Below are 144,179 nucleotides of genomic sequence, written 5' to 3'. Positions count from 1 at the left end.
ATGCCTCGTCCCAACTACTCCCTTCCTCTGCGCAGTATATCCTCTTCAAGCTCTTCAGCGTTCCATGGAAACGCTCCAACGCTCCCTGCGACTGAGGGTGATACGGTGACGAGTGCACTTGCTCTACCCTCCATCCTTTCACAGTTTCCCTAAACAACTTCGACTGGAAGACACTCCCCTGGTCCGTCTGGATAACCTTGGGCATTCCTACCCACGCAATGTAGTTCTGTAGTCTATCCAGAACGGCTCTCGACGTCACTCTTCTCAGGGGGATCGCTTCGGGGAAACGGGTGGCCGTGCACATTATGGTCAGTAAGTACTCGTGGCCTTTTCTGGTCCTTGGCAACGGACCTACACAGTCTATCAAGACTCTCTCAAAAGGCTCGCCAAATGCCGGTATGGGCTTTAAGGGGGCCTTTGGTATAGCCGGAGCTGGCTTACCTGCACGTTGGCACGCCAAACATGTCCTACAATATTTCTTTACCTCCTTCCACACGTTCGGCCAGTAGAAGTGCTCCTGCACCTTATTTAAGGTCTTCACCCCTAAGTGCCCTGCCATATCTACGGAGTGGGCTAGTTCTAACACAGCCGCCCTAAACTCCTCCGGCACTAACACTTGGTGCTTCTCCAACCATACCTTATCTGCGCCGGCTTTGTCCGGTCGCCACTTCCTCATTAGTACATCATCGTCCAAGTAGTAGTACACGGGGGACTCCGGACATGAGTTTCCCCCTTTTGCCTCCCTGATTAGATCCATAAACTCCTCTTTCTGAGCCCTAATCAGGTCCGCTCGGTTCACGCGGAACTTTTCAGGTAGGGTCATCTTCACTTCCTGTCTCCCCGAATCCTCATTCTTCTAAGCTGGATCTTCATCGAACAGCCTAGACATGTCCATGTTGACCTCCTCCCCTGGTGGAGTCGACACTGCTATATCATCTCCAATGTCTCCTTCGGCGGCTACGTCCGACTCTGTCACTACACAGGCCGGGTATACGATGACCTGACTGTCCTCTGCCTCATCTTCAAGGATGCTGGCTAGATCTATCTTGTCCGGCGTTCCACTTGTACCGCGGTCCTTCTGGTTCACCTCCGGCACAGCTTTCACTATCAGCTCTGGCAACACCTTGGACCCACACAAGTCGTTCCCCAGGATCACTTGGACTCCTGGAACAGGTATGTTGGGGCACACTCCCAACATCACCTCCGCCGACAAATAATCTGACTTCAACTGGACAGCACACACGGGCATGTCACTCTTAGACAACAACCCATGAACCTTTATCCTCCTACTGCCAGCTAACAGTCGATCATTTCTTATTAGGCCTCTCAGAATCAAGCTCTGATTGGCTCCAGTATCCCTGAGGATACTAACCTCCACCTCGGGTTGACCTTCTATGCCGACCCAACCTTTACTAATGAAAGGCCTATACCGCTCGTTCATCAAATCTACCTTCTGTGGTTTGTCTTGTTGTACATCAACGTACTTCTTCCGGGGATCACATGTCGTCAGGGTCACGACTCTCTTGCCCTGCCGACAATCTCGCATCATGTGACCTGATCTGTTGCACTTGTAGCATCTCATTTGGGAGAAATCTCTCCTATACGCCCCCGAGTGGCTCTGACTCTGCCCACTCGTATTGGAGTTCCTCGGGCCAGATGTACTACTCATACTCTGTGGAGCTTCATTGGACTCTTGTCTCCTCTGCACATTTTTATTTTCCTGCTTACCTCCAGCAGGCGGACTCGGCAACTTTCCTTCCTGGGGCTTAAAGCTAGCTGGTCTGCTTGTCTGCCCCCCAAAACTTCTTCCTCCCCAGACTCCACTGAGTCTGCTATTGCTGCGTCTCGCCTCGCTTCTCACTCTGTTCTCCCTTAAGCTCTTGTATGCTTCAGTAATCATATCCGCCCTATCTGCGGCATCTTTCACCTCCTTTATCCCTGCTTCTTGGATCTTGAACTTTGTTTCGGGATGCATCATCTCCAAGAACTTCTCCATGACCATCAGTTGCTTCAGGTCAGCGTAAGATCCAACTCCAGCAGCCTCAATCCACTTCTGGAATCGTCTTTCTAGATCTCTTGCTGTCTCAGCAAACGTATACGCTCCAACCTTCATCATCTCTCTGAAGCGCTTTCTATAAGCTTCTGGGGTTAACTGAAACGAGCGCAATATGCTGCTCTTTACCGTGGCATAATCCTGGCACTCTTCCAGTGACAATTGGGTGTATGCCTCCCTGGCTGCACCGGTCAATCTTAACTGGACCAGCTGGGCCCATTCCTCCTGTGGCCACTCCTTGATGCTGGCTACTTTTTCAAAGTGCTCGAAGAAGCTCTCTGCCTCTTCGGGAACAAACAGAGGAATGTTCTTCTCCCTAACCCTAACATCTGGTGGGTGTGATACCTGGGTTGTGCTCTCTGGCAACCCAAGTTCAATCCTTTGCTCAGCCAAGGTTCTATTCGCTTCTATCTGCATTTGTTTTGTTTTCTCTTTTTCTTTCTCCTGTTCCAACTCCAGTTCCCTTACTCTGGTTTTCTCTTTTTCTACTTCCAGTCTGGTTTTCTCTTTTTCTACTTCCAGCCTGGTTTTCTCTTTTTCTATTTCCTTTTTCATCTGGAGTTCTAACTTCATCTTTTCCAGCTGGAACTGTCTCTCCTTGTCCTCTCGTTGTTGCTGCATCTGGAGCTCTAACTGGAATCTCTCCAAGCTCCTATTCCGGCTACTCCTGCTACTGCGGCTACTCTTGCTGCTCCTACTTGATCTCTGGGATCTCACTTCATCCTGCCCATCATCCTCCTTTCCACTTTCAGCTCCTTTTTGGGCCCCTTGCTCTGCCGCTTCATTTTTGGCTCTAAACTGCCTCAGGATCTCATCCTTCATCCCAGCTACTTTAGATGCTCTCAACCTGATGCCACAATTTTCTGCTATTTGTTTCAATTGATGCCTCGTGCAACCTTCCAAGTCCTCAGGCTTGCCTGACTCCACAAACGCTTGCACCTTATCCATCTTTGTCCTGTGAGTCTTCCCAAGAGAGAGAATATACACCTGCAGTCACACAGTTTATCTATTTCAGCAAGGGTGTACAAATCCACTCTTGGACAGGGTGTGGGTGTGTCAGTTCACTTTCCCGGACACAGGCCCCCAATTTATTATAGTTTGTGGGTTGGTGGTGTTGTCGTCGTTGTTCCTCCTTTGCAGACAACCCAACCCACAACTCGGTAGAGTGCTTATACCTCGCTAGGAGATCACACTAGGCGCTTCTGGCCCTTGGAGAGGGGCTCAACGTCACACGTTTAGGGGATGCGGCTCCAACACTTAGCCTCGTTGTCACGTGCACACACCCACTCGAGCCGCTGTGACTCCCCACTCTCTCCTTAGGTGATATGATCTCCTCAATCCCCCTTTGACTTATTAGTATTACCTTCTACCCTGTCCACAGCAGTGGTTCTTGGTTCTTTCTCTCTCTCCTTCTTTACTACCTCCTGGGAAGCCTCACTAGGACAAGGGCAAACACCAGCAAATTGGGATACATTTACTGGACAAAGCACATACACACATATAATAATAATGAATCCTATACTCTATAATATTACAATCAGGTTGCACTCCAACACCATCAGAACTCTATCATCAGTTTATCAAGTGGTATCCTATCTCCTGGTTCACCACCTGATACTATCAACCTCCTCAAGTTGATCAAGTCTACATACACTGTTGTACCATCAGCAAGAGAATATATATATATATGTATCTATAAATGTGTACAAAGAAAATCAGCATTTGAATGCAATAACATATATCATTATAAACGTTCCTTGATATACAACAATGATCAATCGATCACCCTATCAGTCCTAGAACACATACATCTGTAGGTTATCCAGCCTACGCCTGCAACTCTAAACTTCAGTATAAAACACTCCTTGACATAAGAATGACAACAATCACTCACCTCTCACTGCGTCTTGCACGCTAATGACAACCAAACACTATCAACTCCCTACAAGTAATCCACCAGAACTTCCCTTCCACCTCTAGAAGTTCACTACCCTGATATCTTTAGGTTCTTCCGGGCTTCACTACCAGGATCCTCTGCAGCTCCTCCAGGCTGCTATCATGAAGTTTCCTTGAGCAACTACGGTGCTTCACCCTTCTGCTAGGGTCCTCCACTGCTCTCCTGGCTGCTACACCATGAAGTTTCCTCGAGCAACTATGGTGCTTCACCACCTCTACAGAAGCACGTGACACTCCTCTTCACTGCTTCTCCTCACAGCTCGAGGTCCTCTGCTCCACTACCTTGGAGTCTCATCAACTATTTCATCTGTGCTGGCTTCGAAGTTCTCAGCAACTTCTTCCCCAAAGACAAACCTGCAACGCATCGACACTCCAATAAAATGTTCCCCTTTAACACATAAACAAAAATAATCACACAATATGTTTGCCTCAAACCTCTATCTGTCCTCTACATACAGTGAGAGTGGACTTCCCCGTTTTGGGCGCGTCCATACTCCACCTCGCCCGGCGGGCCTCCTCACTCAGGGAGGGTCCTTCACCGTCAGGAGCCGGGCTCCCTCAGTTGCCCACCAGCACTCAGAGGGGACGGACGTCGCTCCGTGTTCCTCCCTCTCCACTCTCTTATTTCAGGCCTTCTGCCTTATTAAAACATGTCAAACTTATAAATAAACATCGCTACTGTCGCTGGGCACACGACCAACTACAAGCAATCACTATGAACTGGCTTAAATCGTGCTTACCACATATTGTCTAGTCGAGGGCGCTATCCCTCTGACAGAGCTTGGTCAGGGCGCTTCCACGGCCCACAATAATGCCTCTGGGCGATTTAATATCTGCTCGTCGACCAGGACTTGAGACCACAACGTTCCCAGCTCGATTCTACAGCTGGCACATCTGCATACTTCTCTTCTCTTCGAGATATATCACTAGGGGTTCCCTTCTGACGGGAGCTCAACGGAGCGCGGCTTTCCCCTGCGATGTCTGGCACTCAAGTGAGGTCAAAGCCCCTCCAGAAGCGAGCCTCACGCCTCCAGCAAAATGTCCACATCTTCTAACCAGTCATTTATCTGTTTTCTTCTTCACTGCCCATAATCTCAAATTGTTTATCATATCCAACCAGCTATTTTACATATGTGTTATCACCTCTATATTTCTTAGACCTTCTGGTTAGGTCAGGCTTGATCGAATAATTCTTAAAGGGGAGACTCGTTTTTCGGCTACCTGGGATCATAACAATATATATATATAAATATATATATATATAAATATACATATAAATATATATATATATATATATATATATATATATATATATATATATATATATATATATATATATATATATATATATATATATATATATATATATATATATATATATATACTTCCCCACCGGCAACTCGGATGGTAATCTTGGGCATAGCATTTTATCAAATCACCTCATTCTTTGGGGCACACATGAGGAACACAAATGCAAACAAGCCTGAATGGTCCCCAGGACTATATGCGACTGAAAACTCACACCCCAGAAGTGACTTGAACCCATACTCCCAGGAGCAACGCTACTGGTAACTACAGGGTGCCTTAATCCGCTTGACCATCACGGCCGGACAAAAGGAAGTGATAGCCGAAGCTATTTGAACCACTTCCCCGCCGGCAACTCGGATGGTAATCTTGGGCATAGCATTTTATCAAATCACCTCATTCTTTGAGGCACATGTGAGGAACACAAATGCAAACAAGCCTGAATGATCCCCAGGACTATATGCGACTGAAAACTCCCACCCCAGAAGTGACTCGAACCCATACTCCCAGGAGCAACGCTACTGGTAACAACAGGGCGCCTTAATCCGCTTGACCATCACGGCCGGACAAAAGGAAGTGATAGCCGAAGCTATTTGAACCACTTCCCCGCCGGCAACTCGGATGGTAATCTTGGGCATAGCATTTTATCAAATCACCTCATTCTTTGGGGCACACGTGAGGAACACAAATGCAAACAAGCCTGAATGGTCCCCAGGACTATATGCGACTGAAAACTCACACCCTAGAAGTGACTCGAACCCATACTCCCAGGAGCAACGCTACTGGTAACTACAGCGCGCCTTAATCCGCTTGACCATCACGGCCGGACAAAAGGAAGTGATAGCCGAAGCTGTTTGAACCACTTCCCCGCCGGCAACTCGGATGGTAATCTTGGGCATAGCATTTTATCAAATCACCTCATTCTTTGGGGCACACGTGAGGAACACAAATGCAAACAAGCCTGAATGGTCCCCAGGACTATATGCGACTGAAAACTCACACCCCAGAAGTGACTCGAACCCATACTCCCAGGAGCAACGCTACTGCATCGTTTAGTGCTTTTTTTGGGTCTGAAGCCATATTGGCAAGGGCTAAGTATATTGAGTTTGGCTTGATATGAGTAAAGCTGCTTATAGATTAGTTTTTCAAAAATTTTTGACAAGTTTGGCAGGATAGATATAGGTCTGTAGTTGTTAACATCTGTGAGATCACCACATTTGTGGACAGGCGTTACTCTCGCTTTTTTTTAGAATATCTGGGAGGGTTTGGAGTTCAAGTGACTTGTTGAAGAGCAAAGCAATAGCAGGGGCTAAAGATCTGGAGGCTTTTTTGTAAATTAAAGTTGGTATCTCCTCAAGGGCACCAGACTTGGTTTTAAGGGAAAGGATTATCTCATTGACGTCAGTGGAATTAATAGGCTTTAGGTACAGAGACTGTGGATAGTTACCTGTAAGATAGTCCTTAATGTCAGTACCGGAAGATGGAATATCATTTGCAAGGGATGAACCAATGGAAGAGAAGAACCTATTGAACTCAATAGCAGAATCAGAGGCTGAAAGCTGACCATCGTTATTAGACAGGAGAGTCGGTTTGTTATTTAAAGACTTCTTTGATCCCAAAATTTGTGAAATTGTTCTCCAAGTTTGTTTAATGTTGCTCTTTATTTGGGTAAATTTATCTTCGTAGTATTTAGTTTTGGCTCGTCTAATTATCTTAGACAGCAATAATGAGTAATTCTTTGAGAATACTTTGGAGACAATTCCTAACCTATACTTCTTCTCAAGGTCATGTTTTTTATAATTAGATTTAAGTATTCCCTTTGTAAGCCAGGGATTGTTAAGCCTTTTGGTTGAGACTTGTTTTGTAAGCATAGGACAGTGGGCATTATAAAGGCTAAGAGTTTTTTGAAGAAAAGATTGCACTGCTAGGTTGATGTCCACTATGTTACCTAACTCAGACTCCCAGTTAACATTATCAGCAGCAGTTATAAAATTGTCTATAGCAGTTTCATTGTGTAGTCTAAAACGTATCTCTCTTGACTCAAGAGGTGGTTTGCTAATGTTAGTTAAGAGAAATGTGGGGTAATGGTCTGTAGTGCTATCGGTGATTATACCTGAAGTAAGCGGAGAGGTTATGTTTGTCCAGATGTGATCTAGCGTCGTGGCAGTGCTATCAGTGATTCTAGTAGGTCTAGTGATTAAGGGTATGAGGAAGCAGGAATTCATACAGTTGAGGAAGCTAACAGCAGTAGGGTGTTCAGGCTCGCAGAGGTCAATGTTAAAGTCCCCTGCGATAATTAGGTGGTTTTTGTTCAGTCTGTTATCAAGTATTAGATTTCTAAGGTTTGAGTTGAATTCGGACACATCAGTGTTAGGAATTCTATAAACTGCACCCACAGACAGGACAGACTCGGCACCCTTGACTCTGAAGCTGGCAAAGATATACTCCCCATAGCAGTCTCTGGTTCTAATTTCTTTTAAGCATGTTAGTTCTTGGTGGTAGTAAAGAGCAGTGCCACCACCTCTCTGAAGTTGACGACAGTTGTGAATTGCTGAGTAGTTAGGCATGTTAAAGAGTTGAGTAGTATCCTCTTTCAACCATGTTTCAGTAAGTATAATAAAAGAGAATTTGTTGTCAGTAGCTTCAATCAAGGCACTAACATCATCGAAGTGTTTACCTAGGGATCTAACGTTCAAATTGATTACAGAGATATTGTGATTATGAATTAATACATTGTTTACATCATGTGCTGCAAAATATCTGCAATTTAGATCATTAAAGTGATAATTGTCATAGATAGTGGATAAGAGGATAGGTTCTGGGTCTATACTTGTCTGCATAAAAAAAGCTGATTGCAGGAAAAACAAAGAAAGAAAGGCAAATTACAAGGTAGAAATAAGCTATAAAATAGGGAAAAAAATGTACACAATACTGTACAAAACAAACACAAAAGGGGCTTACAGGGGTACAATGGAGTAAGGGAGTATGGCTAGGCTAGGCAACCTAGGTAATAAATGAGATTAAAGAAAAAACATATAAACATGGACTATACAAAACACAAGATATAGAAATACAAAACAAAAATATAAACGAGACTAAGCAATACAAAAACAAATTGAGCAAAAATGAAAAATGAGGTAGATTGCTTACAAGTACTCTCAGGTACACTGTAAGTAACAATTTGCAATTTGAGATGCAGGCAAAGCCAGGGGTACAATGGAGTAAGGGAGCATGGCGAGGCTGGGCAACCTAGGTAATAAATGAAATCAAAGAAAAGTTGAATAATAAGCATAGGCAAATTTAAGCTAATGATTATTAGCTATAAATAGTTCAGTTATGACTGTATAATTAATAAGACCTGAAGAACTATTAATGCACTCAATTAAATAATTTCAGTAAATGACTAGTTAAGAGTAAGTTAAAAATTAAGTCAGAAAATGAAACAATGAGACTTGGGAAACCTAGCCCCACTAGTTGACAGGGGGTTAATTAAGTTAATTCACTGGGAGTGATAATGAGCTGAGACAGACCACATTGGGAGAGGAAAGTGTTGAGGTTCTCTTCTTTAGTAATTGTGAACATTTTGCCCTCTGCGGTTTTTCTCACCTTTATCAGTCCATCTCTAACGAAGCACTGATGAATCGCATCTGGGTTTTTTTGACGGATTTGACGAAGGCGGTAGAGGAGTTGCTGTCTGTTCCTAGTCAAGCACTCGTTGATGTATAATCCCTTCCGTTGGGTTGCAGCTGTCTGGACTAGATTGGATTTCGTGAACTGGGAAGACAGCTTCAGGCGAATTTTCCGTTGGTTTTGACCTGATGGATTCTTTTTGCCTACTCTGTAGGCAGCAATAACGTCAGATTTGTTTAGAATGAGCTGCAATTTGTCTTTTAAGAGTCGCTGAGTCGCAAGTATAGTATAGTATAGGGAGTAGTATAGTATAGTATAGTATAGGTCGAAACACAGTATATAGTCGAATAGTATAGGGAGCTGTTGGCACAGCTCCATTTTCTGTAATGGTCAGAGGTGAGCGGAGAGAACGGGGCGCGAATTTTTGACCAATCAGGTGCCGAGTAAAAAAATTCTCTTTCCGTCCCGGGTCATGGGCCAATCAGGTGAAATTTTCCTTATTTGTCGCGGGGGTGTCACGTAACATGACGTCGACAATAGGGACCCCCTACCTATGATTACCCCAGTGGGGTCAAGCATACAAGGGGGGGATCAAGATTCCTTACAAAGACCAAGTTGGATATTTAGGTGTAGTAAACCTTATCTTGAATTTGCATGATACTGTGGGGTACATTGACATGAAGGGCGAATCATAGAACAGGATCTATGAAGGTTTTAAATGAAGCGTAGGTGCGTAGATGGTTTTAAAGAAGTTAGGATAGCTTTAAAGAGTCCTGTGTGCTTGATGGTGGGTAAATGTTCAGTCAATAATTTTCGTGTTTTTAATCTGAATGAGGGGTTCTAGTTTGCGTTCTAGTCGTAAGATGAGTTCCTTAGTATATTTGCTATGGAAAATGAGCTTTCAGTACTCTATATAATTTGAAATGAGGTCAAGAAAGACATGTTTATGTGCGAGAAGAGTCAGGTTGGAAACTGTTTATTCCAGTCATCCCCCTCGGCTTTGCTCCGTTTTCTGTAGAACAAAGTAAAGATTCCATTTTCTGTGAAATTCAGTTAAGTACTGGTGATTAAGGCATGCTTGCATTTGTATGGTTCTAACCTGTTTATAGATTTTATAGATAAATTTGTCAGGCCTCAAATTAGATTTTAATATGAAAAATAGCATCAAATGTATGTCAATCTTTTGTAATAAACGTTACAAACTTTAACATTATCTGTGATATTTAATAGAATACAAAAAGAATGCTAAATAGTTGGGACTCACCATATTGTGTTGGGTTTGACGCCCCACAGTACAGTTTTAGCACTTGTAACTCTGAAGGAAAATAGTTTAGTGTTTTAAGTAATTTAATATAAACTTGGAATTTGTTCATATTCTGTAATAAATTAATATTTTTTAACACCTTAATAGCTCACAGCTATTGTGGTGGGGGGCTCCAATAACTCATGTAATGCGATTACTGTTGTTATGCAATACTTTTTGGTATCATGTGTAAAAATTTAAAAGTCGAATCCATCAGTTGCCTTTTTTGTCAGTGGTGGTATATCAAGCGCAAAGGTTTTCAGAAAATGTTAGACCTCCACCTTTTGAAAAGTGTGAAGATGAATTCATGCAAGTAAGAAGGGCCAGCAAGAGTTGGTAAGCAGGGGCATTAGTTAGTAAGCCGGGCTAGCATGAGTTAGTAAGCCGGGCTAGCATGAGTTAGTAAGCCGGGCTAGCATGAGTTAGTAAGCCGGGCTAGCATGAGTTAGTATAAGCCGGGCTAGCATGAGTTAGTAAGCCGGGCTAGCATGAGTTAGTAAGCCGGGCTGGCATGAGTTAGTAATCCGGGCTGGCATGAGTTAGTAAGCCGGGCTGGCATGAGTTAGTAAGCCGGGCTGGCATGAGTTAGTAAGTCGGGCTGGCATGAGTTAGTAAGCCGGGCTGGCATGAGTTAGTAAGCCGGGCTGGCATGAGTTAGTAAGCCGGGCTGGCATGAGTTAGTATGCCGGGCTGGCATGAGTTAGTAAGCCGGGCTGGCATGAGTTAGTAAGCCGGGCTGGCATGAGTTAGTAAGCCGGGCTGGCATGAGTTAGTAAGCCGGGCTGGCATGAGTTAGTAAGCCGGGCTGGCATGAGTTAGTAAGCCGGGCTGGCATGAGTTAGTATGCCGGGCTGGCATGAGTTAGTAAGCCGGGCTGGCATGAGTTAGTAAGCCGGGCTGGCATGAGTTAGTAAGCCGGGCTGGCATGAGTTAGTAAGCCGGGCTGGCATGAGTTAGTAAGCCGGGCTGGCATGAGTTAGTAAGCCGAGCTGGCATGAGTTAGTAAGCAGGGCTGGCATGAGTTAGTAAGCAGGGCTGGCATGAGTTAGTAAGCAGCGCTGGCATGAGTTAGTAAGCAGGGCTGGCATGAGTTAGTAAGCAGGGCTGGCATGAGTTAGTAAGCAGGGCTGGCATGAGTTAGTAAGCAGGGCTGGCATGAGTTAGTAAGCAGGGCTGGCATGAGTTAGTAAGCAGGGCTGGCATGAGTTAGTAAGCAGGGCTGGCATGAGTTAGTAAGCAGGGCTGGCATGAGTTCGTAAGCAGGGCTGGCATGAGTTAGTAAGCAGGGCTGGCATGAGTTAGTAAGCAAGGCTGGCATGAGTTAGTAAGCAAGGCTGGCATGAGTTAGTAAGCAAGGCTGGCATGAGTTAGTAAGCAGGGCTGGCATGAGTTAGTAAGCAGGGCTGGCATGAGTTAGTAAACAGGGCTGGCATGAGTTAGTAAGCAGGGCTAGCATGAGGGCTGGCATGAGTTAGTAAGCAGGGCTAGCATGAGGGCTGGCATGAGTTAGTAAGCAGGGCTAGCATGAGTTAGTAAGCAGGGCTAGCATGAGTTAGTAAGCAGGCCTAGCATGAGTTAGTAAGCAGGCCTAGCATGAGTTAGTAAGCAGGGCTAGCATGAGTTAGTAAGCAGGGCTAGCATGAGTTAGTAAGCATGGCTAGCATGAGGGCTGGCATGAGTTAGTAAGAAGGGCTAGCATGAGTTAGTAAGCAAGGCTTACTAACTTTCGCCAACTGTATTTATTTAAAATAATACGTCAAATAGAAATTGTTTCTCATTGGTATTATATTTACTTTATAAATTTCATCTATAAAAATGAAATGCCATTGCGCATTATGATCGTTTTATATTGAATATTGCATAAATACTTATGAGATTTCATAAAAAAAAATATTTTAATGAGCCAGGTTTGGAAGGCTTTGTTTTTAAATTATTTACTTTTTTTAATAATAATAAAATTATTAACATTGACAAAAATTTACTCCTGGAAAATATTGTCTTTTAAGACTTTTGTGCTATAAAGTTGTTGAGATTTTCAATACTTAGAGTACCAATCTTTAAAGTTTTCTTTTTCCATCACAAAGAAAATCTTTCTTTCTCCCACATGTTTCATCATTTGCACTGGATGCAGAGCTACCTTCGTGCAAGTCCTGGCTCAGTACCCCAACGTCCAAACTATTGGATATTGCAAATTTCACTAAATGATGCGGTATCTTAGTTGCCCCCCCTCTAATTATAGAGATTTTAATCTCTAAACATTTGAGTGCCAAGAACGATATTAAATTATGGATATTAAAGAATTAAAGTAGGAATATATTTTCACATTAGCTTAATATAACCCAAATTTAACAGAAATTTGTCCCAATTGGAGGGGGGGGGGGTTATAGGCTAGGTTAAGGAAAATTTGATTATTTAATGATAGAGATATGGCGAATCTTATCATGTTTCCTAAGAACATGTGAACAAATGGAGTTCAAATCCATTTATATGAGGTTGGGTTGTGTTTGAACTGATGTAGAGAAAAATGGCCATTAAACCCATAGTTAATAGAGGTTAGGTTGGGATGGGTTGGCTGTGTCCCAAGAATAAGATACCATATATGGAATCAAGATCTTGGTATCAGAGGTATGGGCAAGGGCGGTTGGGTTGATGCAAAAACATCACTTTCGGCGACCAGATATTGAAGATGCACATTAAATTTAATTGGGATAGGTGAAACTTGGTCAAATTGGGGCTTTGGTTGTGCTATGAAATGGTAAACTCGGGTAAATTTGGTGGGAATTGGATTAAATTAGAATTGAATCAAATTAGGTGGAAATTGGATTAAATTGGGATAAATTTGGCCTTAGCTGTGTGTTAGGTTAGGTTTGGTTTCGTAGGATTGAAGATATATAAACACATCTGGATATTTGGAAATAGCTGGATGGACACTGTGCTATTACTATATAATGGTCTTGGGAATAGGGCGTGACATAGGACACCTGGATATTAGATATTGAAAAGGCACATTAAATTTATATGGGATAGGTGAAACTTGGTCAAATTAGGCTTTGATTACGCTATGAAACGGACAAACTCTGGTAAATTTAGTGGAAATTGGACTAAATTAGGATAAAATGGGGCAAAAATAGGTGGAATTTGGATTAAATTGGGATAAATTGTCATAAATTAGGTGGAAATTCTCGTAAATTGGGATACATTTGGCTAAATTTGGCCTTGGCTGCATTAGGATAGGACTGGTTTCCTAGGAGTGATGATATATAAGCACATCTGGATATTTGGAAATAGCTGGAAGGACAATGCACTATTACTATGAAATAGTCTTGGGAATAGGGCGTGACATGGGGCAACTGGATATTGGATATTGAAAATGCACACTAAATTTCTATGGGATAGGTGAAACTTGGGTGAAATGGGCTTTGGCTGTGATATGATTTGACATTTTTCTCTATATTTAATAGGGAATTGTCATTAATTGGGATGAAACTAGGTAGATGGCCACAGTACTAACACTATGAAATGGTCTTGGGAATGGGGAATATGTGGTGGCTGGATACTGGGCACTGGAAATGAATGTTATTACTAGATGAGATAGAGAAAACTCGGGTGAATTGGCCTTTGGCTTGAACAAATCAGGCCTATTCCTGGGGTGGGGTAGGGGTTTGGTTGGGGGGGGGGGGGAGGAGGGACAGTGAAATTTACCTTTGGTTCTTATATGATTACCTTGAGGTGATTCTGGGGCTTAGCGTTGCCGGTTGTCGACCAGGCCTCCTGGTTGCCGGACTGATCAACCAGGCTGTTGGACGCGGCTGCTCGCAGCCTGACGTATGAGTCACAGCCTGGTTGATCAGGTATCCTTTGAAGGTGCTTATCCAGTTCTCTCTTGAACACTGAGGGGATTGCCAGTTATGCCCCTTATGTGTAGCCCCTGATTAGTTACATTTAAATTCAGTTTTAGTTTTTTGTTTATAATTGGAGATAACTTTTTGGTGGACTTGTCTTTAAACTGGAGTAAATTTAAATAAATTTAGCTTGGGCTGTTTTTTTTAAGCTTTGGGAAATTGGGCTTTTGGTTGTGCCATACACAACAAAATTTAGGTAAAATTGGTAGAAATTGTCTTTAATTTGATGAAATTACCTGGAGAGGTGCAGCACTAACTTATGAAATGGTCTTGGGGATGTTGTATAAAAGGGATCTCCCACATGTAGCGGGGGAAAAGGGTTCGAGAGCCGCATAATTGTTTTGGAAACTGAACCCTACATATTGTTTAGCTATGCAAGTGACAATCTCTTGAAAGCTCGTTACGCGACTGTCACTGCTACATACACACACACACACATATATGCACCCTAAGTGATTCAACAAGAGGCTTGCAACGGTCTCTATGCAAGGCACTTTTACATCTATGGCCAGTCCGCAGTTGCAGGTCTCACTCCACAACCGCCTAACCGGAGAGTCATGTGCATCCTTCACCTACAGTAAGCAAATGTTTTGGTTACTTTGCTAAGATTCCTGGCAGCGCATCATTATGAATGAAGCACTTGGGTATTTCTTGGACTCCATTGATGGTGTTACCTCTAAATTCTGCGAATTTTCTTTTCATATTCCATTATATAATGACGCAAAGTATGCGAATAGTTAAACTTGCTCGATGAATTTGTGTTAGCTTGCTAATGTAATTGTATGGTGTTATGGTTTTGGTCAGACAAACAATCTTCGTCCACATGGTTTTTATTCTCCGCCAGTAACAACAACAAAACATTATCAGGTACATGAAATATTATTAACAAGATCATAAACAAAAGAGCATCTGCTCCAAACATGCTACCTCCAACATCTGTAGTACTCAATTCCAACATTCCTCCCCTTTTAAATAAACTATATCCCTACAGGTTAAGTCTATCAGGCGGTCGTATGACTCTTCCTGATTTTCTCAACTGGAAGTCCTGACCTGTTACTTCTGGGAAACATTCTTCTGAATTACTCCTTGTAGAGTCCATAGGGTTAACTGTATCCCCATTACCCTCTACTGCCCCTTGCTCTGCCTCCCGGTTTCCTGCAGGTGCTGCTATCCCTTCATTATAAGGATGGATATCACTAGTTGCTTTAACCCTTCATCACTAAACCGCTTTAACCCTTCTTTCAAGGATCTCACTGCTCTCTCTGCTAGACCATCTGAAGAAGGATTATAGGGGGCAGGTGTTACATGTTTAATACCATTTTTCCTAAAAAAATCCTCCATTTCCACAGAAACAAAATAAGGAGCATTGTCTGAGACAATTATGTCTGGCAATCCAAAATTACAAAATGTTTTCCTTAGTAATTCACAAGTTACAGATGATGTGGTGGAATTACACACATGCACATCCAGAAATTTGGTGTATGAATCCAGCACCACTAGGTAATATTTATTATCCATAGGTCCCGCATAATCTACATGAAGTCTAGACCAGGGTTTTCCAGTGCATGGCCAAGAAAATACTGGGGCCTGGGGTTTCTGATAATTCTTAAAGCAAATATGACAATTTTGTGTTACCTCAGCAATATCCTGGTCTATTTTTGGCCACCAAACCCAACTTCTAGCTTCTGCTTTCATAGCATTTATGCCATTATGGCCTACATGCAGCTGTTCCAAAATCTTACATCTCAGTTCCCCAGGCACCACCACTCTATTCCTATACAAGAGTACATCCTGGTGAATACTAAGGTCAGCCTTCACTGCAGCATACTCTGACAATAACAAATTATCATTCCAATCATATTTGACATTTTTCAACAACAGACTTAATTTAGGATCTCTACCAGTTGCCTTCCTAATAGTCTGGAATGAAATATCCTCAAAAGACAGATTCCACCAGGTTAACATACTCCACTGGAATACTGGAATTTAATTCTTCTGTCACAGGCAATCTACTTAATGTATCAGCTACTACATTATCCTTGCCTGGCTTAAACTCTAAATCATACTCAAACTGAGAGAGTAGTAATGCCCATCTTTGAATTCTAGCATTGGCATTAACTGGAATCTGCTTACCTCTGCCAAACAATCCTAGCAGGGGTTTATGATCTGTTCTAGCAAGACATTTCCTCCCCAGCAGAAAATACCTCAGTTTTCTTACAGCATATACCAAAGCTAAGGCTTCTTTATCTAACTGAGAATAATTCTGTTCCGCAGGAGATAATTTCTTGCTAGCAAAATATACTACTTTATCCTGACCATCTACTTCCTGTAATAATACACACCCCACTCCTACTGGGGAAGCATCTGCCTCCAGTTTTAACGGGAGTCTACCTGTAAAATTTGTGAGCACTGGAGAATTGATCAATTCCTGCTTAATATTCCTGAATGCATTTTCCTCTCTTGCTGCCCACTTAAATCTAGCCCCTTTTTTCAACAATTCATACAAGGGTGCTAATTTTGTTGAAAAGTTCTTCATGAACTTACAAAAATATGTAACCATCCCAACAAAAGACTGTACTTCCCCAACTGATGTTGGGGCTGGGGCATCTATTATAGCAGCTACATTTTTGTGAGAAGGAGTAAAGCCCTTACCTGAAATATGGTACCCCAGATATTCAATGGCCTTGGTCTTCAACGTTGTTTTTTCCTTATTAATCTTCACATTGTGCTTTTGCAAAAGATTCAAAACTTGTTCTAATCTAGCATCGTGCACTTCCTCATTCTCCCCACATACAATAATGTCATCTAAAAAACTAGCCACACCTTCAATGTTTACTAACAACTGGGACATGAATCTCTGAAAAATTGCTGGAGACGAGGAGAGTCCAAAAGGAAGTCTTTTATACTTAAATAACCCCTTGTGGGTATTAATCACTAACAATTTCTGGCTCTCCTCCTCTATAGGAATTTGCAAGTAAGCATCTTTCAGGTCAATCTTAGAAAAAATTGCTCCCTTGCAGACCACTGACAACAACTCATCTATCTTAGGTAAAGGGTACTTCTCACAGTGTATGCGGTTGTTCAGTTCCTTGAAGTCTGCACAGATTCTCAAGGATTAACGATCTGCCTTCAACACTGGTAAAATTGGGGCTGCCCACTCACTATGTGTAATTGGCTCTAAGATGCCTTCTGCCACATGCTTTTCCAGGGCTGATTCTACCAATTGCTTGTAATGAAACGGCACTGCTCTTGCCTTGAAAAATTTAGGCGAAGCCCCACTTTTCAGGTGAATTTTGCCACCATGCTATTAATTGGCTTATCTGCCTCCACTGAATATTTGTCTAACATTTGTTCGGCACTTTTAATTGTTTTAACTATTGACAATTCATCTAGGCCCGCCAAGAAAATTCCCACTTTTTCCATGAGATCTTTACCACATAGGCTAGGATTATGTGAATCCACTACATAAAAATCCTGGTTAATTTCTTTTCCATTATAACCTACTTTTGCTGACACCTTGCCATAGACCTTAATCGGTACATTATCATAAGCACTTAGATTTTTTACCTGGTTTTACATTCAATTGCAAGGTATCTGCCCAATCTCTAGACAACGTTGACACTGCAGCACCAGTGTCCAGTTCCAAGGGAACTAACTTCCCATTAATTACAAAATTCACCACTTGCGACTTCACTGAACATACCTTTTCTTTCACCGAATATAGTCGGTTTTCCTCACCTGCAGCTTCTTCAGACTGGTTACCTTCCTCTACTGCCTTGACCACAGTACCACTACCTCTTCTTCCTGCATTCCCTGGTCGTCTCCTCTCCCAGGCCTTGTTGTTCCTGTTCAGATATTCCCTACACACTCTCTGCAAGTGTCCCTCCTTGTTACAAAAGTTGCATATATATGCACGAAACTTGCACTTGCTACTTATGTGCTTGTATCCACAGTGTGTACATCTGGTCTGGCTCTGTACGACCATAATTTCCTGAGTAGAAGTCTTACTTCCAAAAGCCCTTTCCAGGTTCAATATCTTCTCGAGCACCGTCCATGAAGTCATCGATTGTAGATCCAAATTTTCTGCCACCAGGTTAGGGAAATAATTCTCCTTTTCCACTGCCATGAACATCTGGTCCCTAACCCTGCCGTCCAACTGTGCTCCGAAGTTGCAGTGGTTAGCCAAAGCCTTCAATTCCTCAAATAAATCCTGTACGGATTCCTGCTGCTTTTTCGTCCTCTTCTGGAAATCCATCAAATTCCTGTGATATGATGGTTTCACCACATACTGACGTTTAAGCAAAGCAATCAAGTCTACATAGGTCTTCGTGTGCGGTAGCTCAGGTGCACACAAATTTCCGAGAACACTATATGCTTCAGAACCCAGTGAAACTAAGAGTACCGCTTTCTTGGTGGCGTCCTCCTTAATCTCCCGGTACTGAAAGTTTGCTTCCAGCAGGCTGAGCCACAGGTCCAACGAGATCTTGGCAGTGTTTAACGGCTCGATTGACATGGTAGCCATGGCCACGGTGTAGCACACTCCACTGTTATATGCGAAGCGTCCACTCGTCCACACGACGTACCCAGCACTGTCTTGATCCTCACACCACGTCTCGTACCCAGGCTCTCTGCCAGCGATGTTTAATTCTCGTCGCCACTGTTATGGTTTTGGTCAGACAAACAATCTTCGTCCACATGGTTTTTATTCTCCGCCAGTAACAACAACAAAACATTATCAGGTACATGAAATATTATTAACAAGATCATAAACAAAAGAGCATCTGCTCCAAACATGCTACCTCCAACATCTGTAGTACTCAATCCCAACATATGGGGTTTGCATAAGTTTATTGAGAATATAATTGAATGCTAGTTCAGTTCATTTATTATGAATCCCATACCCATCTTGTGGGGCGGGTAGTGGGAAGGGTTACCACGGCGGGTAATGGACTCTGGCAATGAGCCCAACAATTCATTTTGGCTCAAGCAAGAAAACAAACAAAAAAATGGGTAAACGAAATTGCCAAAATTAATTTGTGCAAGTTTGCAAATGTGATAAGTTTTTTTTTTTTTTTTTGCATAAGTTTGAGAATATATAATTGAATGTTAGTTTTAATTCATTTATTAATGCAGCCCCTACTACCATCTTGCGGGCAATAGCGGAAAGGGCTGCAGCGATGCATAATGGGCCTCAGAGTCAGAACCTACACAATTTATTTAGCTAAAGCAAGTTTTCGCAATCTTAATGAACTAGTTTTGAAAAATCCAATGGTCAGTCACACATTAACAATGGGGCACGAGAAAGACCGCAAGTGCAGTTTCTAAATGAAAACCAAGACTGGGATATGTGGAGAGCTAGTGTCATAATTTATGTTTTTCCTGCGCACCGCTGCCCATCCAATGGGGGGGCCTAAGCTGAGCAGTAGTAACATCTAGAAGTCTGCTGCTTTTATTGGTTGATCCATAGATGTGTACTGGCTCCTCTTGCATCATCGCATTAGTAGCAGTTTCTAAATTGAACAACTAGCATATGTAAAGAGCTAGTCTAACAATTTATATGTTTTTTTTTTTTATCAGGCCCACTGCCCCTCTATCCAGCGGACTGCGGCTGGATGGGTTACAATTGAGCCAAAAACAGTTGGTCAGGGCGAGATACGGCTTCATTTAGAGGCTGATCTAACAATTTATGTTTATATTTTTATCAGGCCCACTGTCCTTCTATCCAGCAGACTGCGGCTGGATGAGTTACAATTGAGCCAAAAACAGTTGGTCAGGGCGAGATACGAAAAAACAGGGCAAAAACAGTTGGTCAGGGCATTTAGAGAAATTTACTATAGCCAAAAAGCTTGAACGTCGGGAACTGAACACGAGCCTGCACGAGTCATTCTTGGCGCTCAAATGTTTAGAGATTAAAAGCTCTCTAATTAGAGGGGGGGCAACTAAGATACCGCATCATTTAGTGAAATTTGCAATATCCAATAGTTTGGACGTTGGGGAACTGAGCCAGGACTTGCACGAAGGTTGCTCAGAATCCAGTGCAAATGATGAAACATGTGGGAGAAAGAAAGATTTTCTTTGTGATGGAAAAAGAAAACTTTAACGATTGGTACTCTAAGTATTGAAAATCTCAACAACTTTATAGCACATAAAAGTCTTAAAAGACAATATTTTTCAAGAGCAAATCTTTGTCAATGTTAATAATTTTATTATTATTAAAAAAAAGGGAATAATAATTTTAAAAACAAAGCCTTCCAAACCTGGCTCATTAAAATATTTTTTTATGAAATCTCATAAGTATTTATGCAATATTCAATATAAAGCGATCATAATGCGCAATGGCATTTCATTTTTATAGAGGAAATTTATAAAGTAAATATAATACCAATGCGAAACAATTTCTATCTGACGTATTATTTTAAATACAGTTGGCGAAAGTTAGTAAGCCCTGCTTACTAACTCATACTAGCCCTGCTTACTAACTCATGCTAGCCCAGCTTACTAACTCATGCTAGCCCTTCTTACTAACTCATGCTAGCCCTTCTTACTAACTCATGCTAGCCCTGCTTACTAACTCATGCTAGCCCTGCTTACTAACTCATGCTAGCCCTGCTTACTAACTCATGCTAGCCCGGCTTACTAACTCATGCTAGCCCGGCTTACTAACTCATGCTAGCCCTGCTTACTAATTCTTGCTAGCCCTGCTTACTAACTCATGCCAGCCCTCATGCTAGCCCTGCTTACTAACTCATGCCAGCCCTGCTTACTAACTCATGCTAGCCCTGCTTACTAACTCATGCTAGCCCTGCTTACTAACTCATGCTAGCTGCCTTCTTACTAACTCTTGCTAGCCCTTCTTACTAGCATGAATTTATCTTCACACTTTTCAAAAGGTGGAGGTCTAACATTTTCTGAAAACCTTTGCGCTTGATATACCACCACTGACAAAAAAGGCAACTGATGGATTCGACTTTTAAATTTTTACCCATGATATCAAAAAGTATTGCATAACAACAGTAGTTGCATTCCATGAGTTATTGGGGCCTCCCACCACAATAGCTGTGAGCTATTAAGGTGTTAAAAAAAAAATGCAATTTCATACGGAATATGAACAGCGAACAGATTCCAAGTATTATATTAAATTATTTTCCTTCAGAGTCACAAGTGTTAATGATGTACAATGGGGCGTCATACCCAACACAATATGGCTGAGGCCCACCTATTTAGCATTCTTTTTGTATTCTATTAAATATCACAGATAATGTTAATGTTTGTAACGTTTATTACAAAAGATAGACATACATTTGATGCCATTTTTCATATTAAAATCTAATTTGAGGCTCGACAAATTTATCTATAAAATCTATAAACAGGTTAGAACCATACAAATGCAAGCATGCCTTAATCACCAGTACTTAACTGAATTTCACACAAAATGGAATCTTTACTTTGGCTACAGAAAACGGAGCAAAGCCGAGGGGGGATGACTGAAATAAACAGTTTCCAACCTGACTCTTCTCGCACATAAACATGTCTTTCTTGACCTCATTTCATATTATATAGAGTACTGAAAGCTCATCTTCCATAGCAAATATACTAAGGAACTCATCTTACGACTAGAACGCAAACTAGAACCCCTCATTCAGATTAAAAACACGAAAATTATTGATTGAACATTTACCCACCATCAAGCACATAGGACTCTTTAAAGCTATCTTAACTTCATTAAAACCCTAATATGACCCATCTCACATGCAGATCCTGTTCTATGATTCGCCCTTCATGTCAATGTACCCCACAGTATCATGCAAATTCAAGATAAGGTTTACTACACCTAAATATCCAACTTGGTCTTTGTAAGGAATCTTGATCCCCCCCTTGTATGCTTGACCCCACTGGGGTAATCATAGGTAGGGGGTCCCTATTGCCGACGTCATGTCACGTGACACTCCGCGACAAATAAGGAAAATTTCACCTGATTGGCCCATGACCCAGGATGGAAAGAATTTTTCTACTCGGCTCCTGATTGGTCAAAAAATCGCACCCCGTTCTCTCCGCTCACCTCTGACCATTACAGAAAATGGAGCTGTGCCAAGGGCTCCCTATACTATTCAGTCATAGCATCATTAAAGTACTCCAAAAACTTCTATATTCGCTTTCAACTGTGTTTTTTGGTTTTAATCTATTGAACATTCACCCTCTGATCCATTCATAAGTAGGGACCCCCAAATTGATACTGTAGTTCTCTGGTTACACCCCGGGCCAAATCGTGAATTTTGCTCATGCTATTAAATACTCCAAAAACGTTTATATGCCTTTCACCCAGTGTATTTTTTGGTTTGAATCTATTGAACATTCATCCTCTGTACCTTTCATAAGTAGGGACCCCCTTCTTGATGCCTTAGACTCATCTTAAAAGCACGCGACCTATCGAGAAAAAACAGATTAGGATAGGGCACGAGTTGCTCAGGTACACCCTGGGTGGTGGGCCCTGGGGACCCCTGGGGGGAACAGACCACCACCCCACCCCGCCAGCAAGCCAGGTGCGCGCCGACCGTGCCCTAACCTAACCGCTTAAAATCAGTTGTTGGTCGAATCCGCCCCCGGGACCCAAGTCGGCATGGAAGTGCCCAACCGTTTCTGAAAATTTTTATTCCCCATGTGTCTCCTTTTACACTACTTTCCGCCACCAAGATGATGTTATTAAAACAAGGGTAAAACTAGTGCACTAAAACAGAAGCGAAAGAAAAAAACAGGGAAAAAGGAGGAAACCTCACCTACATTTGAAACTTTGACCCAAATATCACAGTAACAAGGTTATCGCAGATAACCGAACTCAGTTATGGGCTCATCATATCCCGTGCTACAGAGACATTTCGTTCTGAGTAGCTAAATATAAAAACAACAACATGGCTCAGACAAAACAATTCTACTTTACGGGCTGAAGAGTAAAGTAAAGTAAAGGGTAAAACGACTAAGGTCCTACGAAACGGTCTGTTGTACCCGTTGTACCATTTTGCCCTAACGATACTTCCTCTCCTTTAACCAGGGGGGGGGGGACATCGAAAGGTGAAATACCAGGACACAAAAGGCTTTTCCCCTCAGTTTTCTGGTAGAAGGACTCCCCCCCCCCCCCAGGGGGCAAGGGAGAGTGACTCCATTACAGAGAGAAATACTGTTTATGCTTTTTTCGAGACTTTTTCTCACATACACGAACCAAAGAGAGAAGAAAAAACCTATAACTTTTTTTTCCATTCTTGAGTGTTAAAAGTGTTGGAAGTTTCGTTGCATTGTAGAGCCAGAATAGAGATTGACGCAGTATGAACGAAGAGAACACGAGAAGCCTCACTAAACCAACCCTCGACATCGAAAGCGAGGAGGCCAGTGGGGGCCGAGTTAACTATTTCCGAGTCCCTACCAGGAATAATTACGGAAGCTCTCAAGGATTCTCTCCCTAGCACCTCCGAACATGAGTGGGAGTATGGAATACTTGAGATCTTGACACAAATACAAACGGAGACCTCAACTTCCTGAAGACACCCTCCAGGGAATCTTGAGAGACAGGAGAGTAACGGGACCAGGGTCGACGGCACTTGAACACCCCACCCACCACCCCAAATCTGGAGGAGCTCCTCCAGGAGAGTGATATAGCAGTCCAAGTGCACAAGACTATGGAAAGACCTGACCTCTATGAGGTTAACAGTTTTTTCCAACAGGAGGACTTAGAAATTATAGCCCTGGTAAAACCAATTTTTACAACTATAGAATATCTAAAAGACAGGTTGACGTTTGCCCAATGACAGTGAGGCTAAACACGGTCTCCGAATACCTTGCCCTACAGGTTTGTTTCCCATTTTTATTCAGCAGGTCTCCCAATTCTACCAGGTCTAGCCAGCTGTCTAAACAGAGTGAACATGGAACAGGCCTGGACTTAGATTCAGGAAGCTCTGTGTATTTCTTCGTAAGTGGGTTTGCTACGAAGGTTTCTAAATGTGCCCTAAGAAGATGCTTAGGTGCAATTCAATAACGTCCACTTAGGAAGAAATTTGTTGGTTCACCTGCGTGCCGTTAGAGGTCACTACTGTGTTTCGTTTGGCCAATCAGAGAGCAGCAACATTCTTCATATTGAAGATTTAGCGCTGGCTTATCGGAGCTCTACTGCCTCCTATTTACGTCGAATTTTCTTATAAAATTAGTATATTTCGAAGTAAAACAATGTTTTTTAAACTTCTACAGCCAGCACCGACATTGTAGTAAACAAATATGTTACATTTGTTGTTTACCTACGTAATTCTAAGAGATACTGTGTATCTGTCCTTGTTGCTCGGAAGATGCGCTGACAATTATTGTATATATTTACTGAATTTACCCAAGGGCCACTAACTATCTAGTGGCCTCGAAGAGGACAGAAAGCCGGCGGCTTGTTAAAGGGCCCGCCAATTGTCTTAATGATATTTTTTAGCTGGAATTTGGAATTTACGGCTTCAGCGGGTAGGCAGTTCCATGGGTTTATAGCCCTCTTGGTGGAAAAAAAACATCTGTTTTCAGTCCTACTTGAGAGAACATACTCTCCAACACTATATCTGTGACTGCCCTGTTATCAGTGACTTCATACCAAATGGTATGAGGTATTTTGAGCTCTGTAATTACTTCATACACTCAGGAATATTGGAAGATATTCTTGTGATACACCCAGATTTTGCCAGTGGAGGCTAATAGATCAGCATTAAGTATTTTGTTCTCTCCTAATTCCATGTATGACTGGCCATCCTGTGAGGTGAGGATGTTGGATGAGCTTGTAGCTGGTTTCTGATCTACACTCTGTGGTCCTTTATACAGAATAGGGAAGCAGCACATTGCTGTGTATACCTAAACATGTTTAAAAATACATTGTTTGAGAGGAGTCTTGTAGAAACTGGTAAAAGTAATTATTATATAATGTTTCCATGATTCAGTGCTTACCTCTTGTGAAAATCGCGAAGAGTTGTTTAGTCAGAGTTGATTTGTTTTTTGTATTGAGGCTGGTATTTTCTAAATTGATTCCATGTACAGTATGTCTAACCATCCTGTGAGATGGGAGTATTAGATAAACTTATAGCTAGTTTTTATCTAGTAGTAGGCATCCTTCAGTCTCGGGAGACTATGGAGTTGCGCCCTAGTTGTCAATCCTGGTGCAGCGTCTGGTGTGACTGATGAGGCCAATCCGAGAGTGGCAGTCCATCCCACACCAAGCACAAACGAAGTCCGATTCTGGTCTGTCTTCCCGGCTACCGGCTTTCCTTCTCTGTCATCCCGGCTACCGGCTTTCCTTCTCTGTCTCTTTGCCTCCGATTCCTTGGCAAGTGACTCCTCGAACTTGGAGAGACCTCTTTGAACAGACTGCCTCCAGGCTGAACGGTCTGCAGCCAGTGTCTCCCATATAGCAAGATCGACGTCCATGGCTTTCAGGTCCCTTTTGCATACGTCTTTGTACCGTAGCTGGGGCTTGCCTATTGGACGCTTTCCCTGCCTCAGCTCTCCATACAGGAGATACTTGGGGATCCTGCCGTCGCCCATTCGCACAACGTGCCCGAGCCAGCGCATTCGTCTCTGTTTCAGCATTGTGTACATGCTGGTGATTCTTGCTCTCCCCAAGACGTTGTTGTTTGTCACCTTGTCCTGCCAGGTGATGTCCAAGATGTGTCTAAGGCAGCGCATGTGGTAGGCATTCAGCTGTCTTTCCTGACGGGCGCGGAGTGTCCAAGACTCACTGCCATAAAGGAGAGTGCTCAGGACACAGGATCTGTAAACCTGAATCTTAGTATGCTCAGTTAGCCTATTGTTGGCCCACACACTCTGTCAGTCTGGACATGGTAGTAGATGCCTTACCGATGCGTTTGTTTAGCTCCGTATCAAGAGAGAGGGAGTCAGAGAATGTGGAGCCCAGGTACACGAAGTCGTGAACGACTTCCAGTTTGGAATCAGAGATGTCGATGTCATGTGGGGAGTCCACTCCTTGTCCCATGACTTGCGTTTTCTTCAGACTGATGGTGAGTCCAAAAGCCTGAGAGGCCTCGCTGAAGCGGATTATGAGCCGTTGGAGGTCTTCAGCTGAGTGGGCAGTGACTGCTGCGTCGTCGGCAAAAAGGAAGTCGCGCAGACACCTCAGCCGAACCTTCGTCTTGGCTCTCAGCCTGACGAGGTTAAAGAGCTTTCCATCCGACCTGGTCCGGAGGTAAATGCCTTCCGTGACAGATCCGAAGGCGTGCCGCAGCATAACTGCGAAGAAAATCCCGAATAGGGTTGGAGCCAGTACGCAGCCCTGCTTTACTCCACTTCGTATGTCAAAGGCGTTTGATGTTAGGCCATCAAAGACCACGGTGCCCCTCATGTTCTCATGGAGAGATCTGATGAAGCTGAGGAGCCTGGGTGGGCATCCGATCTTGGGGAGGATCTTGAACAGGCCATCCCTGCTGACGAGATTGAAGGCCTTCGTCAGATCTATGAAGGCTACGAAGAGTGGCTGCTGCTGTTCCCTGCATTTCTCCTGCAGTTGTCTGAGGGAAAAGACCATGTCGATGGTGGACCTGCCAGCTCTGAATCCGCATTGTGATTCTGGATAGACTCTCTCTGCAAGTACTTGGAGCCTCTTCAATGCAACTCGAGCAAACAGCTTTCCGACAATACTGAGGAGGGAGATTCCACAGTAGTTGTTGCAGTCGCCCCTGTCACCTTTATTCTTATACAGTGTGACGATGTTGGCATCCCTCATGTCCTGTGGCACCTCTCCTTCCCAGCAGAGGCAGAGAATTTCATGCAGCTCCATGAGCAGGCTACCTCTGCAGTACTTCAAGGTCTCAGCAGGAATGCCATCTTTGCCAGGAGCTTTACCAGAAGCAAGGGAGTCTAGGGCATCGCTGAGTTCTTCCAGGGTCGGTTCACTGTCGAGCTCCATTAACACAGGCAAACACTCAATGGCGCTCAGGGCATCTTCGGTGACCACATTGTCCCTGGCGTATAGCTCAGAGTAGTGCTCGACCCAGCGCTTCAGCTGCAGTGTCTGGTCCTGAATCACCTCGCCAGTGGCAGATTTCAGAGGAGCGGTCTTCCTCTGGATTGGGCCGAGGGCCTGCTTGATGCCGTCATACATTCCCCTTACATTCCCTGTATCCGCTGCAGTCTGTATCTGGGAGCAGAGCTAGAGCCAATAGTTGTTGGCACATCGCCTGGCGCTCTGCTGCACTTTGCAGCGGACGGTCCGAAGGATCTGTAAGTTGCGCTGACTTGGGCAGGCTTTGTAGGCTGCCAAGGCGTTTCTCTTCTCTTCGATTACAGGTGTCATCTCTTCCGAGTGAGCCTCGAACCAGTCTGCCGACCTGCTGGTCTTCTTGCCAAAGGTGGAAATGGCAGCGTTGAACACAGCGTCTCTGAAGTGCTCCCATCTTTTACAGGCAGTGACCCCAGCTGGGCCAGGGAGAGCTTCCTCGAGCACGTGAGCAAAATCTTCCACCTTGTCCTGGTTGCGGGTCTTGGTGGTGTCGATGCGAGGTCTGCCCGCCTTTTTCGAGTGATGAATCTTCTTTGTTTAAAAAAGGGATAGATTGATTTGTTTTTTGTATTGAGGCTGGTATTTTCTAAATTGATTCCATGTACAGTATGTCTAATCATCCTGTGAGATGGGAGTATTAGATAAACTTATAGCTAGTTTTTTATCTACACTGTGTAATATTCCATATAGAATAGGGTAGCAGCACATTGCTGTGTATACCTAATCTTCTTAATATCTTAAAAAAAATCAGTAATAAAGATTTTAAATTATAGTTTGTATTATTACAAATACAGTACTTTATTTTCCTTATTAAATCATGTTGACCATGGATCATTAAGATCTCATGTTGATATGTAAGTCATATTTCTTTTGAACTGCTATTCCATGCTAATCATTCATTAAATTGTGCATTATGTCTCAATTTTTCACTTCCTTGGATATACTGTACAGTACAAAAAGATGAGATAAAAATAAACCAGTAATATTTCTTTCATTATATTTTTCATTTAAATAACTGCATCAATATTTTTACAGCTGACAGGATTTGTTTTACCATACAGGTGCATTATTTGTTAAAAAAAAATTTGGTGTATTGTTACACACAATGGTGCTACATAGCCTTCCCAGCTTAGTGCCTTCTTTTAATACTTACTGATTAAAAAATAAATAATACATACATTTTATTCAGGAAAAGTACATACAGTTGATTTACAAACATAATGTTGGATTTATAGACAGAGCTAGTACATACAATATCTAAGCCACTAATACTCATAGCATTTCGGGCAAGGTGTGGGGGAAAAAACACAGACTAAAACTTAATAGTAATCGGGATTAGGTATAAATTGTGTTGAAAGAAGGAATAAAAAATACAAAAAGGGGGGTTAACATAGCATAAATCAGCAATTGCACATGTTGGTGAACAGCGTTGTTTAAAAAATAGCAAGACATGGGTTGACATTTAGGAGGCAAGTTAGGTTACATGGAGTTAATTAGGCAGTACTTGGTTTAACTCTTAAACTGCTTGAGAAAGGTACAGCCTTTGACATGATTCGGGAGGTCATTCCACATTCTGGGTCCCTTGATTTGTAGAGCACTTCTAGTTTGGTTACACACAGCCAAATTGTATAACAGGAAGAGGTCTTGGACCCCTACTTCCCTCTCTCTTTTTTAATAGTCTATATAGTCATAATTATAGCTTTAAGTATTCAATGAATAAAGTTTTTGACATTTTACCCTTCTCCTTACCTAACATCATTTGTGCAGCATATTTTTAGTTTATGTCTCACCCAGATTTAATTTCAAAATAAAACCAAACTAAATAAATTAGAAATGGGTATGTATAGCTAAGGTACACCCTTACTACTAGGTGAACAGAGGCATTTGGTGATAGTAAATGATCCCATCAGGCAGGGCTCATCACCTTCTCTCATATTTCATGTTCAGCAGTGTTTATTTACTTAATAACTATGGGTATAATATCTTGCTATTATAAAACTAATTCTACTATCATAAAAGACATATTTACTTTAAGTTTCAAGCAGAGAATGCATATATAAGTAACACGAAGGACTCCTCTTCACTAGATTCAATTTTTATAATCTTTTGTTTATGTTCCAAAATCTTAAAATCGATCCCAGTGTTATGTAGTAGAAAAAAATTGAGTTATATCCAGTTTATGTAAAGCTACGAGTGGTCGAAACCACACTTAGATCCTGGAATGAACTTACGAAGGTTTTTCCACTTAGTGTAGCTACTTGAATACCGCTGTAGCCGCCACGAAGGCGCTAAGAAGGAAAACATTCGTAGCTAAGAAGAAAAACCTTCGTAAGTACCTTCCTGAATCCGGCCCCAGAGCATCTATGGCGACATACACACTCCTCCTCAAAGCCTCACATACGAGAGAAATGGCCAAAATCGAGCTCATCATAGCCCGCCTCCTAATACGAGGTTGGGACCAGGTAAGAATAGGTACAACCTAATGAAAAGGTTTCAGACGAAAGACAACTCCGAAACCAAGGACCCTCGAAAGACCATACGACGAAAGTCTGATGATGCGCTCAGGACAGACGTCACACAAGTTTTTTTCTCAAACCCTCAGAAAGGTACACTGTTTGCCTGACTACAGCAGTGGACAAAGCCCTAGAACAGGTGCAGCCACAGCCACAACAAAAACAAGTGGCCCAAAAACCCCTTACGTTCAGTGCTCCTGATGAACAATGACGACAATATCCCTCTATCCCCTATTCTAAAGCAGGCCTGTCCTACAACAACCTCCCTTCCCACCCAGAAGAGACCCGAACAGATGGAGCCACCCGCACCATCCGCCGAGGTGTTCCAATGGGACACCTTGGCGAACAACAACAGGCAAGGTAGGAATAACAGACAGATCACGAATCGGATGGAGAGATTCATCATGAGAAACCATGTGGCAACCAAGCGAGAAACAACAGAGACAGATCTGGAGAAAACCGAAGTTAGGGTAACAGGAACGGGACAGGCGACAACAGATGCCAGAACAGGATCACCCCAGGCGACAACAGAGGCAATAACATCATAGACTACTCCTCCTGGAACAATAACAATAACACAACAGACAGGGAGGTAATAATAATAATAGGGGCTAAACAAAATTCAGAAACAGGGGCAGAGGCAACAATCTGGGAGAACAACAACAGACCCAGGCGCTGGAACAGCATGAACCGAGACTAACAGGGAGGAGACAGAGACAGAGGGTATAATGGTGTAGATCGGAGAAACTCATGAAACGACACAAATTAAGGCATAGAAGAGGACAACTAAAACAGACAGTTGTCTCTGAGGTACCCTTAACTGAACAGGAGAGGAAACTGTTGGAAAGGGGACTCGTGTTCGTGATACTCCCTCCGGCCCATAAGAAGAAGAGATACGATAGAAGATCTTTGCAACAACTTGATAACTAGTATCAACCAAATTTGGAGCAACCTCTGGCTGGAGCAAGGTAAGTCACAGGGAGCAATTAAAAGAATTAAACTCTCCCTCTCTTTCAGGTACCTCCTCCACAACAAACCAGTCCAGTGCCCAAACTACAACCTAGTAGGCCTTAAACCGGTAATCCAGCATGTGATAGTGGACCTCAAGTGCGGTGCGGAACATCAACGCAACTGCAATCTCGCAAGGGATGAGAGGGACGCCCTATCAACGCTGAAGGGACGTTCGGATATTGTGATAAAGCCGATGGACAAGGGAGGTGCTGTCGTCGTCTGGAGAAGGAACAACTACAGGCACGAGATGCAGTGGCACCTAACAGACACTGCAGCCTACAAACTGATACACAACCAGGATGCGGCGCTTTGAAACCCCCCAAACGAGGAGTAAAAGGATAGTCCTCAAGCTGTTTGAAGACAAAACTAGGGACGGGAAAAGAGGATTCATGCAGGCAGGGGCGAGAGATTTCTTCCTAGCTTTTGAATCTATCATTCCCCACCTCTACCTTTTACCAAAGTTCCATAAATCACTAGAAGAAACAGGAACGTGGCAATGGAGACCGGTTCTAAGCGGCTGCCAGGCCCCAACAAGGCCGGTAGACTGGATCTGCACAGCCCTCCTGAATCCCTTGTTACGTCTACTGCCGGAAAGAATCCAAGATACAACAGATTTCCTCAACAAAAGTGCAGAAATTAGAGGCCCCGTCCTGAGGGGCTCGCCTTTTCTCCATGGATGTATTCGTTACCTTTTTGATGTATGGTTCTTGCTGGATTGTAGAGAATACACAGTAGATCACTTCAACAGTTTGAGTAAGGTAACAGTGTATAGTTATAGACTGCCGAGGTCCTACCTACTCTGGGCTTGTGAGAATACTGACCTTGCCTCCAGAGCGGACACTTCCAGCTCTGTAGGGAAGGACGTCAGAGACCTACTCGATTGTGATTGGCTGTATCCCAACCGTCATACAATTTGAGTACTAACAGATGTGGTATCGCTCTACCCGAGCATACCACAGAGAAGCTGCAAAGGTAGTAGCATCATTTTTACAGATAACAGAGCCAAAATCAGACAGGAACTGATTTTGTTCCTGTCTTTTTTTTTATTTTTGATGCCTCTCACGTCGAGGCATCTGTTGGATCTGGACGTGAGAAAGGCCGATGGCACGGACGAAAACTCACCATGGGTATTGAAAGTGTGCAGCAGCACTCTGCCACTCTCCATAGTGTATAGTAGGTCACTGGAGACGGAAGACCTACCAGAAATATGGAAAACACCTTAATTGTTGCGTCTGTCAGTGGTCGAGACTACCACTGAAGTCTCTTCCTCTGCCTGCTTCCCACTACAGGAATTGTCAAGCTGAGTTCCCATGCTGTCACCTATGTGGAGACGCCCATATTGCCCTTCCACCGGACTGCACTGCTAGGAAAGCCGAAATACAGAGCATGATCAAAGCCAGACAAGCCACTGTAACAGCCTAACTTCATAATCATGTATTCTTAATAAACTGGATTGTATAAACACGCCCGCACGTTTGTTACTGCAGGACTGAACTTCCAGCTTGGCCAGGACATAACACCTCAGTGCTAGGGTAGAGATTAAAAATGTGTCACGTGTAGTTTTGCATGTAAAATTCCATCTTGAGGTAGCCCTTTCAAAGAATAGATTGTGTACTCCTTAATTGTATGTTGAAGGAGTTAAGTAGTATATAGTCAGGTAGGTTTTCAGCCGGGAATTTAGTACATAGCAGAGCTGCTTGACTTTTGAGGCGGCAACACTGACTTTAGCCAGGTCACCAGGGACGCAGCCTCACCCCCACCCTCTCCTCAAAACCTTTCTACTCCGAGACTCCATCTTAGTTAATTTGCTATATGAAAGGGCATTACTTAATTTTGAGAGTATTGTATATTGGAGACTTGATCCAAGCTATTCACAAAGAAAGGAACTATGTAGTAGTTCTTTCTACAGTGACGAGGATTCTGGGACAAGTGCAGATGACTCATTTAGAATAAGAGAACTAGTTTCTGGTAGGCGCATGACACTTTCGCGGCTCAGTAGCAGCCTCAGTGGTGCTAAATGACTACCGATCAACTTGTTTGTCAGTTCATTTACATTTGGGAAGTTCATGTTATTACTCAGTAGGATAATTGACAGTACCCTTGGTTATTTACAGAGATAATTGAACCTCAATTGGGAAAATGGATTCAGTCACCTTTAGTGACCCAGGGCAGGAGAGTCTAGCTTAGATAATTATCGTTGAAAATTAGTTTGTCAACCAGCCATGGGTCAGCTTGCTTGCTGGAGGTCAAGGAGGTTGAGATCAATGTAGCTGGCACGATCCTGGTGGTCAACACTACCTCCAGACGCAAGGGCTTAACATCTGGCCTGGGCTTGTGATTAAGGTAATGTCTGTTGAATTAAGTACATTATATAGTAAACCACAGGAAATAACCATTGCCTCAAGCTAGGGATACTTCAGTTTAGGGGGTGTTCAGGTACTATTTTGTGTACAAAATAATAGTGATTTGAATTGTTTAGTAAATATTCTCTATTTTATAAATTTCTTTATTGTTGAATTCGCAATCGTGTGTACTTTTGTGTTGTAAGAACTCTTGTGAGCTCTATAAATACCCCTTAGTCTATTTAATATTTATTCTCTTTCTGTTTAAATTGAACCGCACTTAAAGCAAACTCTATCCCCCTTCAACATATTACAGATGTCCTTTCTGCAACTCTATACCAATTGGCTGTTTCCTGCTTTACAGTCAGTTGGGGTAATTGCATTCAGTGGGTTTTGAAGTCAGGCAGTGGCAGCTATTAAAGTCTCTAGTGAGTTTACTTGCAGATGAAAGGTACAGTGTCCTCGTTTTGTGGCGCCTTTGTGATCAACCACCAAGGTTACAAGGAATCATTGAGCTAGAGGTTACAGTAAGAATAAAACAACGAACAACAGATCGGTTAAATAACGGCCAGCGTTCACCAGAATTGAAGGTTGAGGGCGGTACCCGTTACAATAGTGCACATCTGTGTTTAATCTTTGGTGTTCACGCATCTTGTCCATTCGGTCAACAAGTGTATAGGTTAGTGAAATAAGCGAAGAGTAAGTAATTATCAAAAGAAGGGACCAAACCGGGAAGGCTATGTAGCACCATCAAAGTGCAAAATAATCAGAGGGCGCTAAATATCACCAAGAATGCCAATACGAGAACAGAAAAGCATTAGGTGAACGAAATCAAAAGTATTCGATTCACCAAGAATTCTAGCGAGGGACAAGTGACCCACAAGGGACTGTCGGAAAGCAAGGCACACGCACGTCCTGGAAGTCAGGATATTCAACAAGGAAATACACAACTGCAAGAGGGACAACTCAATGGAGTTGTCCCTCCATTAGGCCCTGCTCCTAATTGTGCAAACTAAGTGACCGTGAGTTAAGCGAGTATGGCCAATGCGCAACCTTGCTAGAGCCGTTTCCCACCGCCGGTTACAGTGGCAGGAAGGCAGACCACGGGGATACACTATGTTTGGGAGTACGCACCTTGTTACCAACTACAGAAGACCAACAACGCTGCCAACAGGCAAAGATGGAGGAATGAATAACTGGATAAAAGTCGGAATAAGGAATACCTTTACAGGAGATGGGACAAGAATGGATAGCTTCTCTAGTGGCAGCATCCGCACTCATTTAAAGAAACACCAATATGGCTGGGAACCCCGGTCGGCCGAGCGGACATCACACTGGACTTGTGATCCCGTGGTCCCGGGTTCGATCCCGGGCGCCGGCGAGTAACAATGGGCAGAGTTTCTTTCACCCTATGCCCCTGTTACCTAGCAGTAAAATAGGTACCTGGGCGTTAGTCAGCTGTCACGGGCTGCTTCCTGGGGGGTGGAGGCCTGGTCGAGGACCTGGCCGCTGGGACACTAAAGCCCCGAAATCATCTCAAGATAACTTCAAGATAACCCAGCAAAACTCTACAGATTTAAATTTACTAGAGATAAGAAGCAGCCAATGTTGAATCTCTATGACCACCGGATGGACAGGATTAAAGGACCCCTTGAGCCATGAGGCCACTACGAGAGTCAACTACAACCACAAAGAAGGATTGACAATGAGAAAGCAAGAAACGGAGAGCAGAGAGAATAGAATAAAATTCTGCTGTGAAGACGCTAGCCTCCAAAGGGAGGCGACACATAAGTGCGGTTAGGAAAAACAGCAGAATAGCCCACACCGTTCGCAGACTTAGACCCATCGGTGAAGATGGAAACAGAGTGGGAGTACAAAGAAAAGTGCTCAAGGAAAAGGCGTTTCAGAACCGTAGGAAGTGTAAAAGCTTTAGTGATATGGGTCAAAGACGTACAGAACATTGGAAAGGGGACTCTCCACAGGGGAGCCAAGGAAGGAACAATACGAGGAGAAACATTAGAAATACGAACGGAAAGAGAATCCTGTAGACGAGAGAGTCGGACAAAGTGGGAGGCGATGAGGAGGAACAGGAACCACAGAAGGGGTAAAAGAGCACGACAGAGGCGAGAGGAAGGATGTTGTAAGGACCTCGCAAGATAGCGAAGACAGTAGCGATCACGGCGGTCCTGGTGAGATAGGAAGCCAGTGTCAACATACAAGCTGAGGGCGGGAGTCGAACGAAAGGCACCAGAGCCGAGACGCAACTCAATATGGTGCAAAGCATCAAGACGGCGATGAGGAGGAGGAGAAGCTGAAGAGTATGCAGTGCAACCATAATCGAGTTTAGACAGGACGAGAGGAGTGCAAATAGAAGAGCGTGCTCCTATCCGCTTTCCAAGAAGTATGGGACAAAACCTTTAGTAGGTTAAGGGCCTTAGAGCATTCAACTCTGAGGAAAGAGATATGGGGCGACCATGACAAACGAGTGTCAAAGATTAACCCCAAACACTTAGCGGAATCCCTGTACACAAGGGGATGACCATAAAGCGAAAAAGAGGGACGAAGAACGACATTCTTCCGAATAAAAGTCATAGCACAAGTCTTAGACGCAGAGAACTTGAAGCCATGATCGGTGGCCCAAGATGACACGGCATTTAATCGCAAGTTGAAGCCGCTGTTGAAGGAGAGGCGAATCATCACCCTGACAGCAAAGGGTAAGATCGTCAACAAAGAGAGTGGAGAAGACGCCAGAAGGAAGAGAGGATAGAAGACTATTGAGGTCAACTAGAAAAGAGTAGTGCTCAGAACACTACCCTGGGGTACACCCTCATACTGCCTAAAAGGGGCAGAGTGGGGTACCAAGACTCACTCGAAAGGAACGATGAGAGAGGAAACTTTGGAGGAATTGAGGGAGATTCCCACGAAGGCCAAAAGAATAAAGTTGGGACCGAATATGATACCGCCAGGTACTGACGTAAGCTTTTTCCAGGTAAAAAAAGACGGCAACAACGGAGGTTTTTGCAGCAAAACCAGTACGAATATAGACCTCCAAGCTCACTGGGACATCCGTTGTGCTGCAGCACTTGCGAAAACCAAATTGAGAAGGGGAGAGATGGTGATAGTGCTCTAAGAACCACATCAAACGAACGTTAACCATACGTTCAAAGAGCTTGCAGACAACTCATGAGGGCAACAGGGCGGAAGTCCTTGGGGGATGACCCAAGAAACTCTGGTTTCCGAACAGGGAGGACAACAGCATCGAGCCAGTCCTCAGGAACTGACGACGACTCCCAGATCCGACTGTACAGACTCAGATGGCGAAGCATCTCATAATGAATGCCATCGGAACCTGCCGCCGTAGAACCGCAGAGGGCTAGGGCAGACTGAAGTTCAGAGAGAAGGGATCGTTATAGGGAAGGCGAAGATGGGTACAGAAATCTAAAGGATGAGATTCAAGAATAGGTTTACGAAGGAAGGAAAGAAGGAAGGTTTGGGCAAGATGAGAACCAGAGCTAACAGATAAAAGTGGAAACCCAGTTCGATCGCGACTGCAACGGGTCCGCCACAAGAGCACCACGGAGGTAAAGGACCGGCGAGGTATTAGGAACGAAATTACCCACTATCATGAGGATACGCTTCCATACCAGTGGCAGACGAGTTTCGGACGTAACGGTGAAGAAATAAGACATCCAGCATGCACGTTTAGCCATACTGATGGTCCTACGGGCCACCGCACTCACCTTCGGAAGCAAAGGAAAAGACTCAACCATCTGCCAGTGGCGGTGTGTCTTCCAGGCTGCACGTTTACAGCGGACACCCCGAGCACAGTCCATATTCCACGCGGGGAACGCACTTCCTCGTTCCCCGAAACGAAGAGCGAGGAATAGAGCCGAGGGCAGCGTCAAAGACAGTGTCATGTAAAAGAAAGAGGGCGCGAGGGAGTGGCAGAACAGAGAGGTAGGAAATAGTAGCACGGAGGGTAAAGAGGCGCCAGTCAGCCTCGGCAAACCGCCACCTAGGGAAGGAGAGAGGAGAGTGAAAAGAGAAAAAGGTAACAAGGATGGGAAAATGGTCACTGCCATGGAGGTCATCAAGGACCCGCCACGCGAAATCAAAGTAAAAGGATAACGAGCACAGAGAAAGATCGAGGCAGGGAAGGGAGCGAGTCAGAGCCCAAATGAGTGGGCTCACCAGAATTCAGAAGAGACAGGGAAGAAGAGAGGATGAACGACTTAAGAAGGCGTCCCCGAGTGTTTGTCAGCACATCACCCCAAAGTGCACGTCGGCAACTGAAATCACCCAGCAGGAGCACAGGCTCCGGCAAGGAGTCCAGGTGGTGTTTAAAATCGAGAAGAGACTGTGGGACAGTGGGGGGGGGGGGAGATAAATAGAACAAACCGTGTACCATTTACGCGCAAAGACGGGCAGCAGAACAGTGGAGAGGCAATGAAAAAAGTAAGGGGACGAAGGGAACATCGGAGCGAATCAAGAGAGCAGAAGAGTTATGGGCCCCAGCAACAGCTGGGGGGGGGGGGGAAAGAATAGCCTCGGAAGTGACCAGGACGAGCACCAAGCATCGGCTCCTGGAGACAGACACAAAGGGGCAAAAACTGAAATTTGGAGTTGGACGTCATGAAAATTGGCGTAGTATCCACGGATGTTCCACTGAAGAATAGACATCGACAAAAAAAAAGAGGACAGCAACAGAGAACAAAGAAGAAATAAAGGTGAAAAAGAAACACAACACGTTAAAGAAGCACAGGGTCAGGGTCAGGGTCAGCGAAGTCAGGGATAGGGGGGGGATGGGTAAACCGAGTAAAGAAGAAGGGAAAGGAGTAGGAGGACAGGCCAGAGGTGGATTAGCAGGGGTCCGGAGGAGGAGGAGACAACCGAGAGGGGCGGGAAAGAAGAGCAGGAGGAGGAGTGGCAGAAAGAGGGGAGCGCATCTCAGCAAGGGCAGTAACCAAGACGGAACCGGGGGCCAAAGAAACCTCTACAGTAGGAACATGGGGCTCTACCACCAAAGCAGGAGGGGAAGGAACGATAGAATCAGAGGTAGGGAGCGAATAAGAAAGCGAAGCCTTCTTACCTGCCAGGGAGGAGGAATGAGAGGAGCCAGGTTTCCGCTTGTGACTCAGAAACACAGGTGTCCCAGCAGCAATGTACTGGGCAACAGAGACTAGCGTCTCAATAGAAGAAGAACGAGAGCGAACAACACGATCACCAGGAAAGCGATGGATATCGGCCCGCACAGTCAGGTGGGGTGGCTACCCAAGAGACGGAAGAGAATGATGGGAAGGAGGACTAGAGGGAGAGGAGAAAGAAGACACAAAAGACATGACAGACTGGGTAGAAAGAAGGGGAACCATAGACAGAGAACCAGGAGGGGGACCCTCCGGGACAGAATGGAAAGGAACAGGGGAGGTGGTGGTGGGCGTGTCCGGGTCTAAGGCTTGTGAACGGTTGTGAGATTGAGGAAGATGGGAAGGACGAGGAGAGGAAGAGTGTACCAAGCGAGCATAAGACGCGCCAACGAAAGGAGGGAGACAATGAACTTTGCGCCGAGCCTCAGGAAAAGACAAACTGTCCCGGTGCTTCAAGTTGAGGACGGCTGCCTCAAGTTTGTAACGTATACACGTGCGGGAGAAGGTAGGGTGGGCCTCACCGCAATTGAGGCAGCGAGCCTGGGGAGAAGTGAACTCCAACTTAGAGTGACCCTCGCCCCCACACATGGGACAGAGAGAGAGAGACAGGACTAGAGCATTTGAGGGCACCATGCCCAAACCTCCAGCACTTATTGCAGTGCCGAGGAGATTGAATATATCCCTGAACGGAGCATCTGGCACCAGCAAGAATGAAGGAGGGCAGAAGGGTCCTACCATCAAAGGTAATCTTCACAACCCGAAGGGGCAGACGGCGACGACCTCGAGGGGGACGAGTGAACGTATCCACCTGAAGGACAGAATGACCTTGGGCCTCGAGGGTATGCTTGATATCCTCGTGGCAGTCTTTTAGATTCCTAACACCGGTTGCAACATGGTGTGGGAGGAGAACAGTGCCAACACTGGCATTTAACCGAGCGTTCATGGAGACCTGAACAGGGGTCTCGCCAATGCAGGATAAGGCGGCCAAGCAGGAGGCTGCATCCTGAGGAGCAGCAGCAATGACAAGTGTACCAAAACGGGTGGGGTTGAAGGATACAGAGGCATCTACTGAATCAACAAGGTGCCTATGAAGAGAAATCGTCAGGAGGCGTAGAATCAAGTGGGAGGAGATCAAAGTATTTGGCCCCCAAAGCGGGACCAAACAAGGCTTGAAACGCATCAGTACAGGAAGGAATCATGCAAGCGTGGCCCGTGGTTCCGTGGTGAGGACGGCGTTGAGAACCCCCAGAGAGAGGAGTTAAAAGGCCCAGTAGTCACTACTAGAGACTGAGCTGTGCCATGGGACGAGGTGGTCACCACTGGGGGCTTGAGGCTCGATCCAAACACAGAGGGGGGAGAGGAGCCGAGGGGAGTAGTCAGGAGGGTCGGGAGGAGGAGGGTCGGGAGGAGGAGGGTCGGGAGGAGGAGGAGGGTCGGGAGGAGGAGCAAGGTCGGGAGGAGGAGCAAGGTCGGGGCCCAACACAGCCGGGGCTACAGAGCCCAGTCTTCCAACATGGACCGACTCGGGGGCTTGGTCACCCACCCCACGAGCCTGAGAAGGGATAAGAACAACAGAATTTGACATGAAACTGGAGTCAGACATTCATTCACGAATGTGCCCCTACACCCACCATGGAGCCACAATTAGAGGCAGGACACCCAACAAGAAGCTATCGCCGATCATGTCGGGGTCCCCTAGGGGTGCGTCGTGAGTATACGCCCCACACACGCCACCTTAAGAACCGTGAGTCCGTCGAGATCGCGTTCAGCGACGAAAGGAGGATTGACAATAAAAGAAAATTCCCTCGCTCTCGACGTTAGGTACTACAGTTCTACAGGCGCAAGAGCACCTGGATGTCAAAATAGAAGAAGTCCAAAAGAATAATCAAAACTAGGAAAAGATCGGCAGGAAACGACAAGTAGATAGGAGAAGAGGGGGGGGGAGAAAAACGAAACATAAGGAAAAGGAAAAGCGATCCGGTATAATTGGAGAAGACAGCAGCAGGAGCATAAGGCTCCTGCCTTATCAAAGGACAGAAGATCGTCCCGTGGAGCATCACACTCCAGCAGCCGGCCACCAAGCCCCCTCATGGCGTCAACGGGCTGGATGGGGAGGGGGAGATGTGACAGGTTATTAATTCCTCACCATCTAATTGTAGTGCTTGATAAAGATGCACTTATTCCAGTCAACATCTTTCACAAAACCTATTGCTTCAGAGCAGGTAATAGAATATCTCTGGAATCTCTGGTGAACACTTCAGAAATTTTGCACCATGAGTCATCTGAAATGCGAACTATCAAAGCACAATGTAGTGCATTAAATGTTACCGAGAGTAAGAGACCATTGAAGAACATAAACGAGTAAAGGTTAAAATATTATACAAGATGTAGAGAAATTATTATCAGCACTAGATTTGCAGCATGTTCCACAGACATAAAAGTGTTAAGAGGGATTTCATGGAAATTTCTAAAATTGTTTGCAACCGAGGATGACCAGATTGGTCTCCTTGATATAACTGATCACACCATCCCAACAGATGACTATGCACCTGTTTTCACCCGGCAATGGGCTCACGGAACAGGAAAAGAATGTTATCCAGCATGAGTGCCAGAAAATGTTAAGACAGGACATGATAGAGCCTAGTATGTCACTATGGTGGGAGCCGGTGGCTGAGAGGACAGAACACTGGACGCATGATCCTGTGGTCCCGGGTTCGATCCCGGGCACCGGCGAGAAACAATAGGCAGAGTTTCTTTCACCCTGATGTCCCTGTCACCTAGCAGTAAATAGATACCTGCGAGTTAGTCAACTGTCACGGGCTGCTTCCTCGGGGTGGAGGCCTGGTCGAGGACCGGGCCGCGGGAACACTAAGCCTCGAAATCATCAAGATATGGTTGTCTCTTATTGTGTTAGTTCGTAAACCAGATGGTAGTTACCATTTTTGTGTGAACTACTGGAAGGTGAACAAAATTACTAAGGGTGATATTTATAATTAATCTCTAATTCAGGATATAATAGAACAATTCCGGGCAGTAAAATACTTTTCCACTCTTTATGCTAATTCTGCATATTGGGCAATACCAGTGGCTGAGAAAAAGGGAAAAGACAGCATTTCCTGAGGGCAGGCACCCTTATCAATTTTGTAGGATGCCTTTTGACCAAAAGACACCCCCTTCATTTCAGAGGGCCATTAATTACATACTCAGTCCAGTCTTGGGAAGGTACTCGCTACATACCTGGATGATGCAATATATGCCTGGACGTTTGGTGAACACTTTTGAGACTCCACTGAGACTTCCTTTGTTAGATCGAGCAGGAATTAAATTAAATGTTCAGAAGTGCACTTTGGCAGCTCAAAAATTAAAGTTTCTGGAGTTCCAGGTGAGCTTAGACGGTAACAAGCCAGATCCAAACTCTTGCAGTGCCATTGTTGAAATTCCACTTCCAAGAACACCTAGGACGTGTGCAGATTTCTGGGGGCGGTCGAATATTTCCGTCCCCACTATGAAAGTTTTGCCAATATAAAAGTACCCTTGACTGATTTAACAAAGAAAAATGTAAAGTTTGTTGGGAAACCAGAGCATGATGTTGCCTATGCTAAAATGAATCATCAGCTCATTACAGTCCCTGTATTGGCCTTACCTGATTTTGATAGAATCGGAGGTTCACACTGACCCCATTGTCATAGGTATTGGCAGATGTTTAATACAACGTGATTAAGAAAATCTCCCCTATGCAAAGGCTTATTTCACTAGGAAGGTCAAGGGACCAGAGGTTAGTTATTCGGCCACGGATAGGGAGGCGCTATCAGTTGTAGAGGCAGTTAGATATTTTGAACTATATCTATTCCAACGTCATTTTGTCAGGTGTCATTTTGTCAAAAGAACCAAGTGCCCCCAAATGCCACGCTGGTTCCATGAACCCTCATTCCAGATACTTTACAAACCTGGAACGTCACCTGTAGTGCTAGACACCTTGAGCAGAAGCATTGCTGTTATTAATGTAAATGTCAATATTTAAGGTATTTCTAGTGACAAGATTGAGTCAGTCAGGTGCTGTCACAGTGAGAGGTTGTGTTAGCTGGAGCTCTGGAGTAACATTACTATTGCAATAATGGAAGGATTAGTGAAGGATTTGGTGAGTCTGGTTGGAGCTCTGAGAGCAGAGATGGATTCCCTGCAGGAGGAGGTACGACGGCTGAGACTTCGGGAGGAAACGAAGGAGACCAGTGTTGATGAGACCTCATCGTGGAGAGTCGTGAAGGACAGGGGTCTTGAGAAGACCTTGACAAGGCCGCCTACAGACGCCCTAAGGACAGCAAATTCATTTGCCGTCTTGGAGGACGAGTGCTGTGGTGCGCCTGCAGCGAGGAAATCAGCGAGAAGCGGTGGAGCGCAGGCCCCTCAGGCTGCTCAAAAAATTAAGGCGGTACCGAAGAGAATTTTGGTTTTGGGAGATTCCCAGGTGAGTTATTTAGACAGAACGTTTTGTGCCAGACATAGGGGGAACAGATTAAGGGTTTGCTATCCGGGAGCTGGAATTGGTGATATTGTTGGAAACATGAATGATATTATGACGGGAAATGGGAACAAACCCATTATTTGTATTAGTGCAGGGGGTAATGATGTTGGGCGAGTTAGGAGTGAGGAACTAATACAGAGATTCAGGACAGCCATTGAATTAGTTAGGAGCAAGGGAGGAATCCCGATCATATGTGGCATTCTTCCAAGAAAGGGAGTGGGAAATGAATGGATGTCGAGGGCACTTGGTGTCAATTGCTGGCTGGAAAGATAATACAAATCACATGCAATATCTTTCATAGACAACTGGGAACACTTCTATGGAAGAAATGAAATGTATGCTCGTGATGGGGTGCATCTATCGAGGGCTGGGGTTGTTGCTGTTGCGAACTCGTTGGAACCAGTGGTTAGAGGTGTTTGTTTGGGTTTAAACTGTTAGTAGATAGTGGTATGGGAATTGATTTGGAGGAAGGAGGTAATAAAAGTATGTGTTCGTGGGAGAAAAAAATTGGCAATATGATCAGGGAAAGAAAAGGGCCTCAAAATAACAATTCACTTAGGATATATTACACTAACAGTAGAAGTCTAAGAAATAAAATTAATGAATTATATTCTCTTGTCTGCACAGAAAAAAATAGATATTATTGCACTTACCGAAACGTGGATGGATGTAGAAAATAGAGAACTATTAGCTGAATATCAGATAAATGGATTTAAACTATTTCACACAGATAGATATATTAGACGAGGAGGGGGAGTAGCCATATATGTTAGGGACAATTTGAAATGTAGTCTCAAAGAGGGAATCAAAACTGAGCCACACACAGAAATTATTTGGATAGAATTAAACGTAAAAGCAAATAATATTATAATAGGAGTTATATATAGGCCACCAAATTTAGACATAATGGAAGCAAAGCATCTATGGAATGAAATATCTAGAGCATCTAGATCTAACAGTATTTATGTCATGGGTGACAGACATTAACACTAAATCTAAAATATTATTTTCCCGCATTGGTTCCTTAATGTGTTGCGCAGTGGGGGGTGGTCGCTCCTACTGACGTGGATGGTGAGAGTTCTGGTGCGCGCCGAGGCATCAAGCTGGTACTGAAGAAGGATACCAAGCGTGGGGGGTCCCGGCAGGAACAACGTCCGGTGGTTGACGCGGAGCGCTGTGGGGCGGCCGAGGAGGCTCCCAGTGCGCTGCCCATTGCCCGGCCTCGTGGGAGGAGCCTCTCCCTCTCGTCTTGGCCTCCGGAGTGGCGCATGATGCGCAGCATCCTCTGCGGTTTGACATTATTGACCGCGTGCATTCTATTCTGTGGTGCCCTTCTTCCATCTGGGTACAGCGGGCTCGGTGTTTTGTTGTGGGTGTGCCGGAGTTGATGCCTGATCCTCGTACTGTTAATACTGTGCCTGTTCCGGATGACGTCATGTTACTGTGGGAGGCGTATTGTGTTCGGTTCCCGGCGGCAGAGTGGCCGGATAAGTATGAACAATTTGAGTAGTCTGTGTGCTTGCTGTGACCTGTGGTTTGTTTGCAATGTATTGTACCTATTGTGCGCCCTTCAGGCCGGTGTTGTGTTTTTCATGACCGTTGTTTTGTTGTATTTATTGTGTTTCCGTTACCCTCCTGTCCAGTATTGTTGTTTCTTTTTCCTGTGTTTCATTGTGTTTATGTTCATTGTTGTGATTTTGTTGTCGGCCCTTCAGGCCGGTATTTAGTGTATTTGTGTTACTTTGTGTTAATTTGCTTTGTGCTTTTGTATTTTTTTGTTGTCTGATTGTTTTGTTATTGGTTTCTTATTTTATTATATTTATTGTATTGTATTTATTCGCATGTTCGCATGTAAAAAAAAAAAAAAAAAAAAAAAGTTATTTTAAGTACTAATACTATAATTTATTTACAGATATTACTCGACTTATTGATCACCCGCACGTTGTGGAGTGGAAAGAGAGACTTGATGGTGAACATGTGATTATAAGTGTAGCATCACATTGATCACCTCAAGAGTTAGTGTGTGTTAAATATGTAACATGTTTAGTTATGAGCATGCTATATTTACTGTCAACTTTGACAGTTCATTGATGTTGCTAACTGTGTATGTCATTAATGTTGCAGAGTATCTAGAAAGAACTCACATATGTCCTTTGCAATGATATATAAGCTGTATCTTGTGATTGGTTGTCCAGAGAAAGTGTTACGATTATCGACGTGTTTACAGGGTGATCGGTCAATCAGGCGTCCAAGTGTCTGTCTGACACAATTAACATTGAAAGAAACCAATCTGAAAATAATGAATGTTCCCTGAGTATTAATAAGCGCTGTAAATGTTTTATTGGTTTATAGAGTAAACAGGCGTTTACATTAACATGGCCTGTTATACTCTCACAATAAACGTTTGAGGTGCCATCAACACACGGCACAAGTTCCAAAGCTGCCACTACTAAGCCGCTACTCTAAATTCAGTGTGTAAAGAACCACTCCCCTCAGCTTGACACCTCACTCGATATCGTGCACCCTTAAACATGAGCATTGTGTCCAGGATAAGTCCGAACTTGCGTGGTTTAAGCTGTTCTACTATTGCAAAGTGGTGTTGAATGCAATTGGAGCCAGGACGAAGTCAAAATACTGTAGTGTAAGGTCGAAGGCTCCCAAAATGTGTGCATTACCTTTTCTTTTCAATACAATGTTTGTGTAAATCATTATTTATGTTATTACAAGTGCCAATGACTGAAAGAGCCAGCTGTACTAGAATCTCATAAGTTGGTCAGGAAAAAAGCTGATCAAATTTTAGATCAGCCACCTTACAACTCTTTTAGAGATGGCAAAAGGAGAATGAAATTAAATGACTACTATACTATGGTCTCTGATCTTATTGACGAGACGTCTACACCACTCCTTGAGTCGTCTACACGGAACTGGGCCACAACATCAATTTCCTCGCACAACAGCTCTCGGGACACACATGTTTCCTGGCCCCAATGCAAAAAAAAATCGAAGAAGTAGAAGAGATTAAAAAAATGAAAAAGCGCAAGATAAATTGAATCTAATGTGGTACGGTAATGACTGGTCCAACGATGAGACCAGCCACCAACTTTGACTGGTCCAACGATGAGACCAGCCACCAACTTTGACTGGTCCAACGATGAGACCAGCCACCAACTTTGACTGGTCCAACGATGAGACCAGCCACCAACTTTGATTCGTCTAAAGAACATAATCGAAAAAATATCTTTATCAGCGAAACAACCAATACAAAAATAAGGTGCGATCCGATTTTTGTTTCTAAATATGCATTTAATGGTGGAAAATAAATTTGTTTCAACTGGTATTGTACCAAACATTGATTGTAATGAAGAAAAATTTGAAGACTAATTTATGAAGCGTAACTTGCAATTTTAAGAATACTAGTAGTAACATAATTTTGGATGTAAATGCAAATAGGTAATGTCTAATATCTTCACTGTGATATTAGATTCAGTGCATCGTTTCCAGCACTGAAAAATTTGTGTGTGTTTTTAAGCTTACACTAATCTTGTATGATTATTGCAAGATTCATTTTTTAATCATACTTTTTTGTATTTGCAGTTTAGTATGGGCTTTTAATCGTTTATCCAGTTTTTTCTTCTCTCCAAACTATACATATTGCAAAGAAAAGCCTTGACAATGAAGGTATTTTTCGTTCACTTTTTCGCTCAAGCAGCAGTAGCTAGAAATGGATAGATGCAACCAGAATGTAATCACTGACAGTATTTTACTCAGTATATATAATAAATCTTGGTTATTTTAATAGATTAAGGTTTGTTTAACACTTAAAATGTGGCTATGGATATTCATTATTATCTGCCCATGCAAAAAAATTAAAAAGTAAATTATTTTCTTATAGAATGATTAATTTGTATGGAGAATGTTTAGCAAAGAATGTCTAATCTTCATTGTGGCTCGTTTCGAGCCCTGAGAAAGTTCCGTGTCTCTCACCCCTTCACATCTGTGTCAGGAGAGGAATTTTTCCAGTTCCCTTTTGCACTGGAATGAGTGCATAGGATGTGCACCGGAGCAGAAGTTTAAGAAATACAACTCTTACACAGTCGTGCTGGGTGTCTACGGACAGCCCTTGGCGAGTGCTAGTCATTAAAGCTATTGTGGTTGCTGTAGCAAGTCTGCAGAGAAAGTTATAGCAAGGCGTTGATTTCAGGTGAATTTTAGTACAAGTTCAAGTGGAGAAGAGGGGTTGGGGGGTTAACGGTTGTAGGCTAAACCCCCCCCCCCCCCCACCCTTGAGCCTTGTGCCAAACCCAACCTACTGTGCCTCTCCCCCTCCCTCCCTCTATCTCCCCCCACTCCCCCTCCCCCTCCTCTCCCCCCTCCCTCTCCAGAGCGCCAGAGAGAAAAAAGGGAAATATGTAGTGGTGTTGAAATAGTGTGTGTAGTGTTCAAAGATAAATATTTTATTGGATAATGTGCAAAGAAATACAGGTAATAATTGTAATAGGACCCATTTGTTAAACAAGAAATGTTTTTTGTTGCCTTGTTTGCTACTCCACTCCTCAGTGTGGAGCAACCTACCTTAAGGCTACCTTGAGGTGCTTCCGGGGCTTAGTGTCCCCGCGGCCCGGTCGTCGACCAGGCCTCCTGGTTGCTGGACTGATCAACCAGGCTGTTAGACGCGGCTGCTTGCAGCCTGACGTATGAGTCACAGCCTGGTTGATCAGGTATCCTTTGGAGGTGCTTATCCAGTTCTCTCTTGAACACTGTGAGGGGTTTGCCAGTTATGCCCCTTATGTGTAGTGGAAGCGTGTTGAACAGTCTCGGGCCTCTGATGTTGATAGAGTTCTCTCTCAGAGTACCTGTTGCACCTCTGCTTTTCAACGGAGGTATTCTGCACATCCTGCCATGTCTTCTGGTCTCATGTGGTGTTATTTCTGTGTGTAGGTTTGGGACCAGCCCCTCAATTATTTTCCACGTGTAAATTATTATGCATCTCTCCCGCCTGCGCTCAAGGGAGTACAGATTTAGGCTCTTTAGTCGGTCCCAGTAATTTAGATGTTTTACTGAGTGGATTATAGCAGTAAAGGATCTCTGCACGCTCTCTAGGTCAGCAATTTCTCCAGCTTTGAAAGGGGCTGTCATTGTGCAGCAGTACTCCACTCTAGAGAGCACAAGCGTTTTGAAAAGTATCATCATCGGTATAGCATCTCTAGAGTGAAAAGTTCTTGTTATCCAACCTGTCATTTTTCTTGCAGTTGTGACGGCTACTTAATTGTGTTCTTTAAAGGTAAGGTCTTCCGACATGAGTACACCCAGATCCTTTACATTGCCTTTTCGTTTTATGTTATGATTTGCCTGAGTTTTGTACGTGGTTTCTGTTTTTATATTTTCAATTTTTCCGTAGCGCATGAGCTGGAACTTATCCTCGTTAAACACCATATTATTTTCTGTAGCCCATAGAAAGACCTGATCTACATCTGATTGGAGGTTTGCCGTGTCCTCTATGTTGCCAACTCTCATGAAAATCCTAGTGTCATCTGCAAAGGATGATACAGTGATGGTTAAGGTTATTTTCCAAAGGACATATTATGTATAGTGGAACATGATCCCTCTGATATATCAATTGTTTTATAAGGACGGGGGAAATGTGGAGGGAACCACATTCAAAGAGCCCGGCAAAGGTGACATTTCGGATCATAGGCAGGACTGTGCGCCGATTGGTGGATGGCGGCCGCGTGCAGCGCCCCCTGCGCAGGCCTGGAGAGGGCCAAGAGGGACAGAGATGAACGGCACGTGACCCAGCATTGACGAAGCCCACCCGGCAACCACTTGTACTTAACATATGAACTAACTGGCTGACTGACGAGGCTTTGCCACCCCTCTACCCTACCTCCCCTGAGAAGCCTAGAATTGCTTCACCTACCTTCCTTCCTTCCCCGACGACTAAAGTACAAGGTGAATTATTATAATTAGTATTATATCACCCCATTATCTCACCACGTGGCGGCTCCCTCCACATTAACATTAGCAATAAAAATGATGGAAAGTTCCTTGGCCAATACCTAGACAAGAGAGAACTTCAGCACCCACATACAACCAAGAAAGTCTCATAAACGGCTGTATGCTCTAAAAAATCATTATGTTCGAAACTCTGCTCTCCTCTTCCTATATTACACGTTAATCTATCCCTGTTAATCTATATGGTATCTCTGCATGGGGTTCAACCAATGCAAACTACCTCAAGCCCATCACCCAGCAGAAATCGGATTTCAGACATTTACATAATCCTGTTCTTAAATACTCTTCTGAAACTCGTCCTGGACAGATGTAACAGAACCCATAATCACCATACCAGAAATAAATATCTCTGATATCCCCAGTCAAACATAATCTGTGCAAACACTGCAAATAAAGGGACCTATTCTATGGAACTCACTCCCTAAGGAATTGAAAAGCTGTCCTACATTTGCCTTATTCAAAAACAGAACCAAAACATACCTAATTTAATCTTCACAGTTTCCTACCTAATGCTTAAAACTCGCACTGTATCTTTTGCTACCCAATCTCCCAATGTATGTACCCAAGCCATACAACTTTGCCACTGCAATCATTGCTATAAATTTTTATCATGGCTGTTATATTAAACGCATATTTTACTGCATTATACCTTAAAATAACCCTCAAATTAGGCTACAATATTGTAGCATAATTGTATGTAGCAGTTGTATGGTACAACTGTTGATAATCTTCAAATTTTACTTTTAAGTAACTACTAGTCGTTACCAAATTCTTCCAATTAACCAGTTCAGATTTTTTAAATTTTGCTAGAAATTACCTTCTTAAAATTATCTGTTCGATTAAGTACCTGCCCGAAACGCTACGCATGTTAGTAGCTTTACAAGAATGTATAAACAACAATGCTTTGTACTCTCACAAGCCCACTGTACCTTGTACATATAAATAAATAAAATGTTATGTTGTTGCCTTGTAATCACATGGTAGTTTGTACTTCATGTCTAGTATCTTTGCAAAACTGTCCTATTTGCAGACAATAAATTTTATATAATTATGCCAATTATTTCTTGAAATACACATCACACACACACACACACACACACACACACACACACACACACACACACACACACACACACACACACACACACACACACACACACACACACACACACACACACACACACACACACACACACACACAGGAAGGATCCAACAGGCAAGAATGGAATGGCAAGGATAGAGAGGCAGTACATGGGCTACTGAAGGGGTTACAGATGGAAGGGGCTGTACATAACAGAGAAGGTTTTCAGGTTGGGCTGGTACAACAAGGACAGAAACCGACTTGTAAAGGTGGTGTTTACAAACGAAACCACGAAGGAGGACATTCTCGAAAGGAAGAGTCGTCTGCAGCATATGGAGGGATACAAAAAAGTATTCCTGCAGAGGGACAGGACGAAGGAGGAGAGAGCCAGGGCAGCAGAGGCAAGGAGGAAGCGCAGGGAGAGAGGAGCAAACCAGGAAAACACAGCCCTCAACACAACAGTTCCAGAGACAAGAGGAGAACCCAAAACCAGCATCCCAGCAACACCAGAGGGGGGGGGGGGAACACCACCACCCCCTCTGCATAGAAACCCTCCCTTCCCCTCACTCTACCTGCCTCCACCCAACCCTCCCTCCCACCCCACCCCATTCTGACCCCTGACACCCCTTCCCCATTCCCATCATGTCCCCCCTCCCACCTTTTTCCCCCTGTCCCCCTCCCCCTTCATCCCATACCCTCCCTATCCCTCCTCCCCCCTCACTGCGTATCCTCCATGTCCCCTCTACCTCCTTAACCCACACCCTACCTGTCCCCCCTTTCCTTAAACCCCCACCCCCCACCCCAAAATCCTCTGAGACCCTGCAAACCACCTTACAGATCCTCTCACCCATGGAACAGCTTCCCACACCAGCAGAATGCTTGCCAAGAAAGGGACATGAAAATGAACAGAAGAAAGTGAGCTTCAAGGCGATGTACACTAACATAGATGGGATTTCAAATAAAACAAGTGAACTTGGAGAATAAGCACTAGAAGAAAACCCAGACATAATAGCACTCACAGAAACAAAGTTAACGAAAATCATAACAAACGCAGTGTTTCCACAGGGCTACTATGTAGTGAGGAAAGAGAGAGAAGGGAGAGGAGGAGGTGGTGTAGCTCTGCTACTAAGAGAAGGTTGGAGTTTCGAAGAGATGGTAATTCAGAACTGTGAAGGTTTCAGTGACTACATTTCAGGCACCATAGCAACTGGAGGACAGAAAATTATAATAGTAGTCATATATAACCCCCCACCAAATGACAGAAGACCCAGACAGGAATATGATAGAAACAACTTGGCCACCATCAACATAATAGAGAGAGCAGCTTCTGTGGCTAGCAGGAACGAATCCAGACTTCTAATCATGGGAGACTTCAACCATGGGAAGATAGATTGGAGGAACAGAGACCCACATGGAGGCCCAGAGACATGGAGAGCTAAGCTGCTGGATGTGGTAACAAGAAACTTTGTAAGTCAACACGTCAAGGGACCGACAAGAATGAGAGGAGGGGATGAACCAGCCTTGCTTGATCTGATATTTACCCTAAATGAGTCGGATATAAGGGAAGTTGGAAGCCCCCTTGGGAATGAGTGATCATAGTGTATTAAGCTTTGAGTACCTGGTTGAGCTGGGAATTATCACCCCCAAAAAAGAACTGGGAACCAAAGGGCTGGCGTACCGAAAGGGAAACTATGAGGAAATGAATAAATTCCTATGGGATATACATTGGGACACAGAACTCGGAACCAAGTCCGTACAAGACATGATGGACTATGTCACCCAAAAATGTCAGGAGGCTGTAAGCAGGTTTGTCCCAGCCCGACAGGAAAAAACAGAGAAGCAAAGGGAGAATCCGTGGTTTAATAAGGAATGTATGAAAGCAAAAGAGCAGAACAAAAGGGCATGGAGGAACTTCCGTAATAACAGAACACCAGAAAGTAGAGTGAGATACCAGAGAACCAGGAACGAGTATGTTAGTGTGAGAAGAGCAGCTGAGAAAAGGTATGAAAATGATATAGCTAATAAAGCCAAGACCTAACCCAAGCTACTACACAGTCACATCAGGAGGAAGAGCAACAGTGAAGGAACAGGTGATGAAACTTAGGGTGGGCGAGGACAAGTACACACAGAATGACAAAGAGGTGTGTGAAGAACTCAACAAAAGGTTCCAGGAGGTCTTTACAATAGAACAGGGAGATGTCGCGGCGCTTGAAGAGGTGGCAGCAAACCAGGTGACCTTGGATAGGTTCGAAATTACAAGAGATGAGGTAAAGAAGCACCTATTGGAGCTGAATGTGAGAAAAGCTGTTGGGCCGGATGAAATCTCGCCATGGGTATTGAAAGAGTGTGCAGGAGCACTTTGCCTACCACTCTCCATAGTGTATAGTAGGTCACTGGAAACGGGGGACCTGCCAGAAATATGGAAGACTGCTAATGTAGTACCAATATACAAAAAGGGTGACAGACAAGAGGCACTGAACTACAGGCCAGTGTCCTTAACTTGTATACCATGCAAGGTGATGGAGAAGATTGTGAGAAAAAACCTGGTAACCCATCTGGAGAGAAGAGACTTCGTGACAACCCATCAACATGGGTTCAGGGAGGGTAAATCTTGCCTTACAGGATTGATAGAATTCTACGATCAGGTGACATAGATTAAACAAGAAAGAGAAGGGTGGGCGGACTGCATTGTTTTGGACTGTCGGAAAGCCTTTGACACAGTACCCCATAAAAGGTTGATGCATAAGCTGGAGAAACAGGCAGGAGTAACTGGTTGGGCGCTCCAGTGGATAAGGGAGTACCTAAACAATAGGAAGCAGAGAGTTACAGTGAGGGGTGAGACCTCAGACTGGCGTAAAGTCAAGAGTGGAGTCCCACAGGGCTCTGTACTTGGACCTATCCTGTTTCTGATATACGTAAATGATCTCCCAGAGGGTATAGACTCATTCCTCTCAATGTTTGCTGACGACGCCAAAATTATGAGAAGGATTAAGACAGAGGAGGACAGCTTGAGGCTTCAAGAAGACCTGGACAAGCTGCAGGAATGGTCGAACAAATGGCTGTTAGAGTTTAATCCAAGCAAATGTAATGTAATGAAGATAGGGGTAGGAAGCAGGAGACCAGATACAAGGTACCACTTGGGAGATGAAATACTTCAAGAGTCCGAGAGAAAGACCTGGGGGTTGATATCACGCCAGACCTGTCCCCTGATGCTCATATGAAGAGGATAACAGCAGCAGCATATGCCAGGTTGACTAACATAAGAACGGCCTTTAGAAACTTGTGTAAGGAATCTTTCAGAACATTATATACCACATATGTCAGGCCAATCCTGAAGTATGCAGCCCCAGCATGGAGTCCATATCTAGTCAAGCATAAGACTAAACTGGAAAAGGTTCAAAGGTTTGCCACCAGACTAGTACCCGAGCTGAGAGGTATGAGCTACGAGGAGAGACTACGGGAATTGAACCTCACTTCGTTGGAAGACAGAAGAGTTAGGGGGACATGATCACCACATTCAAGATTCTCAAGGGAATCGACAGGGTAGATAAAGACAGGCTATTTAACACAAGGGGCACACGCACTAGGGGGCACAGGTGGAAACTGAGTGCCCAAATGAGCCACAGAGATATTAGAAAGAACTTTTTTTGTGTCAGAGTGGTTGACAAATGGAATGCATTAGGAAGCAATGTGGTGGAGGCTGACTCCATACACAGTTTCAAGTGTAGATATGATAGAGCCCAATAGGCTCAGGATCCTGTACACCTGTTGATTGACGGTTGAGAGGCGGGACCAAAGAGCCAGAGCTCAACCCCTGCAAGCACAACTAGGTGAGTACACACACACAACACACCCCACACACACACCCACACAACACACACCCACACACACACAATACACCCACACACACTCAATACACCCACACACACTCAATACATCCACACACACACACACACCCCACACGCATAACACACCCCACACACACAACCCCCTCCCCACACACACAACACCCCCCCACACCCACACAACACACCCCCACACACACACAATACACCCACACACACACAATACACCCACACACACACACACACACACACACACACACACACACACACACACACACACACACACCCCACACTCACAACACACACCCCACACACACACAACACACACCCCACACACACACAACACACACCCCACATACACACAACACACACCCCACATACACACAACACACACCCCACACACACACACACACAACACACACCCCACACACACACAACACACCTCTCACACCCCCCCACACACACCCCACACGCATAACACTCACCCCCCCACACATCCTCCCCCACACACACACAGCACACCCCCACACACACACAACACACACCCCACACACACAACACACGCCCCACATACACAACACACACCCCCACACACACAACACACGCCCCACACACACACAACACACACAACACACGCCCCACATACACAACACACCCCTCACACACACAACACCCCCCCCCACGCACACAGCACACCCCTTACACTCACACAACACCCCCCCACACACGCAACACCCCCCCACACACACACAACACCCCCCCACACACAACACCCCCCCCCCACACACAACACACCCCCTACACTCACACAACCCCCCCCCACACACACGCAACACCCCCCCACACAAACAACACACCCCCTACACTCACACAACACCCCCCCCCCCCCACACACACAACACCCCCCCACACACACACCCCCCACACAACACACCCAACACACACAACACACCCCCACACACACCACACCCCCCCCCACACACACCACACCCACACACTCCCAGCACACACACACACACACACACACACACACACACACACACACACACACACACACACACACACACACACACACACCACACACACACACACCCCTCACAACACACCCCTTACAACACCCCCACACACACACGCACACAACACCCAGCACACAACACCCCACACACAACACACCCCACACACACACACAACACAACACCCCCCCACACACACACAACACCCCCCCACACACCCAACACCCCCCCACACACAACACACCCCCTACACACACAACTCCCCCCCACCACACACAACACCCCCCACACACCCCCCCCCACACACACACAACACCCCCCCCACACACACACAACACCCCCCCTTACACAAAACACCCCCCTACACACACACACACAACACCACCCCTACACACACACACACACACACACACTGACTCCAGGCTGACTCCATACACAGTTTCAAGTGTAGATATGATAGAGCCCAATAGGCTCAGGAACCTGTACACCTGTTGATTAACAGTTGAGAGGCGGGACCAAAGAGCCAGAGCTCAACCCCCGCAAGCACAACTAGGTGAGTACACACACAACACCACCCCTACACACACACACACACACACAACACCCCCCTACACACACACACACAACACCCCCCCTACACACACACACACACAACACCCCCCTACACACACACAACACCCCCCTACACACACACAACGCCCCCTTACACACACACACACAACACACCCCACACACACACGCAACACACACACGCCCCACGCACACGCCACACGCACACGCCCCACGCACACGCCCAAGGCACACGCCCAAGCCCAACGCACACGCCCAATGCACAATTAGTGTATACCGGGCCAAGTCATGACCGTTTTGCTTTTTCCGACGGTCACGACTTGGCCCCATGTTTTTTCGTTACCCCAGTGTGATTTGATGGTCACGACTTGGCCCCATGTTTTTTTGTTACCCCAGTGAGATTTGACGGTCACGACTTGGCCCCATGTTTTTTCGTTACCCCGCTGACCCATGTACGGGCATTGCTAATGGTCAATGACGTCATCAACTTACCTGGGGATTAAAAGGCCGGCTCCTGGCCCCATCATATTTCGCACAGGCATTGCTAATAGTCACCCCGTATTCTTCTTCCCTGAATGAGTCCGTTTTCTGTTATAGTATATTTATTCCCATTTTTAATGTTTATAGCAAAGGGGTATACAAATGCTGCCTTCTGTCAAGCCTAATGTGCAATGGCGTTAATCATTATAAGCTCGTTTTTCTCAATAAGGTATTGCCGTACTGTTTCCCAATGTCTAAGATCATTTTATAGCTAAGATTACATAATAATAACATAAGAAATGAGTTCAAACCCTGTTTACAGAACCAGTATTTACCCAAGTCTTTTTCCTAAATCTAAAACTTATTCCAATTTATGTCCATTGTTTCATGTTCTGTCTAGTGTTGATAATTTTAATAGTCTATTAATATTCCCCCTTTATCATGGCCATTCATTCACAGCTCTATCATGTCCGAAACGCTTTGCGTAATAGTGGCTTTAGGCATTGTATGTACTAGCTCCTATCTATAAAGCCAACAAACTTTGTAAAATCTCTTTATGTATGTACCTTTGCCTAAATAAAAATTATTATTATTATTATTATATATTATGTCACCTCTATTTCTTTGTCTTTCTAGAGAATGTAATTTAAGCTTTGTCAATCTTTCTTCAGAAATTGCTTATTGAGCATAGGGCAAAATAAAAATGAAAACTTACTATCTTTCATTTGTATGAAAACAGTCCCCTGCCAGGCATGGTGACTTCAATGCAATTTTCAGTAGTAATCCAATATTACTGCATAAACGCATAAATATATATATATATATATGCGCATCTCACATTCTTTCAAAACATACCTCCCACACCTTACTGTAGCATATAACAGATCAAAAATACTCATTCAGTAAAAGCAAAGGCCTTCTGCAGTTACCTGCTTTTCTGACGTCATCATCCCTAATGTGGCGCGAGGCGTCAACGGGCTAAATGCGGATCCCAGGAGGTTCACACATAAGTGTGAACTCTTAATCTGGCTTAATACCTCAACTGTACTCTGTGCTTCATCAAAGTTGATATTCAGCTACAATAGCTCGTATTTTCGCTCATTGCTTATATTTTCTGTTATTCGTAAACCCGATCAAACCATCCTAACCTAACTTATTATATATAGCAAACAAATACATTCTACAGACCAGTTATTGTTGTTGTTTAGTGACATCGTGAAAAGGGACCTCAGGTATAGGGATAAGGTATTGCTGGCTATTAGCACATAGGTGTGAAGGTATTACAGCACCTGACTGGTCAACTATGTATGACGTCACCAGACAACCAATGCGGCCTTTGGCGTCCTACTGGCATGTGTATTTGATGTTATTATTCAAAAATGGCTAGACTAACCATCCCCACCTAACCTAATCAGAGGTTTAAGAATATACATTTTAATTATCCACAACTATAATCATTATTCAGTGATAAGTGCAAAAGTATAACAGCAACCCAAATGTCATACCGCAATTTTTGTAGAATCGTACATCTGGCAGCATTGTAGGTGAGCTGAACATAAGAATAAAGGTAACTGCAGAGGTCCTATTGGCCCATACTAGGTAGCTCCTATATATTTCCACCCAATCTCATTCATGTCCACCCTATGCTTAAAAACAACCAAGGGATCCCACTTAAAGTATTAGTTTGCGATAATAGTTTTAATAAATAGCTCTTATTCTAGTTTTATACACAACAGCAATTATGAAACCCTATAGCTAGATATCGTACTGTAATCCACAAGTAGCTACCACACATCTGGCAGTACAGCAGATTAGTGGCTGTGTTCAAAGACTAGTCAACTGTCCTCACATCCATCAAATAGATATCCAAATGTCGCACCTCAATTCATCCATCTAGCAACTCAGCTGGATGCTAGCCACTATATTCATAGGCTAATCATTTCTACACCTCAAAAAATCCTAGTCTTGCTACGCAAATCAGGTAACTTGTTTCAAAACCAACAGTCGAAAATACAAGCATACATACCTTCTCATACTCCACAACCTATACATTCATAGAGAATAGCCTAGTTTTTTGCCACCATTTCCCCATTAATCAGATGCAATTTATGCCATGCACACAGAAAATACAGCATCTACACACCAAATATGCCATTTATGCACAAAATATATTATTTACACTCAAAATATGCCATCACACAAAAATATGTCATTTATAGACAAAAATATAACATTTACATGCAAAAATGTGTCAGTTGGACATTAAAATGTAGCATTTACACAATATTGCATGAACACTCAGAGTATGACATTAACACAAAGTACGGTATTTTGCACAAATATATCAAAATGCTTATGCATTTAGACAATCAAAAATGCGCTTTCACTAAAATTACACAATTTCACAAACATAATTTTCACAAAATACCCACACATTGTCTCATAAACCCAAATACACTTACACCATGAAGATCTGTTTTATCAGATTACAGAGCTTACACAAAATACACAATTTTCACACACAAATACAGTTGCACCAGTTCCACTTCAACAAATTAAAAACACAACTTGCATAAATGCACTATTATCACAAAAATTATTATAAAACATGGACAATTATTACACAGTTTGTGTAATTATTTTACATCTTTGCACAATTAATACATGAAAACTTGCTATATAATTACTCAACTTGCACAATGACAATCAATACACAAAGGTATAAATAAACAATTCGTCCATATGCAATTACACAACATGCGCAATTAATACACAACTTATACAAATATTACAGATCTCTCATAATTATTACACAACTTGTACAAATGCATATCTAGCACAAATACGTACAATACATAACTACCCCAAATATGAAAATACACAACTAGCATAAATACACGATTTACACAAATACAATTGCGACATTTACACAACTTGCTCAAAAATATAATCAATACACAACTTACCAAAATATGAACAATACATAACTAGCACATATTCATTAAATACACAATTAAGCAATTTCCGCAAATACACATACAAAAACATATACAATTAATACATACAACTTGCACAAAACAATACACAATTTATAGAAATATAATCAATACATAATTGCAATAATCATACAACTTATGCAAAATACATAATCTGCACAATTAATACACAAGTATATTAATTGTGCTATATATGTACAAACACAACCAACTAGGTCAAACAATACACAATTTGCATGATACTTTTCTGGGTATATTTAGGACATTAATTATAATATGCTGAGTTTAACCAACTCCCCAAAAGTCAGAATTTCACATATAAAAATGGTGCATATGACTTCCGATGAGCTCAATATATAACACATTCTTTTTCCATTAAGATATCAACATTATTAGTGCTAAACTATTCATCTAACATATGTCCACTGTTTTTATGTCTTATTAATACCTTCCTTGTTACATCCTCTCCAATCAGACCACCCATATTTATGTATTTATTCAAACCATCTAACAGACTTATTTGTTCTAGCCTTAGTTATGTTAGGGCAGGTGGGGTTAGGTGAAGTCAGTATTTTCTATGATAATTTTAGACAAATTTGCTATATCTTATCAAAATGCATCTTGTTAAAACTTAAATTCATCTAAATCTATCAAAAATATACTTATACTATGCAAATTTGACTAAATTCAACCTAGCTAAACTAACTAAATATAAGCATCCCATATCCTCACATACAATCCTATGTCGCCTCTGTCCATACATTATATGAGTCTGCCATATAGCTCGAACCCCAAATAGGAAAATTTACACTATTTCATAAACATGCTAGTTCATTACCCTAAGATATTATATATGTCCTTCCCTACACCACCTCACCTAACCAGACCTAGCATAATCAAACCTAGATTTAGTTCAAGTTGGTGAAATTTAAGCTATGCCACTTTAATTCGACATAATTTATGGCAATTTCCACCAAATATACCCAAATGTTGCGTAGCATACATAGCACTGCCAAAGCCCATTTTCTCCTATTCCATACTACCCTACACAACCTCACCTAACCTGACCTAGCATATCCAAACCTGGATTTGGTTAAAGTTGGAGAAATTTATGCTATGCCACCAAAATTTGACCTAATTTAAGGCAATTTCCACCAAATATACCCAAATGTTGTGTATCATAGCATCACCAAAGCCCATTTTTACCTACATTTTCTCCTATTCCATCCTACCCTACACAACCTCACCTAACCTATCCTAGCATATCCAAACCTGGATTTGGTTAAAGTCTGCAAAATTTAAGCTATCCCACATAAATTCGACCTAATTTAAGGCAATTCCCACCTAATATCCGCAAATGTTGCGTATCACAGCAATGCCAAAACCCATTTTTACCTACATTTTCTCCTATTCCATCCTACCCTACGCAACCTTACCTAACCTATCCTAGCATATCCAAACCTAGATTTGGTTAAAGTCTGCGAATTTTAAGTTATCCCATATAAATTTGACCTAATTTAAGACAATTTCCACCAAATATACCCAAAAATGTTTTGGAACATAGCACGGCCAAAGCTCATTTTAGCTGAGTTTTCACCTATTCCAACCTGCCCTAGACAACCCTACCCAGCCTCACCTGGCATATCCAAAGTCAGATTTGATTATAGTTGGCAAAATTTATGCCTTTCCCACCTAAATTTTACCTAATTTAAGCCAATTTCCACCGAATATACCCAAATGTTTTGTATCTTAGCATAGCCAAAGTTCATTTCACCCAAGTTTTTCACCTATTCCATCTTACCTTACACAGCCTTGCCTAACCTAACCTAGCATATCCAAAGCTAGATTTGACTAAAGTTCGTGAAATTTATGCGTACTCAAATAAATTCAACCTAATTTAAGACAATTTCTACCCAATATACCCAAAATGTTTTGTTACATAGCTCAGCCAAAGACCATTTTAGCCAAGTTTCCACATATTCCAACCTACCCTACATAGCCTTACCTATCCCTGACCTAGCAGATTTGATTAAAGTTGGGGAAATTTAAGCTATCGCCACCAAATTGGAGACAATTTCCACCAAATATACCCAAATGTTGTGTATCATAGCACAGCCAAAACCCATTTTACCCACATTTTCACCCATTCCATCTAAACTTGGACCCAACCTCTGATGCGACATATACTCAGAGAAGTGATGTTTTTTGGATATGAACCTAAATGCCCGTGCCTAACCTGCAAGAGTCTTGGAGCTTTGTTGAATATTTTATCTATTTTTCTTCGAAAACTGAAGTTTTGGATATGAACCTATCCGCACTGTGCCTAACCTGCTAGGTTCTTTGTTGAACATTGTAACCATATTCATAGAAAAGTGATGTTTTGGATATGGACCTAACAGCCCCTCGCCTTTAAAACTTGGAACTGTGTTCAATATTGTAGATATAGTGTTAGGTATGTGTTTTGTTTTTACACATCAACCCAACTGTCCTGGACCTAACCTCCCTTCATCTAACTTCAAATTTATCGTAAATATGGAAGGAACGTGTTGTTTGTGCATCAACCCAACCGTCCTTGACCTAACCTCCATTTATCAAACTTCAAAATTATCATAAATATGGGAGGACCGTGTTATTTGTGCATCAACCCAGCCGTCCTGGGCCTAACCTCTCTTTATCTAACTTCAAATTTATTGTATTTATGGGAAGAAGGTGTTGTTTATGCATCAACCCAACCTCCCTGGACCTAACCTCTGATACACGAATCTTGGTTCAATTTCGCATCATACTCGTAGCATATTTTTTTTCACATAATTCAACCATCCTCAACCTAACTTCTATTACCTGGGGGAGGGAGGTTAATGGAAAATATGATAAAAATGGGAATTTTCTCTACATCAGTTCAACTTAACCATGCTCAACCTAACCTTAGTTAGAAAGGGATATAACTCACCAAAACTATTTAATTACCATTTACCCAATTTTCCTTATCCTAACCCATAACCAGAGGGTTTATACCCCCCTTTACCTCGAAATTATAGTATATATTTAAGGTATGAATATATTTTCACATATAAACCTAACATTTCCTAATTTAACCCTATACTATAATTTCGAGGTAAAGGGGGGTATAAACCCTCTGGTTATGGGTTAGGATAAGGAAAATTGGGTAAATGGTAATTAAATAGTTTTGGTGAGTTATATCCCTTTCTAACTAAGGTTAGGTTGAGCATGGTTAAGTTGAACTGATGTAGAGAAAATTCCCATTTTTATCATATTTTCCATTAACCTCCCTCCCCCAGGTAATAGAAGTTAGGTTGAGGATGGTTGAATTATGTGAAAAAAAATATGCTACGAGTATGATGCGAAATTGAACCAAGATTCGTGTATCAGAGGTTAGGTCCAGGGAGGTTGGGTTGATGCATAAACAACACCTTCTTCCCATAAATACAATAAATTTGAAGTTAGATAAAGGGAGGTTAGGCCCAGGACGGCTGGGTTGATGCACAAATAACACGGTCCTCCCATATTTATGATAATTTTGAAGTTTGATAAATGGAGGTTAGGTCAAGGACGGTTGGGTTGATGCACAAACAACACGTTCCTTCCATATTTACGATTAATTTGAAGTTAGATGAAGGGAGGTTAGGTCCAGGACAGTTGGGTTGATGTGTAAAAACAAAATACAATACAATACAATACAATTTTATTTAGGTAAGGTACATACATACAATAAATATTTACAAGGAATGTTTCACTTATAGGTATAGCTAGTACATACAATGCCTAAAGCCACTATTACGCAAAGCGTTTCGGGCATAATAATCGGGCATTTCGGGTTCGAAAATAAAACACATACCTAACACTATATCTACAATATTGAACACAGTTCCAAGTTTTAAAGGCGAGGGGCTGTTAGGTCCATATCCAAAACATCACTTTTCTATGAATATGGTTACAATGTTCAACAAAGAACCTAGCAGGTTAGGCACAGTGCGGATAGGTTCATATCCAAAACTTCAGTTTTCGAAGAAAAATAGATAAAATATTCAACAAAGCTCCAAGACTCTTGCAGGTTAGGCACGGGCATTTAGGTTCATATCCAAAAAACATCACTTCTCTGAGTATATGTCGCATCAGATGTTGGGTCCAAGTTTAGATGGAATGGATGAAAATGTGGGTAAAATGGGTTTTGGCTGTGCTATGATACACAACATTTGGGTATATTTGGTGGAAATTGTCTCCAATTTGGTGGCGATAGCTTAAATTTCCCCAACTTTAATCAAATCTGCTAGGTCAGGGATAGGTAAGGCTATGTAGAGTAGGTTGGAATATGTGAAAACTTGGCTAAAATGGTCTTTGGCTGAGCTATGTAACAAAACATTTTGGGTATATTGGGTAGAAATTGTCTTAAATTAGGTTGAATTTATTTGAGTACGCATAAATTTCACGAACTTTAGTCAAATCTAACTTTGGATATGCTAGGTTAGGTTAGGCAAGGCTGTGTAAGGTAAGATGGAATAGGTGAAAAACTTGGGTGAAATGAACTTTGGCTATGCTAAGATACAAAACATTTGGGTATATTCGGTGGAAATTGGCTTAAATTAGGTAAAATTTAGGTGGGAAAGGCATAAATTTTGCCAACTATAATCAAATCTGACTTTGGATATGCCAGGTGAGGCTGGGTAGGGTTGTCTAGGGCAGGTTGGAATAGGTGAAAACTCAGCTAAAATGAGCTTTGGCCGTGCTATGTTCCAAAACATTTTTGGGTATATTTGGTGGAAATTGTCTTAAATTAGGTCAAATTTATATGGGATAACTTAAAATTCGCCGACTTTAACCAAATCTAGGTTTGGATATGCTAGGATAGGTTAGGTAAGGTTGCGTAGGGTAGGATGGAATAGGAGAAAATGTAGGTAAAAATGGGTTTTGGCATTGCTGTGATACGCAACATTTGGGGATATTTGGTGGGAATTGCCTTAAATTAGGTCGAATTTATGTGGGATAGCTTAAATTTCGCAGACTTTAACCAAATCTAGGTTTGGGAATGGTGGGATAGGTTAGGTAAGGTTGCGTAGGGTAGGATGGAATAGGAGAAAATGTAGGTAAAAATGGGTTTTGGCATTGCTGTGATACGCAACATTTGGGGATATTTGGTGGGAATTGCTTTAAATTAGGTCAAATTTTGGTGGCATAGCATAAATTTCGCCAACTTTAACCAAATCCAGGTTTGGATATGCTAGGTCAGATTAGGTGAGGTTGTGTAGGGTAGTATGGAATAGGAGAAAATGGGCTTTGGCAGTGCTATGTATGCTACGCAACATTTGGGTATATTTGGTGGAAATTGCCATAAATTATGTCGAATTAAAGTGGCATAGCTTAAATTTCACCAACTTGAACTAAATCTAGGTTTGATTATGCTAGGTCTGGTTAGGTGAGGTGGTGTAGGGAAGGACATATATAATATCTTAGGGTAATGAACTAGCATGTTTATGAAATAGTGTAAATTTTCCTATTTGGGGTTCGAGCTATATGGCAGACTCATATAATGTATGGACAGAGGCGACATAGGATTGTATGTGAGGATATGGGATGCTTATATTTAGTTAGTTTAGCTAGGTTGAATTTAGTCAAATTTGCATAGTATAAGTATATTTTTGATAGATTTAGATGAATTTAAGTTTTAACAAGAAGCATTTTGATAAGATATAGCAAATTTGTCTAAAATTATCATAGAAAATACTGACTTCACCTAACCCCACCTGCCCTAACATAACTAAGGCTAGGACAAATAAGTCTGTTAGATGGTTTGAATAAATACATAAATATGGGTGGTCTGATTGGAGAGGATGTAACAAGGAAGGTATTAATAAGACATAAAAACAGTGGACGTATGTTAGATGAATAGTTTAGCACTAATAATGTTGATATATTAATGGAAAAAGAATGTGTTATATATTGAGCTCATCGGAAGTCATATGCACCATTTTTATATGTGAAATTCTGACTTTTGGGGAGTTGGTTAAACTCAGCATATTATAATTAATGTCCTAAATATACCCAGAAAAATATCATGCAAATTGTGTATTGTTTGACCTAGTTGGTTGTGTTTGTACATATATAGCACAATTAATATACTTGAGTATTAATTGTGCAGATTATGTATTTTGCATAAGTTGTATGATTATTGCAATTATGTATTGATTATATTTCTATAAATTGTGTATTGTTTTGTGCAAGTTGTATGTATTAATTGTATATGTTTTTGTATGTGTATTTGCGGAAATTGCTTAGTTGTGTATTTAATGAATATGTGCTAGTTATGTATTGTTCATATTTTGGTAAGTTGTGTATTGATTATATTTTTGAGCAAGTTGTGTAAATGTCGCAATTGTATTTGTGTAAATCGTGTATTTATGCTAGTTGTGTATTTTCATATTTGGGGTAGTTATGTATTGCACGTATTTGTGCTAGATATGCATTTGTACAAGTTGTGTAATAATTATGAGAGATCTGTAATATTTGTATAAGTTGTGTATTAATTGCGCATGTTGTGTAATTGCATATGGACGAATTGTTTATTTATACCTTTGTGTATTGATTGTCATTGTGCAAGTTGAGTAATTATATAGCAAGTTTTCATGTATTAATTGTGCAAAGATGTAAAATAATTACACAAACTGTGTAATAATTGTCCATGTTTTATAATAATTTTTGTGATAATAGTGCATTTATGCAAGTTGTGTTTTTAATTTGTTGAAGTGGAACTGGTGCAACTGTATTTGTGTGTGAAAATTGTGTATTTTGTGTAAGCTCTGTAATCTGATAAAACAGATCTTCATGGTGTAAGTGTATTTGGGTTTATGAGACAATGTGTGGGTATTTTGTGAAAATTATGTTTGTGAAATTGTGTAATTTTAGTGAAAGCGCATTTTTGATTGTCTAAATGCATAAGCATTTTGATATATTTGTGCAAAATACCGTAATTTGTGCTAATGTCATACTCTGAGTGTCCATGCAATATTGTGTAAATGCTACATTTTAATGTCCAACTGACATATTTTTGCATGTAAATGTTATATTTTTGTCTATAAATGACATATTTTTGTGTGATGGCATATTTTGAGTGTAAATAATATATTTTGTGCATAAATGGCATATTTGGTGTGTAGATGCTGTATTTTCTGTGTGCATGGCATAAATTGCATCTGATTAATGGGGAAATGGTGGCAAAAAACTAGGCTATTCTCTATGAATGTATAGGTTGTGGAGTATGAGAAGGTATGTATGCTTGTATTTTCGACTGTTGGTTTAGAAACAAGTTACCTGATTTGCGTAGCAAGACTAGGATTTTTTGAGGTGTAGAAATGATTAGCATATGAATATAGTGGCTAGCATCCAGCTGAGTTGCTAGATGGATGAATTGAGGTGCGACATTTGGATATCTATTTGATGGATGTGAGGACAGTTGACTAGTCTTTGAACACAGCCACTAATCTGCTGTACTGCCAGATGTGTGGTAGCTACTTGTGGATTACAGTACGATATCTAGCTATAGGGTTTCATAATTGCTGTTGTGTATAAAACTAGAATAAGAGCTATTTATTAAAACTATTATTGCAAACTAATACTTTAAGTGGGATCCCTTGGTTGTTTTTAAGCATGGGGTGGACATGAATGAGATTGGGTGGAAATATATAGGAGCTGCCTCGTATGGGCCAATAGGACCTCTGCAGTTACCTTTATTCTTATGCCCCCTCCCCGCTCAGCTCGTTGTCGCCGTGTGGGGGCTTCGTGGGCGGCTGCTGGAGTGTGATGCTCCTTGGGACAGTCCTCTGTCCTTTTCTAGCCTTGTGCTCCTGCTGCCGTCCTCTCCAATTCTGCTGGGCACCTTTTCCTTTTCCTTCTGTTTCGTTTTTCTCCCCCCTCTTCTCCTATCTGCTTGCCGTTTCCTGCCGACCTTTTGCTCGTTCTGGTTCTTCCCTTGGACTTCTTCTATTTTGACGCCCGGGTGCTTGAGGAGGCATACTCATGCACCCGTAGAACTGCAGTACCCGACGTCGAGAGCGAGGGGAACCTTTTATTGTCAATCCCCACTTCGTCACTGAACCCGATCTCGACGGACTGTTGGTTTCTTAAGGTGGCGTTTGTGGGGCGTATACTCACGACGCACCCCTAGGAGGCCCTGACAAGATCGGCGATAGCTTCTTGTTGGGTGTCTTGCCTCTAATTGTGGCTCCATGGTGGGTGTGGGGGCACATTCGTGAATGAATTCTTCTTTTCGTCAAGATGATAACCCCTGTTTCGGCTGCTTCTGGCTTACCTTCTCAGGCTCGTGGGGTGGGCGACCAAGCCCCCGAGTCGGTCCGTATTGGAAGACCGGGCTCTGTAGCCTCCGCTGCATTGGGCCCCGACCTTGCTCCTCCTTTGGCCTCTCTGACTCCTTCCCCTGGCTCCCCTCCCTCCTCTGTGGTTGGGTCGAGCCCCAAGCCCCCAGTGGTGACTACCTCGTCCCCTGGCGCGGCTCCTTCTCTAGTTGTAACTACTGCGCCTTTTAACCCCTCTCTCTCTGGGGGTTCTCACCGCCGTCCTCGTCACGGCCGCCCTCGCTCGATTCCTTCCAGTTCTGCTACCTATCAAGCCTTGTTTGGTCCCGCCTCGTGGGCCAAATATTTTTATCTTCTCCCTCTTGATTCTGCGCCTCCTGACGATTTCTCCCTCCATCGGCATCTCATTGATTCCGTGGATGCCTCCATTACTTTCAACCCCACTCGTCTCGGTACACGTGTCGTTGCTGCTCCTTCTCAGGATGCTGCTTCTCGCTTGGCTGCCTTATCCTGCCTTGGCGAGACCCCCGTTCGGGTCTCGAAGAACGCTCAGTTGAATGCCAGTGTTGGCACTATTTTGCTCCCGCCCCATGTTGCGACCGGTGTTCGGGACCTGCGCGACTGCCACGACGATATTCGACATATCCTCGCTGCCCAGGGCCATTCTATTCTCCAGGTGGACACGTTTACTCGTCCCCCTCGTGGTAGTCGCCGTCAACCCCTCCGGGTTGTGAAGATTACCTTTGATGGTAGGACCCTTCCACCCTCTGTCATTCTTGCTGGTGCCAGGTGCTCTGTCCAGGAGTACATTCCTTCTCCTCGGCTCTGCAACAAGTGCTGGAGGTTTGGGCATGGTGCCCTCCGCTGCTCCGGGACTGTCTCTCTCTGTCCTTTGTGTGGTGGCGAAGGTCACTCTTAAGTCGGAGTGCACTTCTCCCCAGGCTCGTTGCCTCAACTGCGGTGAGGCCCATCCTACCTTCTCCCGTGCGTGTGTCCATTACAAGCTTGAGGCAGCCGTCCTCAACCTGAAGCACCGGGAGCGTTTATCTTTTCCTGAGGCGAGTTGCCAGGTTCGCCTGCTCCCGCCTTATGCTAATATCTCTTATGCACGCGTGTTGCGCTCTTCCTCTCCTCGTCCTTCCCGCCTTCCTCAGACTCACAACCGTTTCCGGGCCTTGGACCCTGATGCGCCCACTGCCCCCTCCTCTGTTCCTTTGGGTTCTCTCCCGAAGGATCCTCCTCCTGGTCCTCTGTCTGGGGTTCCCCTTCCTTCTACCCGGTCTGTCGTGTCTTCTGTGTCTTCTTCCTCGTCCCCCTCCGATCCTCCTTCCCATCCTCTTCCTCCATCTATCGGCTCTCCCCACCGCCTGTCGGTGCGGGCGGATGTCCATCGCTCTCCTACCGGCCGTCGTGTGTGCTCTCGTTCGGCTTCTCCTGTTGAGACACTGGAATCCGTTGCCCGGTACGTAGTTGCTGGGACACCGGTCTCTTTAAGTCAGAGGCATAAGCCTGGCTCCTCTCCTTCCTCTTCCCTGGCAGGTAAGAAGGCTTCGCTTTCTTCCTCAGCTCCTTCTGGCTCTGTTGCTCCTTCCCCTCCCGTTTCAGTGCTTGCGCCCCCTGTTCCTGCTATGGAGGTTTCTTTGGCCCCTGCTTCCCTTTCGGTTGCTGCTCTTGCTGGGGTGCGCTCCCCTCTTTCTACTCCCCCTCCTCCTGCTGCTGTCCTTGACTGCTCCTCTCCGTTGTCTCCTTCTCTTCCTCCTCCTCCTCCTCCTCCTCCTCCGGACCCTGCCCGCCCACCTCTGATCTGTTCTCCCGTTTCCTTCCCTCCGTCTTTGCTCAGTTTACCCATGCCCCCTAACCCTGACTTTGCTGACCCTGATCCCGACCCTGATATTCTTTAACGTGCTCTGTTGCTCTTTCGCCTTTGTTTCTTCCTTGTTCTCTGTTTTTGTCCTTTCTCTTCTCGTCGTTGTCCATTCTTCAATGGAACGTTCGAGGTTATTACGCCAATTTCCTCGAACTCCAACTTCTGATTTCGCGGTTTTCGCCCTTTTGTGTCTGTCTCCAGGAGCCAATGCTTGGTGCTCGTCCTGGTCATTTTCGTGGCTATTCCTTTCTCTCCCCCCCCCCCCCCAGCCATTGCTGGGGCTTCTAATTCTTCTGCTCTCTTGATTCGGGCTGATGTTCCCTTTGTTCCTTTACTTTTTCCTTCGCCTCTCCATTGTTCTGCTGCTCGTATCTTTGTGGGGAAATGGTACACAGTTTGTTCCATTTATCTCCCCCCGAGTGTCCCGCTCTCTCTTCCTGATTTGAAACACCTCCTAGACTCCTTGCCGGAGCCTGTGCTCCTGCTGGGTGACTTCAATTGTCGTCATTCTCTTTGGGGTGACGTTCTGACGAATACCCGGGGTCGCCTCCTTGAGCCGTTTCTCCTCTCTTCTTCCCTGTCTCTTCTGAATTCTGGTGAGCCCACTCATTTGGACTCTCGGACTCGCACCCTTTCTTGTCTTGATCTTTCTCTCTGCTCTTCTTCTCTTTACTTAGATTTCACGTGGCAGGTTCTTGATGACCTCCATGGAAGTGATCATTTCCCCATCCTTGTTTCCTTTTTCTCTTTTCGCCCTTCCCTCTCTTTCCCTAGGTGGCAGTTTGCTAAGGCAGACTGGACCCTATTTACCCTCAGTGCTGCTCTCTCTGACCTCTCCCTTCTGCCTCTCTCTCGCGCTCTCCTCCTTTTTCATGACACTGTCTTCAACGCTGCCCTCCGCTCTATTCCTCGCTCTTCCTCTCGGGGTCCACGGAAGTGCGTTCCCTGCTGGAATGCGGACTGTGCTCGGGCTGTCCGCTGTAAGCGTGCAGCCTGGAAGAGGCACCGCCGTAGGCAGACGACCAATTCTTTTCTTTTCTTTCGGAAAGCGAGTGCGGTGGCCCGTAGGGCCATCCGTACGGCTAAACGTGAATGTTGGGCATCTTATGTCTCAACAATTACGTCCGAGACCCCTGTGGCCCAGATCTGGAAGCGTATCCACATGATAGCGGGTAAGTTCGTTCCCGATGTTTCACCGGTCCTTCACCTCCATGATACTCTTGTTGCGGACCCGTTGCAGGTCGCTTCCGAACTGGGTTCCCACTTTTCTTCTGTTAGCTCTGGTCTTCATCTTCCCCAATCTTTCCTTCTTCGTAAACCTGTCCTTGAGTCTCGTCCTTTAGATTTCTGCACTCATCTTCAGCTTCCCTATAATGATCCCTTCTCTCTCTCTGAACTTCGTTCTGCCCTGGCCCTCTGCGGTTCTACGGCGGCGGGCTCCAATGGTATTCATTATGAGATGCTTCGCCATCTCCCTCCGAGCACGTCTCAGTATTTACTGAGTCTGTATAATAGGATCTGGGAGTCGTCGTCAGTCCCTGAGGACTGGCTCGATGCCGTTGTCCTCCCTGTTCGCAAACCTGGGTCTCTGGGTACTTCCCCTAAGGACTTTCGCCCTATTGCTCTCACAAGTTGTGTCTGCAAACTCTTTGAACGTATGGTTAACGTTCGTCTGATGTGGTTCCTGGAACACCATCACCTCCTCTCCCCTTCTCAATTTGGTTTCCGCAAGTGCCGCAGCACGACAGATGTCCTGGTGAACTTGGAGGTCTATATTCGTACTGCTTTTGCTGCGAAGACCTCCGTTGTTGCCGTCCTTTTTGACCTAGAAAAGGCTTACGACACCACTTGGCGTTATCATATCCTATCTCAACTTCATTCTTTTGGCCTTCGTGGTCATCTCCCTCTCTTTCTCCGCAGCTTCCTCTCTCGTCGTTCCTTTCGGGTGCGCCTTGGTACCGCTCTCTCTCCCTCTTTTCAGCAATACGAAGGTGTGCCCCAGGGTAGTGTTCTGAGCACTACTCTTTTTCTGGTTGCCCTCAATGGTCTTCTTTCCTCTCTTCCTTCTGGTGTCTTCTCCGCTCTCTATGTCGATGATCTTACCCTTTGTTGTCAGGGTGATGATTCGCCTCTCCTTCAACGCCGGCTTCAACTTGCAATTGATGCCGTGTCGTCTTGGGCCACAGGTCATGGCTTCAAGTTCTCTACTTCTAAGACTTGTGCCATGACTTTTACGCGGAAACGGGTTGTTCTTCGTCCCTCTTTGTCACTTTATGGTCATCCCCTTGAATACAAAGATTCCACGAAGCTTTTGGGGTTATTCCTTGACACTCGTTTGTCTTGGTCTCCCCATATCTCTTACCTCCGTGTTGAGTGCTCTAAGGCCCTTACCCTCCTTCGGGTCTTGTCCCATACTTCTTGGGGGGCAGATAGGCGCACTCTCCTTGCTTCACATTCCACTCTCGTCCTGTCTAAGCTCGATTATGGTTGCCCTGCTTACTCGTCTGCTTCTCCTTCTACTCTTCGCCGTCTTGATGCTTTGCACCATACTGGGTTGCGCCTCAGTTCTGGTGCCTTTCGTTCGACTCCCATCCTTAGCTTGTATGTTGACACTGGCTTCCTGTCTCTCCAGGACCGCCGTGATCGCTACTGTCTTCACTATCTTGCGCGGTCCTTGCAACATCCTTCCTCTCGCCTCTGTTGTGCTTTAACTTTTACCCCTCCTGCGGTTCCTGTTCCTCTTCACCACCTCCCTCTTTCTGTCCGGTTATCTCGCCTACAGGATTCTCTCTCCGTTCGTATTTCTGATGTTTCTCCTCGTGTTGTTCCTTCTTTGCCCCCGTGGAGGGTCCCTCTTCCGCAGTTTTGTACTTCCTTGACCCGTATCACTAAAGCTTTTACCCCTCCTACGGTTCTAAAACGCCTTTTCCTCGAGCACTTTTCTTCTCACTCCCGCTCCGTTTCTGTCTTCACCGATGGGTCTAAGTCAGCGGACGGTGTTGGCTACTCTGTTGTTTTTCCTGATCGCACTTATATGTGTCGCTTGCCTCCAGAGACTAGCATCTTTACAGCGGAACTTTATGCTATTCTCTATGCTCTTCGTCTCCTGCTTTCTCGTTGTCAGTCTTCCTTTGTGGTTGTTGTTGACTCTCGTAGTGCCCTCATGGCTCTCGGGTCCTTTAATCCGGTTCATCCAGTAGTTGTCGAGATCCAGCATTGGCTGTTTCTCGTTCACAGTAAATTTAAGTCGGTTGAGTTTTGTTGGGTTCCCAGCCATATTGGTGTGTCTTTAAATGAGCGTGGGGATGCTGCCGCTAAGGAAGCTGTCCGCTCTTGTCCCATCTCTCGTAAAGGCATTCCGTATTCCGACTTTTACCCGGTTATCCATTCCTCAGTCCTTACCCGTTGGCAGGCTTCTTGGTTGTCTGTTACTGGTAACAAGCTACATACTCTTAAATGTTGTGTTTCCTCGTGGCCGTCCTCCTTCCACCGAAACCGGCGGTGGGAAACAGCTCTGGCGAGGTTGCGTATTGGCCATACTCGCTTAACCCATGGTCACTTGATGGAGCGCCGCCCTGCTCCTTATTGTCCTAGTTGCATTGTCCCTCTTACGGTCGTGCATGTCCTTCTTGAATGTCCTGACTTCCAGGACGAGCGTGTGTCTTGCTTTCCGACCGCCCCTCGCGGTCACCTGTCCCTCGATAGAATTCTTGGTGACTCGGATACTTTTGATATCGTTCGCTTCATGCGTTTTTGTTCTCGTATTGGCATCCTTGGTGATATTTAGCGCCCTCTGATTATTTTGCGTATTTGATGGTGCTACATAGCCTTCCCGGTTTGGTGCCTTCTTTTGATAATTACTTACTTACTTACTTTATTCTTATGTTCAGCTCACCTACAATGCTGCCAGATGTACGATTCTACAAAAATTGCGGTATGACATTTGGGTTGCTGTTATACTTTTGCACTTATCACTGAATAATGATTATAGTTGTGGATAATTAAAATGTATATTCTTAAACCTCTGATTAGGTTAGGTGGGGATGGTTAGTCTAGCCATTTTTGAATAATAACATCAAATACACATGCCAGTAGGACGCCAAAGGTCGCATTGGTTGTCTGGTGACGTCATACATAGTTGACCAGTCAGGTGCTGTAATACCTTCACACCTATGTGCTAATGGCCAGCAATACCTTATTCCTTTACCTGAGGTCCCTTTCACGATGTCACTAAACAACAACAATAACTGGTCTGTAGGATGTATTTGTTTGCTATATATAATAAGTTAGGTTAGGATGGTTTGAACGGGTTTACGAATAACAGAAAATATAAGCAATGAGCGAAAATACGAGCTATTGTAGCTGAATATCAACTTTGATGAAGCACAGAGTACAGTTGAGGTATTAAGCCAGATTAAGAGTTCACACTTATGTGTGAACCTCCTGGGATCCGCATTTAGCCCGTTGACGCCTCGCGCCACATTAGGGATGATGACGTCAGAAAAGCAGGTAACTGCAGAAGGCCTTTGCTTTTACTGAATGAGTATTTTTGATCTGTTATATGCTACAGTAAGGTGTGGGAGGTAAGTTTTGAGAGAATGTGAGATGCGCATATATATATATATATATATATATATATATATATATATATATATATATATATATATATATATATATATATATATATATATATATATATATATATATATATATATATATATTTATATATATATATATATATATATATATATATATATATATATATATATATATATATTATTAAATATGACCGAAAAATTAAGATTAATAATTCTAACACGAATTTTCTCAATCTTTCGTACATTACGCTTCACTGTTGGAGGTAAATCAAAAATCACTTCTCCAAAATTCATTTTTATTTCTAGTCTGACGCGACACGGGCGCGTTTCGTAAAACTTATTACATTTTCAAAGACTTCACAAATACACAACTGATTAGAACTTACGTATCTCTGCTATTATATCTACATTTGAGTGAGGTGGGAGGGATGACGTGGCATATAGTGATGTGGCATTAACACAAGACAGAACATGAGGGGATATTAATAGGGTATTAAAAGTATCAACACAAGACAGAACAGAAACAATGGGTATTGAATAGAAGTGTTTGTAGAAAGCCTATTGGTCCGTATTTCTTGATGCTTCTATATTGGAGCGGAGTCTTGAGGTGGGTAGAATATAGTTGTGCAATAATTGGCTGTTGATTGCTGGTGTTGACTTCTTGATGTGTAGTGCCTCGCAAACGTCAAGCCGCCTGCTATCGCTGTATCTATCGATGATTTCTGTGTTGTTTACTAGGATTTCTCTGGCGATGGTTTGGTTATGGGAAGAGATTATATGTTCCTTAATGGAGCCCTGTTGCTTATGCATCGTTAAACGCCTAGAAAGAGATGTTGTTGTCTTGCCTATATACTGGGTTTTTTGGAGCTTACAGTCCCCAAGTGGGCATTTGAAGGCATAGACGACGTTAGTCTCTTTTAAAGCGTTCTGTTTTATGTCTGGAGAGTTTCTCATGAGTAGGCTGGCCGTTTTTCTGGTTTTATAGTAAATCGTCAGTTGTATCCTCTGATTTTTGTCTGTAGGGATAACGTTCCTATTAACAATATCTTTCAGGACCCTTTCCTCCGTTTTATGAGCTGTGGAAAAGAAGTTCCTGTAAAATAGGATAAGAGCCTCGTTGGACGTAGAATCGCTGTTTACCAACGTACCTGTGGACGAGACAATCGGAATGATAGCCGACAGAGTGTATCGTGATCCAGCCTGTACTCCTCTTGACATGCCAGAAAGTATTCTGAGGAAACTACTCCAAGCTTGTACTAAAGAGGCACCCTTCTTGAGCCCGGATGGGCACATGTATAAGCAAGTAGATGGGGTCGCCATGGGTTCTCCCCTAGGTGTCCTGTTTGCAAACTTCTACATGGGTACCATCGAGCAAAAAGTCTTAGTCGACATGAACTTGAAACCGGCCATATACTGCAGGTATGTTGACGACATTTTTACACAGGTACCTGATGTCAGACATCTGCAGGAGCTGAAGGAGGCATTTGAGCAGAGTTCCGTGCTGCGTTTCACTTACGAGACGGAAAAGGATGGGAAGCTGCCTTTTCTAGATGTAACAGTCATGGAAAAGGGCGGAGGTTTCCACACTGCAGTCTACACTAAGGAAACAAACTTAGGAATGTGCCTAAATGCCAACAGCGACTGCCCTGACAGGTACAAGAGGAGTGTTGTTAACGCATACGTCGACCGTGCTCTCAGCCACAGCTCAGAATGGAAGCAAGTCGACGAAGAACTCTGTAGGGTAAGGCAGGTTCTAGTCAATAACGGCTTCTCCAATGGTTTCATCGAAGACATCATAAGAAGGAAAGTGAAAAGCCAAGCAACCTCTGAAGAGACAACTAACACAACACCTATACCCCCTATTAGACTATTTTACAGGAACTTCTTTTCCACAGCTCATAAAACGGAGGAAAGGGTCCTGAAAGATATTGTTAATAGTAACGTTATCCCTACAGACAAAAATCAGAGGATATAACTGACGATTTACTATAAAACCAGAAAAACGGCCAGCCTACTCATGAGAAACTCTCCAGACACAAAACAGAACGCTTTAAAAGAGACTAACGTCGTCTATGCCTTCAAATGCCCACTTGGGGACTGTAAGCTCCAAAAAACCCAGTATATAGGCAAGACAACAACATCTCTTTCTAGGCGTTTAACGATGCATAAGCAACAGGGCTCCATTAAGGAACATATAATCTCTTCCCATAACCAAACCATCGCCAGAGAAATCCTAGTAAACAACACAGAAATCATCGATAGATACAGCGATAGCAGGCGGCTTGACGTTTGCGAGGCACTACACATCAAGAAGTCAACACCAGCAATCAACAGCCAATTATTGCACAACTATATTCTACCCACCTCAAGACTCCGCTCCAATATAGAAGCATCAAGAAATACGGACCAATAGGCTTTCTACAAACACTTCTATTCAATACCCATTGTTTCTGTTCTGTCTTGTGTTGATACTTTTAATACCCTATTAATATCCCCTCATGTTCTGTCTTGTGTTAATGCCACATCACTATATGCCACGTCATCCCTCCCACCTCACTCAAATGTAGATATAATAGCAGAGATACGTAAGTTCTAATCAGTTGTGTATTTGTGAAGTCTTTGAAAATGTAATAAGTTTTACGAAACGCGCCCGTGTCGCGTCAGACTAGAAATAAAAATGAATTTTGGAGAAGTGATTTTTGATTTACCTCCAACAGTGAAGCGTAATGTACGAAAGATTGAGAAAATTCGTGTTAGAATTATTAATCTTACTTTTTCGGTCATATTTAATAATATATGTCTACAAGAAAGACTGCTACCAAAATATACTAATATATATATATATATATATATATATATATATATATATATATATATATATATATATATATATATATATATATATATATATATATATATATATATATATATATATATATATATTTATGCGTTTATGCAGTAATATTGGATTACTACTGAAAATTGCATTGAAGTCACCATGCCTGGCAGGGGACTGATAGTTTATACAGTAATATTGGATTAGTACTGAAATCGCATTGAAGTCACCACGCCTGGCAGGGGACTGTTTTCATACAAATGAAAGATAGTAAGTTTTCATTTTTATTTTGCCCTATGCTCAATAAGCAATTTCTGAAGAAAGATTGACAAAGCTTAAATTACATTCTCTAGAAAGGCAAAGAAATAGAGGTGACATGATAGAGCTGTGAATGAATGGCCATGATAAAGGGGGAATATTAATAGACTATTAAAATTATCAACACTAGACAGAACATGAAACAATGGACATAAATTGGAATAAGTTTTAGATTTAGATTTAGGAAAAAGACCTGGGTAAATACTGGTTCTGTAAACAGGGTTTGAACTCATTTCTTATGTTATTATTATGTAATCTTAGCTATAAAATGATCTTAGACATTGGGAAACAGTACGGTAATACCTTATTGAGAAAAACGAGCTTATAATGATTAACGCCATTGCACATTAGGCTTGACAGAAGGCAGCATTTGTATCCCCCTTTGCTATAAACATTAAAAATGGGAATAAACATACTATAACAGAAAATGGACTTTTTCAGGGAAAAAGAATACGGGGTGACTATTAGCAATGCCTGCGCGAAATATGATGGGGCCAGGAGCCGGCCTTTTAATCCCCAGGTAACTCGCACACTCCCCACGCACACACCCAACACACACACCCAACGCACACACCCAACGCACACACCCAACGCACACACCCAACGCACACACCCAACACACACACCCAACACACACACCCAACACACACCTCCAACACTCCCCAACACACACAAACACACCCACAACACACCCCACACACACTCACAATACACCCCACACACAACACACCCCACACACACACACACACAACACATCCCACACACACAACACATCCCACACACACAGGGGCCTCGTAGCCTGGTGGATAGCACGCAGGACTCGTAATTCTGTGGTGCGGGTTCGATTCCCGCGCGAGGCAGAAACAAATGGGCAAAGTTTCTTTCACCCTAAGTGCCCCTGTTACCTAGCAGTAAATAGGTACCTGGGAGTTAGTCAGCTGTCACGGGCTGCTTCCTGGGGTGTGTGTGTGTGGTGTGGGGAAAAAAAAAAAGTAGTTAGTAAACAGTTGATTGAGAGTTGAGAGGCGGGCCGAAAGAGCAAATCTCAACCCCCGCAAAAACACAACTAGTAAACACAACTAGTAAACACACAACACATCCCACACACACAGTGTGCAGGAGCACTTTGCTTGCCACTCTCCATAGTGTATAGTAGGTCACTGGAAACGGGAGACCTACCAGAAGTATGGAAGACTGCTAATGTAGTACGAATATTTAAAAAGGGTGACAGACAAGAGGCACTGAGCTACAGGCCAGTGTCCATAACTTGTATACCATGCAAGGTGATGGAGAAGATTGTGAGAAAAAACCTAGTAACACATCTGGAGAGAAGAGACTTCGTGACAACCCATCAACATGGGTTCAGGGAGGGTGAATCTTGCCTTACAGGCTTGATAGAATTCTATGATCAGGTGACAAAGATTAAGCAAGAAAGAGAAGGATGGGCGGACTGCATTTTTTTTTGGACTGTCGGAAAGCCTTTGACACAGTACCCCATAAAAGGTTGATGCATAAGCTGGAGAAACAGGCAGGAGTAACTGGTAGGGCGCTCCAATGGATAAGGGAGTACCTAAGCAATAGGAAGCACAGAGTTATAGTGAGGGGTGAGACCTCAGAATGGCGTGAAGTCACCAGTGGAGTCCCACAGGGCTCTGTGCTTGGACCTATCCTGTTTCTGATATACGTAAATGATCTCCCAAAGGGTATAGACTCATTCCTCTCAATGTTTGCTGACGACGCCAAAATTATGAGAAGGATTAAGACAGAGGAGGACAGCTTGAGTCTTCAAGAAGACCTGGACAAGCTGCAGGAATGGTCGAACAAATGGATGTTAGAGTTTAACCCAAGCAAATGTAATGTAATGAAGATAGGGGTAGGAAGCAGGAGACCAGATACAAGGTATCACTTGGGAGATGAAATACTTCAAGAGTCAGAGAGAGAGAAAGACCTGGCGGGTTGATATCACGCCAGACCTGTCCCCTGAAGCTCATATCAAGAGGATAACATCAGCAGCATATGCCAGGTTGGCTAACATAAGAACGGCCTTTAGAAACTTGTGTAAGGAATCTTTCAGAACATTATATACCACATCTGTCAGACTATTCCTGGAGTATGCGGCTCCAGCATGGAGTCCATATCTAGTCAAGCATAAGACTAAAATGGAAAAGGTTCAAAGGTTTGCCACCAGACTAGTACCCGAGCTGAGAGGTATGAGCTACGAGGAGAGACTACCGGAATTGAACCTCACTTCGTTGGAAGACAGAAGAGTTAGGGGGACATGATCACCACATTCAAGATTCTCAAGGGAATCGACAGGGTTGATAAAGACAGGCTATTTAACACAAGGGGCACACGCACTAGGGGACACAGGTGGAAACTGGATGCCCAAATGAGCCACAGAGATATTAGAAAGAACTTTTTTAGTGTCAGAGTGGTTGACAAATGGAATGCATTAGGAAGCAATGTGGTGGAGGTTGACTCCATACACAATTTCAAGTGTAGATATGATAGAGCCCAATAGGCTCAGGAACCTGTACACCTGTTGATTGACGGTTGAGAGGCGGGACCAAAGAGCCAGAGCTTAACCCCCGCAAGCACAACTAGGTGAATACACACACACAACACACCCCACACATACACGCAACACATCCCACACACTCACAAAACACACCCCACACACACACACAACACACCCCACACACACACACACACACACACACACACACACACACAACACACCCCACACACACACACACACACAACACACCCCACACACACACACACACACACACACACACACACACACACACACACACACACACACACACACACACACACACACACACCCCACACACACACAACACACCCCACACACACATGTGAGAAAATGTGATGGATGTGAAAATGTGAAAATGTGAGGATGTGAGAAAAGCTGTTGGGCTGGACGGAATCTCACCATGGGTATTAAAAATGTGTGCAGGAGCACTTTGCTTGCCACTCTCCATAGTGTATAGTAGGTCACTGGAAACGGGAGACCTACCAGAAATATGGAAGACTGCTAATGTAGTACCAATATAGAAAAAAGGTGACAGACAAGAGGCACTGAACTACAGGCCAGTGTCCGTAACTTGTATACCATGCAAGGTGATGGAGAAGATTGTGAGAAAAAAACCTAGTAACACATCTGAAGAGAAGAGACTTCGTGACAACCCATCAACATGGGTTCAGGGAGGGTAAATCTTGCCTTACAGGCTTGATAGAATTCTACGATCAGGTGACAAAGATTAAGCAAGAAAGAGAAGGATGGGCGGACTGCATTTTTTTGGACTGTCGGAAAGCCTTTGACACAGTACCCCATAAAAGGTTGATGCATAAGCTGGAGAAGCAGGCAGGAGTAACAGTGGAGTCCCATGGGGCTCTGTGCTTGGACCTATCCTGGTTCTGATATACGTAAGTGATCTCCCAGAGGGTATAGACTCACTCATCTCAATGTTTGCTGACGACGCCAAAATTATGAGAAGGATTAAGAGAGTGGAGGACAGCTTGAGGCTTCAAGAAGACCTGGACAAGCTGCAGGAATGTCGAACAAATGGCTGTTAGAGTTTAACCCAAGCAAATGTAATGTAATGAAGATAGGGGTAGGAAGCAGGAGACCAGATACAAGATATCATTTGGGAGATGAGGTACTTAAAGAGTCAGAGAGAGAGAGAGAAAGACCTGGGGGTTGATATCACACCAAACCTGTCCCTTGAAGCTCATATCAAGAGGACAACATCAGCAGCATATGCCAGGTTGTCTAACATAAGAACGGTCTTAAGAAACTTGTGTAAGGAATCTTTCAGAATATTATATACCACATATGTCAGACCAATCCTGGAGTATGCGGCTTCAACATGGAGTCCATATCTAGTCAACCATAAGACTAAACTGGAAAAGGTTCAAAGGTTTGCCACCAGACTAGTACTCGAGCTGAGAGGTATGAGCTACGAGGAGAGACTACGGGAATTAAACCTCACTTCGTTGGAAGACAGAAGAGTTAGGGGGGACATGATCACCACATTCAAGATTCTCAAGGGAATCGACAGGGTTGATAAATACAGGCTATTTAACACAAGGGGCACACGCACTAGGGGACACAGGTGGAAACTGAATGCCCAAATGAACCACAGAGATATTAGAAAGAACTTTTTTAGTGTTTGTGGTTGACAAATGGAATGCATTGGGAAGTGATGTGGTGGAGGCTGACTCCATACACAGTTTCAAGTGTAGATATGATAGAGCCCAATAGGCTCAGGAACCTGACCACCTGTTGATTGACGGTTGAGAGGCGAGACCAAAGAGCCAGAGCTCAACCCCCCGCAAGCACAATTAGGTGAGTACACACACACCCCCAACACACACCCTTCCACCCACCCGGTCCACACCAGCAAACCTGACTGACTTCACAAGACATCCATCGCCACTAGGACCCGTTGAGGTGTTTTAACAACAACGAGGCACGACAAACGCCTGAAAGTCAGGACTCGCCCCATGGACTACCATGCTTTCACCAAAGGCGACGTCTTTATGATCCTAAAAGAAGCCATCGGATTACACTCATCGATCTTGATCAAGAAGGTGAGAAAATTGCTCTATTTCTTGTGTGGAGGATCTCTAAAAACTCCCAAAATTCGATTGCACACTTCGCAACGTGCATCACTTCTTTCCTCTTCCCAAGTCAATACACCACCGACCGAACAGTCTTTATCAGCGGGACCAGCCACTGGATCACAGACCGAGAATAAACGGAGATCATTACCAACATCGAGGAAGAAAACCCGAACCTGGGGGTATTCGATGTTATATTCTGCAGCAACGATACCGACGATGACAAGCACACCACCATGAAGATATCCTTCACCACCTTAGCCTCGGCAAACCACTTCTTCCAAGTGAAGAAGGAACGATTCCACGATCTCCAACAGTGCTTTCGGTGCAACCATTACTCCCGCCCCACCAACAAGTGTCGGCACCCCATCCAGAAGTGTTGCCTTTGTGCCCAGGACCATCATTACCCCCATCTGTAAATCAACAACCCATCGCTGCCTTCTCTGCAACGGCAACCAAACTGCAATTTCACACCGCTGCCCACGCAGACAGGAAAAGTTAAGGCCCAGGTTGAAGCTAAGAAAGCCAACCCTCCTATCCCCGTCACCAGAGCCCCTGACGTTATACCCATCACCACAGCTCTCACAACCAACCAGATTCCAAGTCTTACCAAACAGTGGCTCCTCCCACCAGTCAACCCAGCCTTCACAATGGGGGACCCAAGGCCAAACTAGCACCCTGACCACCTCTTGAATCATGTGCCGGCATTTCCCCTGTTCTTGTACGATTAGCGGAGAGGCTTACCGGACCCGACAACCACTGATTCATCAGGGAACTGAATGTGCTGTACCTAGACAATGGCCTGGACCCCATCACAACCCCTGACGCAAGTCTCATTACCTCCCCTACCACACCGGGAACTTTCACAAGGTCGACTGCTATGTCGATCTCAACTCAGACGTCAGCTCCACTAAAGACCCAGGCTGCACAAACAGCAGCATCCTCCAATCCAGCCCCAAAAGCTACCACCATCACTGTCTCAGCAGAGGCACTCGTAGACGTGCTCTCTCCGACCACAACCACCACTACCGACGTGACCGAACCAGCTTCTACCATAACTCATCGACTCTAGAGCCAACCTCATGCTGAGAGACCAAAACCACCAACAACGAACTACGTCACGATCTCCTCAGACTAGAAAATTTCAGTAAGAGCTCCATTGTCACGACACTTCCCCGACTCCATACAAGATGATCTCATGGAGGGCACTTCACCAAACTCAAATGACAACACAGCTATGTCAACTAGCTGCAAGACTAAGAAAAAAATGAAGACCTAAAGGCCTGTATTAACTCACCAGCACTATAATTGTTATAGCTTGCCCTCTGTGACCACCCCCTCCCCCCCCCCCCCCAAAAAAAAAATCCACCCATTTACAGATCTCCAGTATCAGCTATTGGTAATGACTCCAAAAGGACCTCAACTTACGGGTGTATAATGCCCGTGCCACCTCTTGGTTGGGTTAATTTTTATTAAACAATCCATTTGGTCACAACTCACTACTTTCTCACTACACACAACACCTCATCACTCCATGTCAAACATCCATCTTTGCTGCTAACCCAAGATCCTATTGTGCAGAATCCAACTACACATGTTGCATAGGGTCAAGTTCCGCCTCCACGAGAACTTCGTTCTCTCCACTGCCGAGATTTTAGCCCAAATCTCCGCCCCCAACGTATCACCGGCCGACATCCAGATGACAAGAAAAGGTGTTCACCTGGTCTTTTCCATTGATTCGGACCAAGAGAAGATATTTACTACCACCGCCACGACGGCCCGGCAAGATGCTGGCATCATCCTCACGCCACCACCACGGTACTTGGCAGACAGGACCGTGTTCGCCAGGCATAACCAGCACATGAATCATCGACCAGAGCGACGACGAGGACATCCTCGCCATCATCAACGAATAGAACCCGACGCTGACTGATTAGAAAAGCTGTTGAGGAATGGGACTCACTAGTGAGCATTCTGCACTACGTCCGCCTCCAAGATAATGTTAATGAAACAAGACTAAAACCAGTACACTAAAACAGAAGCGATAAATAAACAGGGGAAAAAGGAGGAATCCCCTTCTCCATTTTAAACTTAGACACAAATATCACAGAAACAAGGTTATCGCGAATAACCTAACTCAATTACGGGCTCACCATAGTCCGTGCTACATGGACACTTCGTTCTGAGTAGCTAAATCTGAAAAACAACAGCAACAACTTCTTCACAATCGACTTGAGAATGGTCCAGGACGGACCGAAACGTCGTCGTCCCTTCACCTTCTAGTGTGTGGTCTGGTCAACACCCATATGACAATTTTTTACCTTTGGACATTTACGCAAGTCACGCTGTTATTTAGAGCAGTGCAAGCTTGATCAGTAAATCAGAGTTCAAATGCATCATTTTACTTATGGAAAAATGTGGAGATTATACTGCATTTTTGTTTTGATGGCGACTGCAGTTATGAAGGCTTACATCTATGGAAAATATGAGCCTCTGGATCCCGAAGAAAGTGTTAACTGGAATTCGTTTATGCCCAAGGAAAAAGAGCACAGTATAATTAAACAAAATCCCAGTTAGCCTTTAGAACTTCAAACTCTTAAAATTTCTGGCCGCGCTGTCCAATTTCCTAGATGTACCAACAGAGGTCGTGAAGGCTGCCGACCCCCCTTCCAGATACTCAACATGCTTAAAGCAAAATGTTCGTCAGATAAACACGTCAAGTTTAACCCATGACATGACTTTTGACATACCGCCGGATATAATAGAGGAACGCTACTCTCCTGATACCCTACAATTAAGGGCTATTCATGCCCGTGCCACCTCTTGGGTGGCTTAATCTTTATCAATCAATCTCCTGATACCTTCATCGAGTGTCGAGTCGAGGACGAGGGAGGGGGAAGACGTACCGTGCGCGCTCCGTTAAAATCGTGTCATTAACCGGGATTTTTAGGACTACTGCCGTGGATTACTGATTACAGACATAACAAAGTGCATAGTGACCCGCTGGAAAATTGAAAATAGTCATTAACAATAGAACTTTGTGCTAAATAGATAATAAACGGGAGACACGTGTGAGCCAGTGAACGAGGCTTTGTGTACATGCGTGTATAAGGGAAAAAATAGTGAACGGTGACTCGTGGAACAGTGAAGTGGAACGGGTATCACAACAACATATAAGTTGGAAGTGAAGGAAAATCGTGCATAGAATATTATAAATATAGAATACTAGAAATATAGAATAGTGGCAAGAGGCGGCATCAGTAGTTATAAATCAGGTAACTGGAAACTGGTGACATCAACCTGGGACAACAAGAGGTCACCTGTATTCACCGGGGACCAGCTTCGCTACCCTACGCTAAGTACCTGCCATAAAGTCTGAACAAAATAACATACATAATATTACTAATATACGGTATACATATAATATTATAAATATTAAACATATAAATATATATACATATAATTTTATAAAGAGTTAAAAGGACTGACATCAACAAGTGATCCATACAGTGACTCTCAAATACAACACAATACACCAGACAATGGAGAGGTGTGGCGAGTGTTCGGGAGTACTGGGAAAACGAAATGCAGGCGTAACGTGCTGCATCTGTAACATAAGATTCCACCTGGGCTGTACAGAATTAGCTCCAGGATGCATAAAAGGCAAGGAATTTACTGGGTTTGCAAAGATAACAGATTAATGTTAGAGAACATAACTAAACTGATGAAAAACATTCCCGAGTCACAGAGATTATCATTCACAGACAAGTTATCAGTGATATATGCGGACTGGGAAAAGTCAACATTGGATAACGACCAAAACTCAGGAACAGATAGTTTAGAGAACTGCAGCAGTAATGTGGAGGAAGAGGGTATTGTGGTACAAAATAACAGCAATATTACAGAGCCAGATAATATAAACAATGAGAGCAACAGTGAGACAGAGTGCATAGATGAAGGAATTGGGACGAAAAACGGAGATGGCTCCAATAGAGAGGTAGACAAGACAGTCACAGATATAAATACCTTGAAAAACGCAAAACCGGAACACATTTGCAAATTCTACGCTAAAGGAATATGCAAATATGGAAAATTAGGAGCAAAATGCCATTTTCTGCATCCTCGAAAGTGCAGGAACATGTTGGCGAGGGGTACATGCCATTTTGGAACAGGGTGTAGATACTTCCACCCTAAATTATGTCAATTTTCAATTAGGGACAAAAAATGCTACAATCTTCAGTGTCCGGAATTCCATGTGAGAGGTACAGAGCGTTATAGACGGGAAGATCAATATGACACTACTGGAAATTTTTTAGAGGAAGGCAGAAACAGAGTAGTAAATATAAGAGAGGAAAACAGTCAGATGGAACCACTACAGGATTACAGAGGGGAACGGAGATACCCACAAGACTGGAATTCAAATTACCAACAAGCACACAGGTACTACACCAGACAACACCCGTCCTACTACCAAAACTGGACGAATCACTTCCAAAACGACACACCCTGGACGCAAACACAGTGGCCTCCTTATCAGAGCCTCAGATATTAACACCAAGTAAGGCTTCCAGCACTTCCACTAACACGATAACATCATTTATATTTGCCAACATCCAGGGTATAAAAACACGCAAAACCAACAAAGTTCAATTTATAGATGGTCTCCTTCATGAGGCAAATGCAGTGTTTGCAGCCCTAACAGAAACCCACACAAAGGACTACCATGATGGTGAAATATGGATCTCAGAGTACAATCTTTTCAGATGTGGTAGGAAACACCGGCTTCAGAGTGGGGTCAGCCTCTACATCAAAGACACACTCATCTGTACTGAGCTGCTAAACACCTCAAATGATATGGTGGAAGTGCTGATAATCAAAATAGAGATTCTAAATGTAGTTATTGTCCTTGTATATAAGTCACCGGAGGCAAACCCTCAGCAGTTTAAAGACCAACTAATGAAAATAGAACACTGCTTGGAAAACCTCACAAATCCAGCTCCGAACATCATCCTGCTTGGGGACTTCAACCTACGGCACCTGAAATGGAAGCACCTGGCTAATACAGTAATATCAGAAAGAATACCAGGAAGTAGCCTAAATGAACAGGCACATGCAAATGACCTGCTACGGATGTGCGACAGGTTTGCCTTAAACCAGCAAATAGTAGAACCAACTAGGAAGGAAAACACGCTGGACCTCATTTTCACTAATAATGATGAATTGATCAGGAACATAATGATTACAAATACCTGTTACTCAGATCACAACTTAATTGAAGTTATGACAACCATGGGGAGTAGACCTTCAAAACCAGTCCAGATTCCCGGTGGAGGAGATTTCAGCAAATTCAACTTCAATAATAAACAGATAAACTGGGAGCGAATAAACCAGGACTTCACAGAAATAAACTGGGAAGAACAGCTAGGAAATGCAAACCTGAACCAGTGCCTGGAAAAAATAAGCTCAGTAGCACTAGAAATATGTTCAAACCGCATACCTCTAAGAAAAAAGAGGAAGAGATGCAGATTAGAACTGGAACGTCGTTCCCTATATAGGCGAAGAAAACGAATCGCGGAACAACTTGAGAGTCGCACCCTATCTCAAGAACGGCGAAGAAGGTTAGGTAGAGAAATAGAAACAATTGAACGGAAGCTACAAGAATCATACAGAACCCAGGAGAGGCAAAGAGAGCAAAAGGCCATCAGTGAAATAGAAAGAAATCCGAAATATTTTTTCTCCTATGGAAAATCAAGATCAAAAACTACATCTAGTATCGGGCCCCTGCGAAAGGGAGATGGAACTTTCACCGATGACAACAAAGAAATGAGCGAGCTACTGAGGACGCAGTACGACTCTGTTTTCAGCGAGCCATTAAACACACTAAAGATTGATAACCCAAATGAATTTTTCATGGATACGATACCAACATCAAATCATATATCAGACGTCACCCTATCCCCACTGGATTTTGAAGAAGCCATAAACAGTATGCCTATGCACTCTGCACCAGGCCCGGATTCTTGGAACTCCATATTCATAAAGAACTGTAAAAAACCACTATCGCAGGCCCTCCACATTCTGTGGAGACAAAGCCTAGATACTGGCGTTATTCCTGATATACTAAAAACAGCAGAGATAGCACCACTTCATAAAGGAGGAAATAAGGCAGAGGCAAAAAATTACAGACCGATAGCGCTAACATCGCACATCATAAAAATTTTTGAGAGAGTGCTAAGAAGTAAAATCACAAAATACATGGAATCACAGCAACTCCATAACCCCGGACAACATGGTTTCAGAACAGGGCGCTCTTGCCTGTCGCAGTTGCTGGACCACTATGATATGGCATTAGATGCTATGGAAGACTAACATAACGCGGATGTAATTTACACAGATTTCGCAAAAGCTTTTGATAAATGTGACCATGGTGTTATTGCACATAAAATGCGTTCAAAAGGAATTACCGGAAAAATAGGCAGATGGATCTACAATTTCCTGACCAACAGAACCCAATGTGTAATAGTCAACATAATAAAATCCAGCCCATCAACCGTGAAGAGCTCAGTCCCCCAGGGTACTGTGCTTGCTCCAGTACTTTTTCTCATCCTCATTTCGGACATAGACAAGAACACAACCTATAGCACTGTATCATCCTTTGCAGATGACACTAGGATCTTCATGAGAGTAAGCAACATAGAGGACACGGCGAACCTCCAGTCAGATGTAGATCAGGTCTTTCTATGGGCTACAGAAAATAATATGGTGTTTAACGAAGATAAGTTCCAGCTCATGCGCTATGGAAAAAATGAAAATATAAAAACGGAAACCACATACAAAACTCAGGCAAATCATAACATAGAACGAAAAGGCCATGTAAAGGATCTGGGTGTACTCATGTCGGAAGACCTTACCTTTAAAGAACACAATAAAGTAGCCGTCACAACTGCAAGAAAAATGACAGGTTGGATAACAAGAACTTTTCACACTAGAGATGCTATACCGATGATGATACTTTTCAAAACGCTTGTGCTCTCTAGAGTGGAGTACTGCTGCACAATGACAGCACCTTTCAAAGCTGGAGAAATTACTGACCTGGAGAGCGTGCAGAGATCCTTTACTGCTAGAATCCACTCAGTAAAACATCTAAACTATTGGGACCGACTAAAGAGCCTAAAACTGTACTCCCTTGAGCGCAGGCGGGAGAGGTACATAATAATTTACACGTGGAAAATATTAGAGGGGCTGGTCCCAAACCTGCACACAGAAATAACATCACATGAGACCAGAAGACATGACAGGATGTGCAGAATACCCCCGTTGAACAACAGAGGTGCAACAGGTACTCTGAGAGAGAACTCTATCAACATCAGAGGTCCGAGACTGTTCAACACGCTTCCACTACACATAAGGGGCATAACTGGCCGACCCCTCACAGTGTTCAAGAGAGAACTGGATAAGCACCTCCAAAGGATACCTGATCAACCAGGCTGTGACTCGTACGTCAGGCTGCGAGCAGCCGCGTCCAACAGCCTAGTTGATCAGTCCGGCAACCAGGAGGCCTGGTCGACGACCGGGCCGCGGGGACGCTAAGCCCCGGAAGCACCTCAAGGTAACCTCAAGGTAAGGAGGCAAAATGTTTAACAGCTAGACACAAACGTCCAATCAATGACATCACAGTTGATATCCCAGACATCTTAAGTGATGGAGAATTGGGATATAGTGAAGCTCAAGGATGTAGTACCCCGGGCTGACAAACTCAAACACTAATAAATAATGTTCGTCAATTTTACGACAATAACGAACACCTTACATGTGAAATGTCAATGCAGCTGGTGTTACATTTAGACGCTACAGGCGTTCGAGGCCGCTCGCTCAGTTCCCGAGAAGTACTCGAATTTATGTCTAAATATATTAAAAACCCTAAAAATTCAAAATCAGATATTCCAAGTTGTAATTTTATTGTTTATATTAAACAATGAAATATAAACTATTTATATAACATGAAATAAAACAAGTTTTAATAACGTGTGCCTCATATACCAAATTTAGCATGTGTTTCCTTATCTTGAAGTGAAACTGTGTGTTCTCGCCTCTTAAACCATTGTACAACCAATGTGTTGTGTGTAAAAAATGAATGAAGTCGCTTCTTAAAATTAAGCTTCCCTATGGTGGCACAACCCCTAAATATGCAATAATTGAAAACTGGTTCGATTTCAATTAAACTTTTTTCACTAGTTGAATATGAAATTGGCTTCAACTGGTCCAGCATCGTAGCCTAAACAGGAAGGAAGGAAGAATATTGAATTGTCAAAAATTTTCCAAAATGGTCAAAAATTATCATCAAACAAGTGTCAACTGTTATCATGTCTCTGCTAATCTGCTAAGCTATCACAATAGCATATAATAAAGTATTTTAATTATTAGTTTTATGCCAATTTTTTTTTAATATATTTTATTTTCTCTAATTTGTTTCTCTTTTTATCGGGCAATTTGTGTGTAACTTATACACCTTACAAAACGTAAGCCTATTTGTAAGGGTACCAATTTGGGAGGAAATTGGTTGATGTCAACCTCAACCACAGGTGACAATATGTCAACATTTATTTCAAACAAATTTGCTAGTCCTCTTTCATTTTTTATTTAATTTACATGAACCTTACACCTTATATGTAGACTTTACTTCTCTACAATCTCTAAAGAACGCTATTCCTATATTCATTTATTGATTATATAAATATTTGCAAACATGAAACATTGGCATAAATTTTGGGGGAACTTTGACTATTTGTATTAGTAAAACTAAACATTTTGGATAACCCCCCTTTGAGAAACTATTATATGCTAATATGACAGATGAGTGTCAAAAAATTATTTCATTTTAAACTTGTACTGAATTATTGATGAGTAAAATTCCTTGAAATATTTTTTCTCCCCTCCTTTCTATTTAGGTTGCGTGCTGAAACTTGGACCAGTTGAAGCCATTTTCATTTAAAATTGAAATAAAGTTTTGATTTAAATTCAGCAACTTTCACTTTCCAGAGTTACGCAATTAGGTTAGGGGGGGGATGGGTTGGTTGCATTTATGTGAAAAAAACATGGTTAAGAATAAGAAGGAACATTATACCAAGATCCTGGTATCAAAGGTTAGGTCCAGGTCGGTTAGGTAAATGCATAAACATTTTCCTCCAACAAATACGACACATTCGAAGCTGGGTAATGGGAGGGTTGGGGCAGGGTGTACATTTAAAGTTAGGTAAAGGTAGATTAGGGGCATGGTGGCTGGTTGATGTGTAAAATCAAAAACACTTACCCAACAATATAGGTACAATATTGAACATATATACAAGCTTGTTAGGCGAAGGGGGCAGTTAGCTTTATATCCATAAGTAAGTAATTATCAGAAGAAGGCACCAAACCGGGAAGGCTATGTAGCACCATTAAATGTCTAGGATAATCAGAGGGTGCTAAATATCACTAAGGATGCCAATACGAGAACAGAAAAGCACAAGGCGAACGATATCAAAAGTATCCGAGTCACCAAGAATACAATCGAGGGACAAGCAACCGTGGGGGACAGACAGAAAACAAGACACGCTCGTCCCGGAAGTCAGGACATTCAACAAGGATATGCACAACCTTAAGAGGGACAATGCAATTTGGACAATAAGGAGCAGGGCGGCGCTCCAAGTGACCATGAGTATGTTCAATACGCAACCTCGCCAGAGCCGTTTCCCATCGCCGGTTACGGTGGTAGGACGACGGCCATGAGGACACAGAATTCTTAAGAGTACGCAGTTTTTTTCCATTAACAGAAGACCAACAAGCCTGCCAACGGGTATGGATGGAGGAATGGATAACCAGGTAAAAATCTGAATAAGGAATACCTTTATAAAAGATGGGACAAGAGCGGACAGCTTCCCTGGCGGCAGTGTTCGCACGCTCATTTCAAGACACACCAATATGGCTGGGAACCCAACAAAACTCAACCGACAAATTTACTGTCAACAAGAAATAGGCAATGTTGGATTTTGACAGCCATTGGATGAATCGGATTAACCCTTGTGTTGCTCAGGGCTATTTAGCATTTGTCACCCACAGGTGCATACCAAAAAAAAATAAAAAAAATTTTTTTCTTCTTAATCTGTTAATTTGTGTTCTCTGTTTATGGGAAAAATAATAAAAAAATCGTGAGTCTAGTGAGTCCAGACAGTAAATCGTGGTCACACAGTCAGCAGACCATGCTACCTCCCTCCCCACCAAGATTACTCCTCCCACTATAGCGCTAATTATCACAACAATCCTGCTATTATCAGAATCCTGGTAATTTTTACAGTCAGGGGTCTTCTGTAATAATATCAAAGCTAAATAATAGCATGAACATGTATATTATGTCACTTTTAGGCGATGCTGTGGTCACAAGCTGAACAGCAGTGCTGCGAGCTCATGATGCATGCGTCAGGCTTGGTGGCTCACTCAATACTGAGGCCCTCACACCCGGGAATTTGGCCCACGATTTAAAAAAAAAAAAATGGCGTCTGTTTACAAGAGTCCTGATGGAGGTGAGGTGAACCCCGTGTATCCGCAGGCCGTTTAAATCTTGCATAGTACTCCAATACATCATAAGATGGGATACACAATTTATAGCAAGTCACTCAACCCATCATATGATGTGTTGCGCAACTTAAGGGTTAAAGGACCTGAGAGCCATGAGGGCACTTCGAGAGTCAACAACAACTACAAAGGAAGATTGACAACGAGAAAGCAGGAGACGAAGAGCAGAGAGAATAGCATAAAGTTCCGCTGTGAAGATGCCAAGTCTCCGGAGGTAAGCGACACACAAGTGCTGTCAGGAAAAAATAACAGTAGCCTACACCTTCCGCACACTTTAATATCCATAAAACATCACTTTTCTAAAAATATTGATACAATATTCACCAAAGATCCAAGCAGGTTAGGTGTAGGTCATTAGGCATATACCCAAAATCAACCCTTTCATATCAATGAAGTTTCAATATTCAACAAAGGCTACTGCAGGTTAGAAACATGTCTGTTAGGTTTATGACCCAAATTATTACTTTCCACAATATGACGAATTACAGGCTAGGTCTCGGGTGGTTTGTGATAATGTGAGGAAAAAATATATCTAGTAACAACACACGTCTAAGAATATATTAGCAAAATCTACTTTAATCCAGAGTAGAATGGAAGTGTGGAGGGAACCACATTCAAAGTGCCCGCCAAAGGGAATATCTCATGCTAGGTGCTCTTGATTGGTGGGCGGCAGTCCGACGCCGTGCGTCTGCGCATCACCTGCACACATGCCTGGAGGCGAGAGGGAGGGCAGACGAGAACCGCACCTGACAGAAAGGACCTGTTAGTAACGCCCCCTGGACTCTGGTTATCCAGCACCCCATATTGGCCAGCTACCATTGGACCTCGCCCATCCTCGCCCCTAGAAGCCGTCGTATTGCTTCAGCAACCCTGGGAGAAGACTTCAGCCCGAGGTGAGCCGCTGTTTCCCCCGTTTTCTCCACATTCTATTGTATGTTGATTACCACGTGGTTGGTCAGCCATAGCCCCTAGGCGACCGCCTCCACACTGGCGCAGTGAGTAATCGGCCTACACGGTGATCAAGAGGATCTCGCCACGCTGTACACATCATTATCCTGCTGCAAGTGATTGAGACTGTTCAACATTACAGTGAAATTTACTGTCGTCGGTTGCACCATAGATGTTCTCCAGTTTGCTAGGACTTGATTTGTGATTTTCAGCTGCGTTGTCTCTGATTTTGTGTTTCCTGATTCCAGTGTTTATGCTTTATTCCCCCATTTCTTGCATTTCCCTGTGATTTTCTATACTTCGTCGTACCTCTGTTCCTGATTCAAGAGTGTTCTACATCCCCCATGCATCCAGCAAGATTTTCGACGTTAGATTCATTTCCCAGATTTTTTGCCCTCTTTGCTGCATCAATTTTCCCCATTTTTGGCAATTTTCTCTATTTTTGGTGAATTTTGGTGTATAAAATTATTCTCAAGACGACGCCATCGCCACGCTGCGCCGCCGCCATACTTGTTCCTACATGCTGCCAGCCCGACCCACCTGTTGGCGTCTGCTCTACAAGTTGGCGTTCGCTTTACTAGTTGGCGTTCCCACTTCCTACTAAGGTTGTACCGTCAATTTTCTTTGCATTTACTATTTTTCTAGATATTTTACATCAGAATCAGCAGCATTCAGTATTTTTGTACTTATAATAGGAGTGAGGAGGAAGTTGATCCCTCACGGATTCATCCTTCGTTCACGAGCGTATCCGGGCTCAGTGTTATTGTTTACTCATGGTCGTGGAGGACTCAGAGGCGTCAGCTATACATAGGTGTTTGTTGCATCTTACTGGACTGTCTCCTACTTTGCCTTCACGAACTTTCCTTATATATATGACTCCAAGGAGACATATGTGTCAAGAAAATTTGTGCTGGTGTACTAAAATCCTGAGAAAAAGAAACCATACTTCTACCCTGAACGTTCCCATTCCTCTGAAATGGATGTGTTGTTCTTTAACAGGTGCATGAACTTTGAACTGTATACTCATTGCTGAATATAGATATTAGTGAATAAACTTACTTTTCAGTAACATTAGATAAATTTACTTGAGACATTGGTTAAGTGAATGTTATGATCACATATGTGAAATTTGGAATATTGGATCATGGAGGTTGCTAATGTCCACTTTGTAAGAGAACATTGCTACATATGATCATCCTACGAGTCACCAGTGAAAATACCTAGTAATAAGTGAAAAGGTTCTTACCTAACATATACTTGTAAGAGTGCAATGTATGTTTACATTCTAGATTTAAGTGCATGATTCTAGTTTTAAGTGCATGTTTCTAGATTTAAGTACATGATTCTAGACTTAAGATAATCCTAGATTTCATACATGATCAAGTTCAGTGTAAGCACTTATGATTATCCAGTCCTAGTGAGTGTTCAAGACCATACCAAGTGCATTCCATCTTTTGAAAATTTTTGGGAGGGTGTAACATTGGGGTCAGGTCATCCTAATTATTGGGGCCACCCTGTTTTTCTCCAATTTCTTGGATAATCGTACAGTGAATAGTTTCTTCAAACATACTGGATAATTCCTAAGCGGCACTTGCTTCCATTGGTTACAGGCTTGGAGCAGGATACTATTCTTGACCATTCCTAGTTTTAAGGCCTATTCCCTGACGTGTCTTATTCTTATTCATTGCTGGTTTACTTTGGCTGTGAACGTACATTTTGCAAAAAGACTAGTTCTAAGCTGTGGCTTTTCATTACCGCAAGATGCCTCGCATACGCATTAACTTGGCGTCTATAACTGATCTAATAACATTACCTGGGGTGTCGTACACACTGGCCAACAGAACTGTTAAGTTCAGACACACACGCACTATCACGGCAGACAACATCCATCATATATCTCACCTTAAGATTACAACTCCTCTATTGAATGCCATATCTTTTGACACGGAACCACCACCTCATGGCTCAGGCTCCATCACATTGGCAGAACCAAACACTAGAAGACGTTCAGGCTCGCCATCATCCGATGGGAATGCCTCCGCCGTCTCTGGAGGCGCAGCTACACGCAGTAGCACTAGACGTAGGTCTCCTCCTCGTAATATCCATGGTTTGCATAGTTCTGGTTTTCAGAGACAGGGGCATATTTCCACTAAGGATCCGTCTCATTCCACTCGTCATCCAGATCGGAGGGTGTCAGCTAGCTCTCAGGATTCTGATTCAGATGACTCCACGTATCCTCGACAGTGGAATCGTCATGGTCGACGGGATAATTCATTCCGTCCTCCACCTCGAGAACTCGATTATGATGGTAAATCTGATTGGACTCCATTCTATCGCCGTTTCACATCGTATGCAGCGGAAAAAGATTGCAGTGGCACGACTTCTCTAACAAACTTGGGTTGGTGTCTTAAGGGAAAAGCTAGTGATTTTTACAACCGGATACTAGACCGGGAACCATCAATTGATTATACTCGCATGATGCACAAACTTGTAAAGAGATTTGGAGATAGGGAGGTTTTAGACGTGGCAATAATGAAATTTTCTCAGGCCCACCAGGAGAATGGTGAGGAAATCTTAGAATGGGCTGATAGAGTCCAGCACTTGGCCCATCGAGCCTACAAACATCTGGAACGGGGAGAGGAAGAGCAGATGGCAATCATGCGATTTGGCTAGGGTTTGTTAGATAAGCGTTTAGCAGAGTATATTTCCAACGATATAATATTTCGTCCATGGAAAAAGTCATTGATAGGGCTCAAACATTTCAGCATAATTCTGTTGTTATTCACGGGTCAGCAGGGTCATCCTCAAATAGTTCCCAGCAGCAGAGGTCCCAAGGGCCAGCACTGCGGATATATGCAAGTAGTGTAAAGTGCGACTAGAGCGACGCGCGCCATCTGCCCAGGTGGCTCTCTTGAGAGCCAGCTGGGCATGTGGCGCGCAGGTGTCTAGTCACAAAGGATTTGGGGGGAATTTTCCCGGAAGTTTGGCGCGTGTGAGCGTCCAGTGTTTGGGTATGTGGTCAGGAAAGATGGGAGGTCATGTTGTTGGGGGTGTAGGAGAGTATGTGGACTATGTGGTAGAGTAAGAAATACAAGGATAAAAGTGGAATATGTGGAAAGAGTAGTTAAATATGTATGTGTGTTTGCCGTAGACTTAATCCTGTGTGTAGATAATAGTTTTGATGATAGTAAGTGAGCTATATAGAGGCTGAGTGTGAGGGATCCCCACATAGGCGGATATGATGTTTGGGGTGGGGGAGGGGAGAGGAGAGCCCCCATACCTGAGAGGATAACATTGACGTCCATTAGCTTCCCCCTACAGGAAGCCGTAAGTGTTGAGGGGGGTAAGAGAGAGCAGCCTCTTGCAGATGTGGTCCATTTGCTTTAATGGTTTTTCGATGTCTTCAGAGTAGTCTTAGAGATGTTCACCACAGCATGGCTCTCCCTCCACTGCGATTCGTTAAGGAGGAGCGAGGTTCATACTCTCGCCAGCAGGGCCTCACCTGCCAACCATCAATCACTCCCACCCCTCATCCCCTCCTCTCCCCATACCATCAACCATTGTTCTGTGCAAAGCCTTTAGTATTATTTCTGTTAATATGTGTAAGCTATATCGTAACGTGACCAACATGGCAACAACATCATCATCATTCTTTGCCAAAATAGCATTTTTTTTTTTAAGAGCAATAAACGAGGGAAAAGTAAACTCATAATATATAAATTTATTTCTTTTATTAAACACTTAAGCGATTTACAACGATAATAATAATAATAATAATAATAATAATATGACTTCTTCTTGGTGGTTTAGCTAGCAGACAGATGAGGAAAGGGTTTCATTCAGTCCATCGAACCTTCCCACCGCGCTAGTCAACCAGCCAAATCTGTAGAAAGGGTTTAGGTAGTAGACAGACAGATTGGGAGTCATTCATCCACTCCATCGAACCTTCCCGGCACGCTAGTCAATCAGTCAATCTGTAGAAAGGGGAAAAAGGTTATAAGTTTTTTTGTTGTTGTCAATGTTGTAAACATAAATACAGACGTAATTATATTTATCATTCAATCCTAACATAAAGTATTACTCACCGCACTATCATCCTAGCCAACTTCGTCACACAGCGTTTCACACTCAGCATCAGTACCGTTTAAGCAGAATGTTTGCTTACACACAGGCATTTTCATCTGAGCATAATTGAATTTCAACACTTTTTCATCATTCTTGCGAAATTGACCATATTTAAATGCTTCATCAAAGTGAAGCAGGGCGGCCTCTAAGCCTAGCCTGGAAAAATTATATGCAAAATAAACGGCGTAATTCCCACAGAAGTAACTATTCAAGGATTGAATCCTTTTCTTCATAATATATAGGGTATAGTCTTGGAAGTAAGACAAACTCTTCGAAATATCTTGAATAAGATCCTATTGCAGGATTGGCATAGCTGTCTAGTATAACTATCTCGCTTATACCTTCATCCTTATTTACATAGAATGTTATCCAATGCCCCATTTTATTTCGAGAACCAGACTCCAGAGTGTTGATTATGAACACCACAGGTCTTTTTTTATGTATTTTTGTCAGTATTTTCCTTACGTCATCAGCTAGGAAACATCCTAGATAGTCTACCTTATCACCTAAATTACTTCTGATAGCCTCATTTATTTCCAAACAATTCATATTAGTATTTTATCCTCGCGTATCGCAAATAACGCGACGATCTGCGTTAATGCTGATCACACCTGTTGTAGACCCGTAAACTAGAATGACTTTATTTCTAGCCACACCGCGTTTAAATTCCAAAGCGATCCGCAGATTACCACTTTTTTCAATCGGGATGGTGTCATCTATATCCTCAGGTTGTAAATTAAAGGCTAGTATGGTTCCACCATTCACATATGTGTCATAAGATAATATATTGTCTTTATCGAAGCCTAAGGCTTGTAATGCTGTGTAATACAACTTGGCGCAGTTATGAGGGAAGTCGCACCCAATATTGACAATATTAGTACTATTCTGCGATATTAATACTTTACTAAGCTCACAGTTTTCCAAATAAAGCGGGTTGCGATTATATGCACCAGACACTGCCTCCATATCAAGGATGATCATATATAAATGTTCTGGTATAAGTCCCCCACGGCTGGTCCATTGTTATCGAGCGCTGACCTGTGCCCAATATATACGTTTTGTATAAAGTTTTATTAAAAGTATACGTAATAGGAGAGTTGTTCTGCACCATGGCTTTATTAACAGCTACTAATCCTTCAGGGTATGGCAATACCCGATCCACCCATAGACGTGTTGACTTGATATTGTATTTAAAATTAGCGTGTTCATTATCGCTGAGTATAAGCCACTTATCAGGTTGAGGTTCGAGCCGCACCCTGATGTCCACATTATCCAAAACGTATTCACTAACTGATGTGACATCCAGCATTAGTTTAAAACAAGTATTCACGCCACTCGTTTTCATATCAGTCATCCGTTGCTTCTCACCAGCCGAGGCGTTAGTGAAATAACCAGCTTCAATTTTACCAGGATCGACTCGGTTAAAAAACTGTGACAGTTTATCATAGCGGTTAGCCTTACACCCAGAAATCATAGATAATAACTTTACGTATGACCAGAATGAGAATAATGAGCTGGTTTCAACTACTGTTTCGTTTAAATACACAATAGCGGATTTGAATAGAGTTTGCGATAATCCATTCACCAACGAAACGTTTTTAGCGTCTCCTAAAGGCGTTATTCCATCTTCTTCGGTTAGATCAATAGACAACTCCAAAGCTATAGATGATAAATCCACCAGTTGACCATTCACTCCCTTGATGATGAATTCCAGATAGGTGTCTGTAAACTTATTATTGACCCCAGAATTCACAGGTAATACATCCACCGTTTGTCTGCTTGCAATTCTTGATTCTACCAATCGAGGGGAAAATACTTTAGGAAAGGCTTCACTAACAGCAGCTGTATAGTGTTCTAATGGCACCTGGAGGCCCAGAGCGTTATATCCGGCCATGTTCGCGCTTTAGACAACACAGCCGAGTGAGAAGAAGTTATGACAGCACATCTTTATATTTCGCTTTAGTAAAACGTTTGATGTTTACTAATTTTTTTGTTTGTTTATTCTTTTTCTGCTCTCTTCCGCCTATCATTTGCTTCCCCACACCTTTCAATGTTTCAATTCCGCGTTTCTTAAGAGATTGTTTGAAAGTTTGTTTGTCATTATTAATGTCGTCTAGTACGTTCTGCCCCAAGCTAAGCGCAGCCGGGGCCAGAGTCCTCATGATAAAGGGCGCTGCTCGACGCGCCATCCCGCTTAAAAAGGAAAATATTCCTCCTCCACGCGTATAACGTCTACTGCTGTTGAAAATCCGTATATCATCATTCCCCCCACCTCTAGGAGGGGTTAACAGAATGTATAATTCCTCAACAGAGGGGGAATAAAGTGGACACGCATTTCTCCGCTTGTTTCAGACGAATGAGCATAGCACTACTGTTCAACAAATCTATAGTGTCACACCTTCCCTGATATCCTCAAAAAAGCAAGAGTAACGCCAGTCCATAAAGGAGGCAATCCGGCGGACATAAACAATTATAGACCAATATCAAATCTACCCATTCTATCAAAAATATTTGAAAAAATTATTTACAAACAGCTCTATTCCTACCTCGTAAAATTCGACATACTCAGCCCCTGCCAGTTTGGCTTCCGGTCCCAAAAGAGCACCAACGATGAAATCATTAGTCTCCTTGACGTTATCTACTCAGCCCTTGACAAAAATGAGTTTCCGATTGGACTCTTCATTGACCTAAGAAAAGCCTTTGATACTGTTAATCACAACTACCTCTTACTTAAACTCCAGCATTATGGAATCCGAGGCCTTGCCCTTGACTACATCCGATCCTATCTTAGTGACAGACACCAATATGTAACCATCAATGATACAACTTCTTCCACTCTACCAATTACCGTTGGAGTGCCACAGGGCAGCATCTTAGGACCTCTTCTATTTCTTATATATATAAACGATCTGCCTAATGTCTCTAATATTCTCAAACCTATATTGTTTGCTGACGATACTACTCTTATCTATTCAAACCTCAACCCACATACACTAAATAATGTTGTGAATAATGAATTAAAAAAAGTCCACTTATGGATGTCAACGAACAAACTAACATTAAACATCGAAAAGACTTACTACATCTTATTTGGAAGCAAATCATCAAATGCAATCCAGCTACAGATAGACAACATTAACATCAGTAATAAAAATGATGGCAAGTTTCTTGGCCTATTCCTAGACAAGAGACTCAACTTCAGCACCCACATTCAACACATAACTAAGAAAGTCTCTAAGACAGTTGGTATACTCTCCAAAATCAGATATTATGTTCCTAACTCTGCTCTCCTCTCACTATATTATGCACTAATCTACCCCTATCTTAATTATGGTATCTGTGCATGGGGGTCTACCACTGTAAACCACCTTAAGCCCATCATCACACAGCAAAAATCTGCTATCAGTATAATAACTAACTCTGCTTTCAGACAACACTCTGCTCCCTTATTTAAATCCCTAAACTTGCTAAATATTAACTCCCTCCACACATTCTCTTGTGTCAACTACATTTACAAAACCCTGTTCTTAAATGCAAATCATGCTCTGAAACTCTCCCTGGACAGATGTAATAGGACCCATTATCACCACACCAGAAATAAATATCTCTTTGATATGCCCAGGGTCAAACTTAATCTGTGTAAACACTCTATGCAAATTAAGGGACCTAGTCTATGGAACTCACTCCCTAGTGAATTGAAAAACTGTAAAACTTTTGCCTTATTTAAAAGCAAAACCAAAAAGTACCTAACTTCATCTTCTTAGTTTCCTACACTGAGCTTTAAATTTGCTCTGTACCTAGTGTTACCCAATCTCCTAATTTTTATGTAATATCAAACAACCTTATCATTGTGTTCATTGCTGTCTTCTTTTATGTGCTAGCCATATGCTGTATTGTGACTACCAATTTTTGTCAACTACCATTCAAGCTGTCATTGCAATCAATCTTAGCTACCTATGTGCTTTAATATACTGTACCTACAATTTTCTCTCATCTTCTTTTTTTCATTTCATGTAACTGTTATCATTTTTTTTGTCTATAAATTTTGCAAGTTTTACCTCCTTAAAATTTTCTTAGATTAAGGACCTGCCCGAAACGCTGCGCGTGCTAGTGGCTTTACAAGACTGTAATTACCATATTTGTATCCTCACATTCCTTATGTACATTCTTGTATATGCATAAATAAATAAATAAATAAATATATTATATAATATTATATCTAAATTATATAATGATATATAATTTAATATATAATATCGGCCCGAAACGCTATGCGTGTTATTGGCTTCGCAAATATGTAAAAATATCAATGCTATGTACTCTCAGAAACCCAATGTACCTTCTTGTATATATAAATAAATAAATAAATAAATAAAAATAAATGAGGAGTGGCGGGAAAGCGTTAGTGTTATATACCTCCTGCTACAGGACGTACATGCAAGACTGCTATGGTGCACCCACGTTCATCAAAATGTATTGGGTTACCATCTTGATCCCTAATAGTGATGCTGACGCTGTCTATCATGTTAGTGTTAAGACGCACATATAGTTTTTTATTGTTGCTGTTATCACTTCCATTTAAGGAGATTACATCCAAAATATTTACAGACTGGTTTCCATATCTAGTAGAAGAGATTTTATCGCAATAAACACACAGAATATCAACTCCTCCTCTAGGCATTGGCGGGAATAGACATGTGTTAACTACACTCGAGGCATACTGACGTTTTGCGAATATGTCATATTCTATTTCTGGAACTACGCCCAACACTTTCCCAAAAGCGGTTCCAAATGATAATGTGACTCTACTGATGTTTTTATGCCCCGTTGCAGAGCTAATATTCTCCTCACTAATCACAGTAGTGAACTTGTTTCGATTGGAGGAAGAATCATATTTAATAAAATGCGTTCCATATTTAGCTGAAAATTGTTTTAATGACTTTCCTAAAAAACTCAGTTTAGCATTACTTGAAAATGTGGCCTCTATTTCTGTATTAATCGTGGTATTAATTTCTTTTATAGTTCCGGCTAAAACATCAGATGATAATAAATGCTTTGAATGCATGTATTTCCCCTCACCAACTTTCTCATACGTAACCCCTACACGTATATATGCCTCAGGATTATCACGCTTAATAACGTAATGGGAAGTGGGGAGGAGTAATTTTTGTAGACACATTTCATAACTCCTCCTGGGATCTAATTCTAGCTGGTTAAACAATCGATTTTGGAACGATGCGGGGATGTTATTGGGGAATAAATGCGTATCTGATACGCTGGTGGAGGCGTATATCACGGGAGTGTCCATCGCTCTGTCTCCTTAGACTGCTTTTTGCCTAGTAAAGCTAGCTACACATTACATGCACATTTATATACACTCACCTGTTAATATACGATCCAGGAAGCATTCCTTTTACTGTGAGGATCAATCTTTGCAGTTGCCTTTCTCTTAACAGATGGAGCCTCATACACTTGACTGCTTGCCGTAGTATTACGGAATAAATCTCGTGGTGTACATGTTAGTGTGAAAAACAGTTGAGCAATGGGGAGTTTATCCGGTAAAAAAACAGATTTAAGCACAGTCATTTTATGTATAATGTCGTTAATTATATGTATGCCAGATACTGGAGCCAATACATTTCCATTCAGATCCCAACGAACGATTCCAGTAGCATCATAATGGTTTAGCAAGGATCTTGCATATTCATGATCTCGCACTTTCAACTTCAAATCTATTAAATGTTTTATGGAAGGGTTGGTATGCAACTGAGGAGGAGGTGGTTTGACAGTAAGATGTTGAGCAACAGCTTTCACAGTGGGGTAAGCAGGGCTGTGTGCAGCTTTCCGGTTGTCCACTATTTTACGCGGTATGAGATAAAAGGCTTTCATATTTTACTTTACTTACTGAACAACCGTGTAATTAAACTAGCTGCAATTGGTAAAATAATGGATAAAATACTGCCTCCTCGTTTGCTGGTTAATATCCGTGTCTTAGTTGACACAGAAGGTCTCTTACAGGCTAGTGACCGAATAAGCAATTTATATTTTTTCAACTTTTTAACGACCTTGTCAGGCACGGGCAATTTTTTTTTTTTTTTTAAAGTTATTAAAAATTTCTGATAAACAATTTATATGTGGTCTCTTCAATTTTTCAATCAACTGTTTTCTCGAGGAATACTGAAGTTTTGATAATAGTTGGATCAATTCCTTGTATTTATAAACTAAGGGCTTCTTCATTATAAATGTAATATCTCAGCAGCATCAATCCATTGATCGAATGATCGATCATAACCTGCGTACCTAACTTTATACTGACGTTTGCCAGAGACTCTGCGTTGTCTCAATACCTTTTCAATATTAAAGGTTTGAGGCAAATGTGTTGGTGTTAATTCTTGTTTATAGAAGCCACCATCAATTTCTTCCCCATTCAGATCTTTTAGAAAGTATAAAGGGATGTGTTGTCTCCGATCAATACGTGTAACTGTAAAGATCTCTCGGGTGTTCTGCTGCTTAAACCCTTTCTTAAACTTGGAAATGCGATCAGATAGAGTGATGCGTACTGTATCACCAACACTCAATCGAGGAATGACAGTTCTCTTTGATTTGCTCGGGTTTTTATACATTAAATCAAATTGTTTGGCATGTTTGCTGGGCGAGGATAGAGCGTGCACCTCCGTGGGTGTCTTCCCCTTCAATCCTCTGTGTGAGGTTAAATTATATGTTTTCACAATATCAGGTAGAGCCTGCATGTATTTTAAAGTGTTGTGCGCTGTCATAAACTTGTAAAGTTTGCCTTTTAAAGTACGTATGAACCGCTCAGCGATTGAAGCTTTAGTCTCCTGAGAAAATACACTATATAACCGTACTTTCCTTGCCGCCAGCATTTTTTTCATAGTGGCGTTATAAAATTCTCCACCTCGATCAGAATTAATTTTGTGCACTCCCTGAGAATGAGGTGAATCTAGAATTAAAGCCAGAGCTTTACTGGTACTTTTCCCATCCTTGGCGCGTAAGGGTACTACTTGGGCGTACCTGGAGAAAATATCTACACATACGAGTAAATATTTCACTCCGTCATTATGTTTGTCCAATAAACTCATCTCGGCCAAGTCTATAGCTTGAAATAGTCGTGGTTTAGGGCTTAACACCCGACGCCGAGGGAATTTATGTGGTTGTAAATAATGCAACGTATAGGAGTCAGAGCTTTTCAGATAGTCCTTTTACATCAGCAAGAGTTATACTAGAGTTAATTAATTTGGCGGCCTTATACAATCTCTGTACCCCTCCAAGCCCCCCGCTAGATGAGGGGTCGTTATATACTCGTTCCAGTACATCTTTCTTGCTCACCATTGGTAAACTATCTCATAGGGCGGTTCGTGAACAATATTACCGCGTAATGTTATCGTAGATGGAGTGTTCGAGCCCAGATCTACTAGCAAATAGCCGTAGGGTTGGCTAATAACTTGCTTATATAACTACAAATTTCTTTGAATCCACTTTCCCAAATATTTGTCGTCCGAGTGTTTCAATTTGTGACAGGTCTCGTGATTTAACCAATATGAAATGAGAAGCATTTAAACTAATATTCCTCGAATATTTACCAGGAAAAAATATATTTTGAGTAATCAATATGACGGAAACCATGAAATGTCGGCCCCTGGTAAACATGTCTGATACGATTTTTGAATTCGCAGACTCTGTAAAAAGGTCATCATAGATTACTAAGATATGCGAGTCATTATCTACTCGCTCTTCCACAGGATCAATAATGGTTGAATGCTCGATCAGCTTCCCTTTAATTTGTGGATCTGATCGTAATTCAGAGTAACCTCCTCCGCATATGATTATTGAGGAGAACTTGTGTTGATACTTCCTTACAAGTTTACTGCACAAGTAGGATTTTCCGCTGTTTGAATAACCAGCAATAATAACACGAGATGGTTCTCTGAAAATATCTAGATGTTCCTCATGGATTATATCATAGGAACTGTCCATGATTAATGCTTCGTTAAGACTGCTAAAAACTAAGGAACTGAGGTGGTATTTATACAAACATAGTCATTTACAGGTGTTTATTCACATATTTTATGTACAGCAACAACATTTTTAAAACTAATCATAGTTCTTACAGTTCACAAACAATAATATTAAACATTCTATTTTTAAAACTAAACATAGTTCTTACAGTTCACAAACAATAATATTAAACATCCTATTTTAAAACTAATCAGAGTTCTTACAGTTCACAAACAATAATATTAAACATCCTATTTTAAAACTAAACATAGTTCTTACAGTTCACAAACAATAATATTAATCATCCTATTCATTTAGTATAAATAGTTCTAGTCATATGGGGCATCCATCTTAATACTACCTAACAATTGTACAACATAAAATCTAGCGAGGGTTGAATAGTTTCTGAGCTGTAGCATCACGTTTGCTCCAGGGACGGAATATTGGGTAGAGTCTCTGTGCTTGCTCTACTTCCTCCTCCATAAACACTTCTTCCATCTCCTCCTCCTCTCCCACTTCTACATCCATCTCATCATCATTGTTATTGGGAATATCAGGATGACCATACGCTAGGGACTGTGTGGGGCTTAAAATGTAGCGTTTATCGTCAAACGCTGACAAACCTCTGCAGGTACTGCGACATGTACAAATCTTTCCTTGCACATTGCGTATAGATCTCGACACATACCTGATTGAAGTGTTTGTTTCAAGAGTGTGCTGAAACGAGTCATGTGAGAGTTTCTCTTGTAGATGGTACGGTACACCCTTACACTTACAAGTGTGCTCCCCATCATGTGTGGTGAACGAATATGTTTTAGGTCTGAGAGCAATTAACTGGTTAATAATCTTAGAGCCTATTTCAGACTTGAGCAATCCTAGTTCACCTTCTCGCGCTTTAGAGTAGGATGGATGTGTGTCATTAAAATTACTAAAATCCATACAGTCGAAGAAAGGAGACTTATTCAACTCTTCAAACACATCCTGACAGTCCAGTTTAATGATGAAAGAGTCTGTGTCTGTATATAACAGACTCGCTTTATCCCCATACGCAGGTTTGACAACATCATACCAGAACTCATAGAGTCGCCTCTTAGCAATTTGAAGTATATGATAACCCAGATACGTAGGAGTGTTGACTAGGAGAGACTTCTGCTTGATAGTACATATCACACGATCCTTACTTAACAAAAGACTCCGCTTGAAGAACGAGTTTCGAGCATGTTTCAGGAAATGTCTACGATCTGTGACCAAATAGTGTTTGTTCCCATATTTAGATACATCTGTGAGACTCTTTCCATATATAGAGTTTGATACGAGTTTGAAAGCCTTTTTTTTTTATCGCGCATTTGGTACTGGCACGTTCACGAACATTGGTTTCAATGAAGTCTTTAAGGTAGCTCTCCTGCTCGAATTCGTAGATGTCATGAACTTTAGCTACTTCTAATCCAATGCGCATGAGCAACTGTAACAAGTCCAGACTAACGAGGTAGTCTTTCTGAGGAAGGTGAGAAGCAATTAATTTAGTGTTGTTTTTAGGCAGCCCGCGACTTTCTTCTGTAAGAATATTCTTACTGTAGGGTGAAATGTGTTCCTCGGTAATGCAAGTATGGGAAAGAACAAGGGGCAGTTCATCTGTATACCTAGCTACCTCCGGTCGGACCTGCAGTGTATCACACAACACCCAATATCCCTTGGACCCATCACATGGGATATTCTCCAAGCCTTGCTCTAGCAGCACGTCACGCTCATTGTGTGTCAGTTTCCGAATCCCACCACGAGGGAGCAGTTCAGTCATACACGCCCCGTAAAGACTATTAAAATCTAAGTAAATGATGTAGCTACTATCTTGCCCTAGATCTAAGCCTGTATGCTGGTTCTCCACATTCGTGTACTGTCTCGTCACACTGGTGAACCCACCTCGGAGATTCCGACGAAGTAAATCATATAACAATGGGTCTGACACAACATCAAGTTCAACTTTCGATTTAAGCAAGAATGCATCCCAAGCAAATGAGGGTAAAGAAATGTAGTGGGAAATGTCTAATTTGTAGAGAGCAAGCATGGTATCTCGCCAGACTGTGAACACATCAGCTAGCAAACCTGTGTCCACTTTGAGGTAAAGGAGCAGATACTCCCCTATGTTGCGACATTTAGCCAAATCAAAAATTTCTAAGGCTTGTTTATAATCTTTTTCTGACAACTCTTCGTCTTTTAGTGTATTGTAAAACTTATCGCGAGAAGGAAGGTGAGGTTCATCTAACACAGACATAGAGGATAAATAATCATAGCAGAATGATTGTTTACCCTTGAGCAGTTTTGGGATGGCCGCTTTATTTACACCTTTTAACATAGCCAAAGTGAATGTGGTAGGTTTTCCACTATTAATATGATCCTTGGCTATTCTTCCTAGCGAGCCGTTGAGAAGGGCTAAACTATCCAAAAATCTTAAGTTGTTCACATCAACTTTCATAAATTTAAATCCATCCTTAGCTAATATATCTATTTCACTCCCTGGTCTATCTCTCATCTCGTTTAGGATTACTCCTAAATCATAGGAAGCATTGTGGGAAAAAGTGTACAGGAACTTGTATGAATTTACACACTGCAAATTACATCTATCACAGTAAGCTGCTTGATAATTGTGGAATCTTACTGTGTGGTCGTGATGACGGACTTTGATTACATCTTCCCCGTTAAAAGGTTCATCACAGAGTTCACAGGCCGTTTTTGTCTCAAATATTGCCTGCTGTTGCTGGGACATGTGAAGTTCATAAGATACTATCCCCTTCTTGATTCTAGCCCATGACGCTTCTAGCGTGGTTACAAAGTGATTGACCGCATCTTTACCCAAATAAGTATCTTTCTCAACAATATTCATCTGTCTATCAATGATGATGTACGCATACGCCACTGCGTTGTGACGTGATTCTATCATTCCCTTAGGGTTCGAGCGGTCTAACATGCACTCAAAGTCATAAAAGCACATGTGACTAGGACCATATCCCCGTCCATAGTTACGGAAAGTAATCTTCCTCTCTGGTGGGTAGAATTTGAGAGTTTGATGTACTTTGCATGTACTTTCATGGCTCTGCATGCTATCAGCTGGGAGTGATATCATACAACAATGACAAAAGCTGTGTTGCCTTGGGATTAGATCTGTATTGTTGCTCATATTACGTACATATTGGTTAAAATCCTTAATTAATACTAAGTGTTGAGCTTCCAACATCAGCAATGGTATGACATCTGTATATCCCCCTCTTCCCTTCCTAGCTAGTGTAATGTAGTGTCGCTGTCGTCTAGCGTTTTCATCTCTTTCTAGTGAATAGATGAATATACTGACTTTATTCATTTTCTCTACCTTGTGAATATCCTCGAATGTTACTGCAGAATTGACATCTGCTGGCCAATTAATGTGTCTGAGACACCAACTAGCATTCACAGATCTAGCGCGAATATTATCTAGGTGCATCCCCTTAGCTAAACATTTATAAGCTGCAACACACTGCATAAGGCAAATATCAGCCTCTCCCTCTGGATTGAAAACCAATTTTTTTCCACGCAAGCCTTCAGGATAGTCTACATGCGAGCCTAATCTTATCGGGTGTTCAATCTGACCACAGTTAATGTAAAACCCTGTGAGCCGCTCAACCAAGACATTGGACCCCTCCCTCTCTTCAAGGTACTGGGATATTTTCCCTGTCAATTCGTCAGCCCAAAAATCAATAAGGGTGTCTACCTCCTCAAGAGTTATTCTTCGCCCCTCACACCGTATGGGAAAGCCATCGTTATTTATAGGATCCAATAGATTATCCTCCTCCTCCCCGTCTTGTTGTACATTTAAATTCCGCACAATTAGAGTGATGTCTGGGTAAATTAGGAGTGATGGGTGTTGTGGAGAGAAAAGGGCGCGTATCTCATTAATGAAAAAATCACTGTATGTTCTCAGATAGAGTCCTGGGGAGGTGTTAACATGTTCTGGTATGGAGAATGAAAGCCGAACATAACCGCCATTATAGTTATCAATTCGATCCAGTAGCTGAGGTTGAATTTCTAGGGCAGGTGGGGGAGAGGGAGAGAGAGGTGGTGGGGGTGATGGGAGAGGGCTAGGGGGTGTGGGGGGTGGTGATAGTCCCCCTCCGAGATGAATGGGCGACACTGCACAGTCAGCTATTACGCCAGACGGTGCTAACCAGTCAGAATTGACAGAGGCTGACGAGTCAAGGTCAAGGTCTGCTGAGCTGTCGTCTGAGTCAAGGCTATTCTCACGGTCTGTGATGCTGTTGTTAACGATAGTGTTCTCACCACTGCTGCTGCTGCTGCTGCTGCTGCTGCTGCTGCTGATGCTGCTGCTGCTGCTGCTGCTGTCGCTGCTGTCGCTGATTGATTGGGGTATGGGGCTGGGGGAGGAACGGGGGGTAGAGTGAGCGCGTGAACGAGCCCTCCCCTCCCTGTGAGTTGAGGGGTGAGAGCCGGATATGGGTAATGTCCACTCTGCTGAGTTGGGTGTGTCACTCTCACTGCTGCTCTCAGCGCTGCTGGATGCCAAATCTATGCACAGCGGTGTGTCATCTGTAAAAAAAAGAAAAACATATTATCTCTAGAAAGAATGAAAGCATATATATATATATATATATATATATATATATATATATATATATATATATATATATATATATATATATATATATATATGCGAACAAGCCTGAATGGTCCCCAGGACAATATGCAACTGAAAACTCACACCCCAGAAGTGACTCGAACCCATACTCCCAGGAGCCACGCAACTGGTATGTACAAGACGCCTTAATCCACTTGACCATCACGACCGGACAAAATGAGGTGATAGCCGAGGCTATTTGAACCACCCCACCGCCGGCACTCGGATAGTAATCTTGGGCATAGCATTTTACCAAATCACCTCATTCTTTGGGGCACACGTGAGGAACACAAATGCGAACAAGCCTGAAGTTGTGTTCCTCACGTGTGCCCCAAAGAATGAGGTGATTTGGTAAAATGCTATGCCCAAGATTACTATCCGAGTGCCGGCGGTGGGGTGGTTCAAATAGCCTCGGCTATCACCTCATTTTGTCCGGTCGTGATGGTCAAGTGGATTAAGGCGTCTTGTACATACCAGTTGCGTGGCTCCTGGGAGTATGGGTTCGAGTCACTTCTGGGGTGTGAGTTTTCAGTTATATATATATATATATATATATATATATATATATATATATATATATATATATATATATATATATATATATATATATATATATATATATATATATATGTCGTACCTAGTAGCCAGAACACACTTCTCAGCCTACTATGCAAGGCCCGATTTGCCTAATAAGCCAAGTTTTCATGAAATAATTGTTTTTCGACTACCTAACCTACCTAACCTAACCTAACCTAACTTTTTCGGCTACATAACCCAACCTAACCTATAAAGATAGGTTAGGTTAGGTTAGGTAGGGTTGGTTAGGTTTGGTCATATATCTACGTTAATTTTAACTCCAATGAAAAAAAATTGACCTCATACATAATGAAATGGGTAGCTTTATGATTCCATAAGAAAAAATTTAGAGAAAATATATTAATTGAGGAAAACTTGGCTTATTAGGCAAATCGGGCCATGCATAGTAGGCTGAGAAGTGAGTTCTGGCTACTAGGTACGACATATATATATATATATATATATATATATTTTGAGGTGAGGGAACAGACTAGTGGGAATTAATATGTTTAGGAAATAGACTGAAATAAGACAGTATTAACTTACTTATGTCCTGGTGTCCTGGTTGAGCAGGAGTGAGGCTGTGAATCCTTAACGTTGTGTTAACTGGGCGTGATATTGTCTCGTAGCCCTCCATCTGGTGCCGCCGCCGCCCTTGTTGAAGGGGAGGGGGATGGCCGCGCGAGTGAGATCTGCTCTCCTTAGCTCAGTGTGGGACGGATGGGATACAGACTCGATGACGTCTATCTGTTCCCTCCGTCGATTGAGGTATGGATTATAACCTGAAATGGAACAAAATGATATTCAGCACGGGTGAATGGGGAAAATATGTTTATTAAAAAAAAATAAATAAATAAAATGTTTATTTAGGTAAGGTACATACATACAATAAATTTTTACAAAGATTGGTTGACTTATAGGTAGAGCTAGTACATATAATGCCTAAAGCCACTATTACGCGAAGCGTTTCGGGCATGATAAACTTAAATGACAAGCTTAATACTAATTGAGCATAATGAGTAAAATGAAAACAAGAAATGAAAACATAGATGAAAAAGCAGCACAAATACAATTATGTCGACAAACATAATTGTCTTTAAATCTCTTTAAAAAAAAAAAAAAAGACATTGGTTGACAATAGAAGGGTAAGGTAGGTTACAGAAAATTTATTAGGTATAGCTTCGTTTTTAACTTAAACTGGTTGAGAGAGTTACAGTCTTTAACATGGTTGGGAAGGTCATTCCACATTCTGGGCCCCTTGATTTGTAGAGCATTTCTAGTTTGATTAAGTTGTACTCTAGGAATATCAAAACTGTATTTATTTCTGGTGTGGTGCTCATGGGTTCTGTTATGCATGTGTGTTTGCTTGCAACTGGATGTAATAGCTTCGTTTTTAACTTAAACTGGTTGAGAGAGGTACAGTCTTTAACATAGTTGGGAAGGTCATTCCACATTCTGGGCCCCTTGATTTGTAGAGCATTTCTAGTTTGATTAAGTCGTACTCTAGGAATATCAAAACTGTATTTATTTCTGGTGTGGTGCTCATGGGTTCTATTATGCATGTGTGTTTGCTTGCAACTGGATGTAATACAGATACGAGAAGTATATTTATATATGATACCTACGTTTATGTGAAGTTTCATTCCGGCGATGACCTCCTCGCGGGGCAGGTGAGCAATAAGGACACTTCGCTGTTTTGTAAACTGAAATTGGAAAGAACATATTTAACTATGTGGAATGTAATAGCCCGAAAGAGTAAATATTCTCACACTATAAGAGAGATAATAGTTTACACATGCGATATTTCACCTGTGGATGCCATAAAATGAACTGTGGAATATTAAATAAGAATAACACTCACGATTGTCACAGAAAATCTGCTGACATCGCTTGCATTTGATGTCGTAATGGCCTAGGGGCGGTTTTTCACAGCTTGCGCATTGCAGCCGACATAGTTGATTTGGTGATGGAATATAAAACACTCCACATTTCATGCAGGCTGTTGAGGTTCGTCTTTCCATGATGCGGAGCTGTATGATGAGTGTGTGTAGCGAATGAAGACTCGCAGTGAACTAACGGCGCGTTTGTGTGTGAGGGGAGGGAAACGACCCGGGTCAAATGAGAAGTGATTGATGGTTGGCAGGTGAGGCCCTGCCAGCAGTAGTAAGAACCTCACTCCTCCTTAACGAATCGCAGTGGAGGGAGAGCCATACTGGGGTGTACATCTCCAGACAACTCTGAAGACATTGAAAAGCCATTAAGGCAATGGACCACATCCCTCCTGCTGCAGCTCATCTCCTCCTGGTCTCTGCTCTCTCGAAGAAAAACCACAAACCACAAATGGCCCCTAACCACTCTCACGCCGAGGGGAAGCTCCCCTCCCCCCCCCCCACCCCAAACAACATATCCGCTATGTTGGGACCCCTCACACTTAGCCTCTATATAGCCTACTTACTATCATCAAAACTATTATCTACACACAGGATTAAGTCTACGGCAAACACACATACATATTCATTTACTCTTTCCTCATATCCCACTCTTATCCTTGTATTTCTTACTCTACCACATAGCCCACATACTCTCCTACACCCCCAACAACATGACCTCCCATCTTTCCTGACCACATACCCAAACACCGGACGCTCACACGCGTCCGACACGCCACAACTCCCGGGAAAATTCCCCCCCAAACCCTTTGCGACTAGACACCTGTGCGCCACCTGCCCAGCTGGCTCTATAGAGCCACCTGGGCAGATGGCGCGCGCGGTTCTAGGTGTATATTTCACTACTATTTCTCTCTCCAGTACACCTGACCTGACACCATAAGGGCAGGTACAGCCGTCATATCCTTCTCACTGCGACCCGTTGAGGGTGTGGTGGATACAATGCTACCTGAACGTCTAAAGGTTAGAGTACTCACCCTCGACGGTCATTCTTTCGGGAAAAGCAATATTATGAAGGTCTTGAAGGACGTGGCCGGCATTACACCTTCTGATATTAGTCAGGAAGGTGGTGATATCGTGCTCTTTTTTCATGTGAGGAAGAATTAGAAAAACTCTTGAACAACGATGCCCTACTTTGCAAGGAGCACCACCTACGTCCTCACTTCCCACGTCAGTTCCTGGCCGGAAGAACTGTTTTTACCAGCAGGACCAACCAGTGGATCGCTGACCGACAGCAACATAAGATCATGGACAGCATCGAGGACGAAAATCCGAACCTGGGAGTATTCAACCTAGAGTTCTGCAGCACCGACAAATTATCAATGAAGATTACTTTCACCACAATAGCTGCGTCCACACAGGCTGCTACATAGGCTTCCACACAAGGTTCCTACCGTTTTGGCTTACAAATACCACCCCACCAAGTAAAAAAAGAACGTTCCCAGGACCTCCAGCAGTGCTTAAAGTGCTACGAGGTCTTCCACCCCCAACAAGTGTCAGCACCCCGTCCAGAAGTGCAGCCCGTGCGCACTGGACCATCACTATTCCATATGCAAGGCAACTACACATCGCTGCTTTCTCTGCGATGGCAATCACTCCGCAATTTCCTACCGCTGTTCCCACAGACAGGAAAGTAAGTAATTATCAAAAGAAGGCCCCAAACCGGGAAGGCTATGTAGCACCATCAAATGTGCAGAATAATCAGAGGGCGCTAAATATCAGCAAGGATGCCAATACGGGAACAAAAACGCATAAGGTGAACGATATCAAAAGTATCCGAGTCACCAAGAATTCTATTGAGGGACAGGTGACCGCGAGGGGCGGTCGGAAAGCAAGACACACGCTCGTCCTGGAAGTCAGGACATTCAAGAAGGACATGCACGACCGTAAGAGGGACAATGCAACTAGGACAATAAGGAGCAGGGCGGCGCTCCATCAAGTGACCATGGGTTAAGCGAGTATGGCCAATACGCAACCTCGCCATGGCCGTTTCCCAACGCCGGTTATGGTGGCAGGAAGACGGCCACGAGGAAACACAACATTTAAGAGTACGTAGTTTGTTACCAGCAACAGACGACCAAGAAGCCTGCCAACAGGTAAGGATGGAGGAATGGATAACTGGGTAAAAGTCGGAATATGGAATACCTTTACGAGAGATGGGACAAGAGCGGACAGCTTCCTTGGTGGCAGCATCCACACGCTCATTTAAAGACACACCAATATGGCTGGGAACCCAACAAAACTCAACCGACTTAAATTTACTGTGAACAAGAAACAGCCAATGCTGGATCTCGACAACTACTGGATGAACCGGATTAAAGGACCCGAGAGCCATGAGGGCACTACGAGAGTCAACAACAACTACAAAGGAAGACTGACAACGAGAAAGCAGGAGACGAAGAGCATAGAGAATAGCATAAAGTTCCGCTGTAAAGATGCTAGTCTCCGGAGGTAAGCGACACATATAAGTGCGATCAGGAAAAACAACAGAGTAGCCAACACCATCCGCAGACTTAGACCCATCGGTGAAGACAGAAACGGAGCGGGAGTGAGAAGAAAAGTGCTCAAGGAAAAGGCGTTTGAGAACCGTAGGAGGGGTAAAAGCTTTAGTGATACGGGTCAAGGATGTACAAAACCGCGGAAGAGGGACTCTCCACGGGGGCAAAGAAGGAACAACACGAGGAGAAACATCAGAAATACAAACGGAAAGAGAATCCTGTAGGCGAGATAACCGGACAGAAAGAGGGAGGTGGTGAAGAGGAACAGGAACCGCAGGAGGGGTAAAAGTTAAAGCACGACAGAGGCGAGAGGAAGGATGTTGCAAGGACCGCGCAAGATAGCGAAGACAGTAGCGATCACGGCGGTCCTGGAGAGACAGGAAGCCAGTGTCAACATACAAGCTAAGGATGGGAGTCGAACGAAAGGCACCAGAACTGAGGCGCAACCCAGTATGGTGCAAAGCATCAAGACGGCGAAGAGTAGAAGGAGAAGCAGACGAGTAAGCAGGGCAACCATAATCGAGCTTAGACAGGACGAGAGAGGAATGTAAAGCAAGGAGAGTGCGCCTATCTGCCCCCCAAGAAGTATGGGACAAGACCCGAAGGAGGGTAAGGGCCTTAGAGCACTCAACACGGAGGTAAGAGATATGGGGCGACCAAGACAAACGAGTGTCAAGGAATAACCCCAAAAGCTTCGCGGAATCTTTGTATTCAAGGGGATGACCATAAAGTGACAAGGAGGGACGAAGAACGACCCGTTTCCGCGTAAAAGTCATGGCACAAGTCTTAGAAGTAGAGAACTTGAAGCCATGATCGGTGGCCCAAGATGACATGGCATCAATTGCAAGTTGAAGCCGGCGCTGAAGAAGAGGCGAATCATCACCCTGACAGCAAAGGGTAAGATCATTGACATAGAGAGCGGAGAAGACACCAGAAGGAAGAGAGGAAAGAAGACCATTGAGGGCAACCAGAAAAAGAGTAGTGCTCAGAACACTACCCTGGGGCACACCTTCGTATTGCTGAAAAGAGGCAGAGAGAGCGGTACCAAGGCGCACCCAAAAGGAACGACGAGAGAGGAAGCTGCGGAGAAAGAGAGGGAGATGACCACGAAGGCCAAAAGAATGAAGTTGAGATAGAATATGATATCGCCAAGTGGTGTCGTAAGCCTTTTCCAGGTCAAAAAGGACGGCAACAACGGAGGTCTTCGCAGCAAAAGCAGTACGAATATAGACCTCCAAGTTCACCAGGACATCTGTCGTGCTGCGGCACTTGCGGAAACCAAATTGAGAGGAGGTGATGGTGTTCCAGGAACCACATCAGACGAACATTAACCATACGTTCAAAGAGTTTGCAGACACAACTTGTGAGAGCAATAGGGCGAAAGTCCTTAGGGGAAGTACCCAGAGACCCCGGTTTGCGAACAGGGAGGACAACGGCATCGAGCCAGTCCTCAGGGACTGACGACGACTTCCAGATACGATTATACAGACTCAGTAAATACTGAGATGTGCACGGAGGGAGATGGCGAAGCATCTCATAATGAATACCATCGGAGCCCGCCGCCGTAGAACCGCAGAGGGCCAGGGCAGAACGAAGTTCAGAGAGAGAGAAGGGATCATTATAGGGAAGCTGAAGATGAGTGCAAAAATCTAAAGGACGAGACTCAAGGACAGGTTTACGAAGAAGGAAAGATTGGGGAAGATGAAGACCAGAGCTAACAGAAGAAAAGTGGGAACCCAGTTCGGAAACCACCTGCAACGGGTCCGCCACGAGAGTATCAAGGAGGTGAAGGACCGGTGAAACATTGGGAACAAACATAACCGCTATCTTGCGGATACGCTTCCAGATCTGGGTCAGAGGGGTTTCGGACGTAATTGTTGAGACATAAGATGCCCAACATTCACGTTTAGCCATACGGATGGCCCTACGGGCCACCGCACTCGCTTTCCGAAAGAAAAGAAAAGAATCGGTCGTCTGCCTACGGCGGTGCCTCTTCCAGGCTGCACGCTTACAGCGGACAGCCCGAGCACAGTCCGCATTCCACCAGGGAACGCACTTCCGTGGACCCCGAGAGGAAGAGCGAGGAATAGAGCGGAGGGCAGCGTTGAAGACAGTGTCATGAAAAAGGAGGAGAGCGCGAGAGAGAGTCAGAAGGGAGAGGTCAGAGAGAGCAGCACTGAGGGTGAATAGGGTCCAGTCCGCCTTAGCAAACTGCCACCTAGGGAAAGAGAGGGAAGGGCGAAAAGAGAAAAAAGAAACAAGGATGGGGAAATGATCACTTCCATGGAGGTCATCAAGAACCTGCCACGTGAAATCTAAGTAAAGAGAAGAAGAGCAGAGAGAAAGATCAAGACAAGAAAGGGTGCGAGTCCGAGAGTCCAAATGAGTGGGCTCACCAGAATTCAGATGAGTGGGCTCACCAGAATTCAGAAGAGACAGGGAAGAAGAGAGGAGAAACGGCTCAAGGAGGCGACCCCGGGTATTCGTCAGAACGTCACCCCAAAGAGAATGACGACAATTGAAGTCACCCAGCAGGAGCACAGGCTCCGGCAAGGAGTCTAGGAGGTGTTTCAAATCAGGAAGAGAGAGCGGGACACTCGGGGGAGATAAATGGAACAAACTGTGTACCATTTCCCCACAAAGATACGAGCAGCAGAACAATGGAGAGGCGAAGGAAAAAGTAAAGGAACAAAGGGAACATCAGCACGAATCAAGAGAGCAGAAGAATTAGAAGCCCCAGCAACGGCTGGGGGGGGGGGAGAGAAAGGAATAGCCACGAAAACGACCAGGACGAGCACCAAGCATCGGCTCCTGGAGACAGACACAAAGGGGCGAAAACCGCGAAATCAGAAGTTGGAGCTCGAGGAAATTGGCGTAATAACCTCGAACGTTCCATTGAAGAATGGACAACGACGAGAAGAGAAAGGACAAAAACAGAGAACAAGGAAGAAACAAAGGCGAAAGAGTAACAGAGCACGTTAAAGAATATCAGGGTCGGGATCAGGGTCAGCAAAGTCAGGGTTAGGGGGCATGGGTAAACTGAGCAAAGACAGAGGGAAGGAAACGGGAGAACAGATCAGAGGTGGGCGGGCGAGGTCCGGAGGAGGAGGAGGAGGAGGAAGAGGAGAAGACAACAGAGAGGAGCAGTCAAGGACAGCAGCAGGAAGAGGGGAAGTAGAAAGAGGGGAGCGCACCCCAGCAAGAGCAGCAACCGAAAGGGAAGCAGGGGCCAAAGAAACCTCCATAGCAGGAACTGGGGGCGCAATCACTGAAACGGGAGGGGAAGGAGCAACAGAGCCAGAAGTAGGAGCTGAGGAAGAAAGCGAAGCCTTCTTACCCGCCGGGGAGGAGGAAGGAGAGGAGCCAGGCTTACGCTTCTGACTTAAAGAGACTGGTGTCCCAGCAACTACGTACCGGGCAACGGATTCCAGTGTCTCAACAGGAGAAGCTGAACGAGAGCACACACGACGGCCGTTAGGAGAGCGATGGACATCCGCCTGCACCGACAGGCGGCGGGGAGAGTCGATAGATGGAAGAAGAGGATGGGAAGGAGGATCGGAGGGGGACGAGGAAAAAGACACAGGAGACATGACAGACCGGGTAGAAAGAAGGGGAACCCCAGACAGAGGACCAGGAGGGGGACCCCTCGGGACAGAACACAAAGGGACAGAGGAGGGGGCAGTGGGTGTATCAGGGTCCAAGGCCCGGAAACGGTTGTGAGTCTGAGGAAGGGGGAAAGGACGAGAAGAGGAAGAGCGCAACACGCGAGCATGAGAGATGCTAGCATAAGGCGGGAGCCGGTGAACCTGGCGCCTCGCCTCAGGAAAAGATAAACGCTCCCGGTGCTTCAGGTTGAGGACGGCTGCCTCAAGCTTGTAATGGACACAGGCACGGGAGAAGGTAGGATGGGCCTCACCGCAGTTGAGGCAGCGAGCTTGGGGAGCAGTGCACTCCGACTTAGTGACCTAAGTCGGTCACTCCCACACAAAGGACAGAGAGAGACAGTCCCAGAGCAGCGGAGGGCACCATGCCCAAACCTCCAGCACTTATTACAAAGTCGAGGAGAAGGAATATACTCCTGGACAAAGCACCGAGCACCAGCAAGAATGACAGAGGATGGAAGGGTCCTACCATCAAAGGTGATCTTCACAACGCGAAGGGGTTGACGGCGACGACCACGAGGGGGACGAGTAAACGAGTCAACCTGGAGGACAGAATGGCCTTGGGCATCAAGGATATGCCGAATATCATCGTGGCAATCCTGCAGATTCCGAACACCGGTTGCAACATGGGGTGGGAGGAGAATAGTGCCAACACTGGCATTCATCTGAACGTTCTTGGAGACCCGAACAGGGATCTCGCCAACGCAAGATAAGGCAGCCAAGCGGAAAGCCGCATCCTGAGAAGGAGCAGCAACGACACGTGTACCGAGGCGAGTGGGGTTGAAAGTAACAGACGCATCCACGGAATCTACAAGATGCTGATGGAGGGAGAAATCGTCAGGAGGCGCAGAATCAAGAGGGAGGAGATCAAAGTATTTGGCCCATGAAGCAGGACCAAACAAGGCCTGATACGCATCAGCACGGGAAGGAATCGAGCGAGTGCGGTTGGGGCGCGAACGGCGTTGAGAACCCCTAGAGAAAGAGGGGTCAAAAGGCGCAGTAGTTACAACGAGAGACTTAGCCACACCAGGAGACGAAGTGGTCACCACCGGGGGCTGGAGGCTCGACCCAACCACAGAGGAGGGAGGGGAGCTGGGGGGAAGAAGTCAGGACGGTCAAAGGAGGAGCAAGGTCGGGGCCCAACGCAGCGGGAGCTACAGAGCCTGGTCTTCCAATACAGGCCGACTCGGGGGCTTGGTCGCCCACCCCACGAGCCTGAGAGGGTACAACGGAAACATTCAACGACATAGAGACGAAAAGTGATAAATTCATCCACGAATGTGCCCCCATAGCCACCATGGAGCCACAATTAGAGGCAGGACACCCAACAGGAAGCTATCGCCGATCATGCCGGGGCCCCCTAGGGGTGCGTCGTGAGTATACACCCCACAAACGCCACCTTAAGAACCGTCAGTCCGTCGAGATCGGGTTCAGCGACGAAAGGGGGATTGACAATAAAAGGTTCCCCTCGCTCGAGACGTTTGGTACTACAGTTCTACGGGTGCAAGAGTATGCCTCCTCAAGCACCCGGGCGTCAAAATAGAAGAAGTCCAAAGAAATAATCCAAAACAAACAAAAGGTCGGTAGGAAACGACAAGCAGATAGGAGAAGAGGGGGGAGAAAAACGAAACATAAGGAAAAGGAAAAGTGATCCGGCACAATTAGAGAAGACAGCAGCAGGAGTGCAAGGCCAGAAAAGGACAGAGGACTGCCCCACGGAGCATCACACTCCGGCAGCCGTCCACCAAGCCCCCTCACGACGCCAACGGGCCGGATGGGGAGGGGGCCGCAGACAGGAAAACATAAAGACCAAGGTTGAAGCAAAGAGAAGTAACCCTTCTACCACCATGAACAGAGCCCAGCGCTCAACCCACCACCTCATCTCCCACCCACCGAGCGACCAAGAGACTTTCCAGTCTTACCAAATAGTGGCTCCTCCTACCAGGCGACCCAGCCTTCACAATGGGGACGCAAGGCCCCACAGGCTCCTTCGCAGCCCCCTGCATCACGTGCAAGCATTATCCCTAGTCTTATTAGACTAGTGGAGAGGCTTGCCGGACCAGACAACTACCCCTGGCGCAAGACTCACTGCCTCCACTACCACTCAGGATACTACTACCAGGACGACCACGAGGTCGATTTCAACAGACTCCATAACCACACAAGACCCGAGCTGCACAAACAGGCATTTCTACTCCAGCTCCCAACACCCCTACCATCACCCATCTCGGCAGCCACGCTAGCAGACGTGCTGTCTACAAATGCTAACACCACCGCCAACGCTCCTGAAATAGCTAATACCACCAATACATGTCACCTGAGCCTACCTCAGGCCGCGAGGCAAAAGACGAAAACACCAACTATGGATGTTACGGACTCTTCAGAGGAGAATATCTTAGTAGGAGCTCCACCGCCGCACCACAAACACGACACCTACTCGATACAAGACCTCATTGAGGCCACCTCACCAAACTCCAACGACAACACGACTCAGCCAAAGTCTCGGGCAAAGAAAACAATGGAAGACCTGGAGGTCTATACTAACCCCACCAGCTCCATAACAGATACAGCCAGCCCTCCTGGGCTGAAATCCACATTGAAGACCCTCAGTTATCCCTAGATCTCTAGTATCAGCTATTGATACAGATAATGGCTCCAAAGAGCCTCCACTTACGGGCTCACCATACCCCATGCAACTTGGAACGTTTTGTTCTGAGTAGCTGAATCTAAAACTACATAACATTCCCAATAAGTCCGATAAAACAAAACGAAAAAGAACCCCCACCCCCTCTATTTAAAATTTTTACCTACTTGTCACAGTAACAAGGTTTCCGCGAATAACCAAACTCAATTACGGCCTCACTATAGTTCGTGCTACAAAGAAATTTTGTAACGAGTAGCTGAATCTAAAACATAGTTTTCCTCACTGCTGAAGAGGGTCCTTGTTTGGGACCGAAATATGCAGTCTACGTTTCGTTGTGTTTTCAAAATAGTGGGTTATTTTCATTTGTATATACATTATAAATAACAAAGGTGCCAGGACAGTGCCTTAATTTAAAAGTTTCCCACTCAGACTAAACTCCATTTATAGTATCTCTTGCTACATTTGGTATAACAATATCCTAATGCACCTTAAGAGAGCACCCCTAATACTGTGATAATGTCTGCTTACTTTCATGTGGTACTGTATTAGAAGCTTATCTGGCGTCAATTTTCACAATGACAAACATTTTCACCTGTCAACTGCCTCTTATGCTGGAATAGATTGCTAGAAATTTGTCAAACATAAACGGCCGTTATTAAAACCATATTGTGAATCTCTCTTAATATCTGTTTTTCAAGATGAAGACGAGTGCTTTTACAATTATCGATTTAAGCAACTATACGACGATAGGCTAATAGGCCGATAATTTGACGCTGGTGATCTATTTGCTTTCTTAAAAATTTAAAACATTAGAATCAAGGAAACTGTAGAAGGCCTAACCTACGCTTGAAACAATCAAGGGATCCTACGTGTTCCACAAAGCGTAACCGAACCAGTATTTACCCAGGTCTTTCATATATCTAAACTTATCCAATTTTTATCTATTGTTTCATGTTTTATTATGTGTTGATACTTTTAATACCTTATTAATAACCCTTTGTCATGCCCGTTCATCCACTTGTACACATCAGTAATGTCAGTAAGTTATTGTATACAGTATATTAAAAAAGGAAAACAATGGATATAAAATGGATAAGTTTAGATTTTGGGGAGACCTGGCAAATAATTGACTAATAACAGGGTTGTGGATATGTGGAATCAGTTATCAGGTAACATAATAGATGTACAGTGAGGCACAGTGAAAGGGGTGTTAGCTGGAGGTCCAATTGTCCTGATACTGAAAATGGAAGTTGTAGTGAGTGAACTGTCACCAGTTCACTCACTACAACGTCCAGGAGCAAAGCAATGTGGGGCTCAGAGGGCAAAGTTGGATTCCATGTGGAAGGAGCTATGACAGATGTAGGAGCAAAGACAGATGAAACAACCTTAAGAGGGAGTAAATGAGGAGAGCAACAGTAGAAAGTCTTCGTCTTGGAATGTCGCAAAGGACAGGGATCTTAAGAAGACTATGACAAAGCCGCCTGCAAATGTCATAAAGACTTCTACCCATTTGCCATGCTGGAAGAAGTGTTGTAGGGAAGACTGCAGTTCGTTCGAAAGACAAGACAACGAAGGGAGAGCAGGTCCCTTGGGTTGCTCACAAAGTAAAGGAAATACTTAAGCAAATTTTGGTTGTTGGAGATTCCCAGGTGAGGTATTTGGATAGAGCCTGTTATGCCAGAGATAAGGGGGAACTGGTTAAGGGTTTGCTATCCGGGAGCATGAATTGGTGATATAGTAAACAACATGAATGTTATGGCTGGAAATGGGAATAAACCCATTATTTGGATCAGTGCTGGTGGAAATTATGTAGGACGAGATATGAGTGAGGAACCGATAGAGAAGTTTAAGACAGCCATAGAATTAGTTAGGAGCACGGGAGGAATCCCGATCATACGTGGCATTCTTCTTAGAAAGGGAGTAAGAAATGAATAGTTGTCGAGGGCATATGGTGTCAATTGCCGACTGAACAGATATTGTAAATCAAATGCAGTATCATTAATTCATAACTGGGAACACTTCTTTGGAAGGAATGACATGAATACACACAAATCACAATAGCGTGATACATAAAATAAACAAATCCATAAGGGCTGTGATGAGGGTTCGAACTTACGTCCAGGAAGATCCCAGATGCACCTGTCGTCTGTCAGATTCCATGTCGTGGCGCAGTCGACTAAGGCGCGCGTCTGGGATCATCCTGGACGTACATTCGCACCCACATCTCAGCCCTTGTGGATTTGTTCTTTTAATGACATGAATGCTCGGACTGGAGTTGTTGCCGTTGCCAACTCGTTGGAACCTGTGGTGGGAGGGGTGTGTGTGGGTTTAAACTGTTAGTAGATAATGGTATGGGAATAGATATGGAGAAAGGATGCAATAAAAGTATGTGTCGTGAGGGGGGGGGGAATGAAAAAGAAAGAAAAATAACAATACACTTAAGGTATATTACACGAACAGTAGGAGTCTAAAAAACAAAATAAAAGATTTAAATGCTCTTGTCTGCACAGAAACAATAGACATTATTGCACTTACCGAAACATGGAATGTAGAAAACGAAGAACAAGTAGCTGAATATCAAATAAACTGATTTAAACTAGTTCACGAATGTAAAGATATTAGAAGAGGAAGGGACGTAGGCACATATGTTTGGGAAAATTTGAAATGTAGTCTCAGTTTGTGTATGACTCGGTTTTAATTCCCTCTATCTGGCTAGAATTAACCGAAAAGCTAAAAATCTTATAGTAGTTATATACAGGTCACCAAAGTTAGACAGATTAGAAGCAAATCATCTATGAGATGAAATACCTAGAGCATCTAGGTCAAACAGTTTGTCATGGGTGACTTTAATTTTTGTTGAATTAACTAGCTTACCAGAGCAGGGAATAATGAAGCAGAAGATTATCTATAATTGAGAATTTCTTCTCTAAGCAACACATTATAGCATTATGGAACCAACGTGTGAAAATAATAATTTATATACACTGATACAAATAATAGGTTTGTTCACGTTTCCAGTCATTAGGTAAGTCATGTTTACTATATCACCAATTCCTGCTCCGAGATAACAAACTCTTAATCTGTACCCACTATCTCTGGTACAAAATGCTCTATCCAAATACCTCACATGGGATTCTCCCATAACCAAAATTCGCTTAGTTGTTTCCTATAATTTGTGAACACACTGAGGGACCTGGGCTCCTTCGTTGTCTTGCCTTTCGAGCAAACGGCAGTCTCCCTGCAGCACTCCTCTTTCAGCAAAGCGAATGACATGGAAGTTTTTGACATCTGTAGTCGGCCTCGCAAGTCTTCTTAAGACCCCCATCCCATACGATATTCCAAGTCAAGGACCCTCTACTGCTGCTCTCCTCCTTTACTTCCTCGTGACGTTGTTTCGTCTGTCTTAGCTCCTGCATCTGTCGTAGCTCCTCCCGCAGGGAATCCAACTCTGTCCGTTTCAGAGCTCCACATAGCTCGCTCACTAGCACCAGTTCACTCATCACTACTACCATTTTCAGTATCAAATCAATTGATACCAGTAACAGGGTTGCTGATTTGTGGAACCAATTACCACGTAACATAATAGGAGGATTACTTGAATGTTACAAGCGTAGGTTAGACATATATATGAATGGGTTTGGGTGGATATAAACATTTGTTGCCACGTATTGGCCAATAGGAATTTTACGGTTAACAATGAAGTTATTATATCAACTGTTTCCATTGATATAACCTATAGGTTTAGCAGAAGCTTTGCTAACGTGAGGTTACAAAACAGCGAATCATTCCACTATCAACTGCCTCAATTATGCTGGAATACAAAATCAAATTTGTCAACCCACGATTGGCCTTATTAAAACCATGTTGTAAATTATTTATTTAATCTGCTTTTCAACATGTAGAAAAAACTTTTGCCATTTTAGATTGAAGTAATCTTCAAGAAATAGTCGTTAAACTAATTGGCCGCAGGTCGACGTAGTTGATCCTCTCCTTTCTTAATGTGTACCGCATAGGCAACCCTCCACGACTCCAGTGCACTGCCCGACTCTAATGGTTTAATAAAAATGCTGGAGAATGGATCATAAAGCTCATCTTTACAGTCTTTAAGTACACTGGTAGAGACTTCATCTGCCCATGGGGGACCTGTTTGGCTTTAATTAATCATGGATTTGCTTAAGAACTTTAGTTCTTACATAGGAGAATTCTTGTAAGCACTAAACTAGTAAATCACCAATGAAGACTTGTTTGGTTGAAGGCATAATGTTAAGCTCTTCATTAGTAAATAAAGACTAAATACTTCTTGAAAATTAGCATAATTTTTAATCAGTTGTCTGACCGATCTGTTTTAGGGACTTTTTTGTCCCTTATTTGATATACCCCTGAACCAACTCGCTCTGACTCACATATGAGGGATCTCTGATCTCATCATCCACTAGAGATGGTACTGGAGTCAGAGGTCTTCCATAGGGAAGGACTTAATGACTCATGTTGAGTAGAATCATCAGACAAGTATGTCAACGGCCGGTTATTCACCCTTGATTTGATTTCCGTGATTACTGTCTGGAGTTCTTGAAGATTGATTTTCTGACGGTGTAGAGATTTTCTCAAGGATCTTTTGACAGTTCCTATTAACCGTTCATAAAATCCTCCGTGCCATGGGGCTCTCGGAGGGATAAATTTCCATCTGCAATGACACTGTTCCAGTGTGGAAGTAACTGCAGGATGGGAACAGATTTCCCATAGACATGCTTCTCCAGCTACCAAGTTTACTCCGTTGTCTGAAATCACCAGCTTAGGGCATGATCGGTGTGCTGTGAATCTGCGGAAAGCCTGGATAAATGATTGGGCAGTCATATGGGGTGTTACCTCTAGATATACTGCTCTGGTAGTCACTTCTATTTCAGTAGGAATTTTATCAACAACTATGGCTTCGACTGTCCTTTGGGATGTACCTAGACAGACATTGAGTTGTACTACCTGAAAGGTTCTAAGACCTGAATTGGAAAAAACCCTGATATGGATGTAGATACTTGCTTTGAAGATTTAAGTTGTAAATCTTCTGCCATTTTTTTACTGATAAAGGTTTTCTGTGACCTTTGATCAAAAAAGCCTCTTGTTTGAATACAAATTCCTTGATTGCATAGTCCTAGCTGTGCAGTAGGTAATATGGCTGTGGTAACAGTCTCTGTTTCTAAGGCATTGACATTACTCATTACTGTACAGAATTGTACAGCTGTTGAGGTATTATCATCTTTTGGCTTTGCCTGAGATGCAGGTTGATTATTGGATGTCTGTGATCTGGATTGAGTGTTGATATCACCACAGAGTGCTGTGTGATGTACACTTTTATGACAATATTGGCAGTTCTGCAATTGAGTGTTACATTCACTCATATCGTGCTTCCGTAGATAACGGATGCACCTGTTCAGAGATTTCAGTCGACTAATTCGACTGGCACGGTCTTCATAAACTGTGCATTGATAAATGGTATGTGCTTCCTGGCATAATAAACATCTTGGGGCACTTGCAGCTCCTTTTGTCTTATCTGTCTTGGGAGCTTGATTTCCTACAGTTCTGTTAACTGTGGGGGATATAGCATATGAGCCAACATTACTCTGTTTCCACTTTGTAGAAGAGGAGTTTTGTTGCCTTGATTTTTGACTGCCAGTTGGGACATTTTTATTTTTGTCCGAAGATTCACCTTTGGTGATTTTTCTTGTTCTAAGTTTTCCTCGGCTTCGTAATCTTTGTATGTAAGCTCGAAGTCCATCAAAGATTTGGTTCTGTGATAAGATGATATAATGGGTGCATAGGCTGTCTATGACCTCATTAGGAAGTTTCCTTTTAATGATTAACTTTGTAAGCCACTCTGCATTTCCTACGGGTACTTTAGTACTGAGGGCTTTAATGATTGTTTCTATAGACAATCGAAATGATTGTAGTGACTCATAACTTTTATTTGGAGAGGGTAAATCCAATAATTTGTATGTGAGACGGGCAATTGCAGTCTCCTTATCACTGTAGTTATCTTTTAACAACTGTAGGGCATGGTTGTAATCATCATCTGTTAATGACAAATTAACAATGACCTGCCTTGCTTCTCCCCATAACTGGCCCTGCAAATACTGAAACTTTGTAGCCTTATTGAGAGATGCCTTGGAGTTTATTATAGAATCAAGGGCTCTCCAGAAGGTATCCCAATCGTCTTCATCCTTGCCCTCAAAATATGGTAAATGGACCTTTGGGAGCTCTGCTGCTATATGTGTGATAGTTGCAGTATCCTGCTGAGTAGATGAGCTCACATATGATTGGGTTCCTGCTTGTGATATTTGATTAAAGGATCTAGTTGATCTTGGATTTTATCTTCATACAATGTCATTTCAGCAATGATTTACTAAAGTTCTCTTTTGGTTAGATCTGCAGTAGCCATTTCTGTTAGATAAGTCTCTGCATGGCGCATGATTTGATCAAATTTTGCAACTGAAGTTTTAATTCAGTTATTCAAGATGCTTAAATCAAGAGATACTTGATTAGCTAACTTTTGACATCTGTCAAGCTGTAGAGTCAAGTGATTTTTTAGACACTGTGTCCTTTTCTTTCCTGTTTCTGTAGCAGGTGAAGAATTGATGCCATATGAATTTTTCAGAGATATTTTCTTTTTTTGATAAAAAACCAGTGTTGAATGTAATGAAACGCTATTTTCTGGGTGAGCCCTGGAGCCTCCCTGGAGCTTATCGGGCTAATGAATGTTATATTAGACCGGGACATTAGCTAAGGAGTTCAGACCTACCAGGGACCAGCGCCAGAACCTGGCCCCTTCAGAGAGGTTTCAGGGAGCAATGGCTCTGGAAAACCCCCTTGTGGTTGGAGTTTTCCTTATCTGCCATCGACTGGGGTTAGGCACCCAGAAAGGTAGGCATAACAAAACAAACCCCACATGGTAAAAAACTAAAGCAAAAAACCGAACAGAGAGGTAGAATCTCCCTACAATCCCAAGGAAACAAGCAAACATCACACTTTATTGTCGCACCGATCGTCCGCGCAGCCCTCCCCACTCGAAGAGGGGGAGGGGGGGAGCCCAACCTACCGCGCTGGCTGCCAAGCTTCAGTTCGGAAGCTAAGCTTCAACTAACGCGAAAAAAACTCCGACCGGTGGGAGGGAGGGTTGCCAGGAAGCCTCCGGGGCTCACCCAGAAAATGGCGTTTCATTATATTCAACGCTGGTTTTCTGTGGGGAACCCCTACGGCTCCCTGGAGCTTCATAGCCAAAGAGAAGGAACAGAAAGGGCTAACCCGGGAGACGGCCGCCACAAACTCCGCAACGCAAAGCCGAGACAACAGGTTGCAACCTGTGACCCAAGGCAACAAGAACGAACAGGAGCAGACGCACATAAAGAATGGGCGGCCAAGAACCTGTGCGACCCTCAAATCCCTGTGCTCGAAATGAGCCTTAGACATCACCAACACATCAGCAAAAGCTGCAAACGTCCGAACAGTACGGGCGCAAAGACAGACTGCAGGCTGCAAGACTGAAAAACTCTGCGGACGACCTTAAAGACCCGAGCCCTGAAACAGGGAACGAGGGGAACCGGATCGAACCAAAGCGCATCCCCAGACACGGTAACGGCAAAAAACGCAACCGGACAACACAGGACGTACCCCCGGCCAAACCAATCAAGCAGCAATAACCCAAGAACCCCTCCGGAAAGCAGCCGACTCGACCGTCGCCAGGACGGAGAAAGGCCGCACATGTACAAATCTACCACCAGTACCAAAGAGCAGAAACCTGAACCGAAGGGGCTACCACAAACTGAGACGATAAAAAGGCACCCTGATCAAGGACCAGAACGGCTCAGGTAATGCATGAGCAGGCCGGAGGTGAAACAAAACATGAGAAAGCGTATGAAACGGGGCAGATGTGACGTCCACCCCGAACGCAAGCCGGAGCGGCTCCGCCAGCGCCGCACAAAACGAGGCGACAGTAAGAACATCAAATAACTGTAGTCCTGAAAACCCAAGAAAGGACAAGACAACCTGATGCGAAAGAGAAGACAACGTACAAAGAGCAAGAAAAAGTGCATAGAAACACCAAGAATGTCATACTGTCGCCAAGATGAAGCTCGCAGGCGGGCTTCGTCTTGTCGGTCCTCACCATCAACAAGCCACTTGAACACCACAGATATGGTGATAACCGCGTCAAAATACCAGACGTGAAGAGGCGAGGAGAAGGCTGAACCAGTCACGTACAGGATCGATCCGACCTGCCGAGAGAGGCGGAGCCATGGGAAAACGCCCCGGGTTCGGACACCTATCAAGCAGCGTCTGAAAATAAAGCTGGGCCGGCCACCAAGGAACCTTAAGGACTGCTTTCGTGGGAAAGGGCTGCAACCGAGCCAGAACCCGAAGCAACAGCTGGACCGGGAGAAGAGGAACAGGTACCCCCACCTCGACCAGTCCTGCCGAAAAGCATCCACCGTGAACGCCTCGCAGGTGGGTAAGGGCGCCACATACAATGGACGATGCCTAGACCACACCGACTCAAAGACGTCCATGGCCAGGAGTCCATACGTCCGGCAGAGTCAACAAAACGAGTTGGCGACGACTAGCCAATCCGCGAACAGAGGAATGAACCGAGACAGCTATCTTCCAGGATGCAGGACACATCCCAGGACATGAACCTCACGGTTAATCAAACCCCGAGAATCCAGCAAACGAGCCACTCAAAGGAACCAACCCCAAAGGTCAACACCTAAGAGAATCCCTGTGGTTCCGGCAAGAACCGCCAGAGAACAGTTCGAATGGAGCTGAATGGTAGAGCACCGAGTGACCCAAACCCTCCGAAGCGCAAACCAGACAGCCACGAACTCCCGAACCGTGCTGTGAGCCCGACGGACGGACAGACTCCACCATTCTCGGCCGACCTGGTGAGCACTGGTCACAAACGCCCCAGCCGAGAGATGACTCGTCTGTGAACACATCGAGCGAAGGCTCGGGGAGGTGCCAAGGCACGGAACCCCAAAAACCCCAAAGAGGAAGCTGGAGACGCAGCACTAACACAAGATCCCCGGAGGGACAAACCCAACGATTGTAAGAGGCGGAAGGGGAGTCTCCAAAGGAACCAAACAGACGCCGAAGCCAAACCCAACCCCGCGGGCAGACCAGCACGACGAAGTTCAGACTCCTGCACAACTGCTCGAGCAACCACTGAGCAACCCGGGACCCCCTCATGAACAGCCGAAGGTGGCACCACAGCCGCAGTAACACTTCCGGAGGGAAAGACAAGGAGTGGCCCAATAGCCCTAAACAAGGCCCAGGTCCGAACCCGGGACGGAAACAGATGGAATGGCCTCCAGATCACCAGGAAACCAAACCCAGCAATCTGGAAAGAATCACACCCCTGGCGAGCAGACAAGCGGACCGACTGGGAGCTAGCCCACACCAGCCAGTCGTCGAGGTAGGCCAGACACCGAATCTCAAACAGACCCAGACAGGGCACCAAGATCCGGTAAAGATGCAAAAATGCACCAAGTGCCAATTACAAAATAAGGAAGGGAATAAAAGTGGCAAGCCTGAAGCCCCACCACCAACTGTGCCAGTCCCGGAAAACTGGAGAGGAACATGCCAAGAATTGACCTGGAGGTCCAGGGCCACCATCCAGGCACCCAGCCCCAGCAGAAGCCGGACAGGAGACAACAGGCCTCCGAGGAGGGCATAGAAACCAGGGCGCAGACTGAAGAAGGCCAGAAGAACCGCAGATTCGAAAGGCCCATGGTTGCAAAGAGCAGACAGGAACCCCAGAAGGATGGGGTGGATCGACCACGCCCAACGCACCCACTAAGATGACATGACGAAGCGCAGGGGAAGAAGCCCACCTCGCCAGCTCTCAACCCCCCAAAGGGGGAGAAGCCATCCACTGCCGACACCAGAGGCCGGAAAATAACCAAAAGCGCCCACCAACAGCGGGACCATGCGAGAGTCAACAGAGCAAGCTGCACCCCCAGCGCCCCATCAACAGAGAAGGGAACAGAGCCCCTTCCGAAAGAAAAAGGACACATACACACATATACATATGTATATACACATACATACAAGGTATGTTACACACACGTCTTAATCATGGGTGATTTCAACCATGGAAAGATAGACTGGGAGAATGGGGACCCACATGGTGGTGCAGATACGTGGCGAGCTAAACTCTTGGAAGTGGCAACAAGGAATTTTCTGAGCCAGCATGTCAAGGAACCCACAAGAGTGAGAGGCAATGATGAACCAGCTAGACTCGACTTGATATTCACCCTGAATGAGTCAGAAATAAGGGAAGCCAAAGTTGAAGCCCCCATAGGAATGAGTGACCACAGTGTACTGACCTTTGAGTACTTGGTGGAGGTAGGGATAACCTATCCAAGGATGGGAGTTTTTTTTTCATTTTTTTTTTTATTTTTTTATTATTTTCTACCACAGACGTGGCCACACATTTACAATGCTATCCAGCATATATACATTTTCTTCTGTCCTCCATGGACAGGGTTAGAGAAGTGTTAAACATACAGTTCAAGGGTTTATTGAACACTCAACCACAGAAGGTGATTCGGTGCTTTTAAAATGCTAAGCTAACCTACATACGTAAATACATAGATACACAGATTTACGTATGTCCTACATAAAGTGTTAGATGTGTCTTTTACATAGTGTCATTAATGTACATTCACAAAGGTGAAATGTAATTCTGATCAGCTTCCATATATACTTTATACCCATACATATACATACACACACACACACATACACATACATATATACACACACACACATGCATTCACATACATTTGTCTCATTTACCCTGACAGGGTGAGGTAGCTGATAAAGAAACTAGTGTGCAATTAAGCACTTAATCTCTGAAGGTGCTTTTACAAGCTTAGGTTATATAGTTACATCATATATATACATTGTATGATTGATATATTACATGGTCAATCTTGGATACAAGTCCAATATATCTTCAAGTGTTCCAGTACTCATATAGTAACTACAGAGTTCAGTATACCTTAGCCCAGGAGGGCGAAAGTCAGTCAGTATAGGACATTTTACAATATAATGTTCAAGAGAGTGCATGTTTTCTCTTTCACAAAGTTGACACATTGTGTACTCGACATTTGGGTTTTGAGAAAGCTGCCAGATACGTCTATATCCCAGGCGTATTCTGGCCACTATAACATCACATTGCCGGGTTCTTGTTCTATTAGTCCCATATGTGAATGTCTCCTCACGATATCTATCATAATATTTAATGCTACAACATTCAAGTCTTTGAGAATTTGTTAGGTCGGTGAGATTTTCATTAGATATTTGTTTAAGTATTCTCTTTGTCACTGCTAATAAAACACCCATATCAATTTCTACCACTGGTTTTCTGCAGGCTGACTTAGCAAGCATATCAACAGTGTCATGCCTTGAGATGCCAACATGTGATGGTATCCATAGGAATTTAATCTCAAATCTGTTTTCTTTGGCAGCTAAAACATTCATTCGAATATCACTGACTATTTTCTGGGTGTCACTACTATGTGTGTTCAATGCCAGGAGTGCACTCTGCGAGTCACAGTATATAAGTCCACTGCCTTTGTGTTTTAAAAATTCAGTGGCAAGGTATATGCCTGCAAGTTCGGTTTGAGTTGTACTTGCCCAGTCATTGACGCGCTTCATTGCTGTATGTACGAGAGAAGATTGTTCAAATATGTTACATGCACATCCGGTATATCGTCCATCTTCTTCTACAGAGCCGTCGGTATAGCACTGATAAACATCGTTACCCATACTCTGAGTATTTTCAGTGATTTCAGTGTTAACTGTTTTAATAATGTAGTGTGTACACTATCTTTCTTGGGCGCATTTACAAAATCAACTGATAGATCCCAGTTATCCCATGGAGTGGAGGGGAAAAGACTGAATTACCGAAGAGGAAAATATGACGAGATGAGGAACTTCCTCAGGGGAATACCATGGGAAACAGAACTTAGAGACAAGAATGTGCAGGTCATGATGGATTTTGTCACCCAAAAGTGCCAGGAAGCTGCAGACAGGTTTATCCTCGTCCAAAAGGAGAAAAACGAAAAACAGAAAAACCCATGGTTCAACCAGGAATGTAAGGTAGCAAAACAACTGAGTAAAAGAACATGGAGAAACTACAGAAATAACAGAACACCAGAGAACAGGGAGAGATACCAGAGGGCCAGAAATGAGTACATCAGAGTGAGGAGGGAAGCAGAGAGACAGTTTGAAAATGACATCGCGAGTAAAGCCAAGACCCAACCAAAGCTACTCCACAGCCACATCAGGAGAAAAACAGCAGTGAAGGAACAAGTGATGAAGCTGCGGAAAGGGGAGAACAGATACACAGAGAATGACAAGGAAGTGTGTGAAGAACTCAACAAGACATTCCAGGAGGTCTTCACAATAGAACAAGGAGAAGCCCCTGCACTAAATGAGGAGGCGGCAAACCAAGCAACCTTGGAGAAATTTGACCTCATCAGTGATGAGGTCAAAAGGTGTCTGCTGGAGCTGGATATGACAAAGGCTGTTGAGTCTGATAGAATCTCACCATGGATACTAAAGGAAGGTGCAGAAGCACTAAGTGTGCCACTCTCTATGGTGTATAACAGGTCACTGGAAACAGGAGACTTACCAGAAAGTTGGAAGACAGCTAACGTGGTCCCAATATACAAAAAGGGTGACAGGCAAGAGGCACTGAATTACAGGCCAGTTTCCTTAACTTGTATACTATGCAATGTGCTGGAGAAGATCGTGAGGAAAAGGCTCGTAGAGCATCTGGAGGGAAATAACTTTGTAACGCACCACCAACATGGGTTCAGGGATGGTAAATCGTGCCTCACAGGTTTAATAGAATTTTATGACCAGGCAACGAAAATTAGGCAGGAAAGAGAAGGGTGGTCCGACTGCATTTTCCTGGATTGCCAAAAAGTCTTTGACACAGTACCCCATAAAAGGCTGTTAAAAAAGTTGGAGCAACAGGCAGGAGTAAAAGGGAAAGTGCTCCAGTGGATAAGGGAGTACTTAAGCAACAGGAAACAGCGAGTAACGATGAGGGGGGAGACATCAGAGTGGCGAGATGTCACCAGCGGAGTCCCACAGGGCTCAGTACTTGGACCCATCCTGTTTCTAATATATGTGAACGATCTTCCAGAGGGTATAGACTCATTCCTCTCGATGTTTGCTGATGATGCAAAAATTATGAGAAGAATCAAGACGGATGAAGATAGACAGAGACTACAGGATGACCTGGATAAACTGGAGGAATGGTCTAGAAAATGGCTGCTAAAGTTCAACTCGGGAAAGTGTAAGGTGATGAAATTAGGCGAAGGGAGCAGGAGGCTGAATACAAGGTATCATCTGGGAGGGGAAATCCTGCTAGAGTCAAATAGAGAGAAGGATCTGGGGGTTGATATCACACCGAACCTGTCCCCAGAGGCCCACATCAAAAGAATATCATCAGCGGCATATGCTAGACTGGCCAACATAAGAACTGCCTTCAGAAACTTGTGTAAGGAATCTTTCAGAACCTTGTATACCACTTATGTAAGACCAATCCTGGAGTTTGCAGCTCCAGCCTGGAGTCCATACCTAGTTAAACACAAGACAAAGTTAGAGAAGATTCAGCGGTATGCCACCAGGCTCGTCCCGGAACTGAGAGGATTGAGCTACGAGGAAAGGCTAAAGGAGCTGAACCTCACATCGCTGGAAAACAGAAGAGTAAGGGGAGACATGATAACCACCTATAAAATTCTCAGGGGAATTGACAGGGTGGACAAAGACAAACTCTTCAGCACGGGTGGGACACGAACAAGGGGACACAGGTGGAAACTTAGTACCCAGATGAGCCACAGAGACGTTAGAAAGAATTTTTTCAGTGTCAGAGTAGTTAATAAATGGAATGCACTAGGAAGCGATGTGGTGGAGGCTGACTCCATACACAGTTTCAAATGTAGATATGATAGAGCCCAGTAGGCTCAGGAATCTGTACACCAGTTGATTGACAGTTGAGAGGCGGGACCAAAGAGCCAAAGCTCAACCCCCGCAAGCACAATTAGGTGAGTACAATTAGGTGAGTACATGTGAGTATGCACATAAACATGTGCACACACACACACAGCGTACACATGTACATGTGTACACACACACATACACTTGAAAAGAAAATTACAAGCCGCCAACCAGTGGGCAGAGAGCACCACGCCGGCCAGGCAAAGAAGGCACAAAACTGCATCAAAAGGCCCACCTCGACAACAAAACCTCAAAGTCCCAGCACGACCACAACACGTGCCAAGACCCAAAAAGATCGGTCTGCAAGCCAGGAAGACCCCGGAACTCCAAAAGGCAGAACCGGGTCACACACGAGGAAACAAAGCCCCCAGAACCGACAAAGGGGGCCCAAGAGGAAGAAACCTCCGGAACGAAAACAAAGAACCCAAAGGAACCCGGAATCGAACCAGGGGAAGCCCAAACCACCACATTTGCTGGCGGAGAAACACCATAGAATGGCAAAGCACAGCCCCAGACAGAACCCCCAGGGAAATGGTCATAACAGACCGAAAACCGAGGGACAAGGTGTGGGGGCAAGCATAACAGCCAGGGACACTGAGCCCAAACCCAAGGGCCCAGACCCAAAACAGACAAAATGGGAAACCCGGTGTAAAATCAACACCCAAACAATCCCAGAGGAACAGGAAATGGGCAGAAAACCCCAGAAAAGCAAAGAAACGATAACAGGAGAATAAAGCCCCTGAAAAAAGGTGAAAACTCGCCCAAGAAGCTCGCTCACACACCCAGGTGCATGTAAACAAACCGCAACGCAGCCCTGGTGGCCACGCCGTGAAACCAGTAGACAAAATTGGCCGCCATGACAGAGGGCTGGGACCGACGCTAAAGATATGAAAACACGCCAGCAAAAGTGGGAAGCAAGCAGACTGGATGGGCGAAAAACTCCGCCCAAAAGCAGAAAACCCAGGCAGGGGCAAACCGCCCCAGAACTTCTAGCAGGCATCCCCCACAGCCCCGGGAACCAGCAACAGAGGCCCTGGGGCAGAGCCGTCCTCCAAGCCCTCCGCCCTTAAAGAAAAGCAGGAGTCCATGGAAAAGGCAGCAAGAAAGGGCTGCTGGTAAGACCCAGAAGCCTTGGCAGGAGGAACAGGCCCGAAAACCTCCATCCCCCAACCCGAACGGAGCAGCCCCCGAAAACCGCCCGAGTCTCGGCCCCAACTAAACCCCGCCCCGACCCCGAAACCCGCGGACGGTCCGGAGCCGGGAACAGGGAGGGAAAGGGGTGAACAGCACCTAACCAAAATGGGGCGGCCTCGGGGCATCCGAGTGGGAAACCAACCTAGCATGTTGCAGCAACCTAACCTAGCCTGCAACACGGATGCTGCCTGAACTCTGAACAGTAATAACATCAGGAGAGTACTGGAGAAAGAGCAGAGAATATCTCACGCAAGACTCCGGGTCAAGGTGTCAGTGACCCAACAGGCAACAGGACGGAGGTAAAAGTGGCGACTGTCACCCGGAGACAAGGGCACAGCAATGAACGATCCCGTACAAGACAAGTTGGAACCCGGAAAAGACATTCAATGGTCCACCGAGCCCAGACGGGTTTCAAGGGTCCGTAGGCTGACTGCTACGGGAAGCCTGTAGCAGTCAGCCTACCGTGTACAATCACGGGGGCCTAGCAGAGGGCCGCCAAACACTACCAGTGGAACTATAGTGACACTGGGCAGACCCTCGCCAGGCAATTGAAAATAAAAACAAAATAAAACCCCCGCAAAAGTACACCGTCTCCAGAGGCAACAGGAACCGATCGCCGCTTAGGTGGCAGGTCGCGCAACACCTTGACGCTGTAACCAGCAAAATACCAATCCCTACCCAGGGCCAAACAAGGGCCTCAAGCACCAGCTGGGCCCAAGGGTGAGGCAAATGCCGAGCAGCAAGAACCACTACGGGAATGGTTCCCGAACGCCCCAGGGAAGATAACCCTGTTACGCAAGGGCAGTACTCACAGGGCGCATAGGGAAGTCAGCCACTAAGCGCATGCAGCCCTGGCACTGATGAAGTACTCCTGGCCACTGCACAACACAACACACAGCAGTGAACACAACACACAGCAGTGAATGCCACACAAGGCAAACACCGCCTAGGAAACTGAGGCCAGAGAAGCGTCTATCCCGGTTGACATAAGCTTATGAACTGAAGCTTGGCAGCTGGCTTGGTAGGTCTGGGGCTCCCCTCTCCCCCTCGCGGGGTGGGGAGGGCTGCGCGGACGATCGGCGCGGCAGTAAAGTGTGATGTTTGCTTGTTTTCTTGGGATTGTAGGGAGTTTCTACCTCTGTTCATTTTTTTGTTTTAGTTTTTTACCATGTGGGGTTTGTTTTGTTATGCCTACCTTTCTGGGTGCCTAACCCCGGTCAATGACAGATAAGGAAAACCCCAACCACAGGGGGGGTTTCCAGGGCCATTGCTCCCTGAAACCTCTCTGAAGGGGCCAGGTTCTGGCGCTGGTTTCTGTTAGGTCTGAACTCCTTAGCTAATGTCCCGGTCTAATATAACATACATTAGCCCGATAAGCTCCAGGGAGCCGTAGGGGCTCCCCACAGAAATATGTATAATGTTAATGTATTTTGATAAATGAGCTTTCCTGTCTATTAGGTAATGATTCCAAAGATCGTCCTTCCTTTCCTCCCTGGAATCTGGATCTAGCAGGTGCTCAATTATTAAAAGTAATAACTTGGTTTGTCATCCGAACGCACCAAATCGGTAAATTTTGTAATAATTTTTAGAAAATAGCAAGTGGCACTATTTTTCCAAAATTATTACAAGATCTATTACCCTATTAGGGGATTGATAAAATGAAGTAGAATGCCTACTGGTTTTACCTGTAATAGGGTTTGATACAGTTGATTATGGATATATTGTAATGAAATGCTCTTATTGTTATGAAACACTTTTTTTTAAGAGTATTTTGTAAAGAGCAGCTCTGAAAATCAGTTGATTGCAGATAATACACTTAATGTGTGAATAAATATTACCACAATTGTGGTATATAATGGTATATATGAGTAAGATGTAATTGTCTTTGACACTGATAAAATTAAGTACTGTGGTTTTTTAACACAGAACAGTATTAGTATGCTATGAACGCTTACTAGTTAATGGATATGGTGGCTTAAGCCACTGCAAACAATTTGTTTACTTAGATATATAGATATGATAAATATTGGCTGTTAGCTAGGTTAGGCTAGAATATGTAAGAATTATTCCAATGTAAAATCAAGAAGTTTCCTATGTATTTTTTTTTTTTTTTTGATATATACAAGAGTTGTTACATTCTTGTACAGCCACTAGTACGCGTAGCGTTTCGGGCAGGTCCCTGGAATACGATCCCCGCCGCGAAGAATCGTTTTTTCATCCAAGTACACATTTTACTGTTGCGTTAAACAGAGGCTACAGTTATTAAGGAATTGCGCCCAGTAAATCCTCCCCGGCCAGGATACGAACCCATGACATAGCGCTCCCGGAACGCCAGGCGAGTGTCTTACCACTACACCACGGAGACTGTATGATTTGCTATTGAAATATCTAATTTCTAGAATATCTAGGTTCAAAGGACCATAAATTGGTCCTAGTTAACAGGAATAATCATCTAGGTACGATGGACCATATATGTGGGAAAAACCTGCCGAGATTGATATGAGACGAGTCTACCAGGGACTTGTACTGAACTAAATTAAAAATTACTGTCTGCAATTAATTCAACTAAAGTCTCTAGCTAGGGTCGTAAATCCTAGCTCCTCTTTTCCTAATGACAGATTGTGGGCTGTAAGGAGCAGGTGGGATAAATGAATTAGTTGATAGGTTGATTGAAGATCCACAGTCCTCCTGCAGACAAGTATCTCACATTAACTTGTATATTTTCATACAAGGATAAGATTTTAATAAATTCAGTTCTGTGACTGAACACTGGTTCTGTTTAAAGCAGGGATTTAAACATGTACATAATTCAGCCTAGTACCATAACTATTAACAGTCAATATATTCTTATACTAATAACACAACAATTTAAATTGTAGAAGTATGATATTAAATGACCTTAAATGTAGTCTAAGTACTGTTAAATAAGCACTAAAGATTATATAAAATTAGATAAACTTGTATGATAAATTAAAGATAACTGAGCAAGCAATTGTTAACTTAATTTATATGTTCAAGTATATGTATATATAGATATATTCAAATTATATGAAGAGGTTCAGTCAGCCTGATTGAATCTTTTCCCACACAAGGGACACTCATAGGGTTTTCTATGCTTGGAAAAAGATTCAACAGCTGTACTACAATATTAATAAACTTACTGAAGTATGAGGCGTTGCCATGCTCTATAACCGACAGACAGACTTATTGGATATATTAAAGTTACAGAAGCACACAATTGGCCAATTAATACACTTAATAACATTCAATATACTTCTCTGAATGCTGGAGTGCCTGTCTGACGAGGGTGTCAGGCTGAATAACTCTCTTGTCGCGAGTTTAGGCACGATATTTTATATCACAGCTTTGCTATAGATTGTTCTGGTAGCGTTGCTACGTGATTGTCCTTAATTGCGTTTGCAGTAGGATGATGGTGGAGGTGGAGACAGTGTCACTTTGTGTGCTCCACTCTACACTTATGTAGGAATTTTTCCTTGTAGATAAATAAATAAATAAATATGTTTATTCAGGTAAGGTACATACATACAAGTGATGTTACATTAATGGATTGATATATAGATAGAGCTAGTACATACAATGCCTAAAGCCACTATTACGCAATGCGTTTCGGGCAAGAAAAACATTAATATCTAGAACTTAATACTAATTGAGCATAAAGAATAAAAAGGGTTGAGAACAAATACAAATAAAGATAAAAAAAAAGGGGGGGAACATGACTGAAAAAGCAGCACAAATACAATAGGTTGACAGTGTTGATTAAAAAAAAAAATAACAGACATGGGTTGACAATAGAGGAGTGAGGTAGGTTACAGGGAATTTATTAGGTAGTGTTTAGTTTTTATCTTAAACTGGTTGAGAGAGGTACAGTCTTTAACATGGTTGGGAAGGTCATTCCACATTCTGGGTCCCTTGATTTGTAGAGCATTTCTAGTTTGATTAAGTCGTACTCTAGGAATATCAAAACTGTATTTATTTCTGGTGTGGTGCTCATGGGTTCTGTTACAACCTTCAATGAAGCTTTTGAGGTCAGGATTGGCATTACAGTTCAGCGTTTTATATATGTATAATACACAAGAGAGAATGTGCAGTGAATTAATATCTAACATATTCAGAGATTTGAGTAAGGGTACCGAGTGATGTCTGGGGCCAGAGTTGGATATTGTCCTAATAGCAGCTTAATTTGTGTTGGGTAATTAGAGGACGTAAATGATTTTGGGTAGTAGAACCCCAAGCACAAATACCATAGTTGAGGTATGGATAGATGAGGGAGTAATAGAGAGTAACCAGGGCAGGGCGGGGTACATAATATCTGATCTTAGAAAGAATGCCAACAGTTTTTTAAACTTTTTTTGATATATTTAGAATGTGTCTCTGGAAATTCAGCTTGTGGTCGATGAGAACGCCAAGGAATTTGCCATCTAATTTGTTACAAATTTGGGTTATGTTTATTTTGAGATTTATCTGATTAGAGGATTTATTGCCAAACAGAATATAAAACGTTTTGTCTATGTTAAGGGTGAGTTTGTTGGCAGTTAGCCAAAGATGGACTTTCTCTAGCTCAGTATTTACTGTGGCATTTAGAGCAAGGGGGTCAGGACTGGAGTAAATGAAGGTTGTGTCGTCAGCAAATAGAATTGGTTTGAGGTGTTGGGAGGCATTTGGAAGGTCACTAATGTAGATGAGAAAGAGGAGAGGGCCAAGTATGCTGCCCTGAGGAACACCAATGTTGATGGGTAGGGTGGGAGAAATTGTATTATTCACAGAAACATACTGGAGCCTGTCAGTAAGATAAGATTTGAGGTATTGCAGGGAGTGTCCTCTGACTCCATAATGATGTAATTTAAGAAGAAGGTTTTGATGGTTGAGTGTCAAAAGCCTTACGCAGGTCCACAAATAACCCAACAGGAAACTCATTTTTATCAAGAGCTGCTTGAATTAAGCTAATCATACTAATAAGTGCATCGTTAGTGCTTTTTTTGGGTCTGAAGCCATAATGACAAGAGCTAAGTATATTGTGTTTGGTTAGAAAAGAGTAAAGCTGCTTGTAGATTAGTTTTTCGAATATTTTTGACAAGTTAGGCAGGATTGATATAGGTCTGTAGTTGTTAACATCTGTGAGATCACCACATTTGTGGACAGGGGTTACTCTTGCTTTTTTTTAGAATGTCAGGAAAGGTTTGGAGTTCAAGTGACTTGTTGAAGAGCAATGCAATAGCAGGGGCTAAAGATCTGGAGGCTTTTTTGTAAATAAAAGTTGGTATCTCCTCGAGGGCACTAGACTTGGTTTTAAGGGAAAGGATTATTTCATTGACATCAGTGGAACTAGTAGGCTTTAGGTACAGAGACTGTGGATAGTTACCTGTAAGATAGTCCTTAACATCAGTACAGGAAGATGGAATATCATTTGCAAGGGATGACCCAATGGAAGAGAAGAACCTATTGAACTCAATAGCAGAATCAGAGGCTGAAAGCTGACCAACGTTATTGGAAAGGAGTGTTGGTTTGTTATTTAAAATCTTCTTTGATCCCAATATTTGTGAAATTGTGCTCCAAGTTTTTTTAATGTTGCTCTTTATTTGGGTAAATTTATCTTCATAGTATTTAGTTTTGGCTCGTCTAATTATTTTAGATAGCAATAACGAGTAATTCTTTGAGAATTCTTTGGAGACTGTTCCTAGCCTATACTTCTTCTCAAGGTCGTGTTTTTTGTTAATGGATTTAAGTATTCCCTTTATAAGCCAAGGATTGTTAAGCCTTTTGCTTGTGACTTGTTTTGTAAGCATAGGACAGTGGGTGTTATAAAGGCTAAGAGTTGTTTGTAGAAAAGATTGCACTGCTAGGTTGATGTCCCCTATGTTACCTAACTCGGACTCCCAGTTGACATTATCAGCAGCAGTTATAAAATTGTTTATAGCAGTTTCATTGTGCAGCCTAAAGCTTAACTCCCTTGTCTCTAGAGGTGGTTTGCTAATGTTAGTTAAGGGGGCATATCAATGTAAAATTAAAAGTGGTTCAATTTGCTTATAAATTTTTTTATGAAATGGTTATAGAAAGGGCTGCAGCTGGTCCAAGTTTCATCATCACACCCTAAACAGAAAAGGAGAAAAAAAATAAACAACGAATTATGCAACGAATTTTCAAATAGTTTCAGGGAACACATGTGTTAACTAAAATCATTTTTATAACACTCAGATATTAAATTAAGCACATAATAAAGGATTCTAGTGATCAGTTTTATCAAAAAAGTGTTTAGTGCAATAATATAATTTTTCAAAGTTACCCTTCTAAAAAAATATGCAATATATGATATTTATAAATTTTTATAAAATCAACAAATAGACTTTGGACTAAAATGTCTACTAGATTCTGTAGAAGCACAAACGCTACATATAAGGTGTAATTTGCATGTAAATTGATTAATAAATGAAAGCTCTGAAGTAATTTGAAGGTGTAAATTACTTTCCAGAATAAAATAAAGATCCAAGTTCGGCCACCTGTAGCTGAGCTTGACTTCGACAGATTTTGTTCATAATTGGCACCCTTGCAGATAGGCTTCCATTGAGCAAGGTGTGCAAGTTTCATGCAAATCCCTTGATAACAAACGAGAAAAAAATATTGGCCAAAAAAAAAAGAAAAAAAAAAAAGAAAAAAAAAAATTTAAATATAAATATATTGCACATACATATTACAATTATTACAAGAGTTTGTGCTTCTACAGCACATAGTAGACATTTTAGTTGACACATGTGTTCCCTGAGATTATTTGAGAATGTTGAACATTCGTTGCATAATACGTTGTGTATTTTTTTTCTCCTTTTCTGTTCAGGGTGTGATGGTGAAACTTGGACCAGTTGCAGCCCTTTCTATAACCATTTCATAAAAAAAATTATAAGCAAATTGAACAACTTTTAATTTATAACGATTTAGAATGATATGCCCCCTTAAGAGAAATGTGGGGTAATGGTCTATAGTGCTATCAGTGATTATACCTGTAGTAAGCGGAGAGGTTATGTTGGTCCAGATGTGATCTAGAGTCGTAGCAGTACTATCAGTGATTCTAGTTGGACTAGTGATTAAGGGTATGAGGAAGCAGGAATTCATACAGTTGAGGAAGCTAACAGCAGTAGGGTGTTCAGGCTCGCAGAGGTCAATATTAAAGTCCCCTGCGATAATTAGATGGTTTTTGTTCAATCTGTTATCTAGTATTAGATTTCTAAGGTTTGAGTTGAATTCAGACACATCAGTGTTAGGAATTCTATAGACTGCACCCACAGACAGGACAGACTCGGCACCCTTGACTCTGAAACTGGCGAAGATATACTCCCCACAGCAGTCTCTAGTTCTAATTATTTTTAAGCATGTTAGTTCTTGGTGGTAGTAAAGAGCAGTACCACCACCTCTCTGCATTTGACGACAGTTGTGAATTGCCGAGTAGTTAGGCATGTTAAAGAGTTGAGTATTATCCTCTTTCAACCACGTTTCAGTAAGTATAATTAAAGAGAATTTGTTGTCAATAGTTTCAATCAAGGCACTAACATCATCGAAGTGTTTACCTAGGGATCTAACGTTCAAGTTGATTACAGAGATATTGTGATTATCTGTTAATACATTGTTTACATCATGTGCTGTAAAATATCTGCAATTTTGATCATTGAAGTGATGATTGTCATAGATAGTGGATAAGAGGTTTAGTTCTGGGTCTATACTTGTCTGCATAAAAAGGCTGTTTGCAGGAAAACAAGGCAAGAATGGCAAATTACAAAATAGAAAACAAAGAAAAAAGTAGATTAAAAATTCTAAAGTAAAATAAACTTAATGGTAATTTTAAGTAAAAAGAAAAAAAAACTTAATGGGAACTAGGAATGTAAAAAATTAACTAGAATAATTAATAACAATAGATGACCAAAAAAGTAAAAAAAATAAAAAAA

This window comes from Procambarus clarkii, chromosome 12 (assembly GCF_040958095.1).
Source record: "Procambarus clarkii isolate CNS0578487 chromosome 12, FALCON_Pclarkii_2.0, whole genome shotgun sequence".
Taxonomy (NCBI): domain Eukaryota; kingdom Metazoa; phylum Arthropoda; class Malacostraca; order Decapoda; family Cambaridae; genus Procambarus; species Procambarus clarkii.
The sequence above is the reverse complement of the archived record's forward strand: the minus strand, read 5'-3'. Positions refer to the sequence as shown.